We start from the raw sequence: 142,990 nt of genomic DNA on the forward strand, positions 1-142,990 counted from the left end.
TCCATGGTAGATGCTTACAAGGTTTCTAAGGATCTTTCCTTAATTAAGCTAGATGAACTTTTCACAGAATTTGAATTGCATGAACAGATAAACTCACATCCGACCAAGAAGGGTATAGCTTTGATTGCAGGTACAAGCAGAGCGCGTGAACCAAAACCAAGATGCAGAATCGAACCGGAGACAGAAGAAGAACCGGACTCGGACAACGACGACGATGACGAGCTCACGACCAAACTAGTCAATCTGGTGAGGAAGCTCTACAAAAAGAAGAAAGACTTCAACAAGAAAGATGTCAAAAAGGTAATCCAGTCCAAGGAGGCCCACCCAAACTCTAAGATGAAAGTTGAAGTCACCTGCTACGGATGCAACCAGAAGGGGCACGTCAAGGTGAACTGTACGAACCAGAAAGATGCGAAGAAACCAAGAAGAAAGAAGGCACTGAAGGTGACCTGGGACGAGTCTTCTTTCGAAGAGTCAGACAATGAAGAACTCGAGCAGACGAGTTTTCTTGCAATGACGGTCCGGGAACAACTCAACGAATCCGGAAGCGAGGATGAATCGGAAGCTGAGTTTAAGAGAAGCCACGGATGCGTATCCGTTTCCGAAGGGCCTAACCTCCCTCTAAGTACGCGCCGATTATATAATTTAATTAATTACTTAATGCATAAACTAGCAAAATCCAATGTTTGGATAAAGTCGCTTCTAAAGGAGGTAACATCCCTTAAAGAAGTGACTCATTCCGAATCCTTGACTGACCCTGTTCAGACTGGAACCTCAACTCAAGTCCAAAATCTTGAGAAAGAGAATTCCAGTCTGAAAACTCAAGTCAAGGATTTGAGGATTGCATTGGAACGGTTTACACTGGGTTCTAAGAATCTTGACTTAATTCTTGGAAAACAGAAAGTCGTATACAATCAATCCGGACTAGGGTTTAAAGCTAAAAGAAAACACCGATCTTGTCTATCGCTTGTTAATAAACAGAATAGAAAGATAGTCCAAACATGAGTACCTAAGTCCAACTTGGTCAATCAAGTTGGACTTGGTCAATATTGGGCCCCCCAAGGATCAAGTCCATTACCTTGATAGACCATATCGAGGTTATGATCCAGGGGGAGCCAATAGGAAAACTATCTTAATAAATAGATAAAATTACTTGATGCTTGTTTATTTTCTTTTCCTTGTAATAAGCATGCTTAGATTATGATAGATTAAGGATCTAGGCGTAATTTACACTTGTTTAGTTAAACCTAGGGGTTTCAAAGGGAAATTAAATATATATTTTCTTTCAAAGGCTCTGTCTAGAAGGGGTGGATGATCCCATACCCAAGAAGGTCTAGTGCCTCGCCACAGCCTGAGAGCCAATTTTCGAAATGTATATTTAATTAACTAATTGGAAAATCTAAGTTTAACTCAAATATAAATTAATCCTTAGAAATAATTTAAATTAAGATAATCATCTCACAAAACTACTCAAGGTTCTCTGATTGATAACTTAGAATCGAGTGAGATGGATCTAGGTTGAACTTAGTCCAATTTAACCAAATCTAATTCAATTTAATTAATTTAATAATTTAATCTAATTAATTAATTTAATAACTAAAATCTAATTAATCAATTTAATAATTTAATTAACTTAATAATTAACTAAAATCTAATTAATTAATTTAATAATTTAATTAACTTAACTAATTAATCAACCTAACTAATTAATTAACTTAATCTAATAAATTAACTTAATCAACTTAATAATCTAATAAATTAACTTAATCAACTTAATAAACCATCTCACAAACACCCTAGGAATACCATGATTGATCATCTAGACTAGGTGAGATGGAACATTAAGTTAATTTCAGTCAAACTATCTTCTGAATCCATTAAATTGACTCATATCAAATACTTTATGTAAGAACATAAAGATTTGGATCAATGGATGCTAGATAGTGGATGCGTGGATGCTCCAGGCACATGACTAGAAACAGACTGAAATTCACTAAACTGAAACTCAATGACTTAGGGTCTGTTGTGTTCAGCAACGATGGAACCCTTAAGGTAATCGGAATAGGTAATATTCAATTAACTTCTGATTTTTATATTCGAAAAGTCTTATTGGTTGAACAATTCAGTTTCAATTTACTTAGTATTAGCCAATTATGTGACTCAGGATATTTAGTCACATTTTCAAAAACTGAATTTATAATTAGGAATATTAATAATCCTAAAATCACACTTAAGGGAATTAGGAAAAAGAACATTTATACTATAAACTTGCCTACCTCCTCACTAGAGTGTCTATTGACACAACAAGAGGAAATCGAGTTGTGGCACAGGAGACTGGGTCACACTCATACTAGACTCATTTCAAAAATGAGTCAAAATAGTTTAGTTAGAGGTCTGCCCAAATTAATTTTTTTTGAAAACTCAACTTGTGATACTTGTCAACAAGGTAAATAAACCAAGTCAAACCATAAGTTAACCAACCTAAACAGAACAACATCAATACTTGAGCTCCTTCACCTAGATCTGTTTGATTCACACGGGCCAAGTCACTAAGCAAAAACCAATATTGCTTAGTAATAATCGATGACTACTCAAGATTTACTTGGGTAAAATTCCTAAAAACTAAAGATGAAACCTTCGAAGTCTTTAAAATATTTTGCAAATTAATAAAAAATGAAAATGATACTCAGATAAAAAGAATTAGAAGTGACCATGGGAGAGAATTTGAAAATCACAAATTTATTGAATTTTGTGAAATTAATGGTTATAAACACGAATATTCATGCCCTAGGATCCCCCAACAAAATGGTCTAGTAGAACAAAAAAATAGAACCTTACAAGAAGTCGCTAGAACCATGTTGAATGAATATAAACTATCTAATCAATTCTGGGTTGAAGCAATTAATACAGTCTGCTATATACAAAATAGAATTTTAATCAATAAATATCAGAATAAAACACCTTATGGAATATACTATAATAAAATCCCCAATTTAAACTATTTAAAGGTATTTAGATGTAAAGTTTTCATTCTAAATATTAAAGACTACTTAGGAAAGTTCACATCAAAAATAACCCTAGGAATATTTTTAGGATACTCAACAACCAGTAGGGCATATAGAATTTATAACAAAAACACCCTTAAAGTTGAAGAAACTACAAATATAAGTTTTGATGAAGAAAATACCCTACCTAATATGGCAAATGAAAATATCAATTCAAAAAATATTAACTCAAGAAACTTAGAAGATGATGAAGAAATTTTACTTGAACCTAATGAATTACCAGAACCAGTTATTGACCCAATTATAAGACCAACTAGAACAAGTACCAATTACCCATCTGACCAAATTTTGGGTGACCCAACTCTAGGGGTCAGAACTAGGTCATCTTATAGAAACCTAAGTCAAATAGCCCTCATTTCCAAAATTGAACCCAAAACTATAGACGAAGTCCTACCAGATCCAGACTGGACATTAGCAATGCAAGAGGAGTTAGCTCAATTTGAAAGAAACTAAGTCTGGGAATTAGTACCTAAACCCATTAACAAAACCATAATTGATACTAAATGAATTTTTAGAAACAAATTAAATGATCAGAGAGAAATAGTTAGAAATAAAGCAAGACTAGTAGCTAAAGGATTCAACCAAGTAGAAGGCCTAGGCTATGATGAGACCTATGCCCTTGTAGCCAGACTTGAATCTATTAGGATGTTGCTGGCCTATGCAGCACATAAAGGATTCAAGCTATATCAAATGGATGTAAAATCCACTTTCTTAAACGGATTTATCAAAGAAGAAGTATACGTAAGTCAACCCCCAGGATTTGAGGACTTAGAACATTCAAACCATGCCTTTAGGCTGAAAAAGGTCCTATGTGGGCTAAAACAAACATCTAAGGCTTGGTATAAACGTTTGTCTAGTTATCTAATATCAAAAGGGTTCAACCAAGGTCAAATAGATCCAATCCTTTTTGTAAAAACCTTAGAAAAAAATATTTTTATAGCCCAAATTTATGTAGGTGATATAATTTTTGGATCAACCAACTCCAAATTTTTAAAATAATTTACCAAATTAATGGAAAATGAATTTGAAATGAGTCTGGTAGGTGAACTTAACTTTTTCCTAAGTTTACAAATTAAACAAACCAAAGATGGAATTTATATCTTTCAAACTAAATATGCTAAAGAACTAATTAGAAAATTTGGTATGGAAAATTCAAAAAATATTAATACTCCAATGGCTACTAAAATTAAAATGGACTCTGATTTAGAAGGAAAACCAGTAGACTTAAAGTACTATCAAAGTGCGATAGAAAGTCTACTGTACCTAACTGCTAGTCGACCTGACATCCTTTTTGCAGTAGGCCATGTGTGCAAGATACCAATCTTGTGCAAAAGAGTCTCACCTAACATATGTCAAAAGAATACTTAGGTATATTAAGGGAACTTTAAATGTAGGACTCTGGTACCGTAGGTCTTGTACCTTTGACCTAACTAGCTATTCTGACTCAGACTATGCTGGGTGCAAGTTAGATAGAAAGAGCACAAGTGGCAGCTGTCAATTTCTATGTCAGTGCCTAGTAAGTTGGTCAAGCAGGAAGCAACATTGTGTTGCTTTATCTACCACTGAAGCTGAATACATAGCCCTAGGAGAATGTGCATCTCAATTATTATGGATGATGCATACCTTAAAAGACTATGAACTAGAATATCAGAATACTAAAATTTCAATTGATAACATAAGTTCAATTAATCTAACCAAGAACCCAATTCACCACTCAAGGACTAAACATATAGAAGTAAAATAGCATTTTGTAAGGGATCACATAGCTAAGGGTGATATTGTACTTAACTATGTTGAGTCAAAATCAAACCTGACTGACATATTCACAAAGCCCTTACCTGAACTTGAGTTCAGAGCACTTAGAAAATAAATAGGGATGTGCTTAGTAGAATAGGATATACTTCTTATTACTAAGTTCTTTAATCAGCTTGTTTTTTATTTTGGTTTTAAAATCCTAGGAAAAATATTTTTCAAAATTCCAAATTTTGGTAGTTTTTTCAAAAATCCGGTTTAGCCTAGGAATTTACCCCCTAGATATCATGTACCCCTAGTTTCAGCCAAAGCATCTCACAATCACACTAGGTTTAACTTGCTTGTGTTTGAAAACACTTAGAACGGTGTGAGATGCATAAGGTACTACCTAGACTTAAGACTGCTTATGTCTGTGCATTGATATGAGTCTGGGCAATAAATATCAAAAATACATTAATCAAGTTAAGTTATCCTATCTTAGTCAAATCTAACTGGATTACTGACTTAACTTAACTAACCAAGTGAAAGTTGTTGCCCTCTAGGTAAAAAGCTAGTAGCTGATGGTTAGACATTTGGCTAAGGAAGTTAAGTATTTTGATTTAACTATTAGCTACTCATGTTTGGACCGTAGGACTTTTAAATAAATCTTTGAAAAGTGGCCTTAGCTAAAGTTATTTAAATCATGTATTTTTAAAAATTTTAATCAATTTTTTGATATCCTAAAAAGCTTATTTTTGAAAATTTTTAAAAAAAGTTTATCAAATATTCTAAAAAGTCTTCGGTGCAGAATACTTTAAAGTTTTATCCATTATTTTTCTTAAAGTTCTCTTAAAAAACCTTATCAAACTTTTTGTTTAAAAAAAAATCTTAAAGTTTTATCATCTACTTTCTACAAACTTTTAGCTAAGCTACTTTACAAATCAAAACTTTTCTTTAACTAAATTAAACTCTAACTTAGGTTTTGAGTTTATAATTTCACTTGGTTAAAAATCTTACAAGAAAATTTTCTTCACTCACAAGAAAATTTGTTTTCAAAACTAAATATTTATTCAATTTTCTATTATACTCCCTCCTTTTAAAACCAAGGATTTAAAAGCTAGTATTCCTTTTGGAAAGTTTCTTTAACTCAAAGATAGCTAAGTCACTTTTCAAGTCCAAAACTTTTTCTTTATGCTAAAAATATCTTTTGCAAACTTGATCTTTGAAAGCTAAATCAATTTTTTCTTTCTTTACCCTCTTTTTATTGATAAGTTTGATATATGGCAAAGGGGGAGAGTAGAAAATTCAAAGAAATAAGGAAATTTAAATTTTTTTTTTTTAGAAGCTTTTACTAAGGGGGAGTCTTTATACTTAAGTTTTCACTAAGGGGGAGCTCTGTACTTAAGTTTATGTTTGTACTATCATGCTTATACTTGTACTATCATGCTTACGTTGTCTTTGAAAATTCTTTATAACATGGTTTTACTTAACTTTGAATTTTTATCATCATAATCAAAAAGGGGGAGATTGTTGGTGCGAGAAGCATCCGACGATCGAACCCAAGTTTTGATAATGGCAAAGGGATTCAAAGTTAAGATTGTTTGTTATCTGATATATTGAATGAGTTTGCAGGAAAGTCATAACTGCAGTTAGGCAGGTGGAAAACCCTAAGGGGCGGTAACCTTAGGTTTTAAGGGATGGTAACCCTAGGTGGAGGATGTTGGTTGCTACTCGGAAAACCTAGAGGTTCCACTGTACAAAAATTTTGTACAAAGGTCTGAACCTTTTCCTAGCTACCATGTGTTCTTTTAAATTAAATTTTGGATCGCCTGCGGAACTTAACACGTTTGATCCAAAACTTAATCTATTTGTTCTTTTAGGTTTTGACTTGGATCTCCTGCGGAACTTAACACGTTCGACCCAAGTCTCCTTAAGTTATTAATTCCATTAAATATTAATTTCCATAAAAGGTTCCCAGTACTGACGTGGCGAGGCACATGGCCTTCTTGGATATGGGAGCAACCACCACCGACTAGACAAAACCTTTAATAGAAAGCTAATATTTAATTTCCTAAAATAACTTTAGGTTAACCAAAGAGAACAATCAAATCACAAGGAAAATAAAGAAAACAAAAGAACACAACATCGAAAAACATATTCGAAATACTAGAACGTAAGCCTCTTGTATTTGGTATTATTTCCATAAATAACTAGCATGATGCGGAAATAGAAATTACTAGTTATACCTTGTAGAAAAACCTCTTGATCTTCTACCGTATTCCTCTTCTAACCTCGGACGTTGTGTGGGCAACGATCTACCAAGATGAGAAACCACCAACCACCTTCTTCTCCTCCAAGCAAGGTTCGGCCACAAAGGAAGAACTTCACCAAAGAAGAAAATCAAAATACTAACCAAGCTCCAAGAGATGCTAGCTTTCTCTCCTTCTTCTTCTTCTTCTCCAAGTAGTATCCGGCCACCACAAGAACTCCAAGAGAGATGGAGTATTCGGCCACCACAAGAGGAAGAGAGGGAGAGGGTAATGGCCGGCCACAACACCAAGGAAAAAGGGAGAGAAAACAATAGAGGTTGTATCTCATGAAGGCACCCCTACCCCTTCTTTTATATTCCTTGGCCTAGGTAAATTAGGAAATTTAATTACAATAAAATTTCCTTAATTTTTTTGACATGAATTAATTGAGAAAAATAAAACAAAATTTCCCAATTAACTTGAGATGGCCGGCCACATCATTGGAAACAAAAGAGGACAAGTTTTAATCAACAATTAAAACTTCCTAATTTGTTTCCGGAAATTTTAAAAAATAAAATTTCTCTTTAAAATCTCTTCATGGTTAATAAAAGGAAATATCTATAATTTTAATTTTATTAACATGTGAATAATTTTAAAGAGAAAATAAAACATCTCTCCAATCTACAAATAAGGAAAGAGATCTAATCTCTTTCTTTTAATCTTTTGTAAATCTTTTACAAGAGAGATATTTTAATTTTAATTCTCTTTAAAATATATCTTCCACATAATAATAAAAATTAAAATTAAATTTCTTTTTAATTTTATTTGGCCGGCCCTACTAGCTTGGGTTCAAGCTAGGGTCGGCCACCCAATTTTATACCTAGGCCGGCCCTAGCTTGGTTCCCAAGCTAGCTTGGCCGGCCCCTTATTGGTGGGTATAGAAGGTGGGTATAGGTGGGTATAGAACTCTATAAATAAGAGGCTACGATAGGGACCGAGAGGAGGAATTGGTTTTGGTCTCCCGATAAAATTAAGCATCCCATGTTCGCCCCGAACACACAACTTAATTTTATCAATGATAATTCATTCCACTAGAGAACTATCATTGAACTACCGCACCAATCCCAAATTACATTTTTGGGCTCCTTCTTATTATGAGTGTGTTAGTCTCCCTGTGTTTAAGATATCGAATGTCCACTAATTAAGTGAGTTACTGACAACTCATTTAATTAATATCTAAGTCCAAGAGTAGTACCACTCAACCTTATTGTCATGTCGGACTAAGTCCACCTGCAGGGTTTAACATGACAATCTTTATGAGCTCCTCTTGAGGACATTATCAACCTAGTATCTCTAGGACACAGTTTCCTTCTATAATCAACAACACACACTATAAGTAATACCATTTCCCAACTTATCGGGTTTGTTGATTCAACGAACTAAATCTCACCCATTAATAAATTAAAGAAATAAATATCAAATATATGTGCTTGTTATTATATTAGGATTAAGAGCACACACTTCCATAATAACTGAGGTCTTTGTTCCTTTATAAAGTCAGTATAAAAGGAACGACCTCAAATGGTCCTACTCAATACACTCTGAGTGTACTAGTGTAATTATATAGTCAAGATAAACTAATACCTAATTACACTACGACCTTCTAATGGTTTGTTCCTTTTCCATTTTGGTCGTGAGCTACTGTTTATAATTTATAAGGTACTGATAACATCATCTTCTGTATGTGACACCACATACTATGTTATCTACAATATAAATTAAATGAACAACTACAAACAAATGTAGACAATTAGACCAAATGTGATTCTTTATTCATAATAAATGTTTACAAAGCTTACGCTTTCAGTATACATTCCAACAATCTCCCACTTATACTAATGACTAAGCTGCCATATCTTCTACCATACATCTGATTCCCATTCCCTCCACATGCCGATCGAAAGCTTTCGCCGGAAGGGCCTTAGTGAAAGGATCTGCCAGGTTATCCGCTGATGCAATCTTGGTGATGACAACTTCTCCTCGCTTCACAATATCTCGTATCAGGTGGTACTTGCGCTCTATATGTTTACTTGCCTTATGAGCTCGTGGTTCCTTCGAGTTTGCAACTGCACCACTATTATCACAATAAATTGTGATGATTTTGGGCAAACCAGGAATCACATCTAAGTCCATTAGAAAGTTCCTGAGCCATACTGCTTCTTTAGCTGCCTCAGAGGCTGTTACATATTCAGCTTCCATGGTTGGGTCCGAAACGCATTTCTGCTTAACACTCCTCCATGAAATGGCTCCACCTCCTAAAGTAAACACATAGCCTGATGTAGACTTACTGTTATCCCTATCTGAATCCGTGTAACCCACAGGGAGCAGATCGTCTGCTTGGTAAACTAGCATATAATCTCTAGTCCTTCTCAGGTACTTCAATATATGCTTTACCGCAGTCCAATGTCCTTGTCCAGGGTTACTCTGATATCTGCTGACCATGCCCACGGCAAAACAGATATCAGGTCTCGTACATAGCATTGCATACATTAGGCTTCCTACAGCCGAAGCATAAGGAACTGCTTTCATGTCCTCTATCTCTTTTGATGTCTTTGGAGACATCTCTTTAGATAGAGCTACTCCATGTCTAAAAGGTAAGAAACCTTTCTTGGAATCCTGCATGCTAAAACGAGCAAGGATTGTATCTATATATGAAGCTTGGGATAGACACAACATTCTTTTCTTACGATCCCTTATAACTTTGATCCCAAGAATGTGTGCACATTCTCCTAAGTCCTTCATATCAAATTGTTTGGACAACCATACCCTTACGTCTGATAATACCTTGACATTGTTGCCAATTAACAAAATATCATCTACGTATAGTACAAGAAATACCACCACATTTCCGTTACACTTCTTATATACACAAGACTCATCCAGACTTTGAATAAATCCATATGATTGGATTACTTCATTAAACCGGATGTTCCAAGACCTTGAAGCTTGCTTCAGTCCATAAATGGACCGATTGAGCTTGCACATTAGATGCTCTTTGCCTTTTTCAATGAACCCTTCTGGTTGCTTCATATGGATGTTCTCTTCAAGACTTCCATTAAGGAAAGTCTTGACATCCATTTGCCAAATCTCATAATCCATATGAGCAGAATGGATAAGAGTATCCGGATAGACTTAAGCATGGCTACCGGTGAAAAGGTCTCCTCATAATCGATTCCCTCTTTTGAGTGTACCCTTTTGCAACAAGCCTAGCTTTGAAGGTTTCTACCTTCCCGTCATCCCTCTTTTCCTTTTGTAGATCCACTTGCATCCAACGGCTTTTACACCATCGGTGGTTCTACAAGCTCCCAAACCTTATTAGAGTACATGGACTCTATTTGAATTCATTGCCTTTTGCCAAGATCTTGCATCTATATCTTGGAGTGCTTCATCATATGACCGGGATCGGGTTCATGTTTACCCGGATCAAGTCGAAGACTCTCCCAAAACATGAATCTTTCAGTGCCTCACAACCCTCCCACTACGACGAGGCACTATCGTGGTTGTGTATCATGTGTGACACGTGTTGCGTCTCTTGTGGTACTTCATCTTGTCCTGTTACTGAAGTAGACATGTCCTCTAAGTTCTTCTAAAACAACTTTACTCTGGGCTTGTGATCCATTATATAGTCTTCTTCTAAAAGCGGGCATTGGTGCTAACAATGACCTTCTGGTCTTTAGGACTATAAAATAAACCACCTTTCGTTCCTTTGGGATATCCTACAAACACGCGAACTTCTGTGCGAGATTCTAACTTATCAGCATCTGGTTTCAGCACATGTGCTGGACTACCCCAAATCCGAATATGTCTTAGACTGGGTTTTCGCCCATTCCACAATTCTATGGGAGTAGAAGAAACTGATTTAGAAGGTACTAAGTTCAGAACGTATACTGCTGTTTCCAGAGCATATCCCCAAAATGAATTTGGTAATTCTGAATAACTCATCATCGATCTAACCATTTCCATAAGAGTCCAATTCCTTCGTTCTGCCACATCATTCTGTTGAGGTGTACTAGGTGCAGACAATTGAGATTGAATCCTGACTTCTGATAAGTAATTCCTAAACTCTCCAAAGAGGTATTCGCCACCACGGTCAGACCGTAGTGTCTTGATACTTTTACCTAGTCGTTTCTCCACATCAGCTTTGTATTCTTTGAACTTATCAAAGCACTCGGACTTGCTGCGCATTAGGTAAATGTATCCATATCTTGAATAATCGTCTATGAAAGAGACAAAATATTCAAAACCTCCTCTTGCCTGGACAGACATAGGACCACACAAATCAGAGTGAACCAACTCTAACACTTCTTTGGCTCTATACCCCTTGGCCTTGAACGGCCTCTTGGTCATTTTACCTTCCAAGCAGGATTCACAAGTTGGAAAATTTTCCAACTCAAATGAACTCAAAAGTCCATCGGCTATAAGCCTCTGAATCCTACTTAAGTTAATATGACCAAGCCTTAGATGCCAAAGATATGCTTGGTTCATTTCCGAAGGTTCTTTTCTCTTATTAGAATTAGAAGATGAGTTATAAATTTCCATGTTTTGCTTTGTGGAAGAAATTGGATTTAAAGTATATAAATTGCCAACTAATGCACCAGAACAGATAATCACTTTATTTCTTTTAATAACTACATCGTTACTAAAAGAAACTGAATATCCATCTAAAAATAGTTTAGAAACTGAAATTAAATTCTTTCTAAAACTGGGTACATAAAGACAATTTTTTAAAACCAAATTTCTATTTCTACTAAAAGATAAGTAGACGTCTCCCACTGCAACAGCTGCCACCTTAGTAGCATTGCCCATGTAGACGGTAATTTCTCCTTCAGATAGTCGTCGGGTTTCCTGGAACCCCTGCAAGGAATTGCAGACATGATCAGTGGCTCCCGTATCTACACACCAGGTGCTGGTAGATAACACCGCTAAACATGTTTCAACAACTAGAGTATGAGATATACCTTTGTTTTGGTTCCTACGAGGACAGTCTGCCTTCCAATGTCCTGCCTGCTTACAGATGAAGCACTTGCCCTTCGGCTTCTTCATTCCAGCTTTTACACTGAGATTTATTCACTTTCTTTCCTGAACCATTGTTTCTTCTTCTTCTTTCCTTCGGTTTAGAAGTAGAACCATTTTCGACATAGTGAATTTGAGCATTGTGACGAAATAATCCTTCTGCTTCTTGAACAAGTAGTTCCGCTAATGAATAAACCCTCTTATTCATATTATAGTTCGGGAACCGCTCAAAACTTCTAGGTAGCGTTTGGAGGATCATATCGATCTGGGTTTCCCATCAATTTCTCCTCCAAGGATCTCTATCTCGTTCGGATAAGCCATCATCTTTAGGATATGATCCTTCAGGAGTACCCTCTTGCATGGTGGTGTCATTATCTTTCTCATGGCTTCTTGCCTAGAAGCCCTATCTTGATGACCAAAGAGTTCCTTGAGATTGTTCATAATATCATAGGTGTTGGTATTGGTAAATCTTGATGTTGCAATACATTTGACATTGAAGCCAAAATGTAACACCGCCATCTCATCTGCTTTTACCCATTTACTATGATATTCAATCTCCTCTTGGGTAGATTCACCGATGGGTGCATCGAGCACCGCCATCAAGATCATATTTATAGCTTTCAGAAGAACAATGTCCGTGTTTCTTTTCCAATCTATGTAGTTTGGTCCGATAAGTCTATTCTGTAAGTATGATGGACAATGGGTTGAAAGACATCCTAAGAATCACAAATAACTTTTGGTCGAACTCTAAATTTAGAATAATATTGATTCCTCAAACAATACTATTTTAAATTAACCAACACCTCATAACACCGTGAATTTTGTATGCCACGTTAGTGTGGACGATACAAATTCAACATTTGTAAAGGAGGGTTTTAACCCATTAATTTTATTATCTTGTCAACCTAACTTTTTGACAAATAAAATTAATAGTTGGTATCATTTGGTCACACAAATAATAGCAGTGACTCCGTTAGGGAGGATACTATTAGATGTGTCTAAGTGTATACCATTACTTGACACTAAGTCCATTAATAAGATTATGCCCCTTCCGTTGGGGAAGATCACTCGCTCTTAATTAACTTCCTATAGTCATCCAAAAATGGAAGTCTGTTCTAGTGATCCGCAAACAAGCTCATCCGTTATGGAGGAAGGCACTCAGAGCCAACGCGCAAGCTTGTTTGCATCACTTACAAACCAGTAATGGAGACCATGGGATTTATTTAAAAATCCCTCTCCCACTTAGTTATTTATAAATGAGGAATTTTAACTATGCTAGCCTACTTAAACTTGTAAACTAACATGCACACACAGCACAATATAAAAGCAATAAATAGAAATTTTAATTTTCAACTATTATGGCTTTTATCTCTAATTGTCCTCCGTGTGTTGTCATCCCAAGCTGCTGCCATATTTGGCCACCGCCACCGGGTCTAGCTGTCGCATCCATCTTACTCCTAGTTCCGCTGCGCCTCTGGTCCTTAGAAGGTTCCACGCTTTGCAAGATTCGATCTGCGACATAAATAGAATTTTACATTTTTGATCCTATATTCCATAAAAGGAATGTACATGTATCTAGATCAAAAATAAAATCCTAATAAAACTAAATACAGCTCCTGCTGTATTTTAATACAATCATGCACACACATATAAATTGCCCTTGACATGTCCAAGGGTCCAATCACACACATAATTAACTAAAAGCCATAATAGTTTGATCCTGCATCCACAAAGTTAGCACATCCTACTATTATCCTGCCTAAATTATGTAAGACATGTGCATAATTAAACTAAATACCAAATACACAGAGGCAAAACCTTAGCTCTGATACCAATTGTTGGTTGCTACTCGGAAAACCTAGAGGTTCCATTTGCATAAAAATTTTGTACAAAGGTCGAACCTTTCCTAGCTACCATGTGTTCTTTTAAATTAAATTTTGGATCGCTGAACTTAACACGTTTGATCCAAAACTTAATCTATTTGTTCTTTAGGTTTTGACTTGGATCTCTGCGGAACTTAACACGTTCGACCCAAGTCTCCTTAAGTTATTAATTCCATTAAATATTAATTTCCATAAAAGGTTCCCAGTACTGACGTGGCGAGGCACATGGCCTTCTTGGATATGGGAGCAACCACCACCGACTAGACAAAACCTTTAATAGAAAGCTAATATTTAATTTCCTAAAATAACTTTAGGTTAACCAAAGAGAACAATCAAATCACAAGGAAAATAAAGAAAACAAAAGAACACAACATCGAAAAACATATTCGAAATACTAGAACGTAAGCCTCTTGTATTTGGTATTATTTCCATAAATAACTAGCATGATGCGGAAATAGAAATTACTAGTTATACCTTGTAGAAAAACCTCTTGATCTTCTACCGTATTCCTCTTCTAACCTCGGACGTTGTGTGGGCAACGATCTACCAAGATGAGAAACCACCAACCACCTTCTTCTCCTCCAAGCAAGGTTCGGCCACAAAGGAAGAACTTCACCAAAGAAGAAAATCAAAATACTAACCAAGCTCCAAGAGATGCTAGCTTTCTCTCCTTCTTCTTCTTCTCCAAGTAGTATCCGGCCACCACAAGAACTCCAAGAGAGATGGAGTATTCGGCCACCACAAGAGGAAGAGAGGGAGAGGGTAATGGCCGGCCACAACACCAAGGAAAAAGGGAGAGAAAACAATAGAGGTTGTATCTCATGAAGGCACCCCTACCCCTTCTTTTATATTCCTTGGCCTATGCAAATTAGGAAATTTAATTACAATAAAACTTCCTTAATTTTTCTTGACATGAATTAATTGAGAAAAATAAAACAAAATTTCCCAATTAACTTGAGATGGCCGGCCACATCATTGGAAACAAAAGAGGACAAGTTTTAATCAACAGTTAAAACTTCCTAATTTGTTTCCGGAAATTTTAAAAAATAAAATTTCTCTTTAAAATCTCTTCATGGTTAATAAAAGGAAATATCTATAATTTTAATTTTATTAACATGTGAATAATTTTAAAGAGAAAATAAAACATCTCTCCAATCTACAAATAAGGAAAGAGATCTAATCTCTTTCTTTTAATCTTTTGTAAATATTTTACAAGAGAGATATTTTAATTTTAATTCTCTTTAAAATATACCTTCCACATAATAATAAAAATTAAAATTAAATTTCTTTTTAATTTTATTTGGCCGGCCCTACTAGCTTGGGTTCAAGCTGGCCACCCAATTTTATACCTAGGCCGGCCCTAGCTTGGTTCCCAAGCTAGCTTGGCCGGCCCCTTATTGGTGGGTATAGAAGGTGGGTATAGGTGGGTATAGAACTCTATAAATAAGAGGCTACGATAGGGACCGAGAGGAGGAATTGGTTTTGGTCTCCCGATAAAATTAAGCATCCCGTGTTCGCCCCGAACACACAACTTAATTTTATCAATGATAATTCATTCCACTAGAGAACTATCATTGAACTACCACACCAATCCCAAATTACATTTTTGGGCTCCTTCTTATTATGAGTGTGTTAGTCTCCCTGTGTTTAAGATATCGAATGTCCACTAATTAAGTGAGTTACTGACAACTCATTTAATTAATATCTAAGTCCAAGAGTAGTACCACTCAACCTTATTGTCATGTCGGACTAAGTCCACCTGCAGGGTTTAACATGATAATCTTTATGAGCTCCTCTTGAGGACATTATCAACCTAGTATCTCTAGGACACAGTTTCCTTCTATAATCAACAACACACACTATAAGTAATACCATTTCCCAACTTATCGGGTTTGTTGATTCAACGAACTAAATCTCACCCATTGATAAATTAAAGAAATAAATATCAAATATATGTGCTTGTTATTATATTAGGATTAAGAGCACACACTTCCATAATAACTGAGGTCTTTGTTCCTTTATAAAGTCAGTATAAAAGAAACGACCTCAAATGGTCCTACTCAATACACTCTGAGTGTACTAGTGTAATTATATAGTCAAGATAAACTAATACCTAATTACACTACGACCTTCTAATGGTTTGTTCCTTTTCCATTTTGGTCGTGAGCTACTGTTTATAATTTATAAGGTACTGATAACATCATCTTCTGTATGTGACACCACATACTATGTTATCTACAATATAAATTAAATGAACAACTACAAACAAATGTAGACAATTAGACCAAATGTGATTCTTTATTCATAATAAATGTTTACAAAGCTTACGCTTTCAGTATACATTCCAACAGAGGAAAACCCTAAGGCAGGGGCAACCTTAGGTCCTAGGAGGTGGTAACCCTAGGTGGCAGAAAACCCTAGGGGGTGGTAAACCTAGGTCCTAAGAGTAGTAACCCTAGGTAGAAAGTCCAGTAGGTCTGGAGGACCGGACTGAAATAAGGTATGCTCTACTGAGTGGAGTAGGTGAGGACGCGTTCCCCGGAAGGGGGAACAGTAGGGGTCGATTCGACCTAGGGTTTCCGGTTGAAAATCCGAAGTCAGAACCGGACAGTCCGGAGATTGTCAAAACATTTCTGTTATTATATTTATCATGTGCTAACCTTGTTTTGTAGGATATGTTGGTGTTTTGTGAACTAAGATATTTTGTAGGGACTAAAAAAGTAAAGTCAGTCTCAAATGAACAGTACTCGAGGCGCCCTCATGGAGCTTGGAGGTGCCTCGGGTGCAAAGGAGAAGATGTGCGCGCGGTAAGGCTGGAGGCGCCCTCATGGAGGCTTGAGGCGCCTCGGACAGCCTTGAAGGCGCTTTCAAGGGGTATGGAGGCGCCTTCAAGAGGATCAGCGAGGACTTCTTCTGCGCTTATCCGCGCGGCTGACTCGGCTATGATGGAGGCGCCCTCAAGGGGATTTGAGGCGCCTTCAACAGCCATTATATGTAGATCTCGACCAGCAACTCTTTTTAACAAATTCCAAGTGATCATTCTCCCACGTGCTGCTTACGAGATGTTCCGATTGAGCTACGACAAGTACCCGACAACCTGAAGCTGTGAAATTTCCATATTATGTTGTCGGTATAGCTTTTCAGCATTATTTGTAATCATTCTTTGTAATCCTTTTGTGCGATTATAGGTGTTGCCCAAAGTAAACTCTCAACGAGCGTGGGCCTTGGAGTTGGAGTCGCCCAAGGCTCCGAACCAAGTAAAAATACTTGGGTCTTTTTGTGTGTGCTTTATTTATTTCCGCTGCGTTACTCGTACGTTTTCGAATATGATAAGTGAAAGCCATGAGCGCTATTAACCCCCCCCCCCCACCCCCACCCCCTCTAGCACTTCTCGATCCAATAGATACAAGTTTCATTATTTGGTTAATTAGGTTTTGGAAACTCAATTCTCCTCTCCCTCTCCTCTCTCTCTCCCTCTTGTTGCCATGACCACCACAAGGGAGAAAAACTCTCCCTTGTGTGATTCTCTTTTTCTTCCTCTTGATCCCTCTTCTTCGTTCATGGCTAGTAACTTTTGAAGAAGAGTCAGCTCGGCATGGATATGAATAGAGGCGAGGTTCGACAAAGTCGCTACGGTTGATGTCATTCTCGTTACAGGTTATCCGTAAGGTATACCTAGAATAAATTTATTTTTCATAAAATTTTAATTATACAATCGTATTTAGTGTTAGGACCTTCGGACGCGGCTAGAGAGGAGGGGTGTGAATAGCCGACCCCAAATTCACGTTTCTTCCTACAATTTTAGTTAGCGCAGCGGAAATAAAAGATAGAAACGAAACAGGAGAATATCAAACCTCAAACGCGACGATATAACGAGGTTCGGAGATGATACTCCTACTCCTCAGCGTGTCCATAAGGTGGATGAATCCTATCAATCCGTCGGTAGATGAGACCCCGGAAAATTGGCTAATAAAAACACCTTCTGGGTGGAGAAACCTCGCCACAATCTCTCTTGCAACAGCAAGATCGGAGTACAAAGATAAAGCAAGAAGCCAAGAACAATATGAATGTAAAAATACTAGTTTGCTTGCCTTCTCGTCGACTGGTGATGAAGCAACCACTTCACGGATGCCAACAACAGCAGCAACTGATCAGTTGGAGTCCAGCCGAGGGAAGCTCACACGAAGCTTCAGCAGTGGAGAGCTCAACAAATCTCAGATCGCAGGAGCAAGAAGAAGTCAACCTCTTTCTAGAGGCCCTCCACCTCTTGATTTATATGAACCTGCGAAGAAGAAGACACAGACACAGAAATCTAGCCGTTGTGACTCAACGGCTAGACCGATCAGGCTCCACCACGATCGATCCAGGCGGATCTGATCGGTCGGGACCGATCGGGCCCTAAGCTGATCGGTCCCAGACGATCCCAACTCTCACAGAGTTGGTTGCGAGCCCTGATCGATCGTGGACCGATCAAAGGCCATGGATCGGTCCACGCACCGATCCTCCTATTCCTTCTCCCAATCTGTTTGGTTGCGATCGGTCACCAGATCGGTGACCGATGAGATGACCGATGTATCATTGGATCGGTCGACCGATCCGTATCGGATCAAACTTGATGCAGACCGATCCAATTTCCCAGCCTTAAACCCTAAAGCCTTCCTGATCTAGAGAACGAGCTACCGAGCCCTCTCTGACCTAGTCCGGAGAACGAGCTACCGAGCCCTCTCCGACTTCCATGTCTGGTCCAGAGAACGAGCTACCGAGCCCTCTCTGACCTAGTCCAGAGAACGAGCTACCGAGCCCTCTCCAACTTCGTCTGGTCCAGAGAACGAGCTACCGAGCCCTCTCCAACTTCGTCTGGTCCAGAGAACGAGCTACCGAGCCCTCTCTGACCTAGTCCGGAGAACGAGCTACTGAGCCCTCTCCGACTCCATCCAGTCCAGAGAACGAGCTACCGAGCCCTCTCTGACCTAGTCCGGAGAACAAGCTACCGAGCCCTCTTTGACCTAGTCCGGAGAACGAGCTACCGAGCCCTCTCCGACTCCATCCAGTCCAGAGAACGAGCTACCGAGCCCTCTCCGACCTCCCATGCCAAGCTTCCATACTTGGACTTTTCTCCGTGCCCAGCTCCCTGCTTGGACTTTTCCCGTGCCAAGCTCCCTGCTTGGACTTTTCCGTGCCAAGTCTCCATACTTGGACTTTTCCCGTGCCAAGCTCCCTGCTTGGACCTTTCCGTGCCAAGTCTCCATACTTGGACTTTTCCCGAATCAGGTCAACTCAAGTCGGGTCAACTAGGTCAACCTTGACCAAAGGTTGCACCCACAATCCCCTAAGTTCCTATTCTTGTCAAACATCAAAATATAACTTCTCTATTCTTGTCAAACATCAAAATATACCTCGAGTCAGGTCAACTCGAGTCGGGCCACCCAGGTCAACCTTGACCTAAGGTTGCACCAACAATCTCCCCCTTTTTGATGTTTTAAAAAAAACTATAATCAAGTTAGGTTAACCCGATAACCTAACTTAGGTTTTCCAATAGTTCTCCAATGTTCTTCCTTGAACATTCTCTGAACATTCTCCCCAAACTCCAATGTTCTTCCTTGAACATTCTCTGGACATTCTCCCCTTTTTTGACACACATCAAAAGGAGTGAATCAAGGTCAAGAGTTTCTTCCTAATGAAAGTCTCATACCTTTCATTGAAACCCTTAATTTCCCCCTTGATACTAAAATCAACAATCAACTTAGTGATAATCACTTATTAAAAAAAAAAAAACTTGACGAGCAAAAATTCCCCCTAAAAGTCAACTCCCCCTTGACCATTAGGTAAAACTTCCCCTAAAGTTCAACTCCTCCTTGACCATTGCACCAACAATGTCTTGGAGAGTTTCAACCCTTTAGAAATCTAAAGCACCAACTTCCATAGCTGAAATTTCAGACAACAGTCGAAAATCAGCACCAGACCGATCAGGACTCCACTGGATCGGTCACCAGACCGATCCACACTACCCTGGATCGGTCCAGTGACCGATCCAGACTTCCTTGGACCGATCAGAATCTTCTCTGATCGGTCCATAATTCTCTAATAAGAATTTCTGATTTTTCTCCCGAAATTCAGAAACCCCTAAAAAATTACAGAAAATTCCAAAAATTGTAAAATTTTGAGAATACATTCCTCATAACATATATTATCATGGAAAAATAGTTTTCTATGAAAATAACTCCCATTTTTTTAATCTTGATACAAAGTTCGAAAGACTTTGAAATAACTCAAGATTAATCCATCTTTGTATCAACTTGCTCAATGATGAATGCTATCACTAGAAAAGCTTCATCAAGGTTTTTCAAATCAATTTTGAATTGATCTTAAACCATTCAATTTAGGACCACAATCTTAGGGCTAAATGTACATGACTTGTACACAAGTTTTCCCTATGATCCTCAAATTCGAATTAGGCTCATCTAGGTACAAGAACTATGCACCTTGATCCTAACTCATAATCCTAATATCTCACACACATCTAAGGTGTATCAAACACATCCAAGTCAATTTTGATGTGAGATATGGGTTTAGGTCATCTTAAGCCAAGTTCTCATGCATTTTCTAAACAACAATTTGATCTCCATATCAAATTGTGTTTCTATCCTTAAATCAAATTAATTGATCATAAATGTAAGAGATGATGACATGGCATAAAATAATATCATAAGTGAAAACATGTGCCAATGTCATGATGTCATGTCATCAAGTATGAAACTTAAATAAGGCATGACATATAACTAACCTAAGCATTATCATGACATTTCAAATGATAATAAAATAAATATGATGTCATGACATGGCATATGACAAACAATGTATGACAAATAACATATAAAGGTATAGAAAATACCTAATTCTAGCCTTAGTTGCCATTTTTGATAATTTTGATCATTTTACCATAAATTCTATATTCCTAAGTGTAATAAACCTAAAATCATATACTAAAGATTTTTAGATCACTATGTGCCAATTAGATTGACCCTAGAAAACTCCTCAAATGTGGTTGGCACATCCTAATCACCTTAGGAATAATTTTTAATTTCATTTTCAAGGCTTGATTACACCTTGAAAATTCCTAAAATGCCACCTTTTGCCATGAGTAGGTTAACTACCTATCCAATTAAGGTTGGCACACCCTAAACCATCTAGCGTGAAGGAATCACGCTCCTAGGTACCCAATACCTATTTGAGCTCATTGGGTTCACTAAATATTCACTAGGGATGACTTCCCTAGCAACCCTCCTAATGACCCTCCTAGGCTTTAAAGCCTTAGTCATTTGGGACTCATCAAGATCAACTCTAGGGGTGACTCCCCTTGTGACCTTGGTGATGGTCTTCTTAGCCCTAGGTCTTGTTCCATAATCGAATGGAACATTATGATAAGCGAGCTTGACCACTTGAGACTTAGGTTTGTGACCCAAACCTCTCATGTTCTTGGGCTTTGATTTTTGACCCTTAGACCCTAGAGTTGACTTCTCCAAATTCTTAAGAGCCTTTTCTAAAGTGTCAAGTCTTGACCTCAAGACTTGATTTGCCTTCTTTAATACCTCAAGCTTTAATTTTCCATTTTTCTTTGAGGTATTCCTAGGCATATGTCTAGTTGTTTTGGGATTCCTATCTAGGTTTTCCTTAACCTTAGATGAGTTAACTCTAGGATTGGCATTTCTAGCATTGTCTTTATCTAGGCTAACATGTTTGGCACCTAAGCACATGTATCGGTTTCTATGGTTATCATGCTTATCATTATTGACAATTGCAATAAAACTACTAGCATGTGTCTTATTAGAATTGCAAGAATGTGCCTTAAAGGATACCTTAGAGTTTGCCTTAGCTCCCCCCATAGATGTGCTTGGTCTCTTGTCCTTGTGAGGTTGTCTCCCCCTTGGACATTGACTCCTATAATGTCCCCTTTGCTTGCATTGGAAGCACACCACGTGCTCCTTGCCCTTGCGTATCGGGACTCCGGCTTCCTTGACTTTTGGTGCCGGTGGAGTCTTCCTAATCCTCTTTGGACATTTACTTTTGTAATGCCCATATTCCCTACACTCAAAGCACATTATATGTAATTTACTTGAAATTAAGTTGCTTGAGTTACCTAGGGTTGAGGATGGATATAAGCTCTCTCCTTCATCCCTTCCGGAGGTAGAGGCTTCTTCTTCTTGCTCCAGTCTTGAAGAAGAACTCTCCTCCTCTTCTTCCTTAGATGTTGAGTAGCCCTCAACTTCTAATTCCATATCTCCATGATATGAGCTACTTGGCTCACTTAACTCCTTTTCATGACTTGAATTTGAGCTCTCCTCATGGAACTTAGCCAAGTTGTTCCACAACTCCTTGGCATTGTTGTATCCACCTATCTTACACAAGATATCATTAGGTAATGAAAATTCAAAGATTTTCGTTACCTCGTCGTTGATTATGGATCGGTGGATTTGTTCCTTCGTCCACTTCTTCTTCTCGAGAGGTTCTCCTTCTTTATCCACCGGAGGAATAAAACCTACTTGTACACAATTCCAATTTACTAGGTTAGTCATAAGAAAATACTTCATTCTTACCTTCCAATACGCGAAGTCGTCGCGATCATAGAAGGGTGGAATCGTGACGTCTTCTCCAAGTCGATCCATTCTTTAGCTTGTGCTCCCCCGGGTGTTAATCTAACGAAGAGCAACCTCGCTCTGATACCACTTGTTAGGACCTTCGGACGCGGTTAGAGAGGGGGGGTATGAATAGCCGACCCCAAATTCACGTTTTTTCCTACAATTTTAGTTAGCGCAGAGGAAATAAAAGATAGAAATGAAACAGGAGAATATCAAACCTCAAACGCGATGATATAACGAGGTTCGGAGATAATACTCTTACTCCTCGGCGTATCCGTAAGGTGGACGAATCCTATCAATCCGTCGGTGGATGAGACCCCGGAAAATCGGCTAATAAAAACTCCTTCTGGGTGGAGAAACCTCGCCACAATCTCTCTTGCAACAGCAAGATCGGAGTACAAAGATAAAGCAAGAAGCCAAGAACAATATGAATGTAAAAACACTAGTTTGCTTGCCTTCTCGTCGACTGGTGATGAAGCAACCACTTCATGGATGCCAACAACAGCAGCAACTGATCAGTTGGAGTCCAGCCGAGGGAAGCTCACACGAAGCTTCAGCAGTGGAGAGCTCAACAAATCTCAGATCGCAGGAGCAAGAAGAAGTCAACCTCTTTCTAGAGGCCCTCCACCTCTTGATTTATATGAACCTGCGAAGAAGAAGACACAGACACAGAAATCTAGCCGTTGTGACTCAACGGCTAGACCTGGACCGATCAGGCTCCACCCTGATCGATCCAGGATGGATCTGATCGGTCAGGGGACCGATCCCAACTCTCACAGAGAGTTGGTTGCAGAGCCCTGATCGGTCTGTGGACCGATCAGGCCATAGGTGGATCGGTCCACAGACCGATCCCTCCTATTCCTTCTCCCAATCTGTTTGGTTACTGATCGGTCACCAGACCGATCAGATGACCCACAGTGAGAATCAGTGTATCACTGGATCGGTCAGCAGACCGATCCAGATACCCATAGTATCACTGGATCGGTCAGCAGACCGATCCAATTTCCCAGCCTTAAACCCTAAAGCCTTCCTGATCTAGAGAACGAGCTACCGAGCCCTCTCTGACCTAGTCCGGAGAACGAGCTACCGAGCCCTCTCCAACTTCCACGTCTGGTCCAGAGAACGAGCTACCAAGCCCTCTCTGACCTAGTCCAGAGAACGAGCTACCGAGCCCTATCCAACTTCGTCCGGTCCAGAGAACGAGCTACCGAGCCCTCTCTGACGTAGTCCAGAGAACGAGCTACCGAGCCCTCTCCGACTCCATCCAGTCCAGAGAACGAGCTACCGAGCCCTCTCTGACCTAGTCCGGAGAACGAGCTACCGAGCCCTCTCCGACTCCATCCAGTCCAGAGAACGAGTTACCGAGCCCTCTCCGACCTCCCATGCCAAGCTTCCATACTTGGACTTTTCCCCGTGCCCAGCTCCCTGCTTGGACTTTTCCCGTGCCAAGCTCCCTGCTTGGACTTTTCCGTGCCAAGTCTCCATACTTGGACTTTTCCCGTGCCAAGCTCCCTGCTTGGACCTTTCCGTGCCAAGTCTCCATACTTGAACTTTTCCCGAATCAGGTCAACTCAAGTCGGGTCAACCAGGTCAACCTTGACCAAAGGTTGCACCCATAGTCCCCCAAGTTCCTATTCTTGTCAAACATCAAAATATAACTTCTCTATTCTTGTCAAACATCAAAATATACCTCGAGTCAGGTCAACTCGAGTCGGGTCATCCAGGTCAACCTTGACCTAAGGTTGCACCAACATTTAGCATGTTGTATCCTTGTATGCATGTGGTGTGTGTGATGTAATAATTAGGAATTATTATTGTTTTATTTTCTACTGCACATGTTTACGAAACGTGTTCCAGCACACACTCGCATCTGGCATATCCTAATAAATATGCTAGAGGGGGGATGAATAGCGTTTGTCAAAAATCACGAGTTAAAATGAGTTACGCATCTGAAAACGGAAACAAAAAGATAACGCTAACAATGTTAAGTTTTACTTGATTCATAGCTTGTGATGACTTCTACAAGGTCCACGGTCGTCGATCGCTTTCGTTGGACAACCACTATCAATTAATAAATAGATTACAAAGATTGAGTACAAGAACTAAAAATAAAACTTGTTACCGACAAACAGAAAAGAAATGAAGTCTCTCGTTCCTCGAACTTCAAAGCAGCCTTTCGGTGTCGTCGGAGCCTTTTCGGAGCAGCACTTGAATATGAATGTTGTAGCAGATGATGATCTGAAGTTGCTGGTCGAAGGCTCTTATATATGCCCATTCTGAGTGCTTGAAATAGGGGGGTGTTTGGACCATTGTTGACGTGGTGATCTCTAGTTGAAACTTCATTCATGAAGTTTCTCTACTTCCGCGCGCTTGGACCCTTTCCGTGTAACAACCACCCTCCTTACTACTACTCTGAGGGGGACCGCTACTGATTCTATTATCTACACATAACTGGTACTACCTACTTTTAACACTAGAAATGCTTTAATCCATTTGTATAAAACATATCACATATCTAATAGAACTTTAAACTGCTCTGATATTTTAATTTCTTTTTATTTTTTTTTCTTTTCTTTTCTTACTATTTAAACATGCAAATAAGTGAAGCATCAAGCAAGTATAACATATAGACAAATGAAACTTAAGTATCTCTACTTCTTGTACTTCCTTAATTATCTTGCATTCATTTCATTCTATATCTTAACAGGAATGAAAAAGGAATTAATCAACCCTACTGCTCATTCCTTTCAACAAGAACCGAATAGCACACATTGAATCATCTTCACTACAGCAGAAATAAATACTGGATAGCAAAAGTTAATACTACAGCAGAATATTGCTAATGGCAGATTTCCATTTAAGCTAAACTCATATCAGATACCAATATGCAAATAAAAATACAAATCTTATATCCACCGAATCATCCCATGCCAATTTCCTACATAGAGCAAACTCATACCACATACCAGCAATCACATAAGGCTACTGAGCAGTCAAAACCGAATTTTCATATGCATTTTCTTCCATAAAACAAACCTATATAAAATTTCCAGCATGCATAAAAACTTCTGAGCATTTAACCAAGCATTTAACCATCCGAATAATTCCAGCAACTTAACATTCCAGCAGTTTAACATTCCAGCAGAGTAAGAAGAGGTAATGAGCATAAGCATTTACCAATTTATTGATTCTAACACATAAATGAAGCAATTTAAACACAACTTAGCATTTCAAAATAATTCTCTCTTTTTTTTTATTTTGCAGAAACTAAAAGAACATTAGCAGAAATAATAATTCAGCAAAAATCCCAAGCTTCCATAAACAGCCTCACACACACACATCATCAACGTCTCCTTGTCGCCTTCTTCTACACCACTTTAGCTTTTCCTTTAATTTTATCTATATCTGCAGTAGGAGGAAAGTAGTATCTATAAGCTAAAAGCTTAGTAAGTGCTTTCTACTCACAAAATCTGATAAGGAATGCATAAGCATAACAGAAAACAAGGAGTACATGCTCAACATGAAAATAGCAAATAGAACTACATCATGCATCTCTAAAGGAAACAACCATTTAACTTGCTAGAATTTGCAACTGAGATAAAAGAGCTTGTTCTGTTTGTTTCCAAATTAATACTTTTATACTTTAAAATAATATTCAACTTTACTTGGGCCCGGCATTGTACCACTTTGCGCGCCTTTCTTAATGAGAATTGAGGTAGCTAATCCCAAAACCATTAAGCCACTTCTAGACCTTATGTCTAGGGGCAACTTGGAGCCCATCCCTTGGACTTTGTGTCCGGTACATGCCCTTTTAAAAGTAAAATACTTTTCTTTATATCCTTCTTTAAATACTTCTTCTAATAAAATGCCTTGGCATTTATTTGTGTGCTTTGATTCTAAGTTCTGGAATTTAGGATCAGATTGTGACTTAGTCTTTCTTTACTTGTACTTCTCTCATTTATTCATTATACGAGAGATTCTAAAGCATATATCACCAATATAAGCCAGTACTTATTCAAACTAATCTCCACAGAGTTTTAAAAACAACTACACTACTGGTAAGTAACATGGTATATTGCAAACCGAATTTCAACAGTCAATAACAAAACTACATGGTCATAGATAGTAACCTTAGTTAGGCTCACAGCAGTAAAAGTTTCACACATCAAGCTTGTAACAACTAACTTATTCATGAACCTAACAATCTTTCATCATGCTGTAGCTTGAAGAAATTTATATCCACTTAAACATGCTTGAATTGTGAGGTAAACACATCAAAAACCATGCTGTGATAAACCAAGGGAAACATCAAGATTCTGTCCGTGCACTAAAAACATCAAAGGAATTGAAACCCAATCTTAAACCGGATTATTAGAGCAAGGGTTGAAATCAAAACCATATGCTAGAATGAAAAGCTGCTCTTGTTCATTACACAACAACAAAACGCAAACGAAAACCCCGAAAGCTACTCCTACCGCAGGTGAGAAGCACTTACATCGGGTTCTTGGACTTACAACCGAAGAGAGATGCCCTAGGGTTTCGGTAGAGCTTCGTTTTCTCCCGTTTCCTTGTGTTCCCCGAGCTCCCCTTGCCGGAATGGTCACCCACGGGTGGAGACCGGCCGGAAAAGCACGTCGCCGACGCCAGAGGGAGGAACCCTAGCCTTGGCTGGTGTTTTCGCCCGAGAGAAGAAACGGCGCCGCATGCGTGAGGAGAAGGGAAATTTTGAGAGAAAATTTTAGGTTTTCCTCTCTTAACTTAACCTCTTTTACAACCTAGGTTATTTTATTAAATACTATACCTTAAATATATTTCTGTTCTTTCCTTAATTAACATAACCCCGCTGGCACAGTTGGTTGGCTGCATTCTGCTTGAGGCGTGACTCGCGAGTTCGAAACTCGGCTGCAATTATTTTTTTCTTCCTATTTATTCTCTATTCACTAACTACTGCTTAAATATTATTCACTCCATATAAGGTTAACAAAACCGTGCATCTCAGCTGGTTGGGCCGGTTTTGCTTGGGTCAGTCCGACCCGAGGTCGTGGGGTCGAACCTCGCTTTCAACAATTTTTGTCAAAAGTTCTTTCTTTTTGTAAACATACTAAACGACCTCCAAAAATTACGTAAAAATACTCTAAAAATTCCTAAAAATCCCTAGAATATTTTAAAAATATTTCCAAATATTTTTATGGACTTTTAGAACTTAAAATAGGGAAAATTGGGTCGTTACAATTCCCCATACCTTATAAAAAGTTCGTCCTCGAACTTAGAATAGTTCTGGATATTTCTGTCTCATACTGTCCTCCCGCTCCCAAGTGACTTCCTCGTGTTCCTGGTTCTGCCAGACGACCTTCACTAGTGGTACTTCTTTGCTTCTTAGTCTCTTGACTGCTCTGTCCACTATCTGTGTAGGTCTACTCTCAAAACTAAGATCCTCTTGGATCTGCACTGACTGAGGCTCAATCACTTGGCTAGGGTCATGGAGGCACTTCTTTAACATGGAGACATGAAACACATTGTGTATTGCTGACATGTCTTGTGGTAATTCCAGCTTGTAAGCTACCTTCTCTATGATCAGGTAAGGTCCTACATAGCGAGGACTTAATTTGCCCTTCTTGCCAAATCTCATCACTCCCTTCATAGGAGCAACTTTGAGAAAAACTGAATCTCCCACTTGAAATTCCAGTGGCCTACGGCGTGTGTCAGCATAGCTTTTCTGTCTACTCTGGGCAGTCTCAATCCTCTGTCTGATTTTCTGAATAGCCTGAGTGGTTTCTTCTATCAGCTCTGTCTGAATGCCCAGCTCTACTTCCATTTCCTTTCTTTCACCTGCTTCTTGCCAGCATATAGGTGATCTGCACTTTCTGCCATACAACGCCTCATATGGTGCCATCCTGATGGTGGCTTGGTAGCTGTTGTTGTAGGCAAACTCAGCTAAACACAGATACTTGCACCAACTGCCCTTAAAATCTAATGCACAAGCCCTGAGCATATCTTCTAGGATCTGATTTACTCGCTCTGTCTGTCCATCAGTCTGAGGATGGAAGGCTGTGCTGAACTTGAGTTTGGTGCCTAGTGCATTCTGAACGCACTCCCAAAAGTGTGAAGTGAAGCGCCCATCTCTATCAGAAATGATAGATTTGGGAACTCCGTGAAGTCTGATCACCTCTTTAACATACAGCTGTGCCAACTGCTCTATAGAGTGAGACACCTTGATGGCTAGAAAATGGGCAGACTTGGTCAATCTATCTACTATTACCCATATTGCATCATATCCATTCGTGGTTCTTGGGAGACCTGTTATGAAGTCCATAGATATGTCTTCCCACTTCCACTCTGGTATTGAGAGAGGTTGTAGCATCCCTCCTGGTCTCTGGTGTTCTGCTTTGACTCTCTGGCATGTCAGGCAGGTACTGACATATTTAGCTACATCTCTTTTGAGTCCAGACCACCAGAACTTCTGTTTCACGTCTTGGTACATCTTGGTAGAACCAGGATGCATGGAGTATGGTGTACTATGGGCTTCTTCTAAAATTTTCTTTCTCAGCTCTTCATCATTGGGAACACAAAGGCGATTTCCCTGATAAAGAATTCCACTGTCTGATACTCGAAATTCTGAACTTCCTTCTTCTTGTATCCCTTGCTTGATCTTTTGAATATATGGATCTTTGCTTTGCTTTTTCTGTACATCCTCAAGCAGGGTTGACTCTAGGGTCAATGCAGAAAGTTGCCCATAAATAATTTCAAGTCCGAAATCTGACAACTCCTTCTGTAGTGGCAGGGCTAATGATGATAAGGACATCAAGGATGCATTGGATTTTCTGCTTAGTGCATCTGCCACTTTATTAGCTTTACCTGGGTGGTAGAGGATTTCACAGTCATAATCTTTGACCAACTCTAGCCACCTACGCTGCCTCATGTTTAAGTCCTTCTGAGTGAAGAAGTACTTAAGACTCTGATGGTCTGTGAAGATTCTGCACTGGACTCCATACAAATAGTGTCGCCAGAGTTTCAGTGCAAAGACCATAGCTGCCAGCTCAAGATCATGAGTGGGGTAGTTCTTCTCGTAGTCTTTAAGTTGTCTGGAAGCATAAGCTATAACTTTTCCTTCCTGCATGAGTACAGCTCCTAAGCCCATCTTGGAAGCATCACTGTAGATGTCAAAACTCTTGTCATCCTCTGGAGGAGCATTGGTCAGTCTCCTCTTGAGTTCTTGAAAACTCGCTCACATTTATCGACCATTCAAACTTCTTGTCCTTCCCGGTGAGGGCTGTAAGTGGAGGCTATCCTGGAAAAGTCCTCCACAAATTTCTGTAGTACCCAACTAAACCAAGGAAGCTTGATCTCCTCAGCATTCTTGGGTCTCTTCCACTTACTTTCTACTTTTACTGGATCTACCTGAATGCCTTCTTTTGAAACAATGTGACCTAGAAATGCCACCTGCTCCAACCAGAACTCGCACTTTGAGAATTTAGCATAGAGTTGCTTTTGTTGAAGGGTCTGCAGAACTATTCTCAAGTGCGTGTCATGCTCCTCTGAAGTTCTGGAATAGACTAGAATGTCGTCTATGAACACAATGACAAACTTGTCGAGGTATTCTCTGAACACTCTATTCATCAAGTCCATGAAGACTGCAGGTGCATTAGTCACACCAAAAGGCATGACTACGAATTCGTAGTGTCCGTATCTGGTCCTGAAAGTTGTTCTGGGTATGTCACTCTCCTTCACTTTCAACTGATGGTACCCAGAGTGCAGATCTATCTTGGAGAACACTGTTGCACCTTTCAATTGATCAAATAAATCATCGATCCTGGGCAGTGGATACTTGTTCTTGATGGTCACCTGATTCAGAGCCCTATAATCTATGTACATCCGCATAGATCCATCATTCTTCTTGACAAACAACACAGGAGCTCCCCATGGTGAGTGACTAGGGCGAATGAAACCCTTGTCAAGTAGCTCCTGAAGTTGCTCTTGTAACTCTTTTAGCTCTGCTGGAGACATGCGATATGGAGCTTTTGAAATTGGACCGGTACCAGGAACCAGTTCAATCTCAAACTCCACTTCTCTGTTGGGAGGTAGTCCAGGTAGCTCTTCTGGGAATACCTCTGGATACTCACAGACTACCCGAACTTCCTCCTGCTTAGGTCTTTCTTCTTCTTCTGTACTCACAATGAATGCAAGAAAACCAACACACCCTTTAGTTAACATCTGGTGAGCTGTGAGAGAAGAGAGGAACTTCTGGGTCTTCCTCTTTGGTACTCCTGTAAATTCAAAGGAAGGTTCACCTTCAGGGCTAAAGATCACCTTCCTTCTGCGGCAGTCCACTGAAGCACTGTACTGGCTGAGGAAATCCATACCAAAAATGATATCGAAATCCTGCATAGCGAGGACTACCAGGTTAACATATAGTTCTCGGTCTGAAATCCTGACTGGTACAGACCGAAGCCACTGGCTGGATTCCATGATGTCTCCAGAAGGCAGAGTTGTCAGGAACTTGAAATTCATGTTTTCTGTAGGTACCTGTAGTTCTTTGGCAAAAAGTATGGATACAAAAGAATGGGTCGCCCCAGTATCAAATAGTGCAGTAGCTATATGCTGAAAAATAACTACTTGACCTGTTACGACCGTGGAGGCACTAGCAGCTTCCTCTTTGGTAAGGGAGAATACTCTGGCACGGCTGGAACTGGTGGAGCTTCCAACCTTCCTTGACTGATCTGAGGTCCTTCCAGAGTTGCAGGCATATAATGTAGTTGAGGCTTGGCTCCATATTGTATTGGCTGTGGCTGGGGTGCTTTGAACTTGTTAGGACACTGTTTGGCCATGTGTCCTTCTTGACCACAAGAATAACATCCAGTCTTACCCAAGAGGCAGGCTCCTGGATGTGTTCTCCCACATTTGGGGCAGGGAAAAAGCTTAGTCTGTTTGTTTTCTGGTCCTCCCTTCTGGTTACTTCCTGAATCCCACTGCTTCCTTTTAGTACCCTTGCCTTTCCAGTTCTGATTATTTAACTGGGGTTTCTGATTTCCCCCAGTCTTGGTCTCCATCTTGATTGGCTTGTGCTGCTCTCTTTGTGCCTTCATGCTGTTCAGATAGTGCTTAGCTACTAAGGCTCTACTGACCAACTCTTCTCCAGTTAGGGGCTGATGAGTTCCACTGCTCACATTAAGTGATATCACAGGCTTCAGCATCCTGAGCATTAGTCTGACTCGCTCTTTCTCTGTACTTACTAGTTCTGGGCAGAGACGAGCTAGCCTGTTGAATCTCTTAACTGCTTCCTCCACTGTCAGATCCCCTTGTCTGAACTCCATAAACTCCTCGTAGTGCTTGTTGGTGATCTTTTGGCGAAAGAACTCGTCGTAGAATTCTGTCTCAAAATCAATCCATTTCATCTGATTGATTGCCCTCTTGCTCTTTACTCTCTCCCACCACATGCGTGCGTCTCCAGTCAGGCATAAGGAGGCACACTTAACTTTCTCGACTTCTGGCCAGTCAAGAAGCTCCATGGTGCTCTCCAGTGTTTTGAACCAAGCCTGGGCATCCCAGGGCTCAGTTGTGCCTGAGAAACTCTCTGGTTTCAGTTTCAGCCACTGAATGAGGTAGGATTCTTGTCTCTGGTGTGCTGTGATGACTCCTTGGGCAGCTGGTGGAACCTCAGTTATCACTGGAGTCTCCACAGTTACTGTTTGAGGAGTAGGAGGGACTGGTTGTTGATTTGCCATCAGATTGGCAATTACTTGCTGCTGCTCAGCTACTTGTTTCTGAAGTTGGGCAACAACTTCAGAAAGATTGGGCTCAGTTGAGTCTGGCCCCTCTTTCTCCTGAACTTGGTCCTCAGTACGAGCAGTACGGGGACGTCCTCTTCTCGACATCTAGTTAAACAAATAAGAAAATTTAATAATTTCTCTACCCTTTCTAAACATACACATTTATATATTAAGAAAGGAAATAGCTAAAAACTCTCATCTTACTTAATCACTTATAAACAATCAATCCATACTGCAAATAATAATAATAAAGGAAAGAACTAAAGAAATAACTTAAATACTTTCTTACTTGAAGACGGCAAGGATGATGCTGATGTGTGTGTGTTGCTGGAAAATGGACCTGCTCTGATACCAACTGTAACAACCACCCTCCTTACTACTACTCTGAGGGGGACCGCTATTGATTCTATTATCTACACATAACTGGTACTACCTACTTTTAACACTAGAAATGCTTTAATCCATTTGTATAAAACATATCACATATCTAATAGAACTTTAAACTGCTCTGATATTTTAATTTCTTTTTTTTTTCTTTTCTTTTCTTACTATTTAAACATGCAAATAAGTGAAGCATCAAGCAAGTATAACATATAGACAAATGAAACTTAAGTATCTCTACTTCTTGTACTTCCTTAATTATATTGCATTCATTTCATTCTATATCTTAACAGGAATGAAAAAGGAATTAATCAACCCTACTGCTCATTCCTTTCAACAAGAACCGAACAGCACACATTGAATCATCTTCACTACAGCAGAAATAAATACTGGATAGCAAAAGTTAATACTACAGCAGAATATTGCTAATGGCAGATTTCCATTTAAGCTAAACTCATATCAGATACCAATATGCAAATAAAAATACAAATCTTATATCCACCGAATCATCCCATGCCAATTTCCTACATAGAGCAAACTCATACCACATACCAGCAATCACATAAGGCTACTGAGCAGTCAAAACCGAATTTTCATATGCATTTTCTTCCATAAAACAAACCTATATAAAATTTCCAGCATGCATAAAAACTTCTGAGCATTTAACCAAGCATTTAACCATCCGAATAATTCCAGCAACTTAACATTCCAGCAGTTTAACATTCCAGCAGAGTAAGAAGAGGTAATGAGCATAAGCATTTACCAATTTATTGATTCTAACACATAAATGAAGCAATTTAAACACAACTTAGCATTTCAAAATAATTCTCTCTTTTTTTTTTATTTTGCAGAAACTAAAAGAACATTAGCAGAAATAATAATTCAGCAAAAATCCCAAGCTTCCATAAACAGCCTCACACACACACATCATCAACGTCTCCTTGTCGCCTTCTTCTACACCACTTTAGCTTTTCCTTTAATTTTATCTATATCTGCAGTAGGAGGAAAGTAGTATCTATAAGCTAAAAACTTAGTAAGTGCTTTCTACTCACAAAATCCGATAAGGAATGCATAAGCATAACAGAAAACAGGGAGTACATGCTCAACATGAAAATAGCAAATAGAACTACATCATGCATCTCTAAAGGAAACAACCATTTAACTTGCTAGAATTTGCAACTGAGATAAAAGAGCTTGTTCTGTTTGTTTCCAAATTAATACTTTTATACTTTAAAATAATATTCAACTTTACTTGGGTCCGGCATTGTACCACTTTGCGCGCCTTTCTTAATGAGAATTGAGGTAGCTAATCCCAAAACCATTAAGCCACTTCTAGACCTTATGTCTAGGGGCAACTTGGAGCCCATCCCTTGGACTTTGTGTCCGGTACATGCCCTTTTAAAAGTAAAATACTTTTCTTTATATCCTTCTTTAAATACTTCTTCTAATAAAATGCCTTGGCATTTATTTGTGTGCTTTGATTCTAAATTCTGGAATTTAGGATCAGATTGTGACTTAGTCTTTCTTTACTTGCACTTCTCTCATTTATTCATTATACGAGAGATTCTAAAGCATATATCACCAATATAAGCCAGTACTTATTCAAACTAATCTCCACAGAGTTTTAAAAACAACTACACTACTGGTAAGTAACATGGTATATTGCAAACCGAATTTCAACAGTCAATAACAAAACTACATGGTCATAGATAGTAACCTTAGTTAGGCTCACAGCAGTAAAAGTTTCACACATCAAGCTTGTAACAACTAACTTATTCATGAACCTAACAATCTTTCATCATGCTGTAGCTTGAAGAAATTTATATCCACTTAAACATGCTTGAATTGTGAGGTAAACACATCAAAAACCATGCTGTGATAAACCAAGGGAAACATCAAGATTCTGTCCGTGCACTAAAAACATCAAAGGAATTGAAACCCAATCTTAAACCGGATTATTAGAGCAAGGGTTGAAATCAAAACCATATGCTAGAATGAAAAGCTGCTCTTGTTCATTACACAACAACAAAACGCAAACGAAAACCCCGAAAGCTACTCCTACCGCAGGTGAGAAGCACTTACATCGGGTTCTTGGACTTACAACCGAAGAGAGATGCCCTAGGGTTTCGGTAGAGCTTCGTTTTCTCCCGTTTCCTTGTGTTCCCCGAGCTCCCCTTGCCGGAATGGTCACCCACGGGTGGAGACCGGCCGGAAAAGCACGTCGCCGACGCCGGAGGGAGGAACCCTAGCCTTGGCTGGGGTTTTCGCCCGAGAAAAGAAACGGCGACGCGTGCGTGAGGAGAAGGGAAATTTTGAGAGAAAATTTTAGGTTTTCCTCTCTTAACTTAACCTCTTTTACAACCTAGGTTATTTTATTAAATACTATACCTTAAATATATTTCTGTTCTTTCCTTAATTAACATAACCCCGCTGGCACAGTTGGTTGGCTGCATTCTGCTTGAGGCGTGACTCGCGAGTTCGAAACTCGGCTGCAATTATTTTTTTCTTCCTATTTATTCTCTATTCACTAACTACTGCTTAAATATTATTCACTCCATATAAGGTTAACAAAACCATGCATCTCAGCTGGTTGGGTCGGTTTTGCTTGGGTCAGTCCGACTCGAGGTATTTCCAAATATTTTTATGGACTTTAGAACTTGAAATAGGGAAAATTGGGTCGTTACATTCCGGACGTCTGGACCGTTGACGTGGGCTCTGCTAGTCGTCGTGCTCCAATTCTGCTTCAGCATAACTTTTCTAGTCCAGGCACATAGACCAACTCTGAGCGCCCGGACCGCCCAAGTGCCTGCGGCACCCGCTTGGGCGCACGGACTCCCTTTTTCCAGCAGCTTCTTTCCTGTAAAAAGGGTTAGTCCAGACAACAGAAAATATATTTATCCTGCAAAATAGAGTTAACACAACATTAATAAAATAGGAGTAGTAATTATATCCTATCTTCTCGATACCAGGATATAGTCAAGGTCTCAACTTAGGTTTCCTAAATGGACCTAAGTTAGACCGACGCCTACAGTTCTCTCAATCGGGAACGCATCCTCACTGGATCTCTCCTCTAGTTGCTTGTCTTCATTTACCACTTGTAGTCACTGGACTTGCCTTTGATCCACTAGGTCTTCCCACCAGTTGTCAAGTCCGCAGATCCAACTGAACTTCGGACGGTTGTCAGGTCCCGTGGACCCAACTGGACTTCCCGTCAGATATCGAGTCTCATGGACCTATCTAGACTTCCCACTAGCTATCTAGTCCAGCAAACCTAACTGGATTTCAGCTAGATGTCAAATCTTTTAAACTCGTCAACTCCTGCACACATAGTAAAGTAATTAGATTACAAAACACTCTAACTTTAATACACTTGTTATTTATCAAAACTTAAGTTAAATCATTAGTACAAATTATACTAATAGTATGTGCCAATTATCCCTATCTCATCATAGTGAAACATTTGTATTATAATAATTATGAATTGTATTTATTATAATATAGTATTATCAGTATTATCAAAATTAACACCCTGTTTAGAATCCTATGGAATTGAATACCTATGGTAATTGGAATTCAATTCCATAATTTGGAATGAATTTTTGAGATGGATTTGATATGGAATTCAATTCCAATTCCATTCAAAACGTGAATAGTAAATCAGACTTCAAATGGTCAGATTTGGATAGGGATTTACCATGAACAACTAAAATTACTTAATTGCCCTTTTAACTTAAAACCCTTTTTTCCATCTGCCGACTCTCTTGTTTTCTTCTGTCTTTCTTCCGTGCGTCGTTTCTCTTTATGTCGAAAACTTCTCCTTGCACCGTTTCTCCTGTGCGCCACCTTCTTCATACTGCTGTCTTAACTGTGTGATCCTTTCTTCCTATTCTCTAATACTTAACTTGATTATTAAATGATTAGTTATGAGGATAAAATGGTAAATGTATAAGAATGGAATTCAATTCAAATAGATTCCAAATTAAGAAATTCAATTCAATTCTATTATTCACTAATTCATTCCAAACATAAGAATTGAATTGAAATTCAATTTCTAATAGAATTCAATTCAATTCTTTTACTTAAGTCTGAATTACTATAATAAAATTAAACATAATAATGATGTTGAAAAGTAAAATCTACTCACTGATTGGAATGTCCTTTTAAAATAAAAATAAAAATAAGAATATTTTTGACGATTCGAATGAAAAAACAGATTTTGATTTTTGGATGGCCTTGGATTGTGTATTTCTTAAAAATATGAGTGATTGGATTTGGAATCTAGCAGGAGCCGTTAATAGAAAACAAAAATAGTCAGAGCACTAGGAAGTAAAATATAAATTATGGTTTCATGAATTACTAATTCTTAGTTAAATTGAATAATATATAAACATTTAGTTTTGAAGTTGGTTAATAAGTCGAGGGGAAATTTGAAATATTATTTGGGAGGAAGTAAGTTTGGAAAGAAATGATAAAAAAAATAGGGATGATAATGGAGCTCCTTAAAACTTGACTCTATAATAAATATGTTTCGACAGGACGGATTTAGACGCGTCTAAAGAAATTTTAAAGTGGATCTGAGGTGGGTCCTGAATTTAATCGGACCTGCCTCCGATCCACCTCGTATAATATTTTTTAAATTAATTATTAATTAAATAAAAATTAATAATTAATTTTTAATTAAATTAAAATTAATTGAATAAAATTGATAGATTTTAATTTATGATAATATTTTTTTACAAAATATTATTAATATAAATATTAAAAAAAATTAATGTTTAATTAATTTTTAATTTTTTTTATTTTACATTTTAAAATAAAATAAAATATAACAGGTCTAACCCAAATCCACCTTATCGAGTTCACAGGGCAAGTTCAAAAGGAGGTGGAGCGGATCTCGGGTTTAGCTAAATCCGTATCAATCCGGGCTCATTGTTATTCCTAATAAAAAGAAGATTAAATTTTAATCTTCTTTACCCATAAAATAAAAAAAATATATATATCCCGATTTGAATTGTAAGTAAGGGTAAGGAGAAATAAAAAATTTTATTTTCTAATAATTTTAAAAATCATTATTTAAGATATTCTTTACGTTACACGAAAAATATTCATACCGTCTCACTTGCATTGTCCGATACTTGTACTCCATCAATACCGATGCCAACTTTATTATCAACTTTGATGCTGATGACACATGACCTCCTTTCCAAACAAAATGAACCTTTCACATCCTTCTACATAGAAGGTAAAACGATGACGGCGTTCTTGAACATCTACATGTTGATTCTTAATTATGAGTAAGATATTTTTTAATGGGGCGATAAATTTAAAATGTTAAGTATTGGCTGATGAGACGTTTGAACTTTCAAATTTATTTTGACGACCATTGAAAAACTTTCGTGGTCGGATCAATTGGCTCATATAATTAAAATCTGAATTATATAAAAAAATATTTAAAAAGATTAAATTATATTATAAAAAATTGTTAATGAATATTGTTAAACAAATTTAACTGTTTTTAGATTGGACTCAAATATATAAAACTAAGCTACTAGTTCTAAAGAGTAAAGTTAAAAAAAATTCTCAATCTCAATTTAAATTTTACATGTAATCCTCACTCATAAAAAATTTTATTTTCACTCTTTGTATGTAAAATTTTATTTACTTTAATTCCCTCATGCAAATATTATTATCTAATTGTCCCTCAAATTTTTTAGATACAAAAGGTCCAAAAATGATAATAATTCCTTTTAAAGTAAACACTTTACACTATAATCGAGTATATTTTCTATTTTTACCTCCTCCGTGTTGGCCTAGGGACGGATTGGTGGGGGCGCGGGGGCGAGCGAATCACCTTTTGCCACATGAGTATATTTTCTATTAAATTGAGCATAATTTTTTTCCTGTTTTAATATAATTTCTCCTAAATTTAATATGATTTAAATAAAATCTAATATATTTTCTATCCAATTAATTATCATTTAAAGAAAGTCTAATATATTTTCTATCAAATTGAGTATCATTTAAAAAAATCTAGTATATTCGAGTATATTTTCTATTAAAATTGCTCTTCATATTTCCTATTAAATTCAGCACTTTAAACCAGAATCGAGTATATTTTATATTAAATTGAGTACGACTTTTTTCCTACTTAATATAATTCCTTCTAAATTCAGCACCATTTAAAAAAAATCTAGTATAATTTCTATCCAATTGAGTATCATTTAAATAAAATATAGTATATTTTCTATCCAATTGATATGGAAAAAAAAAAATTATGCTCAATTTGATAGAAAATATACTAAATTCTAATTTAATGTACTGAATTTAAAAGGAATTATACTCATTTTTATAATTTTTATACTTAAAATATCATGAATAATTATATAAGTATATTTGACTAGGGAATGGAAATAAAAATTTATCCCAATAAAGATTACATATAAAATTATATTTACCAATGAGAATTACATGCAAATTTTCTCGTCTAAAAAATTATTTATTTTTTCTCCTTTTCATACCATGATCACTTATTCACGTGGACAAGTTTCAGATTGCTTTAATATTACTACATGTGATAAGATGTGCCTACTTGACAATTACACGCTAACTATGACCTTTTTCTTTTAATAATAATAATAATAATAAAAGAATCTCTTAGTTTTAAAGGATAAGAATTAATTTGAAAGTGCTCTTGAATATGATTGAGTTGGCTATTATGTGAGGTAGATATTATTATAATAGTTAAAGAATCAAATTTTAATAAAGTTGAATTATAACTTTTTTATTTATCTTCTTATATATGATCATGAGGTTTGTGGGGCCGTTGGATGACTAATTTCACATTTAATGTAAAGAATTAATGTAAAATTTATTTTAAAATTTAAATATCAATCAAATGCATTCATTCATTTCATACTATTACTAAACCATTTATAAATTTCTACTTTATTTCTTTTCAGGAAAATAGATTATGATTCGAATCTAGTGGCTATTAATAATATATTTGTGATTGTGAATATCAAATCAAACTAAAGAAGGCTCACCAAACACACACAAATGATTTATCATATTAATTTTGAGAAAAAAAATTAAAAGATAAAATCAAAAGAAAACGTATTTCACTAATACATAAACTTAATTTCAGTATAATATTATCATTATTTTAAAAAGTCTCAATTAGTCTATAGTTCCAAAATTAAAAGCCACTATTAAAAATATATAAGTTTGAATATTAAATATTTAAAATTATGATCAAAATAAATTTTAGTTCAGATTTATTTTTATTAGTAATTTTTATTTTTTACTAGTCAAATTATATTTGGTTAATAATTTTAAAATTTTTAAATTTAACCAATAAATTTTATTTTTTATAGATTAAATTAAATTTGATTGTTTTTATTTTTTACTCATGCTAGATTTGATTGATAATTTTATTTTTTTCACTATTGAAGTTAGGTAATTAATAATTTTATTTTATTTTTTCATATTTGATTCATTAATTTTTTAATTTACTACTGTTAAAAGTTTTTGAAATGATCATTCTACCCATCTTCCTTCTTTAATAACAAGTTATTTGTACTCCTTTACTTGTATTTTTTTCATATTTGATTCATTAATTTTTTAATTTACTACTGTTAAAATTTTTTGAAATGACCTTTCTACCCATCTTCCTTCTTTAATAACAAGTTATTTGAACTCCTTTACTTGTATTTTTTGTTTTCAAACTTTATTTAATTTTAATTTACTTTTCTTTTTTAATCAATTTTTTTATTTTTTTATTTTATATAATTTTTAACATAGGTCACTCGTTATATGACACGTATTTATTTGTAATACAAATTAATAGATACACCTTCAAATACGTCGGAGTAAAATTTAAAGGTAATAATGATTAAAATTTTTATTTTTATACATTTCGTGTTTTTTTTTGTATGTATTATTACATGTCCCTAGAAGGAGCAGATCTTCTAGTCCACAAAAAAGTAGACTAGGAGATAGACCATCCTTAATTACAGTCAGATCTTGACCGCGATTTGGTTGTAATTAATTACGATACCTTTTTGGATTCACCGTCCCATCTAGGTAATAGTTTGGGTCGGAGTAGGCGGTCGGAGGCTGCTCGAAAGTCGCCCCCGCTCGGCGCCGGTAGCCTGGACACTTACCCACCTCTAATAGCTTTCAGGTGGCCTTCAGCCGTCTGCTCCGACCCACACTATAACCTGGAGGGGACGGTGAACCTAGGAATGTATTGCAATTAATTACGGTCGGATCGTGGTCACAATCCAGCCACAATTAAGAGTGGTCCATCCCCTGATCTACTTTTTTGTGGACAAGGAGATCTAGTTCTGTCCCCGGGGTTATAATGCTACGGTAGGACATTCAGATTATTACCCAGACACCCGCACTTCAATTTCCAACTATGGCGTATTTGCAAAAAAATTGGGCTTCTGGGCTGGCTGGCGTGTGCGGTTTTTGATTTACCTTGGTAGTCGATGGAAAACTTCCGTGGGGCTAGGCCGATTACCAAGAATAGTTAATGAGATTAATTGAGATTATCATATTTCTCCTTTTAAAAAAATATTTATTTATAAGCTATAAATATATTTACTATTAAGTATTAGTATTTTTATTAGTTTCAAATATATATATATATATATATATATATATATAATTTTAATCTAAATTTTTTATATTTTTACAAATAATAAATCCTAAAATTTACAAAAAGATTACAAACATATAATTAAAAAAATTATTAAAAAGATAAAACTGATAAAAATTTTAAAAAAAAACTAGTTAAAAAAAAACTAAAACTAAACCAATAAAAAGGTATAAACGTAAATAAAATTATAATTTGGAGTGGGACCGAAAAAGAATGTGTCAGAAGGGGTATGAAAAGCACCTCTATTAAATTACTCATTTTCCAATCCTTGACATATGTCAAAACACTATTATCCTTGACATGTCAGAACCTCTCATCCCTTTAAATTACTCCTTTCCAATGATTAACAAAATTGATAAAACAAAACCAATAAAAAAAATAAACAAAACTTAAAGAAAAAACTAAAAAAAAATGAACAAAAGTCATATTGCAAGGAGGAGGTGCGAAAAACACCTCTCATAATTTTGATTGATAATTTATTAAAGTTTAAATTGATAAAAAAGATAACTTGGTTCATGAAGCTTCCGTCAATTTAGGATCTTAGAGAAGGTTAGTTTAAATTGATAAAAAAGATAATTTGGTTCATGAAACTTTTATCAATGTAGGATTTTAGAGAAGGTTTATTATACGCAGTGACTATATCTACTATTCAAACTTATTATCTATAGTTCACATAATAATAATTTTATCGTTGCACACAGACTTTTCTTCACCTAAGTTAAAATTGATTGATAATTTTTTAAAAATAGAAATAAAAATGTATATTAAGAGTATTGTAATAATTTATTACTCATTGTCAAATTACTTAATATAAATAATTTTTTATTTTCTAAATTTTACTAATAAAAAAAATAAGGTTTTGTTGGATCGAGAATTCGATAGGGGGTGAATATCGAGTAAGCACGCAGCGGAAAAAGAAAAAACGAAAAGAGAGAGCAACGCTACCACAAGTAATCTTTTACTTGGTTTGGAGCCTTCAGCGACTCCTACTCCAAGGTCCGCACTCGTTGAGCGCTTTCGTTAGGCAATCCACTAGCAATTCGGAATATTGATTACAAAAGAAGTACAAGAATTACTTAGAAAAGAGAAACCCGACAATAAGAAAAAGGGCAGACAAATTAGCACTTGTCGGGGAGCCTTCGCAGCGTCGTAGGAGCACAGGAGAGCAGATTGTAAGTTCTTTTTTTTCTGCTTCAGCCTTCACCCTCTTTATATAGGAGGTTCGGGGCTCCTGATCCCTTCGGGGTGCCCTGAATGTGACGTAGCCGAGCCAACCAGAGTGCTCCACGTGACGAAGCTCGTTAGAGATAATTTTTGCATTCCGAGCGCCCGGACCTCCACTTTACCAGCTACCTGCATAAAAGTGTTAGTCCGAGGCAAAATGCAAACTGCCCTGCAAAACAAAGTATTAGCACAACATAGTCATAAAATGAATACTGTAGTAATTAGATTCCGTCTCACCGAGGTTGGAATCTAGTCAAGATCTCAACTTAGAGATCCAAAATGGTTCTAAGTTGTATCAGCGTCTAAGTTCCCTTCCCGGGAACGCGTCCTCACAGTCACTCTCATCCAGTGACATACCTTCACTTACCTGCCAGACGTCCGTTTAGCCCGTCGACCCGTCTGGACTTTGTGTCAGCTACCTGGTCAGTCCGTTGACCTAGCTGAACTTCCCTACAACACTAAGTTAGCACAAAAACTAGTGTTAACAGAAATTCAAGTACAACCTAGGATTACCTCCCTAGGGTTGCCTAGCTTCATTCACTACGACTTCCATTGTCTGGTTTCACTCACCGGGACTTCCACCACCTAACTTCACTCACTAGGGCCCGACTTCACTCACCGGGACTTCTACCACCTAACTTCACTCATTAGGGCTCGACTTCATTCACCGGGACTTTCACTTTGTCTAACCTTTGGTTAGGACTTATCTTTCCTAGTCATCTAGTCCTGACTAGACTTCTCTCTCCCAAACATCAAGTTCTGTTTGAGTCAACCCTTGGTCATATTATCAAACATCGAAATCCTTATGTCGATTACACCAACAAATTTGACCTAAAATAAAGTTATTACCACGTCACCTAATTAGTCATTGCTTATAATTGTATAAATAATTGATAATATATAAAACTGTCTTGTAAATTTTATTAATAAAATTGAATGTTTCTAACCATATTTTTAATATTTATTATTTTAAAAAAAATTATTACGACCTTAATATTTTTTTTCTGCCTGCCCTGGCCAATAATAATAAAAAAAATACCATTTCGATCCGATTCTCAGTTGATTCAATTGGAAAACCGGTTCAACAGCCGGTTTATTTCTTTCAATATCCCTATATCCACGTCGGCGATAGATATGCCATATCCACCATTGATCCGACAACGTGTACGGGTAGGATCAACCTGTGACGTGCCCGATTCGTTTTAGAACTCTCTCTCTCTCTCTGTACTTCGGTAATGGCGGAAGACGGAAGAACCGCTGCCTCCGAATCCGATCCCCACCTGGGAACGCGAACCGCGGATAGTATTGACTCTGTGAGGCCCCAGGTGCGTGCAATCTCTAGTTTCCTTGCCATTTTGCGTAGTCGATTTGCTGGATCGGAACGGTGTACTGGAGATAGGGTTTCCATCCTATCGATTTGAGAATCAAGCTCGAGTTTTTGTTATCGTGCTGTTGTATTTCGTGATTGGATGCGTTCATCTCTTCAAAGTTGGATGGGCGGTTTTAGTGGATTGGTAGCGGAATCTGGAAACCTTTGTTTCAAATTACATATGGTGGATTGGCGAAAAGTAAACTCGTCTGTAAATGGACATTGGAAATACCGGATGTTTCAGTGCGGAAAGCACTTCCCGAGTGTTGTCAATGATGTTCTAATTTTGTGTTTTTCTTGTGAATATTTGAGCATAAAGAAGCTTTCATTGCAACGCAAAACTGAAAAAGAAGCCATTTTTTTCTACTGTAGAATTTAGTTGTTTATCTTTTGTTAAACACTAATATCATATACTTTGGCTGCATAGACACCAGATATTTCTGGCTTCAAGATGCCTTCTACCCTCGTGTCGCCTGGAATGGTTCCTATATTGAATCCAGAGTACAATGAACTTGGTGCAGGAATTTATGCTATTCAGTGTCTTCCATCTATGAGTCCAATGCCTGGCTTTTCTCCTGCAACTCTAATCCCATTGAAGTATAACATACCTACGTAAGCCTCCTTTCCATGTTTTGCTAAGCAATTTGTAAGTCGCTTAATGCAACTTATGCTAGTTCCTTAACCGTCTTGCTACTCATTTTGTTGGAAATAAAAACCAAGAAATAGGCCTAACATGATTCCTCTGATTCCTATCAATTTGAATTTAAAGTTGATATGGAGTATTATTGGATATTGTTAGAGTAAGCTGGATCTTTGTTATCTAACTTCGTTTGCAGTATATAACTGTATTTGAATGAATAGTAGCTAACATGGGAGTTCTTTTTTTTTTTCCTTTTAAATTGTTTCCGGTAGCGATTGTGTTTGTCCGTCTTAAAATAAATAAGACCCTAATATTAGAGATGAAATCCAATACGCATGAATTTTTCTATATTTTACACTGACTATTGTTTTCTTTTATGCATATATTTTTTAACTTAATGTTCCTTTAGTATAAAACCAGGCCGACCATCAAACTATGTAGTGTAAAAGCCAGCTAAGGCATAGTTTATACCCGGTTACAACAGTTAATAAAGCACAAGAATCACATATGCATGAACTCTAGTAAAAGCAACAGTGCCAATATTAATTATAAATCATAATTATCAGGAATGTCTCTGAGTGAAAAATATAACAGAAATCAACCATATATAAAGTTTATATAAGATCCAACGTACCTTTTAACATTAATAAAATGAATACATCTGAAGATTATGGAAAAATTTAGTGCAGGGTAGTTTCAGAGTGACACAAAATCTGCATCCACTCATGTCTCACAGTTGAACACCTCTATACTTGTCTCTGTTAGTCTGGAGGCTAAGAAAAAAGGATTATTATGAATGCCAACTAATATGATGTGACTGCAAACGATGCCTATATATCAACTATGACAAAAAGTGCTACCACAACTCAACATTATGCATCTCATCAGCAACACAGGGCTACTACAACACTAATGATACACATCTCATGTACCAATATAGTGCCACAATACTAATTCCATGCATCTTTTCATCAACATAATTCTACCACAACAATAACACTATATATCCTTCTCAACAATAAAGTGCTGCAACAGCACTAACACTATCTATTCAACTCCTTAGCATAATGCATTATAATACTATAGCTAACACTGATTAAAAAGTGAAACAACAACTCAATTGACTTATGCAACACATGATAAATCGGTAGGTCATGGTGCCTAAGGGACTGGATTCCCAGGCACTTTTCAACCATGGACTGGTATCTTGTGCTTGCTGCAGCATGAGTATATATATTGACACATCAGTAGTTCAAGTGTTTTTTTTAACAATTCACACACTATCACTGAATGGATGCGGCTCCAGCTTAGGTGTTCATTACTTGTTAGTGTAAAACACTAGTTCAATATATCATAAGCGCATAAAATAGAGACCTTCATGGTGTAGCCTCTCTAGCAACATTGCCAATATGACATGGTATGATAGTCTAATAACTAACTTGACATGTAATATCTTTTAATGTTAGTTTGAATCATCTAATATTGTACTTCATAACATACATGCATCATTTGCATTATTATCACTATTTGTGATAATAATCATAGCTACCATAGATGAACAACCTGTATAAGCAACATGTAACTCAACATGATATTTTCATAATTCCATGAATATAATATAATGCAAGGTTTTCATAATTTATAATACCAAATATGTAACTGAGCACAACAATGAAAGAACAATCAAACTGCAGAAATAACAAGGTTCTCTATCAGTTTTGATTTCCTTGCTACCAACCCAATGAACTCTTCCGTATTAGACCCTAGCATAAATCATTGAGACTAGTTCAACTTCAACTCAGGTTGAACTCTCAAATCAAGCACTGGATTGGGTTTACAACTTACCCATGATCTCTATCCTCAGACTCAACTCAAATCATCCTTCCTCGCCCTTGAGTTCTTAAGCATGCTCTCAAAGCATCCTTGCACGATTACCCTGCATACTCAATGTAACAATATAAAATATCTACCTAATTTAAATCCTATTGCCAACACATGAAAACACCGTCGTCTAACCAACCTTAAGGGAGAAATTGTTTCCCAACAATATTGTGTTGGATAAAACTCAGTGGAGGTATAAGATTTTATGATTATCCCAAATAGTTAGGTACAAACATGATTTAATGATGATGACGACCATTGACCACTCTAAGGTCACAAGTTTTGAGTTATATGTTGAAGGGATATGTGAACCAAGTTCCAGCTGACAAGTCTAACTAATAGCTACTTGAAATAAAATGAACTTCACATGTAAAACATTTTCTGTTATTTTTTCTACCCTCCGTTTTCTGTCAATGTTAAATGGTACTATTATCCAAGCCAGGCAACTTTTTTTTTTCCCCTCAACTTGCTGTCAACGTTAGATAGGTAAGTTGCATGAGTTAGTCATGCGTTCTATATTATTGTGGAACCCAACCTAATTAATTTCTATAACATAGCTATAAGATTGAGAAATTGACCAGAATTGTGCCTTTCCCCGACAGATGGGCTATGTTATGTTAGGGCTAAGTTGTACATTATCTATGTTTGTAAGTCAATGTGTCCAGCAGAACATTTGAGATCTCCAATTGGATTTTCTACCTTTTGCATTTATTTCTTAAATCTTATTTGCACTTTCAGGAGGCCAAGTTTTGGAGGAATTAGTAATGAGCATGGGCAGGAAGTGAGGCAACAACGTGGACCTCAAAGACAACCTGTAGTAAGGCGATTGCAATTTGCATTTCAACTTGACTTGGGTCTAATCATCAAGTTGGCAGCAATGGTTTTTCTTTTTAGCCAAGATGGGTCACCACAGAAGCTTTTGCTTCTTATTTTCTTTGCGACATTTGTGTACCTGTGAGCACAATTCTTTCACTTCAATACCTGTGATTTCTTGTTTCCTAATTTTATAGTCCTAGTATTCCACTAGCTATCTAGATTCTGAAATTCATACACATGCAGAACTTTATGGTTACCTTCAATTGGTTTTGCCAATTCCTTATTTGTTTATGCCATGCTGATTTTCTAGGTATCAAACTGGAGCACTTGCTCCTTTCATACGATGGCTTCAGCAAGCAGCGGCTCCTCCTCGACCACATGCTCCTCCACCGCAGCAGAATGTTCCTCCTCTTGATCATGATGGTCAGCATAATTCTCAACCACCAGGTATCCTCGCCCTTTAAAGATATGTTGGATGATGTTCTTTTGCTGTATTTTTTCTTCATTTCAGAAGCTATAACATAATCTCAAGGAATCTGAGATTACAAGTTCACTAATCCGAGTTCAGTTCAATTTTGAGCATTACATATCTTACTAGTAGGATGTATTCTTCCTGTTTTCTTGCCTAAGCTGTTGACCGATCCCTGGGTATCAAATCTTATTGCCGTAATAGATCCAAACACTTGCCCTGAATTGTCTTCTGTATCATAGTTGATGGATGAGAGATTGAGTTGGCTGGCCTCTTTGTATGTTTTCTCCCGAAAGAGGTTATGATTAACTTCGATATATGGAATTATGAATCACTAATTTCATGAAGAAACAGAGTCGAACTTAACTGATGTGCTTCCGCTAATAAAATGGCTTCCTATTAGGTGCAGGCGAACACAACAACATCGACCAGCCGAATCAGGACCAACCTCCCCAAAACCTGGAAGAAGTTGATGGGAACCAGAATCATCCACAGCCAGAACGAGCTGGAAACAATTTTTGGCAAGTGGTGAAAGAGATCCAGATGTTTGTCGTCGGGTTCTTGGCTTCTCTCCTTCCAGGTTACCATCCCAACAATGATTAAGTTTCCTCCATTATCATCCCACTCCAAACAAAATGGTTTAAAATGTGGTTAGATTCTTGATCAGCTTATTGTAACGTGAGGTTCTTGTTTCTTATATTAAAATGGATTCCTGTCATGTAATATAGTATGGTAAAAGGAGAATTTGTGGTGCGTTTCGATCGAGTCTATTCTTATGATGCTCCAAGAGGTCTAAGTAAGGAAACCAACAATGACATAAAAGGTCCCAAGGAAGAGTCTACTTAAGTCCAGTCCCAAAGAGGAAAGGAGAAAAAAAAATCTCCAAACCTCGGTTTATTTATTCCCAATTTACTTTCAAAACAACGTTTAACTAAAATAATTCATTGACTGAAGCAATACACTACTCAAGTTACTATACATCCTTTATTCAAGAAAATTAACACTCCCATGCACTCAAACAAACTATTTATGACACAAAAATGGGTAAAACCACGGTGTTTGATTTATTACAACACTTCAAGAAATTAGGGTTTCTTCCCTTATGAATAGCACAAATTTGCACGTATTAACAGAAGAAAACGGCATGTTCAAGGACATGCAAAATTTTCAAAAGGACGAACACGAGCAACAGGGTGTCTTGATACGCTACCTATCTTCTGAAATACTAGTAGCATCAATGGCATGTGAAATTGATCATCGCATTTCGTCTTCGAGGTTGCGGAATCCGATGCTGAGGTCATCGTACAGTTTCTTAAACTTTATAACAAGAGCTTCCTCACCTTCGGCAGGGTCTTCAAACTTTTGGGACCTAAGGAAGGCAAAAAACAGAATCAAGCCTCCAATTAGCAGCAACTTTACGACCAACTTGCACAAACAGGGTCTTAAAGGTCTATTACTTACACTAATCGATAGAAGAGGTCACCCAATCGATGCTTGACGATGCTGTAAGTGATCTTTTGACCATCAGAACCAGCTCCTCTCTCGACGGCCTGGTAAAAAATTAACAAAATATACAACAGCTGTAAATCTTGATCCACGATATTTAAAACAGGAAGTAGTCTGGAAGTCTTGAACTGCAAGTTGAAAAGCGAAACAAGAGAATATATGATTGTAATAAAAATCTTGCGACAATTCAAATTATCTTGCGAGTTGTGGGTTGATAAAAAAAGCTTCATAAATTTAGACGAGCGAGCTACTATTAATTTTAGCTTCGCTCAAGTATTTTGGACTAGTAGGATATGATAGCCGGTCAGTTCTTTCATGTAAATGGTAAAATATATCATAAGCTAAATTATCTATCCCACAAATGCATGTGCGTCTATTAATGATACGGCCAGAGGAGGGTGAGAAGTGATCGTCAAAACAAAGAGCTTGGGCAAGGTGGCTTCTAACATATTTCTATTAGGAACAAAACTAATCTAGAACACACAAAAACTAGAAAGGTGGGACTGGTCCATTGGTGTGACTCAAGTTAAATGGATTATGTATTCTCTAAAATGACACATCTTTTGGTGGAATTGGTTCATTTCTCTTTAAGAACTTTCTAGCTATAAGTGTGCTTGGGATGGTGCAATTTCGGAATGGGTGATCTCATAGGAAGCTCATCACCTTGGAGTCACATTCCAGGTGGTGCAATTTTAGGATGAGTGATCTCTTGGGAAGCTTCTGACCTATATGTCATATTCCATCACAGGATAAAACCGTTAATGATGTAATAAGATGTTGATTAAACTTGACAATACTTCGATGTTGTTAGCACATGAAGTTACATGTCAGTCTGATAGTGAAAGGGCACTATTATACTCGGAGGTTAACTGACTGATGTTGGGTCACAATTGAGCATCAAATCAGAGCAACAAGGATAAGCTAATAATCAAAACAATAGATCATAAATTACTACAAATTAGTAGAATAGAGCAGATGAGTACCTGATTCGCCAAAGTGTTGAAGTGAATAATGTTACGCATCATCCAAACTGATTTGTAGAATGGGCAGAACTTATCATATCTATTGCAGAAGTTGTTGATTGGTAACTTGACGAGACGAAAACAATTATGGTAAAGTTATGCCAATGATTGTTTGTGTCAAATACAACTTACGGAGTAAATGCATTCTGGGCAAGATAATCTTCACGTAGAAGCTTAGCAGTCTCCAAGGTAATCTTATCCGTTTCTGCTAATGCATCTTTACCAACTAGCTGCAGTACAAGAGACAAAAATCAAAACAAATTTTTATGTAGTTTGGCCTTTCATAACCAGATAAAGAAACTCCAAAAACCAAATTTTCCAAAACTATGTTAGAGGTTCCAAAAATACATCATTTTTGGACATTAAAATATGCTAAAAAGAATTACCTGCACAATTTCATTCAGATCATCTTCTCTCTGTAGGACTTCACGAGCCTTCGTCCTAATGTCAATAAAATCTTGATCAAATTTCTCATAGAAAGACTCCAAGGCCTGCAACAAAAGTGAAATTACAATAAAGGACCTTTCAGGATCAAAAATTCCCAAAAGGGGTTTCTTGATATTGGCTCATCAGAATTTCTAAGTCACATTTGTATGAAACAGAGAAAATTCAAGTGAATTAATTTTCAAAACCGTAATAGTAAGAGGCAAACCTTTGAGTACTTGGAATATGAAATCAGCCAATTCACTGATGGAAAATGCTTCCTCTGGGCAAGTTTCTTATCTAGACCCCAAAATACCTGGACAGAGTAAAAAGCAAGAGACAGATGATACTTGGATAATGGTTGTCGATAAAACAGAGAGAATGAAAACGACTTGTCTCATTTACCTGAACAATACCAAGTGTAGCAGATGTAACAGGATCAGAGAAGTCACCGCCTGGAGGGGAAACCGCACCAACGATTGTGACACTTCCAGTCCTGTCGGGTCCACCTAGACATTTCACTTTACCAGCACGTTCATAGAAGGAAGCTAAACGTGCAGCAAGATAGGCAGGATAACCACTGTCTGCTGGCATCTCAGCCTGAGAAAAAAGAGATTATCAATTAAATAGGAAACAGACCATAAGTAGAGATCAATTTTGGAACAGTGGTTTTCTTAAGAGAGCACATCTGCATTTGGACTCGATCTCCTCTGTCTCTTAACAATAAACAACTGTTGCTATGCATCATTTGTTGTAACCACTTTTCTGTGTTTGTTAATCATAACATAATAAATTTGCACTACAGTCACAACGTAATGATAAATAAGTTTTCAGATTCCAGGATAATTTTCAATTTAACAATTTTTTTGATAAGGCTACGATTGGGGAAACCTTACATTAAAATTTCCTTTACAAAGTGTTTAAAAAATTCAGGTACAACGAAATAAGAAAAAGTTACCAGTCGTCCTGAAATTTCACGTAAAGCTTCTGCCCAACGAGAAGTGGAATCAGCCATCATACTAACATTGTAGCCCATATCTCGGAAATATTCTGCTATTGTGATGCCTGAGGAATTCCAGGTTGGCACATAATCAACGTTAGTTTAATAGATGAGAAAGCTTACACACAGTTGAGAAAATGCATGGGGCAAAATATAGATTCCATTTAGATTTTTCTTAAACATAAGAGATACAAAGAGCATTTTTATTTTCATTGTTGAGTTCCTAATTTTAATTAGGTGAGGTGTTGGAGAGGTTACTTGCGTGATGGCGGAATCACCATTGGACCCCACATGTTGCCAATTAGTGATGATCCTAAGTTATGAATTGGACTTTGGGATTTGATGAAAGCATTAAACCTTAAGTGAATGCACAATTATGATACCCTAGATTAATAGTGTATTAAGAGTGTGGGCTAATTAATAGAGGGAATTATAAGCTTAAGTGGATGAGCTACTATTAACTTCGACTTGGACAATCCTTGAGTCTAACAAAATAACAGGTCAATTCTCTCATTAAGTGAATTGTGACAATTTCATATTGCGAGAAGCAAAAGAAGATTGTACTCTATATGTAGGGAAACCTGATAAGTTAAAAAAATCAATAAGAATTCTAGGGGGAAAAAACACTTGTGAATCAAAAGAACCAATCCACATGTAGGTTTACTTGTAGGAAAAATTCTTGGTTTATACTGCCTAAATTGGGTATGCACTCCTATTTAAGATAAACCTTTATAATCAAGGCAGTAAGAATATGGATGACACAATGACCAACTAGAGTCAATATTGATGCCACTTCAAACAGATTTCAGCTCTTTTAGTAAGTTCACTTGAAAACTATGCTAAGCAGAATTATCTTTATTTCAAATTCTCAAGCAAGTCTGCTTCCCTGCTAGAACGTATACAGGGCAATCAGAAGATGGAATGGAACAAGGAATACCATAATTCTCAGAAAGGCTTGATAGCCCCATGTAGACTAATAATCTTCCACAATCGACTTCCAAACAGTTGTTGCACTTGACATCTTCAATGTCATTTTTTTATTACTTTAAGCCAACCAACTACTAGGATTAAATTCTGAATAGTTGTAATACACATATACCTTATCCTATTACAGCTTTTCTTGCGATCCATCTACTGGAAAATTTAGATCATTCAAAGATATTTAGCAATGCTAATTTCCCATTATGTGAGTGAAACAAAATATAAACTAGCTAAAGAGAATAGATTACTTAGACAAGGGAATAACTAACAGTTGTACACACAAGAAGAAAATTGAGACTCTTAATCAAATTCAATTTCAAAGATCTTATTATTACCTGTATATATGGAGGCTTCACGAGCAGCAACAGGCATATTGGAAGTGTTTGCTACAAGTGTAGTCCTCTTCATCACAGACTCTTCACGACCATCTGGTAATGTCATTGTTAGTTGTGGGAAATCCATAAGCACCTGGAGATTTGTTGTGCGTGGAGTCAGGTAAATATAGGAATTATCAAGTACAATACAAGGACAGTGGTGACAAACCTCAGCCATTTCATTCCCTCTCTCTCCACAGCCAACATAAACTACTGTGTCAGAATTAGAGTACTGCAGAAGTTGATAAATGTAAGATAAAAAATTACATATGAGGAATAAAATACACTTCCAAACATAATTACCTTCGAGAGTGCTTGGCTGATGACTGTTTTTCCGCAACCAAAGGCACCAGGTATAGCACATGTGCCTCCAAGAACAGAAGGAAAAAGAGCATCTAGTACACGCTGGAACCAATAACATACACATGTTAGCATGCCAGGTACCAGGAAAACAGAAGAATCCTGTAGTAAAATCTCCAAAAATAATATCTGAAAGCATTACATAATTCATAGTGGAAGCAAAAAGTTCTTCGTGGGTTCTTATTTCTACCTGTCCAGTTAATAGAGGTGTATCAGCAGCAAGCTTTGCTGCAACTGGCCTTGGAGTACGTACAGGCCAAGTCTGCCAAAGAAAAAGATGAGAAAACAATCTAGTGAGTTTGCTATCAGAAAAACTAAAATTGGAACAAAAAATTTAGATATTAACCTGAAGCATAGAGAATTCCTTTTTAACCCCCTGAAACTCCAGCTCCAGAACTATATCCTGCAAATATAACGGTAATTAGAAGAAAGAGAGAAAGCATGAGAAGAAGCAACATATATTTGTTTACATGTTTAGGGTTTAAATTGAACAAGAATATATAAACTAACTCATGTTCACTAACGTTCAGATTGTATTGACCAGCCGGGGCAATATAACTTATTTTTCCCATTGAACCAGGAGGAAGAGCAACATGATGCTTCATTAACGTATTCTCAAAGACAATCTGCATGATATAGAGTAAACAAAGGCTTTTTAAAGAAGCAAGCAAAGAGTGAGAATCTAATATATACATATATATTTTCAATTTGTTCAAATTGTTAGTACTTACGGCATATAAATCTCCTCCAGTCAGATGATCTCCAACACCTGAAAGAAAAGGAATAATGGATCAAGCTTGAAACAATCAAGCTACTCAAAATAGGATGATAAACTGGTAATTTTTTACTCAGGTTATTGGTTTCAATCTAACTACCTAATTTCCCAGGTTCGAATTCCCACAATAAATCTTTGTCCAGGGCAGGGACAGAAACTCCTCGAGGGATATAGACATCACCGGATTTTATAGCAATAGTTTTTAGTGGTCTCTGTAATTAAGAAGGAAGATAAAGTACAACATTAGGGGAAAAGGGTACAGAAATAGGACAAATTCAATAGGATCACTGATAGCATGAATCTTTTCATATGTACATTTAGATTGATTGGTAAAAATAATAATGAAACCATAAAATCAACATATATTTAAACTCAAAGAAAACAGAGGGTACTACTAAAGTGATGCTATAAAACTGAGAAACACAAATGACAATCAGATAACAAATATTATATAGAGTTAAAGCCAGATAAGGGATAAAATACATAAGTTCTTAAAACAATCAATGCACACAACAGTACTGAAAGTTTTGTCCATTAAGAGAACCTGAATTCCATCAAATATGTTTCCCAAGATTCCAGGTCCTAACTCAACTGAGAGAGGCTGCAAGATATTAATAGCCCACGGGTAAACTCTCAAAGATAATTTGTATGCATTCATAATAGTTTTTAAAATATTTAAGAAATATTATCACCTTTCTAGTCCGCAAAACTGGGTCATTAACCATCAAACCAGCAGTTTCTTCATAAACTGAAATTTAATATCAGTCAGAGATATATAAAATCTACCAACCAATGAAACAAAATATCACTTTAAAAGAGGCAATAAAAGCAACATATAGTTGATTAAAAACACAGAAAAATGTGGGGGAAAAACTTTTGAATTCATTACCCTGGATAGTAGCTGAATCACCCTCTAAACGAATAATCTCACCAATAAGATTATCATGACCAACACGAACAAGTTCATACATGGCAGCACCAGCCATGCCATCAGCCACAACCACTGGTCCAGAAACCTGTAATTCTATATAAGTGAGACAAAAATAATCTATCCATAGTTCTCCATGGTTTCACTTGTTTCAGGAGAAACCAAAAACATACATCCATATGGATCCTCTTTTGAAGTATGGCAGGTCATATATCCAACAGCAAACAAGATAATAGGCAAAGATGAGACATCCTGCTGAAGTTATCAACTTTAGTTAAAATTTACAAAATAGATACAATAACAGTAGGTTGATTTGACAGAGGTCAGGATGCCTAGTTCCGATGAAACTTGAACTTAGCTTTGGTATATGACCCAAATGAATATTTGGAAAACAAAGTTGGACTTGAGGATTATGCAATGAAGTAATGGTCTATACAGTCAGCCAAAATTTATTAACAAATTTTAAACAAAAGATTATAAGTAAGGTTGATGATTCAATTAGCAGTGGATAAGTATCAGACTGAGGTCTATCAGCGCCACCTACATATAGAGCAAAAGTTTTTGAGTATTTTCTATGGTAGACAAAATCTATTGGTATTGGGATCAATTGGGCAAAAAATCTATCTAATAGTCAGATTAGATTGGTAGGATCGATGATTAATCAAACAGAGAATTAGAGATTATAAAAGATGTATAAAAATATTATATGGATATCATTAAATAAAACATTACTAGGACAAGGGAAATCACGTAACTGGACAAGTATATATTACCGACACAAGATTTGAACACAGGACCTTCTGGTCTCTTACTGTATTAAACTGATTGGTTGAACATATCAGGAAGGTTATAACTATTAGAAAAAGATCGAATCGGTATTAGATTATTAACAAGAACAACTATCTGACCCCTACTCGATTCACCATATTCTATCTCAAAAGCTCCAGCTAATAGGCAAAATATCAATATGTGCATATAGATTCTTAAATACTATCTAACCCCTACTCCGACCATACCATATTCTATGACCGCCAGATAGATCAATCATCAAAGAAATTCCAATCAATTGACTCCAAAACATAAGATGCGAGAAAAAAGGGAAACAAAAAACAAAACAACCGTAAAGTTGCAGAATCTAATATATAAGGAATCATCACTGCCAGGAAGATCGAGGATGGCGCAAATTGATTACCTTTCGGACGTATCCATACTCGCTCTCCTTCTCGGAGTCCTCGAAAGTGGTCAAGCGATCGCCGTAGGCCATCTCGGCGGATCGAGGATAGTAATTCGAAGAAGAGGAGGCCGAAACTTAACGATCTAGTGATCGATCCCCAGAAGAGTGGATCAGGGAGGAGAGAGAGGAATGAGATCTAATGGAGGCGACTCGAACTGGAACAAATCGAGAACACAGAGAGAAAGACAACAAAACCGACGTGCCACAACAATGGCCGTTCATTGGACCCGACATCCTTCCTAAATATTAAGGAAACGAAACGGTGTTACCCGTCTAGCAACTGGTCGGATCAGGTGGAGCCTACTAATAAAGCGGGGAAGGTAAATTACATGAGTAGAGAGAAGGGAGGATAACGAAAGGCCTTGAGGCCTAGCTGTGAATTGCGATAGTGACCGAGATATCGCACAAGATCCGATCCTACTCAAATTAATTTATTTATCAAAAGTAATTTTTTAGATGATATAATTTAATATCTATAAGGTTCGAGTAATCATCAAAATAGATTGTATATTATTTATTATCTGGATTGGATGGTACATTATTTGCATAATTGATTTTGAGGGAAAAAGGATTATTTGTCTAGAAATTAAAAGCAAAAAGGAAAAAATTATATCCCAAAACACCCAGTATCTTTTTATCTCTTGATTGCACGTAATTTTTGATTTAGCGCCTTATTTAAATAAAAAATTCCTATGAAAAATTTTATGGAACAAGATCCATCACCCAAACTAATTAATGAAACTAATTAGATTTATTATTATTTTTATAATAATATTATTTTCATTTCCCTGGTACGAGTATATTCTCATCTTAATATTGTCCTCGGAAAGTGACACAGATAATCCATGCAATGATATTATCACATATAAATCTTAGATTAATCCCTAGTGAATGCGAAAGATTCATAAGTTATCTCCCTCTTTACATGTAATTTATCTATCTATATCTAACCGAATCGAGAGAGATAGATCATACTGAGCCGCCTGAGATGAAGATTATCATCTTTTGTCACTTATATTCTCACCTTATTATTAATTTTGTAATTTTACTATATATAAGTCAACTAAGGGGACGTTTGATTAAATGATGAGAATGATTATAGATATAAGTTTGATAGTAGGATGGAATAAGAATAAAAATGAAAATGAAACTCATCAAGTTATATGGATTTAGTTGATTCCCATAAATCTAGTAATCATTCCTAAAATATCATTCTCAAACTAACAATCCAAACACTATCTTTTACTATCATTCGTCCATTCCCTCATTCCTAAATCCATCAACCAAACACCCCCTAAATTACTGATCCAAAAATAATAAAAGATCAAGATTCAAATCTTAATTGACATAATATTGGCTTGTGCTTGAATTTAATCCGTAAAGGAACTAGGGAGAAAATCATTTATCTCTAAAATTAATTGGACAAAATCTGAATATCAGAATTATTTTAAAAAATAATTATTTTCATGACACCACGGCAAGGAAAAATCCTCCACAAGATAAGATCAACAAGATAGTAAGTCAACTCTTTGCCTCCCTACAAATGAATTTCTCTTGTTCTTCATGGAAATTGAAGAAGTCAACTCTTTGAACTGGAATACAAGGTCAACCCAGTAACATCTTGCGATATATTTGCATGGAGTTTGCTTGAAATGACAATGTCTGCTTCTCTCAGTCACAATCAGGCAAGAAGATCCGCAGCCTTCTCCTTTATTTATTTATTTCGAAAGAAAAAAACTTTGTTTTTTGGTAATCAAGATTCATCTTTTTAAGGTGTTGCGAGATCCATTGAGATGGCCATGTTTCTTGTTTCAAGCATGAAGAGGAAAGAAGGTTCAGAGATTGACAAACCTGATCTCTCATTAAGTTCTCAGAGTAAAAAGATCAAGACAGTTCTGGTGAATATGATCAGAAATATCATCATTCTGATCAATCTGAACATTGACTAATTATTTCGAGATGCAGGTGCAGGAAGAAGAACAAGAACAGCTTCTGCAAAACCCACCAGGCTTGTGCTCAAATTTGAACTCTGCTTGTAAAAGTTAAAGTTTTTTGTTCCATGTTTTAGAGAGAAAAAAAAATGATGATAAATTATCAAACCAGGTGAAGATTTCAATCAAGAGGATCAGAAACTGATGGTATCTGATGATGAGATGCAAACAGAACATGAATCAGAGAATGGAGTGATAAATTATGATCAAATAATGGAGGAATTAATGGATGTTGAGGATGAATCAGCATCAAAAACAGGAACTGGAGATGATGCTTTGGAGCAAAAGCATCAGCTGCCAGTTTTATGGCCAGGTTTGTATTAAAAAACTAAGTTTTTTTAGTACAGTTTTTAATGCATTAGGATAGGGTTTAATATATCTTAAAATTTATTATTCAACAAGAAGAAAAGATATTGAATCAGATTTTAACATCAAGTTAAATATATTGGATCTTCTCAATATTTCAAAAACTTATTCATATTTCTTTCTTTGGTTGAATGATGGCAGGTTTTTTTTAAGCAGCAATTTATTATTGACCATTTAGCCTGGAAACATATGAAGAACTACTAGTCACAACAGCCTATGAAAAGAATAAGTGCAAACATTTCTTCAAGATGGAGAATTTTTGCAACTTAACGTAGGATACTTCCATCTTGTCATTATGATCTTTAAGTGGTGTCTATCTTAATTATTTAGCTCACCAAGTGTGCAATGGAAAGGAAAAGTGTGATGTATAGATAGTGTATGCAATGAATAAAGATACCTCTTTTTGCACAGAAGAGGGGAGCTAGTGTTTCTTTCATATCATTTTGTCTCGGAATAACCACTGGCACTGCTGCTCGACGATAAAATTAGGGAAGACAGACAGAGGTTGAGGCTGATCAAGAAGATATTTCAATAATTGTTCCCTCATCTTCTTTCCCTTCAATGAAGTAACATCCATCTACTGGATTCATACCCAGCAATCTTAACAAGAGAACACACCGCCTTAATATGCAGATAAAGGATATTGAGGATTTGCACTGTACTCAAATAATTGAGGCGGATGATGAATCATCGTCTACTACCATCGCTGAAGAACCTGATCCCTGCTGTCCAATCGAAGCTGCTCCAGTTGCTGATGTATTGGGTGGTGGCGTCGCCAGTGTGTCAGAAAGGGTGAATACCTCCACTTCAGATGGCTGCAGATCCTTCAAAAGCACGAATCCAGAAGGTGCTAACTTGACAGGAACATATCGGCTTCCCTCGACGAATCTGATGTACCTCTCTTGTGCAGGGACAACCCTCGCTGGATTTGTCAAAGTACCGTAGGACAGTTCAGACTCCACTTTCTTTTCCGAAGCAGTATCCACCTGAAAAGGAAGAACAAATTTTGTTAACTTGTTCTTCCTCTTGGAAGCAACGGTAACTAGCTTATTTGCATATAAAAGGCAGGAAACTCTAAAAAGCCCATAAATTTGAACTTGTGTTAGACAATTGTTCTGAGAAAGAAGTTACGGTTTCAAAAAAAAAAAAACAAAAGAAATTGACTGTTTCAGAAACTGAACTTTGATCTATGTAGGCTACTTTTTGTGATTTGTTCTGCGTAACACAAGCACAAACCTACAGGAATTTATTGAACAAGAACCCAAGGAGCCTTGTATAAAAGTTAAAAGATTAGGGTACCAACAGAAAGAATATTTATTTTGTTGTATTGACAGCATAAAGACATCCTAACATTCTAATAGCATGCTTAGAATAACCGAAAAAGCGATCACAGGAGAAGTTACCTGCATTGCATCAGCATCCTTCTCAATAGATTTACTAGACTTTGCAGAAACTGAGGCAGTTGACACATCGTCACTTAACAACTTCTCCAAAGCGCCTTTATGTTCGGTGTCTTTTTTCACTCTTGATTTTGCTTTGGCTGTTGTTGACAAAACAGCAGTAGGCATCTTGACTGCTGAAATTGAGGTCGGAGGCGTGGTTGGGCGAGGGTACTCAAACAGGGAAGGCTTTGCATTTGATAGGAACTCAAATTTTGGAACTTTTAGATCATAATTAAGACCAATGAAGGCAGTTGGAGAGAAAGTGAGGCTTATGAAGTAGAGAAGGGGATGCCAATACCAAAACTGGCTAAAAACTACAAGCCCAACAGCGGCTGTGATTTTGTCATGCTTTGTTTTAGACAGTAGTCTAATGGTTACATTCCTTCCACCAGCATCAAGAATTCCAGAAGCTAATATTGCACCCATCTTGCTCATCGTATCTTCATGCTTATCAAGAATTATTTTCTCTAATTGCCGCCTGCAAATATTAAGAAGATTTACGACATATAGCAAGACAGTTGTCAGCTGCTTTATCGCAAGCCTAAATAAGGTCAGCAAGCACCTGAACGTTCCAACACGAGAGTCACAGGATTCATTGGTTTGGATCATAACCATAGCCATAGCTATGAGGGCTCCTTGGCGGACAAAATCCACAACATCAGATGTTAGAGGCTCAAGCAATGAAATGGCCTCACTCAAACCAGTACCAGCACAGGAAATGCCCACTGCTAGAGCTGCACCATAACGAACATGAGGATTGAAAGACTCGGACAGCAAGGAAACAATTCTTGGGGTCTGCAATATCAGAAACGTTATGACTACAAAAACTAATACAATTAAGGTAAAAAAACAAATACTTAAGAAATATTGACTCGAACTTATTGACAATACTAAAAGCATAGGGGTTGCTATAAACATCATCATAAGTTGGTAATAAACGAGGGTGAAGGAGAAGACCACAACAGGAGATAATCTTGCAAGCACAACATTGCACATGTAATTAAATTTGAAAAGCAGGGAGTGCTATCTTCATGAATATTTATTAAAACACAAGACATTCATTTAAATAAATTCAAATAACTTACCTGTTCAGGTTCCGAGTACAACACAAATCCAAGGGCTAGAACAGCTGTCCTTCGTACATCATCGCTTACATCCGAGACAGCGAAATGAAGCAACTGACGGATGGCCGTGTTGTTTGCTGTTCCCCTATAAGCTAAAGCCAAGGCGTACATGCCGCCATAACGAAGTATAGGATCTTGATCCCTTGTCATTTGCTCAATCAAAATATCCGCGTTTTCTTCTATTCCATAAACTGTCAAAGCAATTCCAAGAGACAAGCCCCTGCAAAAAAAAAAAAAAAAATACAGATTAATATATGGCTTCTTAATTAGTGGATGTAACAAAAAAAATCTCATTTTCGGCCTGATTTAAGACTCAAGTGCATAAAGTGGCATATCTTAGCAGAAATTGAGATTTTATTTTATTTTTTAAAGAAATGAACAGTGGAGAACCTACCCAAAAAAAAACAAGAACTTTGTCAGACATGCCATTCAGAAAAATACACAAACCATACTTACCGAATGATTTTTTCATGTTGTGTATCATGTGCATATGCAAGCATTTCCCTTGCCTTCTCACTTGCAGTCCCAACCATGAGCAACCCCATGCTGATGCCAGCAGCTTCACCAGCCACAGCACTATCTGTATAGAGCACATTTTTGACATCTTCATATATTTCCTCATCTGCTGTTCCTAAAGCTGCCAATCCAAGACCTAAGCAAGCTCCATGCTGGATAACCTGTAAAATATATATTAACATATCCAATGAGACTAGGTCAAGAGATTTGATGCTTGCACAGGCAAATTTCGAAAACAATGGTTGGGGAGTATTACAACCTCAGCACTAGTATTCTGTAGGCTTTCACGAAGAAATTGCTTGATTCCTTCTCCATGGTTAGCATGAATCAATCCCAAAGCATAAAGTGCACCACCTTCGGAATAAGGACTACCGCCACCAACAGCACCACTTTGAGGCAAATATGGTGCCATCAGGGACTTTCCTTGCTGCAGATGACCTTTGTGGATGACCCCTAGCCCGGCGGTAGCACTGAACTTGGCCCAGTTTGTTGCTCGGCTAAGCCATTCCTGCCAACAGAATAGAGAAACTTGAAACTTAAAGCAAATGCAGAAAAATATAGACAATTTGTGTTATATGATCATAATGGAGTTTTCTTTAATCAAACAACATTACTTAATTGAAAAAGATAGACCAAGGAGAAGAAATCAAAGAATTTAAATGGCATATACTAATGTATGCTCATACCAGATTTTCTCTAAGAAAAGTGTCAACAGTTGTTCCAGCATGCATTATCGCATTGGCACAAATTGTTGCACTGTGGCACACACTATTTCTCATTTCCACTGACTGCTTTATCGTCTTAAGAATCAAAAGGTCAGACCTACCATTAAGACACAATGGTATCAATTTTCATCCAAATAAGCTACACAAGGATAAAGACCATGGCTCACCAATAAAGAAAGATGCTATGTGTTACCTATTCTGACCATATAAGAATTGTAGAGTCAACTGAATTGACATTTCTCCAGATAAAATTCCTTTTATCTTCACAAGCCTCTCATTTCGTGTAGTGTCCATTTCAGTGTTATTTTCAGCAGTCCCATTAGCAACATGAGATTCTTCAATCATTTGAAGATCCTCTGTGTTTGCGCTAACATTCCCATTCTGTGAATTTGGAGTAGATGATACTTGATCGGCATTCACATTGTCGATAACTTGAGATCTAGAATCTGATAAACGATTCACAACATTTAATAGGAAGGCTTGGTGCTCATTTTCCACAAGATCAAAAGCTATCTGAAATGCAAGAAGTGCATCCTCCTAGGAAAATAAATCAAAATGTCAGAATTGCAATGAAGCACAAAAGGCAAAATATAACTAAGTACCTTGTTCCCTGATAGCAACTTCTCCAAAATGGTTGCAACAGTTTCTGGTTCATTCAAAAACATGAGACATTGACAAATGCTTAAATAATCAGGAGAATCCAACCTCTGATATATATTGACCAGCAGACGAAGAACCTGCAGCATTAAACCAAAAACAATTAGACAACTCGTCACATGCCATTTTGAGCAGTCATTCTCACCCAAAATTGGAGAATGGATCTCAACTTTTATTGTGCAATAAATCATAATATTCAGGCCAAATCCTAACATAGAACAAAACAGGATTTTGTTTGTGCACATCCAAGTATTTTTCTTGTTCAAATGAATGCAAAACAGGTGAATGCATCCATGTTGAAGCACAGGCCAGATATTTGTTACAGTAAAGATGCTAGCATAGTTCATGCCACTATGAAAGTTAATATCACACCGAATGATGGAAGATGCTAGCATATTTTATAACTAACCAAACCTATCTATCAAAATTAAACACCAGAAACTGTCACGCATGTTTTTTAAATTAGCAAAATTATGAACTCAATCCAATTGGATTGATCATAAAAACCGAACTTCCACTTAAATTGTCACACTTGAAACAAATGCATACAGTTTTGTGCAAGATTTTCATTTCACAATCCAAGAAAAGAACCAATAAGAAACAGTATGGATCAGAATGTGCTCCTAAGATGCTACAAAATCATTAAAAACAACCATATTGAATGCAATTAAAGTTTATATGTAATGGGACTATATAACCCCATAATGTTAATGTAAGCTCCTACAAATCTCCTTCACCAAAATCATCCTTTAGTCTTGAGCCAAGTGCTTGTAATTGCACAGAAAGAGATAGCACAGATTTTAAATTTTTTGATAAAATAAAAGCATACCTTACAATGTAAAATATACTTTTCTAAATCTACTAGAATCACAAGGATCATGTGAGTCGTTTCTTGGCATTATAAATACTTGAACTGCATGGAATTTAAGTTGTAGCCCTGTGTATGATTTTTTAAATGATCACGATGAGACCTAAAATTCATCATGAGGATATCTTCCATACTAGCCCACATTTTTTTGCTTCTCTTAATTCAAGATGGTTTGGATTTTTCACTATGAAGGCCTGGTGATTAATGAATAACCAATACCGCCAACAAGTTATCTTGAAACAACAAGCTTTTCAAAGAAAAGATAGCATATAGCTTATATCCTTAAGCAAACAGGTTAAAAGATGGGACCACACCAATTGTAGATGAAACAACCATGATTATTAATTTATATCTGCACATATTTATCTGTATACTATCTTTCCAAAAACTTATATCATTAGTATCATTGTCAATTTGTGTAAGCCCCACCTCTATGAGACTGGCTAGATAAATCTTTTCCCTCTGTCGAACTCCATGCAAGATTTATTAACATCACTGATAATATCTTGACATGTTTGTTATTTTATATCTGCATATATTGTTTTGTATACCATAAAAAGGGCAGCCCGGTGCACGAAGCTCCCACCATGCGAGATCCTGAGGAAGGATCCATTGTACGCAACCTTACCCTGTTTTTTGCAAGAAGCTGTTTCCAAGATTCGAACTCATGACCTTTGGTCACATAGCAACAACTTTTACTGTTGCGCCAAGGCTCCCCTTCATTGTTTTGTATACCATCTTTCCGAAAATTCATAACATTAAAACTGTATATTTTTTATCAACATCAATCCATGTTAGTCCCACCTATATGAGGACAACTGTATGGATCTTACCTCCATTAACCACAATGCAAGACTACTTAACATTGCCAATAATATTCAGATGTCTCTGTCTCACTGACAACTTTTTTATTACATTTAGAAATTTCTTTGATCACCCTTGACCCCTTCAACTCTATTAAATTCAACACATCTAATTATAGAATCTATTTACATTTTTTGATAGTCTATACCATCTTAACTCATTGTTTCTCATTTTATCGTTTATTAGTGCTACAAATAATTGCTCCACATAATACCATTTAAAAAAAATACAAAAAGAAAAAATGAGACTCATAAAAATTGCAATTTGATTCAACCTAGATATGTGACTGTAGATATATTAATGAGCTTATTGAAACTTAGCCAACAAGGATAGCATTACCTCACAGCGGTATTCTCTGTGACTAACGAATGAATGGGAAAGTGTTATGCAATATGAAAGTGCACAGTGAACATTGTCACTTTGAGTAACTGCTTTTTCAAGCTTATCTAATCTCCTACATTCGATGGACATCCCCATGGCTTGCTGGTATTTGCCATCTGAAATGCACCTGAATCAACAAAATATGCTGATACTTTCCTAGATAGTAATAAATAAACATCATTTGTGCAAAATTTCTTAACATACTTGTCAAGTAGTCTTTCCACTATTGCCTCCAACTTTGGATTCATTTTTGACTGATCTTCACTTGTTGCTGCCTTAGACTTAAGGGCAGCATATTCATCTAGTGCTTTGGCTAAAGGAACAACAAAATGAATCAGAACTGACAACAATTGGAAGAGAAAAATGAAATCTCAATCATTTGGCCAGAATCCTATACCTAATAGAGTATGAGCATAATCAGAATCTTCTGATACATCAAATAGGGGACCAGCACCAAGAGAATAAGACAATGAGTCGTCAAGCTCTCCAAGATAGTAGAAGACCTGGCTAGTAAAAACGAAATGACAAAAGTTAAAAGTCAAGTATCAACAAATACTTTGGCACCACAATTTAATTTGTTAAAATGAAAAAGAAAATGAAGGAAAAGGATCGCAGCATCACCTTGGATACCACCAATGCAGCAAGTTCCCTTTGATCAAACTCCTCGTCTTCATATAAGCTTTCACTGAAAAATATGAAGCTGAATGATACTACTGTAAAAATAAGCACGAAAGAAATCAAACCACATTAAGGAATTATTTCTCGACGGCGCATAACAATACCACACTTCCAAGCTCAAATGACATTCATAAGCATTTTCTCATCTTAAAAAACACATTGAAACCAACGTCCAAAGTTCAACCCATTGTCATGCGAACTGAAAACCCTCATAGCACCTTCCCTGATCACATCCTCCGGTAACTTTTTAAAGATTAACAAACTTCAAGGACGGAAACACCAAATCTACAACCTACACCGAAGCCCTATCCCAAACACAGGCAGCACGAAAAGAGAAAATCAAGAATAAAAGGCCAAATGATAGGGAAATTCGGGCGAAGGGCTCACATGATGGGGATGCTGGTGGAGATCTCGGGCCAGAAGAGGTGGACGAGGGAGTTGAGCTTCTCGAGGGCGTGGAGCTTCAGCGCGGGATGCGGCTCATGGAGCATCGCGATAAGGCCGCTTGCGGAGCTCACAACCGCCATCTCTGGGTTCCGTCGTTGATCGCCGTCCAGGGAAGAGAGAGAGAGAGAGGCGTGCGGAATCGCTGGAGACTCGGCAACCTAAAAAGATCTATGTTATTATACACTCTTATACTTATAAGTTACAGCAATTAGTGAGATAATATTCAATTAAATTATTTTAAAAATCTCAAAATAAGTGTAATAATAATTTATCCGTCCAATGAAACTTGTTACATTCTTATCTCGACCGTCCACGATTTACAAGCCCGCCTTCCAGTAGCTTTTAGAGTGCTTAATGAGTGGATCAAAATTTTATTTTCACAATTAATTTCTAAAATAAAAATTTTCTTTCTAATTTATTTATAGAATAAATTTGAAGTATAATTTATACCGATCAATATTCATCTATATTAAAATTCGGGATAGAATTATTATAATAGGACAAAAATTTGAATCTCAATAAAATTAAAGAAAAAATCATGAGAACAGATCCTTTAATCCGGGGACCATCCAAATCAAGGATTCTTGGAATAACATATTTTATCTTTGCTACAATATATTGAAATTCGAACTTTAATTTTTTTATTTATTTCCTATATGCATATTAGTACCTAAAATATTGTAGTAATTGATCAATTATTTAGAATTACTCAAAGTATATAAATTTAGTCAATTAGTCACAATTACATATATTTATCTAAAAGTGTTGGGTAAATATAAAGGTCAAAATATAATAGTTTGTATTTGACCACTTCTATCCCTAGCCAACCGTTAGGTTGGCTATAAGTTGAGATCTCTAGTATCCTTTACTCAACAAAATGCATATCCAATGATATATATAAATATATATATTAGATATTTAAAATTTATTTTTTAAAAAAAAAGCTTGTTAATTGAAAAAACTATTTATAAATAATTGCTTCAGTAGCTTCAAATATGAATTTAACATATCCAAAATTCTTCAAAATATAATGTTTAGGATATCGAGCAAATGATCATTGTCCAAATGCTTATGCAAGATTCAGAAGGATATCAAACAAAATGATAGACATAGATGTTTAATCCAGAATGTTACCCATGAGTTCTATAGACTCTACAGAAGATCCAGCAGCAGTACCTAAAGACTCCTTAATGACTGGCTTATCGAGTGATTGAATCATAAAGGCAGTTCACCACTGTCAGCGATCACCACTTGGCTTTTAGGCGACCCATTCTGCCTCCCTTCAGCTTCAATCTTGTATACCACATCCATGCCGGAGATCACTTTTCCGAAAACAACATGCTTACCATCCAACCTATGAAAAGGAATCAAATCAGCGACTAATAATTCATCATTACATTTGACAAAAACAGTGCAGTGCATTTCAAATACCAGCTAGTTGTTACAGTGGTGATGAAGAACTGAGATCCGTTGGTGTCACGGCCAGCATTCGCCATCGATAAGTGTCCTGTCAAAAAAAACCAAGCAAAGTAGAATCACCTATTTGACCATAGCAGTTTTTTCTTGAGGGAAATGATAGTACCAGGTCCTGTGTGCTTGAGCTTGAAATTCTCATCAGCAAATTTTGTTCCGTAGATAGACTCTCCGCCCATTCCATTACCATGCGTGAAATCACCACCTTGGATCATAAAACTGGGGATTATTCGGTGGAAGCTACTGCCTTTGAAGTGAAGAGGTTTTCCACTTTTGCCAACACCTTTCTCTCCTATACACGAGAAAATGATTATAATTATCGATATATATATTAACACTATAATTGCCATAGTATACTAATTAATCTAGAGATACTGATTTAAAATATAATAGATATAGCTTCTAGATTCTAAAAATTTCTTATGATTAAATGCAATTTGTATTTGATATCATTAACTATTATTTGATGCACACTAATTCAGTTGGGGAAATCATATATGCATCAGTGCTCGAAACCAAGAGATACACCTCTCTTTACGCTGTTTCTATCTTCTTTTATTTTGCATTTACATCACAGTCCATATTGTCTAGGAGTGAGGGTAACATTTTTTAACTTCTCAAGGATTTCCATCTTGACATTCTTTAATTCTTCCAGTAGGGTCCCAACTATGTACCTTCCGCTAAACATTTATAGGATAAAATCTAGCAATTTTCAGCAAGCCCAGACCAGCAAAAACAAATGGCACCCATATAAAATCATGCATTGCACCAACATCAAAGCATACCTGTGCATAAAGCCCGGAAGTTTTCTGTGTAAGCAGCATAGCACAATATTAGAAAACTAAAGTAAGGAAAAATAGCTTTGTACAGTACAGCAATTGGTGAGAAATGAAATGAAGCAGCATTTGACAAATACATACCTGCAGTCTTAGGCACAGTCTTGCCAAATAAGCCCATGACAATCCGACCTGGAATACAACAATTCAAAATCATCGTTAACAACAAGTATTCCTTGATATTGGACACAGAATAAGTCAATAATTAAAGTCATAGGAATACAATGCACATTAGTGATTATGATCTTCTAAAATAAATATAAAGGAATCAATGTTCGAAAAAAGAGGATGGTATGTTCAAAATATATATGAGGAACAAATAAAACAGTGATGATGTAATATGAGTATTTTGCGTAAAAATTCATCAAATCAAGCCATCCTAGATATAGTCTATGGCTCTACCATTGCACCATAAAAGCAAACCAAAGTCAATTACCTCACAAACTTTATATCAAACTGGAAGGCAGAACTAGAGTTGCACACTTCATCTTTCATTGCAATCAAGTCAGTTAATTATCAAAACGTCATATATAAATTAGAAAAATACTCATCTCTAGGTAAATATGAAAATTCCTGCTATTTTTAAGCAGTCATTATACAGTGATACCAATCCATTCTGTAGACCTCACAATCATATAAGCCAAGTCTTCCATTTCTGGTTCAATTTGTTAAAAAGTCAATAATTGACTCAAATCCTATCTCCTCGAGTAGGTTACTTTGCCATTAAGAAAAAGAATACCACATCTAAATATTTAAAAGCTAAGAGGTATAACATCATCTTGCTACCCACTAAACTAACACACGCATAGTCCACATAATTATTACCAATGTTATTCAACAAATTGTAAAGATAAAGAGTATGGAAGCACGAAAATGCATAACATGCTCAGTTTTTTTTTTTTTTTGGTTCAAGATGGCCACTGCTAAGATCCACAAGGGTTGAGATTGCTCAGCGTACCAGCAGGTTTTCCACCAATCTCAACATCAAAGTAGACCTTGTGCGTGACTTCCTTTAAACTTTCTTGAGATGCTTTAGCCTGAAATGTAAAGCCGAATTGTGAGCAATCAATAGTCTATTGGTATACAAGTATAGTTCAGCACTGAAATGTCCAGAAACGACATTGAGATGTAAATCTATTTGGAAATTGAAGGAGGGCATGATAAGTATAATTAAAATGGCTGCAGAACTGAACAACAGCAACTGGAATCAATATGCACGCAAATATTGAACTTGAAGGAGATGATAAAAATTACAAATCTAAGCAAACTTTAGTGGTGCTTCAGAGGGAAAATATAGTTTGTCGAATAGGAGAAAACCTAGAGGGGCGTTATTACTTCAAGCAAATCCTGCTTGCTACTGAAAGTGATCAACTGCAAATCATCTAAAACTATCATAAGAGGAGATTGAATGCACAACAAATAGATAGGAGACAATCGATCTCGCTACACTCAAACGGGCTAAAAAAGAGCTATAAGACAAAAAAGCCTCCTCCCTCCTGTAATCGTCACAAACCACGTCTCTTATTCCATCCGATGATCCGGGAACACGAATAGAATGAACTGATGTTGGGCGAATTGAACGGACCGTATGTGCATATATGCGAACCTGGACGAAGACAACGGCGGCGGTGAAGAGGAGAACCCACCGGAGCCAAAAGGATGCCATTCGCTGCGTCATAGTCGTCGCCACCTCGCTCTTACGCTCTCGTCAGTGCGAGATCTACAATCTGAAGGCTCGCCGTCCTCCTCCTCTCCTAAACCCTACGATGACGCGTAGCGCTGGCCCTGTTAAAAATCATGGGCCGGGCAAGCCCAAGTAACATATTTGGTCAATGGCTTCGTGCGAAGAATTGTTTTTTTCGAGGAATATTCTTTGTTGATTTAAATCTTAATTGAGTGGTGATAGCTAAGTTTAGTGTCCAATGAAGAGAGATATTAATTAATAAAATTTATAAACTAAAGTGAATTTTTTGGTCGACAAAAAATCGAAAAAAAAATCGTTATTTTCAAAGGAATTTCTATTATTTCTAGTATTTAATATCTCTGTTATATTATTTGTGACAAGCTGAAAATATACAAAATACTAAGGAACATTTCGAAAAAAAAGATAGCTCGACCCGTTATGTTCGTGGACGGCGTAGCTCGGCTAGTACCATGATTGTAACGGTTTTCCATCTCGTGTACGTATATAACGGGGCGGCCGGTTTAAATGGTTGATTTGGACTCGCAGCGAGGTGTTCGGTTCCCGTGCGCCAGGTTTTGCTGGCGAGAGCAGAAACCGAACATGTGGCGGGCGTCCGTCGCCGCGGCAGCGACTGCGTCGTCGTCGTCTCCGTCGTCTCCCATCCAAAATGTAACTCCGGAGCTATTAAGCCACCGCTCTCCCTACGAGTGCGCAGATCGAGTTTCGCTTCTGGCCTTGCGACCGCCCTCCTCCATCGATGGAGTCCCTCCCCTTCGTTCTTCCCCGGTTGGGACAGTCCGGAACCCTCACCCTCACCGGGCCAAGTTTCGGGCGCGGGGTCGTGCGATTCGTCTCCTTCGCTCCCGTGAAGGCGAGCTCCGGTGCCGAGGTCACTTCGGTCTCATGTTCCGCCATTGCTCCCGCTCCCGATGCCCGACCTGGCCTTTGCAGGACGCCACCGCTGGCTTTGTTGGGAGGAATAGATGACGTGGAAGAGAAGATCGAAAAGGCGAAGGACCTTTCTCACTTACGTTAACATTGAAAAAAAAATTGAAATTTGCTCGTCATTTGACACATCGTTGTTTCTTTTTTCAGGTAATCTACAAGTGCCGATTTTTTGCGTTCCTCGCAGTGGCTGGTTCTCTGATGGGTTCCATAATTTGTTTTCTCAAGGTATGATCGGACTGTTAGATTGCTTCTTTGAATAGTGATGGTGTTTTGGTTTGCTTGAAGATGTGCTATTTTTTCTTGATCCCATGAAGCGGACCGGTGAGGTGTTACTGGTGTTGACCAAGTCACCGTGACCCGGAGAGAGAAGAAGGTGAGCCGTCTTTTAGGTAGGTTGAATCACTAGACCTCTAAGAAAAAGCCGGGGAGCCGAGAATCTCCGCAAGTCCCGGGTCAACCATGCATGCAAGGTGCTAGAAGACAAGTAGAGCGAAACAAAGCGTTAGGAACAATCAGGGTGCCCGACCATCCACTCCGACGCTCAAGTCAGTCCCTGGCGATGTCAAAAATGGAGAAGATAAACAGTACAGAAGAATAATGAAATATGAGTGTATGTAGTAATGAGTATCCAGCATATCTTGACCCGTGGAGGCGGGATTTTTTATAGTACGAAGGGGTGATGTGTCACATCCATGGATGTCATAGGAGATGATGCACTTTTGACAAGATGTCATGCCTTGGTAACGAGGGTGTCCCATCGCTGTATCAAGGGTTATATCACCCATATCTTGCACTATGGAGATCCTACGAGGATCATGTTATGTCTCACATACTACTCCATGTGTTTGTACAACCATGTGGTCTGAGAACTCATGTATTCTGCCAAGCTACAGGGGGCCCATGTGCTCTTCTGGATATTTGGGCTAGGAGAGGCGTTGGGTCGGAGTGGAGCTGAGCCGAAGTGTTTGAGCGACAGAGTCGGTCGGGCATGAGCTTGATATTCGATCGGGGACCTGAGCCCCTGGGTCAGTATAGGATCAACCGCAAACTGGTGGGTTGGCTTGGCTCGGTCAGGAAGACTGGCAGGTTGGCTCGGCGAGAAAGACGGGAGGGTCGACTTTGGTGGGTCGACTTTCACTGAAAACTAGCGAGTCGAATCAATGGGATAGAGATGGTCCCATTGACCCCTCTTGAATTTAACCTAGCTCAGCATCTGATTGACCTTCATTGCATCCGTGGCAGTTTTTCATACACATCGTATCACAAGCCTCCCCTTCAAGTCTAGTCGAAGGAGGTGCGAGTCGATTGACTGGACTAAACCTATCGCCTAAGCGGGTGTTGAGCGAGCGATTGTTTGTGTGCGGAGTGAGTGCCAAGCGAGCAACGGAGTGTTGGGCGCGTGGGGACCACGCTAATAACTCGGTTGAGAGATGCAAGAGTCTGGATGTTTTGCTGACTAGAAGGTCGTTGGGCACGTGGAGACCACGCTTATAATTCAATCGAGGAACGCGAGAGTCTGGATGTTTTACCGACCGGAAGGTTGTTGGGCGTGTGGGGACGATGCTTATAACTCGGTGGAGAGACGCGAGAGTCTGGATGTTTTGCTGACCGAAAGGTCGTTGAGCGCGTAAGGACCACGCTTATAACTCAGTGGAGAGACACAAGAGTCTGGATGTTTTGTTGATCGAAAGGTCGTTGAGCGCGTAAGGACCACGCCTATAACTCAGTGGAGAGATGCAAGAGTCTGGATGTTTTGCCAACTAGAAGGTCTTTGGGGCACGTGGGAACTACGCTTATAATTCGGTCGAGAGACGCGAGAACCTTTTTTCCTGTTGTAAGGATAGGGACATAGTCTGAATTTAATTTCTAAAATTCAAATTCAGACTTATTTGTCGAGATGGCTTAAGCGGATAATCTCAAACTGACAAGCAGGATGGATGAGCTGCTTGGCACAGTTGAGCTGTCGGCTAGAGCTTCCGATTGGATGGCCGATCAGATGATTGATCGGAGCTGCCGATTGGAAGTCGAACTATTGATTAGATTGTAGTAGCCGATCGGGCTTTATTTGGCCAATGAGAATTTCTTAAGTGAAATGGTCAAGGATTGTTCCTGTTTGCCGAGTGAAGCCCAATGAAGCCAAAAGGGGGCTGCTGATCAGATTGTTCCTGTTGCATTTTGCTGATCAGATGCTAATTTTGCCATTGCCAATCAGATTGAAGCTGCTTGGATTCTTCAATTGAAGCTTGGAGTTTGTTGACCAGATTTTGCTCATTTGATTTTGATTTTAATTGCCGGTTTGCCTTTTGGAAACTTTCCACTTGGAATTTGATGGGCTAACTTGAATTTGATTGGAATTTGTCCCTCTTAGATTTAGCTAAATGTGATTGGCTACTTTCACTTTGATTGGAATTACCCATTGAAGCTGATTGGATTGGAATCTCCCTATTGCCGAGTGAAGTCGAGTTTGATCAGCATGTCACCTTGGATTTTGCCGATCGACATTTGTCACTTTAGAATTGCCGAGTTGATTGATATTGTGCCGATTAATCTGCCGATCGGCTTTGTTGACCCCAATTAAGTTGCCAACTGAAGCCACTGACTGACCGGCTATTAAGGCGGTGCCCTTACCTTGGCCTTTGTGTAAATGAAATTCTCTTGGATTTGGCCAATTGGGAGAGTGAGATGAGACCGCGCCGGTTGGACATTTCCATTGGAAGCCGATTGGAATGGGAAGCTGCTCGGATTTGGCTAATTAGAATTTGATTGGCTCGTTTGACTATCCCTTTGCAACCGAACGGATTTTGTCATTTGATGCTGCCAATTTTGACTCCATTGGAGCTATCGATCGACAAACTTGATGTTACCATTTGCCTATCCGATGCTTGTGATGGAGCTCCCAATTATGATGGAGCTCCCGATTAAGTCTTGCCAATGGGATGCTTGTGCAATCAGAGTTGTCGAGGATATGAAGAGGAAGGATCTTGTTGGGACAATGACCCGTTGGCTTCTAACACAACGGTCGAACGAGAATGATGCCTAAAAATTCTGATTTCTTACTCTTACACTATGGCGGTGTTGTGTTTGTCGAAATCTTCCATGGTGACGGCAGTGGATTTTTGGTGTCATCCATCTTTATATTTCAGATCATGTGTATGTGTTCCACAGATGACGCCAAATTTGATCCCGTCTGGAAGCGATGAATGACGGACTACTAGTGAGTTGTTGTTGGAATGTGGACTAGGTTGCCATGACTCAGAGAGCGAAGAAGGTGAGCTGTCTTCTAGGTAGGCTGAATTGCCAGACCTCCAAAAAGTCAGGAATAGGGAGCCGAGAATCTCCGAAAGTCCCTGGTCAACCATGCCTATAAGGTTGCTAGAAGATAAGAAGAGGGAAACAGAACGTTAGAGAAATGACTGGGGGTGCCACGACCTTTCACTTCGACGCTCAAGTCAATCTCCGACGATGTTAAAAATGGAGAAGATAAATAGTACATTAGAATAATGAAATTGAGTGTATATAGTAATGAGTATCCAACATACCTTGGCTTACGGAGGCGAGACTTTTTATAGCACGAAGGGTTGATGTGTTACATCTATGGCTGTTAGAGGAGATGATGCACTTTTGACAAGATGTCATGTCTTGGTAAGGAGGGTGTCCCATCGTTGTATCAAGGGTCATATCACCCATATCTTGCATTGTGGAGATCATGTGGGGATCACGTTATATCACACATATGACTCCATGTGTTTGGAAATCCATGTGTTCTGACAACTCATCTATTTTGACAATTTACGGGGGGCCCACGTGCTGTTATGGATATTTGGGCCTGGGAGAGGTGTCGGGTCAGAGTGGAGGTGAGTTGGAGCATCCGAGCGACAGAGCTGGTCGGACATGAGCTGGATATTCGATCGGGGAGTTGAACCCCTGTCAGTATAGGACCAACTACATACTGGTGGGTCGGCTCGGCTCAGCTTGAAATACCGGTGGGTCGGCTCGGATTGGCTTAGAAGACTGGTGGGTTGGCTTGGTTAGGAAGACTGGTGGGTTGGCTCTCGGCCGAGAAGACTGACGGGTTGGCTCGTCTCAGCTGGGAAGATTGGTGGATCGGCTTGGCTCAGCGAGGAAGATTGGTGGGTCGGCTTGGCGAGGCAAGGAAGATTGGCAGGTCGGTTTTCACTAGGAAACTGGCGGGTCGGCTCAATCGGATAGAGATGGTCCCATTGACCCCCGTGACTTTAACCCAGCTCAGCATCTGATTGACCTTCATTGCATCCGTGATAGTTTTTCATACTCCGAATCATTTCTCATCATCAATTCTTTTAATTATAGAGAAGATGCAGGCTATTATGGTGCAGAACGGGTCTGAGGCCCATGGTCCATGGCTGTATATTCTATCATGTAGCATGATAGCTTATGCAGTACAAGGACATGCCATGCAACTCAGATATGGAATGCACTTATTTATCACACACATATAAACTTTCACACAAATGACTCCACGTGTTTGGAAATCCATGTGTTCTGACAACTCATCTATTTTGACAATTTACGGGGGGCCCACGTGCTGTTTTGGATATTTGGGCCTGGGAGAGGTGTCGGGTCAGAGTGGAGGTGAGCTGGAGCATCCGAGCGACAGAGCTGGTCGGAGATGAGCTGGATATTCGATCGGGGAGCTGAACCCCTGTCAGTATAGGACCAACTGCAGACTGGTGGGTCGGTTCGGCTCAGCTTGAAATACCGGTGGGTCGGCTCGGCTCAGCTTAGAAGACTGGTGGGTTGGCTTGGTTAGGAAGACTGGTGGGTTGGCTCGAAGGCTGGCGGGTTGGCTCGGCCGAGAAGACTGACGGGTTGGCTCGTCTCAGTTGGGAAGATTGGTGGATCGGCTTGGCTCAGCGAGGAAGATTGGTGGGTCGGTTTGGCGAGGCAAGGAAGATTGGCAGGTCGGTTTTCACTGGGAAAACTGGCGGGTCGGCTCAATCGGATAGAGATGGTCCCATTGACCCCCGTGACTTTAACCCAGCTCAGCATCTGATTGACCTTCATTGCATCCGTGATAGTTTTTCATACTCCGAATCATTTCTCATCATCAATTCTTTTAATTATAGAGAAGATGCAGGCTATTATGGTGCAGAACGGGTCTGAGGCCCATGGTCCATGGCTGTATATTCTATTATGTAGCATGATAGCTTATGCAGTACAAGGACATGCCATGCAACTCAGATATGGAATGCACTTATTTATCATACACATATAAACTTTCACTTAAAATGAATAAATAGAATCTAAGTTATTGATTGTTTGATTGACCAAGCTAAAAAAGTAACCCTGCTTGTTGATTATAGCATATTCCCTCCTATGCTGAAATTTTCAATTGGAGCAAAATACATCTTCCATGGATGAAGCTATGAGGAGAAAAAGTGGATTGTAAGAGCATAAAACTACTATGATTCCAAAGTCAAAATAGCAAACCATAGTCTTTAATCTTGCAATGTGAAGATATTTTATGCTTGAACCTAACCCAGATCATAGACTGAGAGTTCCACTAGACCTTGACAATTAGTGTAAAATAGTTTATAGTCCTTAGTGGGATGAAATTCATTTAACCAACCCCAGATTGTCAACACTATACATCTTGTTTCTTGTAACGTGTGATTGGAGGGTGCCTTTCTTTTCCCTCTAAGAAAATTCTTTGATACTGCATTCAATTCCATTAATATGATTTCATGATTTTCCCCAATCTCCCTTCTATATGTATTTTCGAAATAGGATTGGAAGATTTAAAGCACTTAGCACCGCAACCTCCAAAACTCCTACTGCTTCTATTTCCCACTTTTATTTGAAATAGAAAAAAAAAACACGTCCTAAGAATTGCTCTAATATATTCAAAAATTGATGAGTTGAGCTGCTTTCATTGTGACTAAGAATATAATTTTAGCTGAAGTAGCTTACCTGTTATTTTGGTGTTAAGAGTACTGAAATTATGAAAAGAAAAACTCTTGCATATTATTTAGTTTTCAAAATGATCTGAGTAGTATGTAGTAACAGTAAAAATGTAGTGGTCTACTGCTTTATGGTATGGGTAAAAACTTAAATTGAAACTGAGCTCCCTTTCTGTCAGATTCGTCATAGTTTTTAGCTCTTTTCTTTGATACTCAGGTACCAAAAAGTAAAAACTATGAACTTTTGGCATTATATGACTATTGCATTTTGTCAAAGTCCACCTATCTATAAGCATCAAAATTGATGTAACTGAAATTGTTTTCCCCAGTCTTCAACTGTATCTATAAGCATCAAAGTTTACAGTATGACTACTTAGTTATTTTCCATGCCAAGGATTAATTTCATCCGTGCTTAAACAGTCACCATTCTTAACACTACCAAGTGCTTCTGCAGGGTTGCACATGTGTGATAGATTCTTACAGAGAATATTTTGACAGTGGAGCGAAAGTGGTTCTGATGTTGGTTGAAGCCATTGGTAAACCAATATGTATTGACAATTGCATTGTATATATTTTGAAATAGGAGCTTATTTTTCCACACTGTCTACTAGTAAATTATAACAGTGTAAATCATCCATAGAAGTGTGTCCTTATTTTCTACAATTGAATAGCCTCTTTATCTCTTTCACAATGCTAGGAGGATATGCAATTCCACATTACAATACCAATCATGTTGTGTGCCTGTGTTCTTTAGACCATCTTATATTATGATTCAAAAGTTGGGTCTTAAATTGGTATATTTTTTGGTGGTTGAAGCAGATAGAGATGTTCACGCTGACATGATCCTTTAAAAAAAGTCCTTGATGATAACTAAATGTCTAAATCTATCACTAACGTCAGTTATTTTGATTTTTCAGATGTCTATCTTGTTGGGACTGTGATGCTTGTCTTCGGGATGGGTTTGTACGAGATCTTCATCAGTAATCTTGACATAGCAAAGATGTCATCCCATGGATCAAACCTTCTTGGGTTATTTAAACTAATGGTTTGTCTCATTACTTTAGTAATGATGGATTGTTATTTTAGTATCACTAGTTTCTCAACCACTCCACCCTTTAACTTGTTTAGGAGCGTCCAAGATGGTTGGAAATTCAGTCTATCAACGAATTAAAGACCAAGTTAGGTCATGTGATAGTGATGGTTCTATTGGTTGGAATGTTTGAAAAGAGCAAGAAGGTGACCATATCTTCTCCAACAGATTTGTTATGCTTTGCAGCATCTATTCTTCTATCTTCTGGCTGCCTTTATCTTCTGTCCAAGCTTCATTCTACCAAATGAAGTAAACATGACTGAGACAGCAATTTGAAATGTATCCCACTATCTTTTGGTGTAAGGACAACTTTTCTCTAGTGATTCGTGAGTACTTTATCACTCACAGACATGACTCTCAACTATGTATTTGTCGTTAAGCGCATTTAGTAGAAATGTTAATAAGTGCTATTCTTCTGAACCTTCACTAGAAAATTTTAATTATCATATTTATATGGTTATTAGAAGAGGAGCCTTGGTGCAATGGTAAAATTACTGTCCGTGACCCGACGGATCTAGAGAGGTCATGGGCTCGAGTCTTGGAAATAGTTTCTTGCAAAGTAAGATAAGGCCAGCGTACAATAGACCCTTCTCTGAGACCCGTATTGGCCGGAGTTTCGCGCACGAGGCTGCTCATTTTATATTTATATGGTTAATATTGCTTCATACTTCTTTTGTTCATCACACTGATACCTTCTTGTGTATGTTGAACTTAATTTTCCAAGAGCATGTCTGAATGAACTGGTTTTTTCAGCAATACAGAGTTACTATTTTGGATTTAGTTACCAAGAATATGGCATTCCAGCAGTTTGTTCCTTCAAAAATTCCATCTACCTGGAAGGGGGGTCTAAAGAATCTACGCACTTCTATCGGTCCCTGAACATGTATATTTATAAATTTTCGTGCTGGAATGCTTTAGTACTGCTGCATCTTTTGTGTGGTAAATTGTGGGTAGAACAGAAACACACAGGGTGACATATCACAGGTGTGGGACCCTCTGATACACTATCACAGGAATGTGAGATTTATTTTCTCAAAGATGGAGGAAGAATAAAGGAAATAATTTTCTAGTTAGTGGATTTTAAAGACCACACATAAATTATCTTAGAGATTAAATAAGGGAATATTGTCTTGGAACATATTTGTATCTGAAGATATAGCTTATGATTTTCTTAAACTAGTGAAAATTTAAACAAATTCTACTGAGTTTTATAGTTATACTATGAAATGATTTCTTTATGTTCATTGTAACACTCAGGACATCAGTAGCAAATATTCTCCCATTTAGTTACTTGAAAATTCACAAGCAGTTGCTTCTTTTTGAATTTATTAAGTAAAAAAAAAAATGTACTGAATTCTCTGTAAAAGAACTAAATTCTAGGTGATAATAAAGAAATTATAAAATAAGAAGTGTTACTGGAAAATTTGTTGATGAAGCTGGAGTGAATTATATAAAAGTTCCTTGTAGTCATTTTACTGTAAGTATCTCAAAATTCTTATCTTCATATAGTCTTCAAAAACTTCTGAGCTTTTAACAGCCTGCAACTAAAACAACAAAGGGACTTTGTGTCATCGTTCACCTGTTAAGTTGACATGGTTTAGGATATAAAAGAAGCTATTAGTTGTCTCACATACTGGTCTGATTAATGGTTATATGCCAAATTAACATATAAGCTTTTCTTCCCTCCTCTTCAACTGGAGAATACATGAAAAACCATCCTCTCTTTCTTTCCTGCTAACCTTTTTCTGGCTAGAGTCATGGACTGCAGGATAATGGTGGAGGGAAACAGATAAACCATGGCATCAGTGTACAGAGCAATAATGGCAGCTTTGTGGTTGATATTTGCAACTCGATGTTCACGTGTTCAAACTCATCCACCAAATCAATGAAGGTTGAGGGCATACCTGGTGTGTTCCTGCAAATTGAAATAAGTGTAAAACAAATCACTAGTATAGCCTTTACTGATCCCACATAAAACTGATGGTTAGGATTTTAATGAATGTAAATGATTATCTTTGTTTACTGACCAGAATAGGACCATTTACATTTCTGATTTAAGAATACAGTCGATGGTAATGGTTGGCTAACCAAAAGCTGTTTGGTTCTGGATCTCGAGGAGGAAAGCGGACACAAAGAATTTCAGCCAACCCCATTCCACCCAATTGTGGAAAAGAGCTTACTTGTTAAGGTAACTATTGCATTTGTTCTTCTATATGTAATGGAATTGAATTGTGTGATAAAGTAGAAATCTTATCTTCATAGTTTTTGTCAAGTTGCTCAAAGTTGGTCTTCGTTCATGCCTTTATAGTACTTAACAATGAACTTCCAGATTGTTTTTTCAATTGTTGGTCCTTCATGTTTAGATTGTAGTCCTATTGTTTATCAAGTTTGGAATCTTAGAGTTACTGGTCAATCGTAGGTTAATGTTTTTTTTTTTTTTGTTTTCCAATGATTTAAAACAACTTCCTCATTTGCACATCAAGGAATGACTTGGTATAACTACTTGTTCAGTCACTCAATTCTTAAAATTTGCATCTTTGAAGAACATATATGGTGATTGAAGTGCGAACCACGCTGAGATTGAATCACAGACTCCCCCATGGGAGCACACTGGAGTTCTGTAATGACAGCCCACTGTTAATGTAGGTGACCAACCTACAGTGGGAGTTAGATGAGGACTATTAGGTTGGAAGGTTGAATTTACATTGTAATATGTTGTTCTTTGGGTTGGAAGCCTAACATTACCTCCACTTTTTCTCATATCTTTCTGATTCTAAATGTTCAGGACTGAGCATTTTGAATGCCCATTTACGCTGTCATGAAGTCCTATCAGTAACAGCATTTTGAAACCCAACACTTCAACCTTGGACCCTATTGCATGATTCTTTGCTTTCATTAATGTAAGATTGTGCATGCGACCCTGACATCGACAGTCTAAGGTGATCAGTTATCATTTTTTTTTGGTACTGTTCAGAGTACGGATGTGGTCGAATGTAGGTTCCACTAGTGTTCCAGGAACTCTTTTGCCAGACTAAAAAAAAATACTTTTGAATCCCATGAACTTGCAGATTCGGAGAAGAATTACCTTCTGGCTACTTAGTATAGTTGTCTTGATTTGTTGATCCACTTGCTGCAGGTAAAGTAAACTTACCTTTGTCTAAAAAATGGAGGAACATGGCTTCAATTTGTCGGACTCTAATTCATAAGATGATGAAGCTGCAATTCCTTTCTTTCTGGTCTCCGTCACTGAAGATCTTTTTCCTGTTTACTCTGCTAACTTTTTTCCACCCACTGAAAGGGTTCCTTAGTAAATGGAGCATCAGTTTCACTACTGAAGCACCTACTTCATCTGGAAATCTCAATTTCCAGATTTTCTTCTTTGAGCTCGGCACTCTTTATGAGATAATAAAGCAGATGCTTCGCCAATACTCATCTCAGGGGATCCATTCTCAAACTTAGGAAAATTGGTCGTTCTCCAATCAAATTGGCTTCCGTGAATAAAACTACACAGCTTTTGGTTTTGTTATCTTAGTGCTGTCTAATCAATGACAATATTCTCTAATTAGTTTACTTTCTTGTACTGACTTCACTTCACATGATCTAACTATGTTACTTAGGACTACTAAAGATAGCAGTGTCCTATGTCCAAATTTGTGTTGCTTTTTCTCTGGTATGAATGGCTAGGAGAAGGCCTCTTTTGGGACGGTGGGTTCTGAAACTCTTGCAACCGGGCCATGCATGCCTTACTAAAGTGTTCCAGTTCACTATATAAAGAAGAGAACTCTCAGCCATAGCTTCATAGCAATCCACGATCCAAGTGTTGCTTCTTAGTTTTGTTGCAAATCTAACCCTGTTCCATGGCTCTTTCTCCCAGTCAAGCTTCTGCAGTAGCAAAAATTGTCATTGCCATTCTCCTCATTCAAGCCTGCCATTTGGCTCAAGCAAGAACCTTAGAAGCTCATGCACCCATGTCCACCGCTTACAGTTCGACCATTTTAAAGGATCCATGCTGTATGGAGTTCCTCAAGGGGAGCCATGGTCGATATTTGTTGCAAAATCCATCCACTAGTCCCGGTCACAGCCCTGGTGTTGGCCATAGCACCCCTCCTCTCGTTGATACTGACGGTGATAAAGCCGGCTCACATCTTTGAGGACCGCTACTCCAGCTGAAATGTTGCATGAAACTCGCCTTTTTATGTCCATGTGTTATGTTTCATTTATTTCTCCAGGTGCTTTAATTAGTAGTTTTCGATAGGTTCCTGTTTAGGGTGAATAATATAAAGTTTGATAATATTCAACTAGGCGATGTTGTATTTTGTCCAACGACTTGTTTCCTTGTACTGTAAATTTTACTGCAAATTTCAATTTTTTTTCTTCTACTACATATTTTGTTCACTCTGTATGATCTTTTCTTCATGCATCATCAGACTATTCTTTCATCAGGAGCTCAACCTGAACTCACACAGTCAGCAAGTTGAGGTTAGTACGCTGAAACTAAGTTATGAAGATGATATATAATGCATCTACTGTTTATGCATTCAGTTCGTAGGAATACTTACATAGTAAAAATAAAATAAAATATTTTTGTCTGATTGTAAAATGAATTTAGATTACAAATTCTTATCCTTCAAAGATTTTTTTTTTTTTTTGAAATTAGATAGGGATAAAATATTTTATATAGGATTACTTATCATTATAAAACTATTACTTATTCTTTATGACACAGAAAATATAATAGCAGTTGTTTCAAATACATTCCATTGCATGAATTAAACTAATTAAGCTTATCCGATTCCTTAACTATAAGTGCTTCATTAATTTTCTACTCCATTCTATCATTAAGAATGGACAAGGTAATATAATCTCCTGCTGTGGTCCTTTCTCTTAATTAAGAACTCACGATAATTAACTCCCAAACCAGGTTTTCTTGGGATGCTATCACTCTATTGTTGTTGGTGACTTAAACTAAAAAAATATAACTTACTGTTTCTATTATAAGATTTCTCACAAAGAAGAGCTTTGGTAAAATTTGCCGTCATGAAATCTAGTTGTGGAAATAACTTCATGTAATACAGGGTAAGACTGCACATAGAGAGATTCGTGCTTTTCTATGTGCTGTCTCTTTTATTTATCTATTTATTTAAATGTGCCTATGTAGATGGAGATGAGTGCAGCACATGACGGCCACTAAGCCACCACAATTTGTCTTCATTAAAGATGTTTGTGTCTAATTATTATAATAGGTAAGGATATGTTGATGAAACTTCACTGGATTCAACCTGATCTTGTATAGCTAAAAAAATATGTTAAAAAAGACATTCATGTTTTATTCTTTCACGTGTAAGACAGTCCTCCTCGGTTAGATATATTTCTAATGATTGATAAGACTAATGATTGAATAGCATGCTTTATGCTTCATGTTTTAAGCTTTTAGGCTAATGATTGAATAATTGGATCAATCTTTCTCTAGATTAGTTTTAACAAGGCAAAATATATATATATATATATATATATATATATATATATATATAAATCGGTTTCCATTCAATTAAAATTTTAATTTGATAAATCAAATCATTCTCACCCCTGCTAGGCCAATTTATCGACTAAGAAATAATATGATAATTTTAAATAATAATTTTACATATCAATTTTTGAGATTTGCAAAACATCAAAAGTTCTGATAAAATTACATAGTATAACTTTAAAAATCTTTATATATGCACACCCAATTTTATTATACACTTTTCAATTTTCACTGGGTTTTTACTGCATGATGTTTGTGGTGAATCAAATGCAATGTTCACTCAAGTTTTAACCGGTTAGAGGAAAATCATGCAACTTTGTTGCCCAAATCTTCTAATAGCATCAACTTTTAGAAGTTCTAGATAAGAAAGTTCTTCATATATTAGCTGTTATTATGAGCTTTTTAAATTCATGAGCAGAACAATATTCACTAATCGTTTTCTTTTATGGCCTCATTCAAAGTGGCAATGCAAGGCAATCGAGCTTAAGAATTTGATCAAGTATCTTGGAGCTTTGAAAGTGATAATTGGAGGAAATTGAACAGATCATACTTCACAGTTTTACATGGTTCAGTTTCCTCCAATATCTTGACTTCCTCTCTGCCAATCTATGTATCAAGATATGGACAAATTTAAAAGCTTATAAAGGTACTCTTTTCCGAAGAACAATCAAGCACAAGGGCATCTACTAGGTTTACTTGGAGAGAAATGTTTAGTCATGGAGAATGAGGCGAGACATGCAAGTCATCGAGGATAGAAACCTAGCTATTTCTTTTGTTTCTTTGTCTCAATTCCGAGTGCATCCGCTTAGATACAAAATGCATCAACATATTCAAGGGAGTGAAGGAAACCTATTGATTCAAGTGTTCTCAACTCAACTCAACCAGAAAAAATATATATTTTTCACAATAAAAAAAATGTGAATCATAATTAATATCCAACTCAAACAAACGAAATTCTTCAACCATTGAGTATTTCTCGATCCACTTTATTAAATCTTTTCATTCAAGGATGTACCTTTTATGAGTAATCTCTGCTGAAGAATAAAATTCCTCCCTTTCTTTCACACACAACGAAAGCTAGTGTGAAGTGTTGAAACGATTCCGTGGCCTCATTGTTTGATGAACAATGACCCCAATCTTCTACTCCTTGCTGCATGCTTCAGTTTCTCCATGGCTTCAAGCCCTAACTTCCTTACTCGTTCTCTCGACAAACCTAACCTGATTAACAGATATACTCACCAGTAATCAACCTTGTAACAATAAAATTTAACTCCAATCCATTTTCATAGTTGGGAGTTTCAATGTACAAATCAATGTTATGGAACTGGAAGGTTCTTCAAACACAAACTAATTTTACTGGTTTTGGTTGCTAAATATTTCGTTTGAACTTAAAATAATGTTTCAGAATAACTTTTTTTAGTTTAGATCAAGGTAATTTGTCCAAGTATACTTACTGTTTGCCAATATCCTCCCATGTATGGCAGTTGTTATCGATACCATGATATAGTTTGATGATATTTCTGTCCCTCTTGCTGAGTATGGTGTACAAAAGCTGGGTGACTTCATCCTGAAAAGATTTGCAAGTGGATATCATAATGGAAACAAGTAAAAACCAAACATGAATCAAAAGGATTCAGTGAGTTATCAAAAGACTCGTCAAGCCAATTCCCTATCCAAGTAAAAACCTAGAAAGAGAAAGGAAAATCCTTGTGTTACCAATTTAGTGTTTTTTGAACTCTGGTGTTTAAATATGCAGATTGGTCATTCGACTAACCGAGGCATTGAGACAATGGCTAATGTAGTAGTTCAATCGAAAGAGAGTAAAGGTAGAAAGCATAAAATTCCTAGTCAGGATAAGTCGGTCCAGTTATACAGTTTTCAGGCAACAGAAAATGGCCGAAAGTTGCAAATTTGGTGTTTCTAAAGCCAAACTGTCAAACTGGTTCGGTAACTGTTCCACTGCTACAAGTTCATTGTGTTCCACTTCCATTAAGATAAATAAATAAATAAAAATTGGGTCAATCGGCTTAAATTGTACTAGATTTTGAACGGGGCAGATCCACGACTAATTCACATTGAACTGAATGCCAGTCCAATCTTGAGAACAATGCTAGGTTTCTCATAATGAATGTAAATAATGTGTCCGTGTCAATGCACATTGGTTTATGTAACAGTACCTTGAGTGACCATTCCTCAAAAACATGCCAGGGAGTATTTTCGACTTTACTATCTGCAATATACTGATGCAAATAGAAGTGTTACAAGATGGAAGAGAATGGCTGAAAGCCAATAGACATCTTAACAAACAGAACATGAGACGTAAAACTTACATCGTGGAGGGTCTCACCAGGAAGGCCATTCGAGTATGGGAAGGCTTCCCTATCTAGAGAAAGTACTTTAATCTCAGCCTGCACCAATGAACACTTTCTGTGAAGAACAAACTACTACTTGATGATCTAGCAAGTGAAATGCACAAAAAGGAAGCTGAACTCATGAAGTACCTGTGTGGCATTTCTCACTTTTTTCTGTGACATATTCAGGGACTCTGCAAGTTTCTGAGATTAAAATATTAATTCTAATGTAAGTCATTGTGTTCCATTTAGCATAATGAATGTGGTAATGCTAAATTGCTCATCTTAAATTCCTGAACAGCGATAATTAAAATATTTAATCTGAATACTGATATAGCTTTGCATATCGACGCAGCCAGCCACAAATGGTGGTAGATGATATGATAAATGAGGAACATTTAAAAGTGGCAGGTCTTAACACAAGGAAAATATGATTAAATGAGTAGAAAGTGCTTATAGCTACAAATAGCAATTCATAATAACAGGTCATAAATGTATCTTATTATTTCATATCACCAATCACCATCAAGTGTTGTAAAATGGCATAAAACTAGTTCAAGTTTTCAAAATATAATTTTTGTGATGTAAAATCTGTTCAACTTTCACCAAATAAGAGTTTGGTTTCTAAAAATGGGGTTATGTGAAGTAAAAAGTAATCACATCTTAAGATATCAATGAGGATATCATGTGCCTAGCATTCTCGTCTCTGCTTATTGTAGATACCAAGAGTGTGTCGGGGATGATCCAAAGATAAATCCTACCAGCTTGGGTTCCAAAGTTTTGAAATCAGATTTAAGATCACAATGAAAAGAAACACCAACAATGATCATGCAACAACTGAAACAATAAAAAAGGTTATCATTTGTAATTAGCTGCAAATATGCCCCAAAACAAAGTGTTGCAGCTAAAGTAAGCATTCCAGGATAACCAAAAAACCATCCAAATAATGATAAAAGTCAACTTACCATAATTGATGGTGTAATTCCTTGGTCCTCCAGTTTAACCTTGGCCTGCCTAATGGAAATTAGTCTTTCATGCAAATGAGCAGGTAGTCTTAATGTCCTAGAGTTCTTAATCAATGCTCGTGAGACACCCTGGAAATGAGGAATACCCATGTTAAAGCTGATGTTTCAAAATCAAGTTCAAGAATAAACAAAAAATTGAACATAAGTGTATACAACTATGCTAATATAGAGGCCACAACACTCGTACATTGAAGATTGTCATGAGGTGACTACTAATAAAACAATGTAATGGTCTTGCACAGTTGCCTCCCAATATCATAACGAAGCCATGAACAATTCAAGGACTAGTTCAGCCGCAAGTATCATATATTTATACAATAAATTGTATTCCTTTGTTAGATTAAATTTTAATGGAGAAAGGGAAAAAAATCAATAGCTTGACTAGTAGCTTTTCAGTGTTGGTTCTATGATTGCTCATACATGTGTTGTGCAAGCTATGTTAAAGTAACACAGACAAACCAGATAATCTACCTGCCGTATCCACCAATATACATAAGTAGAAATTCTGAAGCCCTTGGAAGAATCGAACTTTTGTATTCCACGAAGTAGTCCAATCAAGCCACCCTGCAGAACAAATAAGTGTTTTGATATGCTAGTGATGATGTGAAATCCATGCCAAAAATTATGATATATAATGTAACAAGTCAGTGCAAATATGTGAAGCTGAGAGGAAAAACAAAAGAAACAAAATTTACCTGAATAAGGTCGGCCATATCAACACCCAGGTTATCATACTTTTGTGCAACAGACATTACTAGTCGAAGATTGCTCATTGCAAGCTTTTCAGTTGCCAAAGAACACTCAATCATTTTTCTGTGCAATTCAGCACATGACATCCTCAATGAAGAAGCCAGCTGTTTGTCGGATGGTTCAGATCTCAATTTTTCCTTCAATCTGAAACCACAAATAATACAGTCATAATGTAATTGCAACAAGGGATACAAAAGCTACGCAACCACTTTGATGCATGCTTGCTTTATATTTCTGTCCTTGCAACTTTATAAAAAGAGGTCTCTAACAGTAAGATAGCAGAATATATGAGAAATACCTACCTATTTGTGGGAAATTCTCAAGTATAAATGGAAGAAAAAAAAATTCAAAGAATCAACTCTTTTGGTGCCTACAATGACAAATACGCTCTTCATTTGCTGAACCTCTTAAACAGAATCACTTCTATAATGATGGAGGAACAATCTTTTTAATTCTCAAGCTTAGAAGCCTCCAAACAATGGCAATTTGTTCATGCCTTGCAGAATGCTTTTTTAAGAAAAGAATGAAAAACAGAAGTAACTATCTTAAGCAATAAGGTTCCCCTATAAAATAAAATGTTATGGAGAAGTATGATTAATCTGATGTGTAATTGACAAGAGCACATTCACAGTTGAGCTAGATAAACAAAATTATTCTTGTATTAAATTGAGAAAAACAATGCTTCTAGCTACAAATTGCTATACCAGTTTTCAGTATCCAAACAATAAAAGATATGAGACAGATTGTTCATACTTGTCCTACAGGTGAACGACTCCAAGTTGCACAAGAGAAGTTACTTACTTTAACCTGTGCTCTTCCATCTGAATACCAGCTTCTATTTTTGTCGACAAACTAACCACCTCTGCATGTGTCAGGAAGGTCTCGCTAATTGTACCCCTCACATAACCACTCCTGTTAGATTTAAGTAACTCAGAACTAACACTCAGATGAGGTTGTTTAACTCTTCTTGCAGGAACCTCGGAAGCATTATACCCAATATATTTTCTCCTGGAAAATGTTCTCCTCTCACGAGCGGATATCCCTGAACGAACAATCAAAGGCATCTGCTGGCTTTTCTCAGGAGCAGAAACAGTAGCCAGTTCCAGTTCCCACTGCTTCTCCAACTTAGACTTCTGTAGCAATATGACGACCTCCAGAGATGATTCAAAATCAGGCCTTTCATACCATGAATTACTAGTTGAAGGTGCCAAAGTACTGGCACGTTTTTTAAGTGCCTTGATAACATGTTGGTTTCTGTTTGGTGGTACATTACGCTCAAAGTGCGATGAATCCTGTGCTACTATGGTGCACCTTGTGCAGGAAGCGGTAAATGGCAGGGAACTGTAGTCTGCAATTGGATAAAACTTTCCAGCAAACTCAGTCGGGCAGAATGAAGATATCAGAAACCTCTTCCCTGTGCTTAGTCCAGTAACAGCTATTGCAGACATCGACCAACCTAAAATGTACGCTGTAAATGTTGCGCTGGCTCACAATTTCATGCATCCAAAATCATGTAAGTAAGCTGTTGTATCATAGCAATCCACCTAAAGAAATCAAATGACATTTCTCAATCTTTGTTTAGAAAAAATGACAACGGCATTATAAAAATGAAGTAAACAATTTTTTTTTAAAAAAAAAAGGTACGACAGAGCTTGATAAAGTTAAACCCTAGCCTCGATACTCGTAATTAGGTTGGATTACCAGAAAAGAAATGGTGAAATCTATCAACCAGCTGACCTGACCAACATCAAATCTAAAAAAAGGGGTAACCTTGGACATGCGAAGGGCATGCCGCACCAAAGCGAAACAGCCGTGCGGACGAAGCTTGTTGCTGGAAAAGCGATGCAATCCGAATCAGAAACAGCAACGCTATCAATATGGACGAATCAACCACACAAACACATCCTTTCGTCGGATCCACGCATTTACCAGCAAAGAAAATGGCGAATCGACAAACTCTCGATTGCTGAATCGGACGCCTTTAAAGCAGATTCCGGATGGGCGTGACGCACCAAGGCGGGCGGGGCAGTTGTGCCGCCGCAGATGGTAGTTGAAAAGGCGGTGAAACCAGAGCGGAGAAGCAGAGAAGCGGCAACAACTATTGATTGCATGAGAGAGAAGAAAGCGACACGGGAGGAGCAGAATCCATTGGCCATGGCGGATAATCTCACGAGCAGCCAGTGGCGTGCGTTGCTCCATTTGGCCGCGAACAGATAGACCCGATGAAGCCGGTATCGTAGTTATCGACGTCATCTCGTACCCAGACAGGGAACATTACAATTCACCCCACACATTGAACATTTTCAAAAATTTCCTTACAACTATAAGATTATCTGCATGCTTCAACAGGGATGCACCGTGTGACTCTTAAATGTATTTTATGTAAATTGAAAGAGTAAAATAGAAAATTCATTTGGATTCTTAAATCTCCTTAATTATTAGAACGTTAAGTATTTGGATCGAATTTAAAAGAGATAAAATGCTCGTAAATGTTCGATTATTTAGCGCACATTATCATTCTCGTTCCAAATGAATAATTTATGGTCGTTCACAATGAGGACAAAGCGGTCAATCCCTACTCGCCACTCCACTCACTGTGTCGCTCGACAAAGCAAGCAGCGCTAGCTTCAGCATCGCTACCGCGAGAGGAAGACATGGAGAAGAAAGTGGTGCTGATCTGCGCCTTCGTGGGCTTCCTGGGGATTCTCTCTTCCGCGCTCGGCTTCGCCGCCGAAGCCACCCGGATCAAGGTTCGCCGCCTCAATCGCCCCTCTCCTTAATGTTTTGTTCGTGGGATGCTGTTCTTCGATCGACATTTCATGGTTCGATGGATTTTCTTCGACTTTCCTAGTTTGCTGAGGTCGATCCGGTGCCAGTCATTTGAAAAAGACTGTAGCTTGGAGCCGGATCCCGTGACGGTCTTTCGCCCCCGTTTATTGCGTTGGTGTTGATAGGGTTCAGTTTGGGTGTGGTGACTAGATGGTTCTTCTTTCAGCTTACTTCTCATTGTTCAACCTCGATCGCACCATTAATGTGTACTTTAAAACTGGATCTTGTGATTAGGGTTTGGAGACATATGCTTAGCATTTTTACTTCTGTCATGGTGAAATTTCTTGGTCTACGTTGTGGATCCTGCTGATTAGAAGGCATCCTCCAGTACTTGTTCCGTCTGATGATGAAACCCTAGTATCTTCTTCTCCCCACCCCTCGATCATATTAGTTTCGAATCTGTTCTCAGGTTTTGTTTTTTCTTTAAAGAAGGATAGTTGCAAGCGGATTCGAATTTTGTAAAAACTCTCAGGTTGGTGTTGCAACATGATCAGATGTTTCATGCTTGCAAGCTAATTCGATTTGATTAAGAAAACCTCATTGATAATGTGGATTATTTGTTCTTTTTATCGAGCTTTCCATTCATGGTACATTCTTTTAGTTACACGATAAATCGTGGTTTGCCTACAGTCATCCTATAGGCATGATCAAGCATTGCCCATTTCAATTTACCTTTTATGCATCGAGGCAAGCTTTTACTTCGTCACGAAAACCTTGACCAGGCCATGAGATCCTTGTTCGAGCATAATGTTTTTCCTCTACCCTGCAGGTTTCTGATGTGCAGATGACTTCTCTAGGCCAATGCTCCTACCCAAAGAGCCCAGCTCTAGCTCTGGGTTTGTTAGCAGCGGTTGCGCTTATGATTGCTCAAGCCATTATAAACACCGTAGCCGGGTGCATATGTTGCAAGAACTATCCAAATCCATCCGATACCAACTGGACAATTGGATTGATCTCATTCATCGCTTCTTGGTAAATTTTTATCAGCATTAGGTGCATTTTATGGCTTAAACAAGTTGTGCCACTTTTCGTTAGTTCTTTATCTCTTTAGATATTGGAACTTCTTACTATTTTAGAGTTAGACATCGGCATCTGACAAGCTACATGTTTGGTGTGTCTTGCATTTGATAACTCTGTTAGCTCTTTACAACAGTCGACTTTGTTGAGCTTTTTTTTTTTTCCCCTTAATTCTGATAAAACACTTTCAAGCCAAATGCATTGTATTACGGTATATTCATATAACTCAAAACTCAATTCAGAACTCATAGTTAGACGAGTACAATTAGTGCTGAATTGATGGAGCTTCTTTCGGTTTGCTTGAGGTAAGTTTGGGTCACACTGAAGGTATTTTGGGGTTCAGTTCACCTCGTCTACGGTAGTCAAACATAGGCTATAAATAGTCTGCTCTCCACTGGGATAGTCTCAGTTGTCAAGCGATTTAGTTCAGCTCAAAATAGTTTGGTTCTTATTGAGTTTGCATGAGCTGGGGAGCAACTCGGTTAAGGTGGAATGCAGACTCTAGAAGGATATTGCTTGCCTGAGCAAGACAATCTGGTCTCGACGAAGTTGGCTTGGGCGAGTGTGGGTGGTGCACTGCAATGAGCTTGAGCTTGGCTCTAAATGAGGCTGTAGAAAGTTCTCAAGAAATACTATTGAGACTCTAAAAACTTACCATTTTAGTGACAAGAGAACACCCCTTATATATATATTTTGTAATTCAGGTGTCCAAGCTTCAGCCCACTAATCCTAGAGGTAGACGACCTTCCCGCTGGTTCATTTATTGAGTAAAACCAGAGCACGACTTATGCACCATCCTACAACCACCCCTTTTATATGCCTTTGAGGACGATTGCTGGAAACGCCCTTTTGCCACATGGTATAGCTTGGTTGGCTCCTAAATTGTGACTGATCGGATTTTACATGTGGAATCATCTAGAAGATTCCTGCCTTGACACATAGCATACTGACTATAACTTTTATCATATTAGATTTCGATGACACACTAATAACACAATAAATTTATAAAAAAAACAGTGTAATGGCATGCCATTCTCTGTTTTGATACAATTTTCCCCACCTCTTAGAGTTCGACAAACTTAAAATTTTTCAGTTTGCACCCTTTTGGTTCATTTAATGCTGGGAACTTATCGACAGTTTCTTTCTTAATCCCTGCAGGATTACTTTCATAATTGCCTTCGTCTTGTTGTTGAGCGGTGCAGCCTTAAACAACCAGTGGGGACAAGAAAGAATGTACTTCGGTGAGTACTGCTATGTCGTCAAGGCAGGGGTATTCATCGGAGGGGCCGTCCTATCCCTTGCAAGTGTTTCACTCGGCATCGTCTATTATGTTTCTGCTTCATTGCCAAAGAGCATACAGCCATGGAATCCACAACAAAGTCAAGGCGTCGCAATGGGTCACCCCCAACCTCAAATGAACCCAGTATTCGTGCACGAGGATACGTATAACCGGCAGCAATTCCCCTGAACCCGACAGCTTGTTTCGCTCAACTAGCTTGAGTTTCACGACCCTCAAGCTCCTCCAGTGATTGTTAAGGCTTGAAGATATGGGTGTGTTTAGTCGAGTAGTAATGATTTTGTATGATAATCACTTGATTGTAAAAGGGTTGTCGTGTGGGGAAGATTGCAGTTTGCGAGTGATATAAGACGAACATTAATTATAATGCTCTGGAAATTTAGGGAATTTGAGTGGATTATGGCAGCTGTGACTTATGCCAAAGTAATGGCGCATAGCAGTCAATTCAAAATACCAAATTGAACAAGTCAAAATTGAACTCATCCAGTTTTTTTTGGTTAAATCAAATTGACCAAACTTTATTATTAAAATTAAACAAATCGACTGAGTACAATACAATTGACTCATATTTTAATTAGTTTAATCAATTTTTAGATCTTAAAATTGAATTTTTTTTAAATAAAATTTTGAATTAACAAAATCAAAATTTCAAATTCTACTGGTTCAATCAATTAGTTTAATTTAATCTATATAGAATTAATGGTTAAAATTGTGAAATTGATAAAACAACTTAATAAACTTAATTTTATTTTCGAATTAGTTTAAAATTAATTTAGACAATTATCATATGCTCAAAAATTTCAATGATAAATGCCATTTTTTTAATAGGAACATATTTTTCTAAAAATTCGATGCCAAATTGGAAAAAAAAAACAAATTGACCGACTAATTTTTGTCTGCAGCGAAATAGGTAGAAATTCGGTGGAATTATCCATTCTCGAAGTCATCCAAATCGACACTTTTGACAAATAGGGGAAAAAAATCCAAAAATAATTATTAATAACAATCACAATAGTCTTTTTCAATGGGACCAAGGCTTCAATAATTGAAAGATAATAATAAAACACTGATTTAGACATTTTAACTAGTAGTATAAATGGTTATATTGTTAGGATCGGATCCATCCTACCAGAACTAGTTAATAACGCTAACTAGATTTATTATAAATGGTTCTAGCATTATTCCTCTGGAAAAAAAATCCTATTATTTTCTAGTCATTTATTTTACGATACATGTGTTGGTATAGAGAACATTAGATGATTGAATCTAAATTTTGATTATAGTAAAGAGGTTCAAAGTTAAGTAATTTTATGATCTAACAAGTGTGACTAAGTTTACAAAAAAGGTCTTAAGTGATCTTAGGCAAATAAAAAGTCTTAGTTGAGGTTAGACAGGTAGAAAATCCTAGGTTGCGGTTAGACAACAAAGTCTTGGTTTGATGAACTGGACAAACTCTTGGCGGGTCGAGAAGTTGAGCGAAATCATAGAGTCGAGGCCTATAAGTGAAAATCCTAGGAGTCGCTGACACTAAGTGGAAGACCGGACGGGTCATGAATCGGACGTTCAACATGAAGTTTTGAAGTCTCAAACGTTAAGCAAAAGTCCAAACGGTCTGGAGGGTCATTCTAGCAAAAGATAATTTCTCCTGAGATGAGTAGATGAGGGCGCGTTCCTCGAAGAGGAAACAGTAGACTTCGGTCTGACCTAGACTTTCAACAAAGCTTAAATTCAGGATCGAACAGTCCGAAGGCTGTCAAAACTTGTTATTCTTTAAATATTATTTGTCTGGACTAACCTTGTTTTGTAGAAAAAGAAGTTGGGAGAAAATGGTGGTCTGAGCGCCCGAACTCTAGGTGCTCGGGAGTCGGGATGCCTTCGGCGAGTAGCAGGGTGCCTGGCCAGATGCCCTCGCGGTCCAGGTGGCCGGAGTTGCTCCAGGCGCTCGGACGGCCAAAAATTGATCTTCACAGCGAGCTGGAGCACGATAATTGGCGGACCTATATATGTCACGATCCGGGCACCTGGGGGTAGTCCGGGTGACTGAAGATGGATAACTCTTACTGAATCGAGTTTTGACGAGAGCATGCAACGTTAGTCCTGTGGGGGTGTCCAGGGGAGGTTCCAGGAGCCCGAAGTGGGCTAGAAAAGGAGGATTCGACCAACATCTCAACAACAACATTCCGAACAAGTTTCTTTCCTGCGCGCTGCTCTAGAAATGACTCGATGATGTTCAAACGCTGCTCCGACAATCGAAATCAAGAACCTTCAGTTCTGTAGTTATTGGTAACTTTTAAATATTTGCATCTATACTGTAATTCAAATATTCTTATAATATTTCAAATTAATAGTGGATTGTCCTTGGAGTAGGAGTTGTCACATACTTCAAATCAAGTAAAACTAACTGTGCCAATTATTTTTCTTTTACTCTTTCTTTCTACTGCGTTACACTTCAATTGATTTTAAACAAACATGAAAATCACGAGTATTATTCACCCCTTCTAATGCAACGATCCTACACCGCGTAATCTTTCCAAACCTACAAATTTCTTATAATTTTAAAATATGTTAAATTTTAAGAATTATTTTCCACACAAAAAATCATACAAATTGATTTATGCATAATTAAATCAACTTTCTCATTAAACCAATTGGAGATCGACTCAAAAGTCTCGACCGGACCGGCCGACCAATTTTAGTAGCTACAGATGAAACGCGAAGACCCGGTCCAATTCAACTATCAAATCTCCAAGTCAACAGGTCCACTATTAAGAATTGCAGGAAAATACTTAATTAAATAATTCAGCCATTCTCCCCCAGTAGTTTCAAAATATCATTTAAGTTTCCGATTCTATTTCATTTTGCTCCTCATTTATTTTGAGAAAACTCGGCTTTGTTTATTTTATCATTTTAAAAAATATATTCTCATATTTTTAAATCATCAAATTAAAATATAAAGAGTAAAATAAAATATTTCAAATCTAGAGAGGTTAAGTGAAAAGAATGTTAAACTTTTATTGGGGGCAGAATGAAATTTCGCCTCTTCGCTAATAATTAGAAGCCGTCGATGAATCCGCTGCTTGGCGAAGCAGCGGCCGCGTCGGTGCTCTTCCTCCCTTCTCCCTCTTCCGCCGCCGCTTCCCCTCCTCAACTCTCCACCATTTCCTTCGTGATCCGTCGCATCTTGCTAATTCCGGCTTCTCGGAATCTCCTCCGGCCCAGAGGTTCGATCTTTGCCTCCCTCTACTCCACTTTCTCGGCATCCCCTCTTACTTTGTTGGTTCTCCGGTTATGTTATCCAATTATTCGTTCTGTTATCCAATTATTCTAGAAAATTCATCCTCTATCTTTGTTTTTGAAAGCTAATTAGATTGTGTTTCCTCCTCCCCCCGATTTTAAGATGTCGGAAAGTTTGAATTTTTGTTCTTTTTTTTGCGCCTAGATCTGTGATCCATCACACTTGATTCTTACCCTTTTTGCATCATTAGTTGGGAGAAACTGGAGATTGACAAGCATGCTTCGGATTTTTTTGGGGGTTTACAATCTTCTGTTTTTGGAGCACGATTTGGATTCTCGGAGTACTTGTTATTGAAAAGATCATAGGAGAAAATATACGCCATTGGCTTTCTGTTGTGCTTGTTGGGGATAAGGAAGAGTAAAAAAAATTGAAGATTTATTCTCTTGTCTAACAAATCAAGCATTAGGATAAGTTGTTTAATCTGATTTAAGATCTAAAGTGATTCTTTATGTGTGATTTAATGAGCTAAAGTCCATAATGACCTTTTTGCATGAAATTAATCCAGAAAAAAAAATTAAAAAAATTCAGGCTTTGTGAACGACCTGTTCATGGATATCCCTGAATCCCATTCAATGGAATGCGAGTTCTCCACCGGGGATTTTGATAATGATCGCGTTCCATCTTATAAATCTTCTGCTGGTTCTGGTGTTAAAGCGAGCTTATCTTCAACCGGTAATGTGCATGAACTTCTTGAATGCCCAGTGTGCACAAATTCTATGTACCCTCCCATACATCAGGTACTAATCTGTGGATTCCATTTTGTATGTGTGTGTTTGGTGTCGTCTTATAAAGGATTGTTCATACGCTGAAAATTCATATCCATCTGTTTATATTTTAACAATATGAAATAGAACTGCACATTTCTTTTTAATATCAACTCATCATTTTGCAGCTTGAATTATCTTGTTTCTTGGTTGTTTCTGTTTGGAATTGACATTCTAACCAATATATAGATATGCAACACAAGAACCAAGTATACATCACGTTTTTTGTTGTCAAAAGATGGCTCTGATATCATGAGCTGATAGGTTTGGTGTTAAACCCTAGTAAAGATTAAGTTGAAGATTATCAAGATGACACAGTTTTACCCTTGTGTCACAACTTCAGAGATTCTTTCAACTTGTGTTTTTTGCAAATAGCCTAGACTGTATGATAATACAGTTACACATAATGGATTGAAGATATTAGCAAATGAGAACAAAATTCTTAGATTTCAAATTCAATTTTCATTTCTTTTGCCAATCTGAATATGAAGTAGTTGAAGATGGAGGGAAGCTATGTACTATGTTTTCGAATGCTATCGCAGGTGTTACTCTCATGCTTATGGAATTTAACTGGTATGTCATTCATACTTGCAGTGTCCCAACGGCCACACTCTCTGTTTGAACTGCAAAGCGAGAGTACAAAACCATTGCCCCACTTGTCGTCAAGAGTTAGGGAACATCAGATGCCTGGCTCTTGAGAAAGTTGCTGAGTCGTTGGAGTTACCATGCCGACATCAGAACCTTGGCTGCTCCGAGATTCATCCATATTATAGCAAATTGAAACACGAACAGCTTTGCAGGTTCAGACCCTACAATTGCCCTTATGCAGGCTCCGAATGCCTGGTCAGTGGTGACATTCCAATGCTCGTTGCCCACTTGAAAAATGATCATAAGGTGGATATGCATGATGGGTGCACATTCAATCATCGATATGTCAAATCAAATCCTAACGAAGTCGAAAATGCAACTTGGATGCTCACTGTAAGTTTTCTGTTTTTGATGATAACTCGATGCGTTTATCATGTTTTATGAGGGTTTGACGTCCAATTAGGTTTAAACCAAACTAAGGATAGTCAGGCTTAGTTGTGCATGTTATAGGCTCTAATATAAAATTGAATTCAAGTTGTTTTTCTTTATCTTTTGCTTCTCATACTGCAGGTTTTCAGTTGCTATGGCCATTATTTCTGCCTTCATTTCGAGCCATTCCTCCTCGGAATGACTCCTGTGTACATGGCATTCCTAAGGTTTCTTGGCGAAGACAGTGAAACGAGGCAGTTCGGCTACAGCTTAGAAGTTGGCGGCAATGACCGAAAACTCACATGGCAAGGTGTTCCCAGGAGCATAAGGGATAATCACAGGAAAGTTCGTGACAGCTACGACGGGCTGATCATCCATCGGAACATGGCTCTCTTCTTCTCTGGCGGTAGCCAGCAAGAGCTGAAGCTACGAGTGACGGGCCGCATATGGAAAGAACAATAAAACCCCATAGATATCTGTGGATTCAAAGTCGTAGAATTTATGGCCAAGTGTTTCAACTTTGATGATTTAGCATCTTCCTTTTTCTTCGAATGTACTTTAGGTTTACAATCGATTCATGCAATCTAGAACCGTTAGTTCATAGCAATTTTTAGTTAAATTTTCATAATACTATCAAAAATGTCATTGCAATGGAAAGGGAAAGAGTCTGCAATTACATGATTCTCATCAAGCGATAACCCAAAGCAAGGGAAAAACGAAGTCCAAAACTGAGTTTGATGTAAATTTTGTGAAGCCAAACTTACAAAAGTTAAGATTATTGAAAAGATCGCGAAGATTGACACCATGAAGAACACCCTAACCAAGAAAGTTGATTACCACGAGGTGGAGCACCAAGTTGCAAAGAACGAAATCAGCGAAAGCCCGTTCGGGTGGTAGATCCTGCAAACCAAATTCTTGTAGTGATTCAGACGCGACGCAGAGATCAAGTGCTTAGTTTACTCAATGATTCGAAAGAATTAGGGGATGGATACCTTGAACTCCTTGTTCTCTTTGTTGACTTGGATTCGGAGACAAACTGCACAGTGAAACATGATAAGGTTGATGATCAAAACGGGAAAAAGTTCGTTGGTTGTGTACCTGCAAGTACTGCAGTCCCTACGCAGGACAGAACGCCGGCCAGGAAAGAGTTGAAGGGGAATGATCCAACTATTCCCATGTACACCACCTGGTGCATTAGTTGAACGCTAAGATACACACTAGAAATCGATCTTATTGAATTTCCCCAACACAAGCTCTTATAACCGAAAACTGGAAGAAAAAAACAGGTAGGAACAATCCTTGGTGATTAAGTTCGGGAAGCAAGTGAAGACGAGATTCAATGTTCACAACACTCTGTTATTGCTGATGTTTTAGGCTAACATTCTAGCATACTACGCAATTTTGATTGAGAAATTGGTTGCTTTTGATCGATTAATATTTTAATGTCAATCGCATATGCTACCACATACCGCATATGCGATATGCAAAGCGATGACCGCTTGAAACCGACTTTTAAAACTTTGCTGGCAGTCAAAACTCAAACATGCTGTTTTTATCACTGAGCATTTGTGTCGAAAAGAATTGCCCAAAAGAAGAAAAAAAAGGTTTTCTCATACCTGAATTACTGCTGTAGTGATTGCATAAACCACATAAAGATCAATAATCTACGGAACAAAAATTTAGATAGAGATCAATTTGTAGACTCCAAAAAAAGAAAATCAAGTTGGTTTTATTATAAGCATGTAATTGTACATGTCCACAAGAGAATAAAAAAAGTACCTTAAGATTGGTCGGTGTGGCAGCATAAGCTGAACGCAGAGAACGAAAGAGAGCTTGGGCATCGCTTGTACTTGACTTAGCCATTTTGAATTCAAGCTCCCTGAACGTTAACATGGAAGAAGCACAATGCACTGTCAGTCTTTGGCTAAAAATACAATAAAGAAAATAACACTGAAACATAAAGAGCAATTTTTCATACTACCATAAAAGAAAAAAAAAAAACTGGGACCGGCTCTAGGGGGGCACTGCTTCACATTTTCTTTTTATAAAAGAAAAAAAAAAGATCTAAGCAAAATAGATCTGAATTGCTTTTGAGATCAAAAGAATTTTTCATACTATCATAAAAGAAAAATGGCGGTCCATTGAACATCACAGTGTTTCTAGTCTTGCAACTCATCATAGAATAAGGTCTATAAATACAATACCACATCAAATGCTTCATAAAGTACATTAGCAATAAAAATAAAAAAGCACAAATACATTTACCAAAACTTGTAAAAATCAAGCTATTATCAAGCTCAACGAGTTCTGATCTCATGCTTATAGTTGAGATAGAAATCAAGCTCAAATGAAACTTCAGCTCTTGAACAAACTTATCAAACATGTACAGAACAGACCTCTTTTAGGCAAATTTACAAGGTTGGAGACTGTTTATCAGCTTGCTTATGAATCTAAATAATATACACTAATGCAATAATGCTCATATCAGACTTGAATATTTTATTGAACTGAAACAAAAAATTTAGGGAGTCCTAATCGCACATGTTTGAATCAGTCAATTCACCCAAAAAGCGCTAACTGGATATATTTTGGTTTATAATGCATACTTATAACAGTATATTTTAAAAACCAACATGTGAGTGAATAACATCGCTAATGTTACCAAAAAACACTCAAGTATATATGCTATATAAAATCATAAAACCTCTCTACATATAGTTGTGGGGTTAGCCATGTAGGGCGCTTAGGTCAGCATATGACCTTTTTGCATAAATATATAAAATCATATAGTTAAATGATCCTAGAAACCATAAATTTATTTGTTTGTAAAAAGTATTCATCAACTATTCACGAGCTTGAGCTTCATCAGGCAAGCTTGCCTATTTCCACTTTTAGTACAATAATAAATTGAGCCTAGAAAATGTTCAAACTTGTTTGGTAATCCCAAATAAATGTCACCAAGTTCTGGTTCAACCAAATACTCACCGCAAACTGTCTATATAGAGTTTGGTTCCTTTATAACCTAAAATTTTCATGTTGGTATCATCTACAACAAGTTTCATGAATTTAGCTCAAATCTAAGTCTTAAATTCCAATGGTAACATGGAAAAATGAAAATCCATCCATACCATAAGCTAATACTACGTAACATCCCACTAAGCCAACAAATTAAACAGTAAAATTTCCATCTTTTCCGCCAAACTCGTCGATCCAGCAGAAGAAAGACGGCTTATTCCACTCTCAACATGGTGCCACAAAAAAAAAACTGTGTTCATCCTCTTCAAACTTCTGCAAAAAAAAATGTCATTCATTGCCAATTCGTGATGCACGATTGGCTGTGATTGCTTCACCTTACCTAATAACCTTCAGCCAAAGGATGGAACTTATATCAAAAGTAAAACTTTCCCACTACTCGTGCAACGACAGCCAGCTAGGGAAGCAGATCGTAATTGAACCCAAAAGAAGAGGCGAATGAGATACAATGATCAAAATTGAATCTCTTCGTTTCTTCCACCCGTAGAAATCGTGTGAAAAAGGGGGAGAAATCGGGAAATGAAACCTACCGGATACGACGCACGAGGGAGATCCGCCGCCGCCTTCTCTCTCGCGTTCGTCGCCGCGGTCGACGACGCGGAAGCCAAAGAAGAGAGGGTTTAGTAACGAGGAGAGGTACTTCTCGAACAAGTCAACATATTCACCCGCTGACGAACTTGTTCACTCGTTGGACGAAGAAATGGCCACCAAAGACCCGGGCCGGTCCGAACTGGATCCGGCTCGGGCCGTAATTGGATCAATTGGATCAGGTACCTGTTCACCTGGTTGTTGGGCTGAGTACCCTTCGGGATGGTCTAATAATTAGTATATAAGATGTTATCATCATGAGATCTGGGATTCAAATCTCAGTAAAATCGAGATAAATACCTCCCTTATGGGCTAGTCAATATTCCAAAGACTAATAGTCGTCTGTGATTTACCTCCTCCGTGTTGGTCATGGGACAGATTGACGGGGACGCTGGGGGCGAGTGTATTCGCCTTTCACCATGAGTACTCGTTGACATTGTCCGGCTGGAATCATAATTGGCCCGGCAGAGTGTCGGGCCCAACGGTTTAGGTTTTTTCGATAAATTATCAAACCATATAGATGAAGTTCTGAAATATCTAAATTATATACCTAAGTTTTAAATTTACCAAATCGCGTATCCCTCAAATCGATGAGTACCATGACAATCGATTAAAAAAATTCAATTTGTGTATTAAAAAAATTATTACTCTCAATATAGTTTGTTAAATTGATATTTGAGAGCATGAATATATTCAGGAGAACTAAATAAACATATTCGATTTTTATGTCATTTCGAGCTCTTTAGGTCCATCAGTTTAACATGTAACCAAATCCTATGTATTTGTCTAGTTCTCTTGATTATATATATGTACTCAAATATTAATTTGACACAATATATTGAAAATAATATATTTTTTAAACATGGATCAAATTTTTTAAACATATTCATATTTAAAAAAAATTATTGCTCTCAACATGACGTAAAAAATTGACAATTGAAGGTATGAATATATAATTAAGAGAACTAAACAAACACATAGGATAGAGTTTCATGTCATTCCGAGCTCTCTAAGTCTATTAGTCGATTTTAACCAGTTTCGTTAAAAATTGATTGATGCACCTAGAGAGTTTGGAATGACATGAAATCAGGTTCTATGTATTATTCTAGTTTTCTTGATTTTTATTCATGTCATCAAACAATAATTTAACAATAATTTAACTAATTAAAAGTAGTGATTTTTTAAACATAAATCAGATTTTTCGAACACATTCATATTTAAAAAATCACTACTCTTATTATAGTATGTCAAATTGATATTTAAGGGTATGAATATAATTAAAAGAAATAAATGAACATATAAAACATGATTTCATGTCATTCTAGGCTCTCTACGTTGATAAGTCACTTTTAACAAATTTCGATGAAAATCGGCTGATGGACCTAGAGAGCTCGAAATAATATGGAATCAGGTTCTATGTACTCGTCTAGTTCTCCTAATTATATTCATGCTCTCAAACATCAATTTCATATAATATATTGAGACCAGTGATTTTTTTAACATGAATGTGTTTGAAAAATCTAATTCGTATTCAAAAAATCACTACTCTCAATATAGTGGGTCAAATTGATGTTTGAGGGCATAAATATAATCTGAAGAACTAGATGAACATACAGGACCTAGTTTCATGTCATTCAAAACTTTCTATGTCCCTCAATCGATTTTGGAAAGTTTTGAAATACCCAAATCAAGTACCCAAATTTTAAAATTATCAAATCATGTACCTCATATCCATTTTGCCATTCTTACTGTTGGGATTCAATCAAAGCCCTACATTGGAAAGATTTGATAAAGATCATAGGGTTAAAAGGATGTAAGATATCTCTATTGGCATAAGACCTTTTGAGGAGAGCCTAAGAACAAAGTCATGAGGGTCTAGACCCAAAGTAAATAATATCATGCAATTGTGGAGATATGTGGACATCCTCTGGGCACAACAAATGGTATCAGAGTTATGGTCCAGACCAGATGCAATGCGGGGTGACCTTGAACGAAATTAAGGGTAGGCCCGGGGTAAGTTAGGTTGACCGAATGCTTGCAGGGAGACCTGGAGCAGGTCAGGATGACCAGATGCTTATGGAAAAGGCCCCGAAATAAGTCAGGGTGACCGGATATTCACGGGGAGACCCGGAGCAAGTCAGGATGACTGGATGCTTACGGGGAGCCCGGAGCAGGTTAAGGTGACCGAATATTTACGGGGAGGCGAGTATGTCAGGGTGACCAGATGCTCGCAGGGAGGCCCGAGGCAGGTCAAGATGACTGAATGCTCGTGGGGAGGCCTGGAGTAGGTCAGAATGATCGGATGCTTGCGAAGAGGCCCAGAGTAGGTCAAAGTGACTGAATGCTCACGGGAAGGCTCCGAAGCAGGTTAGGGTGACCGAATACTTGCGGGGAGGCCTGAAGTAGGTCAGGATGACTATATACTTGCGGAGAGGTCTGGAGCATGTCAGGGTGATCAGATGCTCGCGGGGAGACAAGTAGGTCAGGGTGACCGGATGCTCGCGGGGAGACCTGAAGCAAGTCAAGGTGACTGAATGCTCTTGGGGAGGCCCAGAGTAGGTCAAGGTGACCTGGTGCGGATGCTTGCGGGGAGGTCGAGAGCAGGTCAGGGTGACCATATCTCGCGGGGAGGCCCAGACCATGAGAGTAATTATGGTCATTTGTTTAAGGGGAGGATTATTGGGGTTCAATCAAAGTCTCACATTGAAAAATTTTGGTAAAGATCATGGGATTAAAAGGATGTAGGATATTTATATTGGCATGAGACCTTTTGGGGAGAGCCCAAGAGCAAAGTCATGAGGGCCTAAGCCCAAAGTGGACAATATCATGTCATTGTGGAGATATGTGGACATCCTTTGGACACAACACTTACTATTTCCAAACGATTGGTAGATTTGTTAATCAATTGCTACAATGTATCAATCGATTGAAAATGATTCTATAAAAATTCATTAGAGAGCTCGGAATGACATGGAATCAGGTTTTATATGCTCGTTTAGTTTTTCTAATAATATTCATGCTCTCAAACATCAATTTGATTTAATATCTTCAGAATAGTACTTTTTTTAGCATGAATCAAAATTTTAGGATTTAGATTTAAGCTCATAAAATAATTCTCAATCGATTGATATACTAAAGTAATCAATTCATAAATCTATCCCTCGATTGGGATGTACATGATTTGATTATTTTAAAGTTTCATTGTTTGGTTCGGTAGAATACAAAAATATATTTTTTTTCAAATATGTAATAGTTTGTTTATATTACTGTGATTTAAAATTTAGAGAGAACGAGTAAAAATAATTCCGACCGTTAAACTAAGGGGAGAGGAGGAGAGTTTTTATTTTTTTAAAACCATTTTTACTAATGGTAATTCAAGATATTCTTATAAAATTATAGGGGATATGTAAACAACTTAAGTAAGTGTAAATCCTTCTTTATATATATATATATATATATATATATATAATTAGTTAACTAGTGAATAAGTGTCATAAATGTAAATATATTTTAATTTTCCTTTTTAATTATAATGCATTCATTTTGATCAGTCGCTTTCTTAGTTATATTTTATAAACTGAATCATCCATAATCAATAAGATATATGTTAAAGTAGCAGACTCTGATTAAAACTTCAAGTAGACAGCTAAATAATCACTCGGTGTAGAATCAAAATTATCTTATAATATTAAGAATCTCACATAGTAGAGAAGCAAATATTCATTCTCCTATTATCCTTATTGTCACTATAACATATGAGGTATGAATTACATGCTACGATATTTTTCTCTTTACTAATAAAGAGTGTATATTTATCTTAATTTTAACATCATATTGATTTTGATCTAAACATTCCCAATATCTAATCTTCAATTTAACTCATGAATTCAAATCTAGTGTCTAGCAGATTCAATAAATAATAACTGCATTTACTTCAATCATTATCAAGTCATAAATGATCTCATCTTGATACAACTATTAATACGACATCAACATATAGGTATGTTTCCATTCACAGCTTTATTAGATGCCCCATAAGTATTGCTCTTACCTCTATTTATACTTAACAAATAGAGATAATTGTCCATATGAGTGAACCAATCTCAATCCGCCAACATACTCACCGAGATTTTATCCAAATATAACAATGCATATACACTCAATATATCATGATATTTCACATATCTGATTATCTTTACAATATGTTACATTCTACAGAGTCTCAAAGACTTCATGTATTCTTAAAATGACTCTTTAATCAATGACTTAGGAAAATGATCTACAAGCATAACACATGTAGAGATATACTAAAAAATTATATTTTTCTTATCAATAATATCTCTTATAAAATAATACTTAATAGTTATGTGCTTGCTCTTGTTGTGATATTTGAGATCCTTAGAAAATGCTATAACAGCTTAATTGTCATAGTACAATATAATATGACTCTCACTATCCTCAGCAATCTTCAGATATTTCAGGAACCTTCTTAACCTGACAGCTTATTGCACAACAGTTGAGCAAGCCACATACTCAGCTTCTATTATCGATAATGTTATACAAGCTTGTTTCTTATTGTTCCATGAGATGAGACCACCATTTAGCAAGAAAGTATAACCAAATATGAATTTTCTATCATCAAGGTCATTTGCCCAATTTATATCTGTGTAACCCTTCAGGCTTATATTAGATTCTTGTAACCCTTCAGGCTAATTCGTTCATTTAGGAAAACTCAGAATAACGCAACGGAATAAAGAAAAGAAACAAATACAATTGCTAATAGGTTTCTTTTAGTTTGTTCGGAGCCTGTGACGACTCCTACTCCAAGGCCAGCGATCTTTGATCGCTTACATTGGGCAATCACTATAGATCTGAAATTCTTTACAAATATATAAGTACAAGTGCTGAACTTAAAAACGTATTATACCAACAATAAATGATTAGGAATTGGTTCGTTGATTGTCGGGATAGATGTTGAGCGTTGTTGAGTCGTTTCATCGTAGCACGCAACTTAGAAGATTGTTGTGAATGATGATGTTCGAAGTAGCTGGCTGAGACCCCTTATTATAGCTTCTTCAAACCTGATCCAGATCCTGGAATCAAGTTTGACTCAATCCGGATCGATCGACCGATCCCCAAGTTCGGTCGACCGAACTTGCCAAATCCACCCAACCTTCCGTCTAGATGCAGTCTCTTTGGATGAGCCTTCGTTAGATCAACCGATCCCGCCGTTTGATCAACTGATCAGCTGATGATCTTCACCTTATTTGATCCGATCAACCCGGCTCGACTGAGTCTCTATCTATCCTCGGTTCAGTCAACCGATCTTGAGGTTTGGTTGACCGATCCCTCGATCGAAGTCGGTTTGATCTCTGGAAATTTGATCCTTCTGTACTAGGATTCGGTCGACTGATCCAGCCGTTTAGTCAACCGATCAGGGCTAAGTCCAACTCTACAAAACTTGTTAGTGGTTAGGGTCAATTTGTAGCTAGAGGGGGGTGAATAGCTCGTTGTACTTCATTTGCTTGCTTCATGATGATGATTTACAACAGATAGAACTTGAAGCAATACTTACAACACTAACACAAGGATTTACTTGGCATTCACCTCAAGAAGAGGTTATTAATCCAAGGATCTACACACGACACACTCTTCATTATGAAAAATACTCCTTCTCGATTATTATTGAAGGCTCATACAACACTCACACAACAAGATACAACACACGCAAGAAGAAAATACAAGAATGCAAAGTAAAACCCTCTTCTTGCTTGACCTTGTTGATGTAGATCACCTTTGAACATTGGAAGTACAACAACACTTGTCCCCAAGAACTTCCAAGAATTGGCGGAGAGTGTCGGAGAAGATCACGTGCTTGAAGAAGGCTCGAGCGGAAAAACTCTATGGAGAAGAAAGCTCGCCACGGCTTTATACTTAATGCTTTTAGGGCTCCCAAACGATTGGGCTTACTCTCAATCGATTGCCACGTCACATCCATGCAATCACAATCATCCATCACTCTCTACTTATGTAACGGTCATATCCCAATCGATTTATCAATCAATTGGAGAGATTTGAATCGATCGATCGATCGATTCAGAGTGCCTCTATGCTCTCACTGGAAAAGCCTCAATCGATCGATAGATCGATTCAGCTTTCTTGGGTCCACACGAGAAATCTAGCTCCAATCGATCGCCCGATCGCGATCGATTGGCGGTGCCCAACCAATCAGCTGATCAATTGGGGAGGCTTCTGTGCTCGCGATCCAGGCTCCCAATTTATTGGTTGATCGATTGGGCTGCTGTTTTATCGCTGCACTCTCCCAATCGATCGGTTGATCGATTAGACTTTAGTCCAATTGATCGGTTGATCGATTGACCACCCTGACTTGCTTAACTCAAGCTCAAGGGTTCCCAAATTCAACATCCGGTCAACCATGACCTGTTGGAACACCTCATGTCTAGCATCCAGTCAACCTTGACCTGCTGGGACTTCTTCACCAAGTGTCCAGTCAATCCTTTGACCCACTTGGACTTTTCTCCTCGTGCCAAGTGTCCGGTCAACCTTAACCCACTTGTAATTACCTTCTACCATATGTCTGATCACTCTTGATCCATTTGGATTTCCTTGTGCTAAGTATCCAGTCACTCCTTTGACCTACTTGGACTTCCCAACACTAGGTGTCCGGTCAACCTTGACCCACCTGGATTTCCACATGTCTGGCTTCACTTATCAGGTCTTTCCATCTATCTAGCTTCACTCACTAGAACTTTCCATCTGCTTGACTTCACTCATCAGGATTTTTACGTAGCTTCACTTACTAGAATTTTCAACTACTTGGCTTCACTACCAAGACTTTCACCTAGCTTCACTCACTAGAATTTTCACCTGGCTTCACTCACCAGGATTTTCCTACTGCCCAGCATCACTCACCGGGACTTTCCAACTGTCTGGCTTCACTCACCAGGACTTGCCTTTGCCTAACCTCCAATTAGGATTTTCCTAATCAAGTATCCGGTCAACCTTGACCTACTTGACTCTTCTTCACATCAACTAGTCAAGCCTTGACCAGAGTGGAATTGCACCAACAATCGGCTCAACCGGATGATTGCACCTGCAATCTCCACATATTGTTAAACATCAAAACCCAAACATCAAGACTCAAGCTTGAGCCAACTCAAACTTAGTCAACCTAGTCAACCTGATCTAGGGGATATTGCACCAACAATCTTCCCCTTTTTGATATTTGATGATACCTTTAAGTTAGGCTAATCTCATAGCCTCAACTTCTTCTTCATGCCAAAGTATGAATGAGGGTTTTCTTCATTTTCTCCCTTTCCTAGAGGGCAAACTCCCCTTTTGGGTAATGAAGGCCTAACTTAAACTCTACATTCTCCCCCTTTGGTACACATCAAAAACTCTTCCTCTGAAGAGTTACTCATACGTGGTTCACAACTTCACTCGTTGTTCACAACACCACAATGAAGGTCTCATACCCTTCATTGTCTTCAATGCTCATCCTTGAGCATTAACCACTTCACAATGCTTATCTTAGAGCATCCATCATTCCAACAATGAGGGTCTCATACCCTTAATTGTATCTGATGCTCATTTGGTGATCATTGAAGCTCTGATTTCCTGAAGGGGAATTTCAGTCGAAATTCAAAAATACCCTAAAAATTATATAAAATTTTAAAACTCATGAAAATTCTTGCAGACATTATTTAGGTCATATACTATCATAAAAAATAATTTTCTAAAAAATACACCTTATTTTCAAAGATTGACACCAAAATTGAAACCTTTTAAAAACTTCAATGTTTCTTCCAAGTTTTGTGTTTAACTTTTCAATAATGATTACTATCAAAAGATATCTTTCACCAAGGTTTTCCAAAGTATATTTAAAATGATTTTCAAAACCAATTTCCAATCATATTCTTTGGGCTCAATGCACATGACTTGTACATTAGCTTTCCCAACGATTGAAGTACACATAACTATGTGTTTTGATGAAATCAAAACTCAATAAGATGCACTTAAATTAATATCTTGATTTTTGTTTATCATCTTAACATCTCACTTGTATCTAATGTGCACTAAAAATACATACACGTTACTTTATAGTCTTTGTGAGATGTGGATTTTGGTTTTGCCCTAAACTAGGGATCATGCATATCTATTTAGGCATTTTAATTTATGACCATTGACCTAGGATGTCACTTATTAGTAAATGTCATTGTCCTTAATTATAAGGAATTTAAAACTAATGCCTGATGATTTTATAGCATACATCAAAATGAGTAATTTTCAAAAGAAAACATACTTTAGTTGGTATATCCATTCGCAACTAGGCAAACTTTATATTGATTAATCGATCCATCTATTTTTCTTTGAATTTTGAGAATTTATTTATTCTCAATAACATTTTGGACTAGAGTAAGATCGACTAATTCTCAGACTTGATTCTTTTTCATAGACTTTATTTCTTCATCTATTACAACTTTCCACTTTTCTCTAACTGACATTGTTAGGACACAGATGAGGGGGTGATTGGGTCAATCTATTAGAGCTGCTAAATTGATTGGCTTCATCGAGTCAACACCTTTTTGTTCTCTTCACGAAAACACTGCAATTGATTGCCTCCAATTCTCACTATGCTCTTGCGAAAAATGCTCTCAATCGATTAGCATATTTGATTAGCCTTGAGCTAATCGATTACCCAACTCTAAACTCTGAACTCGAGTTTAAGGTTCCTTTGCCCAACCCTAAGTCATCTGTGACTCGTTGGGACTTCCACTTGTCTAGTATTCGATCAATCTTGGCCTACTAGAGTTTCTTCACCAAGTGTCCAGTCTTCTTTGACCCACTTGGACCTTTTATTGCTAACTTTTCATTGGACTTTCGATTACCAAGTATTCGATCAACCTTTGACCCACTTAGACTTTCTCACCAAGTATCTAGTCCTCCTTGACCTACTTAGATCTTCCTCTTGCTAACCTTCCCGTTAGACTTCTCTTGCCTAACCTCTAGTTAAGACCAGTCACTCAGTAGACTTTTCATCATTTCCTAACATCTAGTTATTGTTGTTCCAATCAACCTCTAGGGTTTCGATGTTTGACAATATACCAATGTTGGGTTAGGTTGACTAAGGATTAATCTAAAACAGGACTTAATATTTAGAAGAGTGAAGTCTAGTCAGGACTAGAGGACTAGCAAGGTAAGTTCTAACCGAAGGTTAGGCAGGTGAAAAGTCTACTAAGTAACTAATTATCGTAGTTGGAAGTTAGGCATGGGGAAGTCCTTATGAGTAAAGTTAGGTACTAGTGAGTGAATCTAGGTGGTGAAAGTCCTAGTGAGTGAAGATAAGCAATGGAAGTCTTAGTGACTGAAACTAGGCCCTAATGAGTGAAGGTAGGTGGTGAAAGTTCTAATGAGTGAAGTGAGACAATGAAAGTCCTAGTAAGTGAAGCTAGGCTCTAGTAAGTGAAGCTAGGCCCTAGTAAGTGAAGCTAGACCCTAGTGAGTAAAGCTAGGTAGTGGAAGTCCTAGTAAGTGAAGTCAGCCAATGGAAGTCCTAATAAGTGAAGTTAGGACCTAGTGAGTGAAGGTAGGTGACAGAAATCTTGGTGAGTAAAATCAGACAATGAAAACTAGTGAGTGAAGCTAAGCAGCCCTAAGGGGAGGTAACCCTAGGTAATGAGAAGTCTTAGGGACGTATCTCTAAGCATGTGTGATTGATTGGTTTACTATCAACCGTGCGTGATCGACCGGACCAACAAATTCTTAATATTGCTAACATTATTTTATTTTACTATTTTATATATATTGTGCTAACTTAGTATTACAGGTAAATCTTAGTAGATAAGACATAAGCAAGACCAGAAAAATTTCAATAGGTCTGGAAGACCAGATGTTTGGTAAGTAAGTGGAAGTAAGCACAGGAGGAGAGAGATCAATGAGAACAAGCCCAGTGGCCAGTAGGGCTATAAGCATTGATCCAACTTAGATCCATTTTAGAAGTATAGGCTAAGATCATGACTAGATACTAGTCTTGATAAGATAGGGTCTAATTAATAATTTTATCTTGTTGTGCTAACTTTATTTTGCAGGTTATTTGTTGTTATTTAGACTAATATGTCTTACAGGAGTTAGTTTACAAAAATCATCTCGGGTGAATAGTATTCGAGGTGACTCGGAATTGACTGGAGGTACCTTGGAGTTGCATGGAAGGCTCCCTAGATAGGTTGGAGGCACCCTCGGAGAGATAGAGTTTAAGGATAAAGTTTCACTGCGGGGAGGTGCCTTGGAAGTACGTAGAGGTGCCTTGGAGCAGCGTTTGGAGGTGCCTCAAAGCGCTTGGAGGAGCCCTCACGTGGACAGAAACTATAGACATTACAGCTGATAGAGGTTGATGAGTGCATCATCATATTTGATGTAACGACCCGCCTTCTACTAACTGAGCTGTAAGGCCGATCGCTACAGTTATGCTGTGCTAAACTATTCCCTGACCATTACTAAAGACATATGTGGAAGCTGGATTAATTAAAATTTTACTAAACTACTGACATTTCTTGGTTCTATACATGCTAAGGGAAGTAAACTAACTACTCATAACATGTTTTACCTTCCCATGGCCAAGGAACTGAACTTAGACACTCCCCCACTGACACCAGACCTCCCAATCGATCCACGGATCGATTGGAATAGTCGGATCGATCCAGTGATCGATCCAGCCGGCTACTGTATGCGGGACATAGGTTGGATCGATCCAGTGATCGATCCAGCACGCTACTGTGCTCAGGACGATATTCTGGATCGATCGGCTGATCTATCCAAATTGGCCAATCGATCCAGTGATCGATTCCAGAGCCTTCTGTTCGCGACAGAAATTGCTGGATTGATCGGCTGATCGATCCAGAAGCCTACTGTTCGCGGAACAACTGGTCCGATCGATCAACTGATCGATTGGAAACCCTCAAATCGATCAGCTGATCGATTCAAGTTTCTGATTTCGACCAATTGTATGATTTCAGCACTTGCTCGTGCCAAACTACTTATAACATTTCTAAACTAAATGCCAAACATCCTAACATCACAAAAATAGTATTCTAAACATGATAGGATGCTTGATTAACTAGTTCATAACATTTATCATGCTAAGGTGCAAAATAACAAAATGCTAAAAGGTTCTAGTGCTTAAACAAGCTTGCTGAAATTCCCTAAGATCTCTATTCCAAGTTCCATCCACACACATCTTCATCGCATTGTCCTCCAGCCTCCGCTAGTCCATCTTTCCTTTACCTTTATCTGCAGTATAAGGAAAAAGTATCTGTAAGCTTTCGCTTAGTAAGAAACCAACTACCTCACTAAAACATGCAACGATGCAAACATGCTTTTAAAGAATTCTATTTGAAAACATGTACTGGCATGACATACTATGGTTGCAAGCATAAACTGAAATAACTGAACATGCATACTGAACATGGCATTGCAACTAATCATATGAATCAATAAAGATCACTGAACTGAACATATAATAGGCTAAACTGTAGCTAAACTGATACTTAATTCCAACTCAACTACTATAACTAATTTGAGTTTTGAAAACTAATTCATAATAAGTGAAAATACATAATCATGCTGTTTGGGCCCGGCAACTGTACTTGCTGTGCGCGCATCCCTAGCTAGACCTGGATTTGCAAGTCCCGAATTTAGTAGGGTTAACTAGGTTATCTAAACCTAGGGACGACTGTGGGAGTCCAACCCAATGGATATCTGATCCAGTACAGTGCCACTGAAAATAAAATACTGAATATAGCTAACTGTTTTAACTTGCTGTTTCTAGGTTATCTGAACCTAGAGCTAGGTTGTCTGAACCTAGAGGCGACTGTGGGAGCCCACCCATTGGACCGTAGTCCCATATAAGCTAGAATAAACTGATTTACTGATTTAGATGCTTCTAATGCATTCAACTGAACTGTTAAAATGCCTAATTTACATTTTTACTTAACTAGCTAATTTATCGAACACCTAGTGTGCTTTAACTCCCCTCTCTATTAGGGAGACTACCATTAGGCACCCAACGGCATCTAAACCTCCAACTGAAGGGGAAAAGACGTGTCCGGCCCATCTAAAGGTACTCACTAAATCCCTAAACCTGCGAGGAGGGTTAAATACACCCTATATGTCGAAAAATCTGCATATAACTAAACTAGAGCATAGAAACCAAACGGAAGCTACTTATACTGCAGGTGAGGGGTTTCTTACCTTGTGTGCTAGATTTCTTACAAATCTAATCGCTAGAAATTCCGGTGGAGACGACTTCTCGACGATTCGCTCGCGTCCACGTGCTCTACTCGCGGAGGGGAACGTCCTTGTGCTGAAATCGTCGCCGGAAAGTGACCTTGGGACCCTAGGGAGAGAACCCTAGGTCTCCTTGTGGTTGGCGCCGAGAGAGGGAGGAGAAGAGGGGATCGGCGTGAGTTAGGGTGAGGAGAAGAAAGTTGCTGAACCAACCACTAAAATAAACCAAACCAACTTATGTCTTCCTATTTATATTAAGTAATTAATTCCGCCAAACTCAATTATAAATATATATGATTCTCCTTTCTCTCAGCACGGCCCTGCTGGGTTCACCGGTTACTAAGGCTAACTAAAGGTTTAGCGGACCCGAGAGGTTCCGGGTTCGATTCCCGCTTAAGCCCTTTTTATTCTTTTAATTATTTTTGCTACTTCCGCTACTCGGAAAATTCCGGAAAAATATCTAAAAATTCCAGAATTATCTTAGAATAATTCTAATGCAAGTTTGAGAATTTTCAGGTGTTACATTTGAGGTTGGATGTGTTGGTCTTGGTGGGCTGGCAAGAGGAGGGTAAATTGTCTGTTAAAAAAAAATGAACATTTCCCGACTTTCAACTCAGATTAGTAGCAACAGTATGATTATAACAAGTAAATTAAACAACTACAAAATGAAAGAAGAGACAAATAAATTTACTTGATTACAACCTAGGTGGTTGTTAATCCAAGACAAATGAAAATCACTAAAAGTCTCCTTCGATGAAGGCAGAGAAGCCTCTTACACTTATTGAATGCACAGACAACTGCTAGGAAATGAATACAAGAGTTGATGTCTATTTCCTATCTCCAAGGGTCTTTTTATAACTCCTGAAAAATTCTATCCGTGGTTGGAAAATGCCTCCAACAAGCTGGAAGACGCCTCCAGCGAGGCAAGGAGGATAAAATTTTATCCTCACCAACAGCCAATTTTTGCTCAGTCTAAGACGCCTTCCATGAACGCTCGAAGGCGCCTTCAATCTATTGAAGGTGCCTTCTGCCAGAAAGGCGCAAGGGCGCCTTCAGCAGCTGCTTCCGAGCTCCATGCTTCTACTTTGGCTCTTCCGCTGCTCTGCTCGCTTGGGTGATTTTGACCAACGACCTCACTTGAACCCATTTTCTAGCCTTCTCCTTGAGCAGCCTTTCTCCCCAGCTTCTCGCCCCTTGGACCGCTGCGTAGGTCCTTCTCGTCTGTCGGTGTACTCTTTCGCAACATCTCGTCCTTTGGATGCATTGAGCCTGTCAACTCCCTTCCTGTGCCATCCTTCTCGCTAGCTACGTCTTCCGCTCTACTTCTTGTGTTTCTAAGCTCTTACACACTTATACACAAGGATCAAAATACAACAGGACCTAACTAAACTTGGTTGATTACATCAACACTATCCCGGGTACTAACAATCTCCCTCTTTTTGATGTATATCAATCCAAGTTCAAGCTAGGGTTAAATAATAAAAACATAATAACATGATGAAGGTATAACAACTAGAATTATGCAAGGATAGTAAAGCAATGAATTTAAACAAGTTAGTTGCAAAATCAAAATAAATATAAGGATAAAAATCCTAACTCTTCCTTAATCCCCTTGAACTTTTACTTATCTCCCCCTTTGATCACATCAAAAAAATTTAGGAAAATATAATAAAGTGTTAAAATTTGAACAAATTTCTAAAGGTATATTATAAACATTACCAGTAGGCTAATTTTGACACAAACACTTAACCAAAAAAATTTATTTGTGGAAAATTTTATAACAGTTAACCGTCTTAACAATTAGTCAATTAAACATTAATTTTAATAATTGGCTTACAGACTGTGGTGAAACACTAGGCCTTTTTGGATATTAGAATAATAACCACTTCTAGATAAAACCTTTTAAAGAAAATAAATATTTAATTTTATTTATGAGAATTCTAGGTTTTTAAAAAAAATTAAATAATAACACTTTAATCTAAGTATGATCTTGGAACCTAGTATAGGTTCCTACCTACTGGATTTACTAAAGATTTGGGAGGTACGTAACTTCTAGGGATTTTTCTAATTTATCCCTAGTATTTTCTAATGTACCAATTTAGCTTACCATACTTTCTAAATTTTGATTTTTGAAAGTTATTTAGTTTCAAACATGCATGTTTATTTTTCAAACTTTCGATTTGTATTTTCAATTTATCGTTTTCTAATTTTGAATTATCAAGCAAATATAAGGGGCATGCATTGACTAATTATCTTTTCAAGTTTATATTTTTTTTTTCTAATTTTACTAAATCCTTGGAAATAATCTTAATAAATTAAAATGACTTTTCAGGAGATAAGGCACGTAGCTAACTTATCTCGTATTCTGATGCTCCCCTTTCATTGCAGCTTTCCTCTGATGATCATCCCTCTTCATCAATGCTCATCTTTGAGCTGCTTTCATCTTCCTTTTGATGGTTTGTTATTAGGGATAGTTCGACATAGGCTTCAACTTCATATTTTGATGACGTCGTTTTGTTCCACATTGCCTTCGGGGTTTTGAGCTTAGATTTCGTTGATCTTTTTCCCTTGCCCTTCTCCTTTTTCTTTAGCTATGGGCAGTCATCTTTGATGTGTCCTTCTCCTTGGCAGTTGTAACACCGGACCTGTTGTGACTGAAGGATGCCCACATATCTCCACAATGACATGATATTATTCACTTTGGGCCTAGGCCCTCATGGCTTTATTCTTGGACTCTCCCCAAAAGCCCTCATGTCAATGGAGATATCCTACATCCTTTTAAACCCATGATATTTACCAAATCTTTTCAATATGTGACTTTGATTAAACCCCAACAATCCTCCCCTCAAACGAAGGACCACAATTACTCTCATGGTCTGAACCTCCCCGCGAGCATCCAATCACCCTGACCTGCTCTAAGCCTCCCTGAGAGCATCCGCATCTGGTCACTCTTGACCTACTCTAGGCCTCCCTACGAGCATCCCGTCACCCTGACCTACTTACCTCCCCGCAAGTATCCGATCACTCTAACTTGCTCCAGGCCTCCCCATGAGTATCCGGACACCCTGACATGTTTCGGGACTCCCCATGAGCATCCAGTCACCCTGACCTACTCGCCCCCTACAAGTATCTGGTCATTCTGACCTGCTCCGAGCCCCCGACAAACATCCGGTCACCTTGACCTACTCCGGACCTCCCCACTAGCATCCGGTCACTCATGACTAGCTCTGGGCCTACCCTCAACTTCGTTCAAGGTAGGGGTGTAAATAAATCGAATCGAGTCGAATATACAAAAAACTTAAGGCTTGAATTCAGCTCGAAATAGATATATTCGAGTTTGAGCTCGATTCGAAGCTTGAAAATTTTAAAATGTTTGGTTCGAATCTTGTTCGAATTAGGGCTCGGGTTCGAGTTCAGCTCGAAATATTCGAACATGTTCATGAACTATTCGAATTATTGCTCGAAAATAAGTTCGAAAGGCTTGAAATTTATTTATTTAATATATATTTAACTTATATTAATAAATATTAAGGCTCGTGAGCAGCTCGAACAATATAATTTGGGCTCGAGTTCGACTCGAAAAAAAGTTCAAACATGTTCGAGTTCGGTTCAAATTCGATAAATTCGAATGCACATCGAATATTTTTTGAGCCGGCTCGAAAAGCTCGCGAGCCGGCTCGATTTGTTTGTAGCCCTAGTTCAAGGCCACCCCACAAGGCATCTGGTTTGGACCATGACTCTGATATCATTTGTTGTGACCGAAGGATGTCCACATATCTCCACTTTGGGCCTAGGCCCTCATGGCTTTGTTCTTGGGCTCTCCACAAAAGGTCTCATGTCAATGGAGATATCCTTTATCCTTTTAAACTTATGATCTTTACTAAATCTTTCTAATATAAGACTTTGATTGAACCCCAACAGGACCTTCCTTTTGCTCCTAGTTTGTTTCTTTGCCTGCACCTTATTAAATTTATTAGATTTAATAAATTTATTGAATTTTCTTACCATTAGGGCTACTTCATCTTCATTGATTGATACTTCAGAGTCTGGATCTTCCTTCTTGGCTTTCAAGGCAAGATTGTTATTCAACTTTTCGATTTCTTTAGATTTGCACATCGAGTTTCATAAAGTTCAAAAGTAGAAAACAAATTCTCTAGTGTACTTACCTCGAAGTCCTTAAAGATGTAGTATGCATCTACTAAGGATGACCATTCTCGAGTTCTTGGGAAGACGTTGAGCGTGTACCGGATTGAATCTCGGTTCATTACCAATTCTCCGAGATTGTTGAGCTGAGTGATAAGTTCTTTGATCTGTGCTTAGAGTTGCGCTACCTTTTCTCCATGGTTCATCCGTAGGTTTGTTAGCTAGGTTCGGAGGATGTCTCACCTTACTAACTTTGCTTCCAAAATACCTTCATAGAGTTCTAGGAATTTCTCCTAGAGATCTTTGGTGGATTCGTAGTTGCTAATTTGATTGACCTCCTGGGGCAGAAGGACGCTCAGTAGATGGAACTCTGCTTTACCATTCGCCACGAAGTTAGCTTATTCTTTCTTATTCCATAAACATTTCCTTTCCAGCTCCATGTTGGTTGTTGGGGACTACAAAACTATATTTCATAATTAATAGGATCTCAAAGTCCATTTTAAAAAATACTTCCATTCGGCGTTTCCATTGTGCGAAGTCTCCCTCGAACTTTGGTGGATGAATGCTTACACCAGCCATTGTCTCGTTGCTTCAGTGGCGACTAGTCCCTTCTAAAATGACCTTGCTCTTATACCACTTGTTGGTCCAGGTGGACCGGCAAGAGGGGGGTGAATTACCTGTTAAAAAAAATGAATCTTTCTCGACTTTCAACTCAAATTAGTGGCAATAGTATAATTATAACAAGTAAATTAAACAACTACAAAATGAAAGAAGAGGCAAAGAAATTTACTTGGTTACAACCTAGGTGGTTGTTGATCCAATACAAATGAAAAGTACTAAAAGTCTCCTTCGATGAAGGAGGAGAAGCCTCTTACACTCATTGAATGCTCAAGAAGTTGCTAGGAAATGAATACAAGAGTTGATGTATATTTCCTAGCTCCAGGGGTCTTTTTATTGTTAGAGTGTATACTAAAAGCCTAGCTTTTGTAAACATTTATTTTGAAATAAAGAATCACATTGGTAAAAAAATGTCTACATTTGTAGTTGTTCAATTAATTTATATTGTAGATAACATGGTGTGTGGTGCCACATACAGAAGATTATGTTATCAGATCATTATAAATTATAAACAGTTGCTCATGACTAAGATGGAAAGGAACAAACCATTGGAATAGTCGTAGAGTAATTAGGTATTAGTTTATCTTGATTAATAAATTACACTAGTACACTCTAAGTGTATTGAGTAGGACTATTTAAGGTAAGTTCTTTTTATACTGAGTTAATAAAAGAACTAGACCTTAGTTATTATGGAAATGTGTGCTCTTAATCCTAATATAATAACAAGCACATATATTTAGTATTTATTTCTTTGACTTATCAAAAGTGAGATTTAGTTCGATAAATCAATAAGCTCGATAAGTTGGGAAATGATATTACTTATAGTGTGTGTTGTTGATTATAGAAGAAAACTATGTCATAGTAATCTAGGTTGAGAATGTCCCCAAGAGGAGCTCATAATGATTGTCATGTTAAACCCTGCAGGTGGACTTAGTCCGACATGACGATGAGGTTGAGTGGTACTACTCTTGGACTAGATGTTAATTAAATGAGTTGTCAGTAACTCATTAAATTAATGGACATTCGATATCTTAAACACAGGGAGACTAACATACTCATGATAAGAAGGAGCCCATAATGTAATTTGGGATTGGTGCGGTAGTGCAATAATAACTCTCTAGTGGAATGAGTTGTTATTGATGAACTTGAGTTGTGTGTTTGGGGCGAACATGGGATACTCGAGCTCGTCGGGACGCAAAAACCAATTTCTCCTCTAGGTCCCTGTCGTAGCCTCAATGAAGCCTCAAATCCACACATGAAAAGCCCATCTTGGTGTCCAAGAGGGGGCCTGTTGGAGTGTATACTAAAAGCCTAAGCTTTGTAAACATTCATTATGAATAAAGAATCACATTTGGTCAAATTGTCTACATTTAGTTGTAGTTGTTCAATTAATTTATACTGTCGATAACATAGTATGTGGTGCCACATGCAGAAGATGATGTTATCAGTACCTTATAAATTATAAACAGTAGCTCACGACTAAAATGGAAAGGAACAAACCATTAGAAGGTCGTAGTGTAATTAGGTATCAGTTTATCTTGACTGTATAATTACACTAGTACACTCAGAGTGTATTGAGTAGGACCATTTGAGGTCGTTTCTTTTATATTGACTTTATAAAGGAACAAAGACCTCAGTTGTTATGGAAGTGTGTGCTCTTAATCCTAATATAATAACAAGCACATATATTTGATATTTTTTTTTTTAATTTATCAATGGGTGAGATTTAGTTTGATGAATCAATAAGCCCGATAAGTTGGGAAATGGTATCACTTATAGTGTGTGTTGTTGATTATAGAAGGAAACTGTGTCCTAGAGATACTAGGTTGATAATGTCCTCAAGAGGAGCTCATAAGGATTATCATGTTAAACCCTGCAGGTGGACTTAGTCCGACATGATGATAAGGTTGAGTGGTACTACTCTTGGACTAAGATATTAATTAAATGAGTTGTCAGTAATTCACTTAATTAGTGGACATTCGATATCTTAAACACAGGGAGACTAACACACTCATAATAAGAAGGAGCCCAAAAATGTAATTTGGGATTGGTGCGGTAGTTCAATAATAGTTCTCTAGTGGAATGAATTATTATTGATAAAATTAAGTTGTGTGTTCGGGGAGAACACGGGATGCTTAATTTTATCGGGAGACCAAAATCAATTCCTCCTCTCGGTCCCTATTGTAGCCTCTTATTTATAGAGTACTATACCCACCTATACCCACCTTCTATACCCACATAAAGGGGGCCGACCAAGCTAGCTTGGGAACCAAGCTAGGGCCGGCCTAAGTATAAATTGGGGTGGCCGGCCCTAGCTTGAACCCAAGCTAGTGGGGGCCGGCCAAATTAAATTAAAAAAGAATTTTAATTTTAATTTTTATGTGGAAGAAATAATTTATTAAAGAGAACTAAAATTAAAATATCTCTCTTGCAAAAGATTTACAAAAGATTAAAGAAAGAGATTAGATCTCTTTCCTTATTTGTAGATTGGTGAGATATTTTATTTTCTCTTTAAAATTATCCACATGTTGATAAAATTAAAATTATAGAAATTTCTTTTTATCAACCATGAAGAGATTTTTAAAGAGAAATTTTAATTTTTAAAATTTTCGGAAACAAATTAGGAAGTTTTAATTGTTGATTAAAACTTGTCTAATTTATCTCTTTTGATGTGGCCGGCCATTAGAGATTAATTGGGGAAATTTTATTTTATTTTTCTTAATTAAATCATGTCAAGGGAATTAAGGAAATTTTATTGTAATTAAATTTCCTAATTTGCCTAGGCCAAGGAATATAAAAGAAGGGGTGAGGGTGCCTTCATGAGACATAACCTCTATTATTTTCTCTCCCTCTTTTATTCCTTGGAGTGGCCGGCCATCCTCTTCCTCTCTTCCTCTTTGTGGTGGCCGAAACTCTCAAAGGCTTGGAGCTCTTGTGGCGGCCGGATACTACTTGGAGAAGAAGAAGAAGAAGAAGAAGGAGAGAAAGCTAGCATCTCTTGGAGCTTGGTTGGTGTTTTGTTCTTCATCCTTGGTAAAGCTTTTTGTGGCTGAACCTAGCTAGGAGGAGAAGAAGGTGGTTGGTGGTTTCTCATCTAGGAAGACCGTTGCCCACACAACGTCCGAGGTTAGAAGAGGAATACGGTAGAAGATCAAGAGGTCTTTCTAAAAGGTATAACTAGTAGTTTTTCCTTTTCCGCATCATACTAGTTATTTATGGAAATAATACCAAATATAAGAGGCTTACGTTCTAGTATTTCGAATATGTTTTTCGAACTTGTGTTCTTTTGTTTTATTTTTCCTTGTGATTTGATTGTTCTTTTCGGTTAACCTAAAGTTATTTTAGGAAATTAAATATTAGATTTCTATAAAAGGTTTTGTCTAGTCGGTGGTGGTTGCTCCCATATCCAAGAAGGCCATGTGCCTCGCCACGTCAGTACTGGGAACCAATTATGGAAATTAATATTTAATGGAATTAATAACTTAAGGTGATTTGGATCGAACGTGTTAAGTTCCGCAGGAGATCCAAGTCAAAACCTAAAAGAACAAATAGATTAAGTTTTGGATCAAACGTGTTAAGTTTCGCAGGCGATCCAAAATTTAATTTAAAAGAACATATGGTAGCTAGGAAAAGGTTCAGACCTTTGTACAAAATTTTTGTACAGTGGAACCTCTAGGCTTTCCGAGTAGCAACCAACAATTAGTATCAGAGCTAGGGTTTTGCCTCTGTGTATTTGGTATTAGTTTAATTATGCACATGTCATACATAATTTAGGCAGGTTAATAGTAGGATGTGCTAACTTTGTGGATGCAGGATCCAACTATTATGGCTTATAGTTATTATGTGTGTGATTGGACCCTTGGACATGTTAATGGCATTTTATTGTGTGTGCATGATTGTATTATAAAATACAGTTGTATTTAGTTTTATTAGGATTTTATTTTGATCTAGTTACATGTACATTCCTTTTATGGAATATAGGATCGATGGTTGTAAATTTTATTTTATGTTCGATCTAGTTTACATGTACATTCCTTCGAGGAATATAGGATCAAATGTAAAATTCTATTTATGTCATGGATCGAATCTTGCAAAGCGTGGAACCTTCTAAGGACCAGAGGCGCAGTGGAACTAGGAGCAAGATGGCCAAATATGGCAGCAACTTGGGATGACAACACACGGAGGATAACAAGAGATAAAAGCCATAATAGTTGAAAATTAGATTTTCTATTTATTGCTTTTATATTGTGTGTGCATGTTAGTTTACATATTTAGTAGGCTAGCATAATTAAAATTCCTCATTTATAAATAACTAAGTGGGAGAGGGATTTTAAGTAAATCCCATGGTCTCCATTACTGGTTTGTAAGTGATGCAAACAAGCTTGCGCGTTGGCTCTGAGTGCCTTCCTCCATAACGGATGAGCTTGTTTGTGGATCACTAGAACAGACTTCCATTTTTGGATGACTATAGGAAGTTAATTAAGAGCGTGTGATCTTCCCCAACGGAAGGGGCATAATCTTATTAATGGACTTAGTGTCAAGTAATGGTATACACTTAGACACATCTAATAGTATCCTCCCCATCGGAGTCACTGCTATTATTTGTGTGACCAAATGATACCAACTATTAATTTTATTTGTCAAAAATTTAGGTTGACAAGATAATAAAATTAATGGGTTAAAACCCTCCTTTTACAAATGTTGAATTTGTATACGTCCACACTAACGTGGCATGCAAAATTCACGGTGTTTGAGGTGTTGGTGAATTTAAATAATATTGTTTGAGGAATCAATATTTTTTTTAAATTCAAAAGTTTTTGACTAAATATTTGATCAAAGACAGATCAACTATTAATTTTATTCGTCATAAAGTAAAGTTGACGAGATAATAAAATTAATGAATAAAATCTCCTCTTCGATTTTGTATACGTCCACACTATCGTGACATACAAAATTCATGGGGATTTTTAAAGGAGTTGATCTTGACCAAGTATTTTTTGTGATTCTTAGGATTTAAAATGTTTGTCAATCCCCTAGTAGTCATACTATAAGAAAGACTTAGTAATCCCAATTGTAATGATTGGAAATAGGACTTGGACATTAAGGTAGACTGTTTTCTTAGAACTAAGAACAATATAGGTGTATTTAATTCATTAGTTGAAACATGTTTAGTGGTGTTATCTACCAGAACTTGGAGTGTAGATACAGATGTCATTAATCATGTCCGTAATTCATTGCAGGGTTCTAGGAAACCCGGTAACTAAATGAAAATTAAAACACTGTCTACATGGGCATTACTGTAAAAATGGTAGCTATTGCAGTGGGAGATGTTTATCTTTTGATAAGAATAAAATATGGATTTTTGAGTAATTGTCTTTACGCACCAAGTTTAGAAAGAACTAGTTTTCAGTTTCTAAACTATTCAAAGAACTTGATATTCTGCCTCTTTTAAATAACAAAGTTGTTATTAAGAAAAAGAGGGAAGTTATCTGTTCTGGTACGTTGGTTGGAAATTTATAAATCCAATAACTCTCACGATGCAACAAATGGAAATTAGTAACACATCTTCTAACTTTAAGAGAAAGTAACATTCGAAAATGAACCAATTATATCTTGGGCATCTAAGGCTAGGTTATATTAACTTGAGTAGGATTCATTGGTAGCTGATGAACTTTTGGGTTTATTAGTAGTGGAAATCTTTCCAACCTACGAGTCTTACTTGGAAGGAAAAATAACCAAGAAGCTTTTAAGTCTAAGGGGTATGGAGTCAAAGATATATTGGAATTGGTTCATTCTGATTTGTGTGATCCTATGAGCATCCAGGCAAGAGGTTGTTTCAAATATTTCATCTATTTTATAGACAACTATTTGAGATACAGATATATTTACTTGATGTGCCGCAAGTCTAAGTGCTTTGATTAAGTTCAAAGAGTACGAGGCTGATGTGGAGAAACGACAAAGTAAAAGTATCAAGACACTACGGTAAGATCGTAGTGGCAAGTACCTCTTGGGAGAATTTAGGAGTCATTTATCAGAAGTAGGGATTCAATCCCAACTAACTGCACCTGGTACACCCCAACAGAATGGTGTAGGAAAAGGAAGGTATAGGACTCTTATGGAAATAAGTAGATTGATGTGTTATTAAGAATATTATCAAAATCATTTTAAGGATATACTCTGGAAACAGAAGTGAATATAGTACCTTCTAAAGTCAGAACTCTCTACTCATATAGAATTGCTGAATAGGCGTAAGCCTATTTCGAAGCATATTCGGATTCGGGTAGTCCAGCACATATGCAGAAGAGAGACAATGATAAGTTGGACAGGAATTCACTTGTTTATGGGTTATCCTAGTGAAATGAAAGTAGGTTTATAGTCTTAAAAATCAGAAGGTCATTGTTAGCATCAATGACCGATTTTTAGAAAATGACTATGTAATAAACCATGTGCCCATAAGTAAATTTGTTCTTAAGGAAGTAATAAAAGGCATGTCTAATCTAGTACCAACTGTACAAGATGAGATACCACAAGGAAACTGCAACACGTATCACAAATGATACACAATTACAAAAAATGCCTTGTTATAGTGGGAGGGTTGTTAGGCAACCTAAAAAGATTCATGTTTTGGGAGAGTTTTTGGACTCAATCCCTGGAGGACATGAACCTGATCTCCGGACATATGACGAAACACTCCAAGATAAAGATGCAACATCTTGGCAAAGAGTAATGAATAACAGAATTAGAATATATGTATTCTAATAAAATCTGGAAGCTTGTATAACCACCAAATGGTGTAAAAGCCTTTGGGTGTAAAAAGGTCAATAATAGGAAAAGAGGGATAGAAAGGAAGGTAGTAACTTTCAAAGCAAGGCTTGATGAAAAAGGAAACTTTTTCACTGGTAGTCATGCTTAAGTCTATCCGGATTCTTTTATCTATTTGGCAAGTGGATGTCAAGACAGCATTCTTTAATGGAAGTCTTGATGAAAGCATCCATATAAAGCAACTAGAAGAGTTCATTGCAAAGGGCTAAGAGCATCTTGTGTGCAAGCTCAATCAGTCTATGGACTGAGGTAAAGTTTCAAGGTCTTGGAACATCCGGTTTATCAAAGTAATCCAGACCTATGGATTTATTGAGTAAACGGATAAGTCTTGTATATACAAAAGGTGTGATGGAAACGTGGTGGTATTTCTTGTACTATACGTAGATAACATTTTTGGTAGTTGGAAACAATATCAAAATGTTGTCAGAAGTAAGGGTATGGTTGTCCAAATAATTCGATATAAAGGACTTGGGAGAATGTATATATTTTTGAGATCAAAGTAATAAGGGATTGAAAGAAAAAATATATTTTACTTATCCCAAGCTTGATACATCAGAAAATCCTTGCTCGTTTTAAGCATGCAAAACTCCTCGACAGGTTTCTTACCTTTTAAGCATGGAGTGTCTTTATCTAAAGAGATGTCTCCGATGACATCAAAGGAGATTGAGGACATGTAGGCAGTTCTTTATGCTTCGGCAGTTAGACAACCTAATGTATGCTATACACGAGATCAGAAATCTGTTTTGCCAAGGGCATAGTTAGCAGATATCAAAGTAACCCTAGACAAGGACATTGGACTGCAGTAAAGCATATATTAAAGTACCTTAGAGGCGCTAGAGATTATATGCTAGCTTACAAGGCAGTTAATTTGGTCCCTGTGGGTTACACGAATTTTGACTTCCAATCGGATAAGGACAATAATAAGTCAACCTCGGGGTTTTGTGTTTACTTTAGGAGGAAAAATCATAACTATGGAAAAGTGATAAGCATAGGTGTTTTTCTGGACTCCACCATAGAAGCTTAGTATATGGCAAGCCTCTGAGGTAGCCATAAAAGCTGAATGACTCAATAACATCAAGATAGACTTAGATATGATTTCTGGTTTGTCCAAAGATTATTACAATTTATTGTAATAATGTTGGTGCAGTAGCAAAACTCAAAGAAACCATAAGTTTATAAGGCAAGTAAACACAATAGAGCGCAAGTACCACCCAATACGAGAAATCGTATAAACGAGGAGAAGTTGTTGCCGCCTAGATTGCATCAGGTGATGGCCTATAGATCCTTTCACTAAGGTCCTTAAGGCAAGAGCTTTTGATGGGCATGTTGAAGGGTTGGGAATCAGATGTATGGCAGCAGATATGGCAGCTTAGTCTTTTAGTATAAGTGGGAGATTGTTGGAGTGTATACTGAAAGCCTGAGCTTTGTAAACATTCATTATGAATAAAGAATCACATTTGGTCAAATTGTCTACATTTAGTTGTAGTTGTTCAATTAATTTATACTGTAGATAACATAGTATGTGGTGCCACATGCAGAAGATGATGTTATCAGTACCTTATAAATTATAAACAGTAGCTCACGACTAAAATGGAAAGGAACAAACCATTAGAAGGTCGTAGTGTAATTAGGTATCAGTTTATCTTGACTGTATAATTACACTAGTACACTCAGAGTGTATTGAGTAGGACCATTTGAGGTCGTTTCTTTTATACTGACTTTATAAAGGAACAAAGACCTCAGTTGTTATGGAAGTGTGTGCTCTTAATCCTAATATAATAACAAGCACATATATTTGATATTTTTTTAATTTATCAATGGGTGAGATTTAGTTCGATGAATCAATAAGCCCGATAAGTTGGGAAATGGTATCACTTATAGTGTGTGTTGTTGATTATAGAAGGAAACTGTGTCCTAGAGATACTAGGTTGATAATGTCCTCAAGAGGAGCTCATAAGGATTGTCATGTTAAACCCTGCAGGTGGACTTAGTCCGACATGATGATAAGGTTGAGTGGTACTACTCTTGGACTAAGATATTAATTAAATGAGTTGTCAGTAACTCACTTAATTCGTGGACATTCGATATCTTAAACACAGGGAGACTAACACACTCATAATAAGAAGGAGCCCAAAAATGTAATTTGGGATTGGTGCGGTAGTTCAATAATAGTTCTCTAGTGGAATGAATTATTATTGATAAAATTAAGTTGTGTGTTCGGGGCGAACACGGGATGCTTAATTTTATCGGGAGACCAAAACCAATTCCTCCTCTCGGTCCCTATCGTAGCCTCTTATTTATAGAGTACTATACCCACCTTCTATACTCACATAAAGGGGGTCGGCCAAGCTAGCTTGGGAACCAAGCTAGGGCCGGCCTAAGTATAAATTGGGGTGGCCGGCCCTAGCTTGAACCCAAGCTAGTGGGGGCCGGCCAAATTAAATTAAAAAATAATTTTAATTTTAATTTTTATGTGGAAGAAATAATTTATTAAAGAGAATTAAAATTAAAATATCTCTCTTGTAAAAGATTTACAAAAGATAAAAGAAATAGATTAGATCTCTTTCCTTATTTGTAGATTGGTGAGATATTTTATTTTCTCTTTAAAATTATCCACATGTTGATAAAATTAAAATTATAGAAATTTCTTTTTATCAACCATGAAGAGATTTTTAAAGAAAAATTTTAATTTTTAAAATTTTCGGAAACAAATTAGGAAGTTTTAATTGTTGATTAAAACTTGTCTAATTTATCTCTTTTGATGTGGCCGGCCATTAGAGATTAATTGGGGAAATTTTATTTTATTTTTCTTAATTAAATCATGTCAAGGGAATTAAGGAAATTTTATTGTAATTAAATTTCCTAATTTGCCTAGGCCAAGGAATATAAAAGAAGGGGTGAGGGTGCCTTCATGAGACATAACCTCTATTATTTTCTCTCCCTCTTTTATTCCTTGGAGTGGCCGGCCATCCTCTTCCTCTCTTCCTCTTTGTGGTGGCCGAAACTCTCAAAGGCTTGGAGCTCTTGTGGCGACCGGATACTACTTGGAGAAGAAGAAGAAGAAGAAGAAGAAGAAGGAGAGAAAACTAGCATCTCTTGGAGCTTGGTTGGTGTTTTGTTCTTCATCCTTGGTAAAGCTTTTTGTGGCTGAACCTAGCTAGGAGGAGAAGAAGGTGGTTGGTGGTTTCTCATCTCGGAAGATCGTTGCCCACACAACGTCCGAGGTTAGAAGAGGAATACGGTAGAAGATCAAGAGGTCTTTCTAAAAGGTATAACTAGTAGTTTTTCCTTTTCCGCATCATACTAGTTATTTATGGAAATAATATCAAATACAAGAGGCTTACGTTCTAGTATTTCGAATATGTTTTTAGAACTTGTGTTCTTTTGTTTTATTTTTCCTTGTGATTTGATTTTTCTTTTCGGTTAACCTAAAGTTATTTTAGGAAATTAAATATTAGATTTCTTTAAAAGGTTTTGTCTAGTCGGTGGTGGTTGCTCCCATATTCAAGAAGGTCATGTGCCTCGCCACGTCAGTACTGAGAACCAATTATGGAAATTAATATTTAATGGAATTAATAACTTAAGGTGATTTGGATCGAACGTGTTAAGTTCCGCAGGAGATCCAAGTCAAAACCTAAAAGAACAAATATATTAAGTTTTGGATCAAACGTGTTAAGTTCCGCAGGCGATCCAAAATTTAATTTAAAAGAACACATGTAGCTAGGAAAAGGTTCAGACCTTTGTAAAAAAATTTTGTACAGTGGAACCTCTAGGCTTTCCGAGTAGCAACCAACAGGGTCGGCCCATGATTTGGTGACCAAGCCATAGGGGCCGGCCACTTCCTTCTCAAAGCGGCCGACCCTTTGCTTGGTGCCCAAGCAAGAAGGGGTCAACCACCATAATTCAAATTAGGAGGGGTGTTTTGAATTTTTAAAATCTTCTCTTTGTAAATATCTACAAGTTTTAAAAGAGAGATTTTAAACTTATAAAATTTTCCTTATTTGAATTAGGCCACATGGTTTAAAAGAAAGTTTTAAAAGTTTTAAAACTTTCCTTTTTTAACCATCCACATGGTTTTTAAAAAGAGAGTTTTAAATTTAAAACTTTTCTTTTTGTAACCATGTTAAAAAAAGAAAATTTTAGAAGAGAAGTTTTAAAATTTAAAACTTGGTTTTGATTTTTAAAACTTTCTTTTTTTTAACATCCGAAAAAGGAAAGAGAGCTTGTAAATTTTATAAGAGGATTTCTTCTTTTATAAAATTTTATAAAAAAAATTTCTCTTCATGATGATGTGGTCGGCCACCCTTGCTTGGTGTCCAAGCAAGGAGTCGGCCATTAAAAGCATTCAATCAATTGATTCAATCAAGAGGAGAAAAAAAAAAGGAATTAAAAAAGAGGAAAGGAAAAATAAGAGGAAGATTTTAATTTTTGTAAAAATCATTCCTTATTTGCCTTGGGCAAGTATTATAAAAGAAGGGGAGGAGAAGCCTCATGAGACATCAATTCTTATTCTCTTGTTGGTGCTCTCTCTTGTAGTCGGCCCTCTCTCCCTTCCCTTTCCCCTTGCTCTCTTTTGTTCCTTGGTGGTGGTGGTGGCCGAATATTAGAGAAGGAGGAGGAGTTTTGCGTGGTGTTCATCTTGGAGGATCGTCACTCATACGACGTTCAAGAGGAAGTGAGGAATACGGCAGAAGATCTCGAGGTTATTAGCATACAAAGAAGAGGTATAACTAGTAATTATTTTCCACATCATGCTAGTTCTTCTTTGTATGAATTTTAAACACAAGAGGTATATGATTCTAGAGTTTCAAATTTGTGATTCAAGTTTGTGTTTTTTTTTTTCAAATTTGTGATTCGATTGTTCTTTCGGATTAAACCTAGAGTTATATAAGGAAATTAAATATTAAATTTCCTTAAAAGGCTTTGTCTAGGCGGTGGTGGATGATCCCATATCCAAGAAGGACTAGTGCCTCACCATGCAGTTCTAGAAGTCAATTTTAGAAATTAATATTTAATTGAATTTATAACATAGGTGAATTTGGATCAATAGTGTTAAGTTCCGCTTGCGATCCAAGTCTAAACCATTAAGTATAGATAAGTTAAATTTGGAATCAATAATGTTAAGTTCCGTTTGCGATTCCTAATTTAATTTTTAAAGAACACAATAGGTTGTTTAGGAAAGGTTCGACGCTTGTACAAAAATTTTGTACAGTAGAACCGGCACGACCTTCCTAGGACCAACCAACATTTATAGCCCCTGGAAAATTCTATCCGGGGCTAGAAGGTACCTCCAACAAGCTAGAAGGTGCCTCGAGCAAGACAAGTGAGGATAAAATTTTATCCTCGCCAATGGCTAATTTTTACCCAGCCTAAGGCGCCTTCAAGTGATTGAAGGTGTCTTCCATGAAGGCTCGAAGGTGCCTTCAATAGATTGAACACGCCTTCCACCAGAAAGGCGTGAGAGTGTCCTCAATAGATTGAACGCGCCTTCTACCAGAAAGGCATGAGGGCGCCTTCAATACCATTGAAGGCGCCTTCGACATTTGCTTCCAAGCTCCATGCTTCTACTTTGGCTCTTCTGCTGCTCTTCTTGCTTGGGTGATTTCGATCAACCGGAATAGGGATCACCCGAATCCATTTTTTGACCTTCTCCTCGAGCAGCCTTCCTCCTCGGCTTCTAGTCCCTTGGACCGCCATGCGCGTCCTAGTCATCCGTAGGTGTACTCTTCCGCAGCATCTCGTCCTTTGGATGTACTGAGCCCATCGACTCCCTTCCCATGTCATCCTTCTTACTAGCTGCGTCTTCTGCTCGACTTTTTGTGTTCCTTGCCTCCTACACACTTAGACACAAGGATCAAAACATAATAAGACCTAGCTAAACTTGGTTGACTACATCAAAACTAGCAATTACGATCCCAAGAGGCATCTCGGATAGGTTTGGAGGTGCCCTCAACACTTTTTAAAAGGCTTGTTCGACTAGCAATTACGATCCTTTTGCTGCTCCGATCACATGCAAATTGCTCTTCTGCTATGCTATTCCTCCGCTACATCTGACCATTACTGGCAGATCGACACCAACACATGAGCGCAATCGACTCTCCATCTTTCGTGTTGGAAACACATTTAATATTATTTCTTTTATAAACTTGCTAAATAAAAGTGTAAGGTTGTTATCCTTTTCTTCTTTTTTGTATTCGATTACTCTACCGAGAGTTTACCGGTAGAGAATTTAGTGGATTACCATCAATAGGTCCAAGGGACATGAGTGTTGGAGTAGTAGTCGTCGAAGGCTTAGTACTAAATAAATCTGTTGGGGGTCATGGTAGCCGGCTATCAAAGGGTTGAATAGCCCTGCACAATTTAAAAACAAATACCCTTCTCAGACTTTTAAAAGAACACTTAAGTAAATTAAATAAAGAAAGAAACTAAAAAGATGAGGCTCACGGATTTGACTTGGTTATAACCAAGGAGATTGTTAATCCAAGGAATGGATCACACTAAGTATCTCCTTCAGGCAAAGAAGCCTCTTACAGTAGTGAAAGCACAGAAATGAGAAGCTTAAACTAAAAGAAGAGCTCACAAGTGTTGTAATGTTAATTGCTTGTTTATTGAAAAGCTTCTGGACCAAGACTGTATTTATAGCCTTGGTCGGGGTGCCTAGAAGGGTTCTAGGCACCTGGAGGGGGATAAAGTTTTATCCCCTTCATAACGGATCACGGTCAAACGTGATCCAGTTAAAGCCACATTCCGGGCGTCTAGAAGGGTTCCGGGCGCTCGGAATGGATCCGGGCTCCCAGACCTCAAAGTCAACCCTATTGACTTTTTTGGACTGGGCCTTCTGCTCCGGTTCAGCTCGCCTCGGTCCGAATCTTCCGCTCCGGCTCCGCTCACTTGGGTGATTTCGGCCAACCAAAATAAGGCTTACCCGAACCCAATATCGGCATTCTCGAGCAACCTTCCGCTCCGGCTTCTCGTCCCTCGAAAACTCTGCGCGCTTCTTTCACGTCCGCCCGTATACTCTTCCGCAACACCTCATCTCTCGGACGCACTGAGCCCATCGACTCTCTCCCATACCGTTCTTCTCTCTAGCTGCATCTTTTGCTCGACTCTTATGTTCCTAAGCTCCTGCACACTTAGACACAAGGTTAAAACATCACAGGACCTAATCTAACTTGGTTGATCACATCAAAACAACCTTGGGGTTCCAATAAAATCGGCATGTCATGTTTTTTTCCTCCTTATTTGCCTTTTCCAATGCGTACTTGATTTCAAAATTGTAAAGAAAAGTTATTAAATCACGTGGTTCACCTCCTGTCACATGCATTGGTTCTACAATTAGTGTAGGACCGATGTACGTGAGAAGGGGGTGAATTATGTGATTTAAAAACTTTTTTTTTTTTGGCTTGTAAAACAAAGTGTGTAGCGGAAAAGATAAATGACATGCAAAAGGGAACACAAACATAAGTGGTTACTTGGTTCGGAGCCTTCGTCGACTCCTGCTCTAAGATCCATAATCCCTCAAACTGTATCGACTAGTAATCCACTACAAACTTCTTCTGGAACTATCAGAAGAGAGAATCGAGTACAAAAATGGAAAATAAAGATAGTGTAACAAACCTACACTTCCTTCTACATATGTAATAAGTATGCACAAAAACAAATTATCATTACCAATAAGAATGGAGGTTCAAATGTGCTCGTATATCAGTGTCAGTCTTCTGACAGTGGTTGGGCATAGTAGAGTAGAATTGTAGTCGCAGCGTGAAGATGAAGTAGCAGAAAAATCATTTGAGCTTGTATAGAAGTTGTGTATTCTTTCGAGCACCTCCCTTTTAGAGCCAACTTAAACCTAATCCAATCCACTGATCTCGGGATCGCTTTTTGAGACTTGACTTTTATCAATCGACTAATCCTCTTTGTTCGATTGACCGAACCTCCGATCCATCCTCAATTTATTTGGTCTAAAATGCTCGTTGGTTATCCACCATTCAATCGACCAAACATCACCATTCGAACGACTGATCCATTCAGTCAAAATCCAATCCTGAGCTAAATTCTGGTATAATCTTCTAGGATTCGGTCGAGTGATCCCTGATGTTCGGTCAACCAATCAAATCAATTTTCCAACCTGTAAAATATTAGTCTTCCTGCAACACAGAGTTAGAAAAACAACTATAAAAATATGAATGTAGTATGACTTTTACCTAGTCTAGGTCTAGTCAGATCTCACTCTTGTCTAATCTTTAGTTAAGACTTTTCGTTGTCTAACCTCCAGTTAGGACTTTTTTAGTCAAGTATCTGGTCCTCCCTTGACCTACTTGACTTCTCTCTCACATATTGTCAAACATCAAAACTCAAGCTTGAGTTAATCCCAGCTTAGTCAACTTGGTCAACCTTGATCCAAGGATGATTGCACCAATAATATCCCTCTTTTTGATGTTTGATAATATATTTAAGTTAGGCTAATCCATTAGTCCAACTTCCATCTTCATCCCATGCCAAAGCATGACTTAAACACTACATTCTCATTCTTTAACACATATAAAAAAAATCTTCTCTCAAGATTCATATTCTTACCATGATAATGTAGGTTCCCTATCTTCCATTATTTCTCCATCTATTAATCTATAAATCTCCTTTCTTATCCAAATAATGTATTTTAACCCTCTATCTCAATGAGTGAAGAGAGTGAACCTTTGGATTAATCACCTCAAAAAGGTAGATACCAAGTAAAGTTAAGGGTATCAGAGCGAGGTCATTCTTCATTGGATTAATCACCGAGAGAGCAACGAGTTAGAGGAAGAAGAAGAAGACATTGAAGATTGAAGCCCTAATTTCAAAGTCAAGAAATTATCATCAAAAGAGCTCAAGTTCAAAAATGAAATTTAGAGATGGATTCAGATATGATATCCGAGCACCTCCACCCTACATAATTGGAACCATCGATCTTTGAAAATCAAAGATTGAAAATTTCTTCATGATAGAAATAGAGCAATGGTTTGCTCTAATGGAGGAGTTTCAAGCTCCAACGGATAACAAAGAAAAGCTCATCAAAAAAAGAAAGTGGATCGAGGAGCAATTAAGAAAATCTGAGACCAATGATAAGGTGACTAAAATTTTAGTTAATTTATTGCCTAACAATGTCTTGTTCAATATAGGGGATTATAAGAGTGAAAATGAGTTATGGAGCAAGTTGGTCAATCTTCATAAAGATCCCTACACTTTGCCAAATCAAGAAAAATCCAAAAAGGGAGATTCATTGGATCAAGAGGAAGAGGATTCAGAACTTGAAAGGTGTTCAACATCCAAAGAAGAAATTGAAGAAGCATCCACCTCAATGATTGAGGGGGAGAGATCATTGATACCGAAACAAGAAAAATCTTCATCATCTAGAATCAATGAGAAAGAAGAAAGTGTCACCTCTATAAGCAAAATTCATTGAGGTATAATAATTTCAATTTATAAGGATAAAAATCATATAATTTGTTTTGAGTGTAGAAAGAGGATACTACAAGAGCAAGTGTCTAAAGTTGACCAAGAAGAAGGGTCAAGTGGTACCCAAAGGCAAAGAGAAGCTAAAGGATGTCAGCCCCATAGTATGCAAAGGCAAGAAACACATTATATGTTTTTCTTGCAATCAAAAGAGTCATTATTGGAACCAATATCCAAGGGGAAGAGATCCAAATAAGAAAAAAGGAGGAAGCTCAAGTCGAGGGAGAGCTTCCAAGAATAGCACTAAGATACCATTAGTTAATGGTAGTTCTTTGTATTATGATAAAGAGCATGCTAGATCTAACCATAGGTTTAGGAAAACATGGGTCATCAAATGGCAAGAGAGGTTTGAGGTACAAACCAAAAGTCATGGAGAATGTGCCCTCATACCATAGAGTTCCATATAACTATGGAACTAACCATAGGTCTAGAAATCAAGTCAAAATAACAAGGGAAGGTATCCCTAAAAGTAATCTTGAAAAGACTAGTGTGACTAAGGCTTCTAAGAAGCATAAGAAAGTTACTAAGAAGGTCACAAGGGAAGTTATCCCTAGAGTTGATCGTGAGGAGTTTAGTGTGACTAAGGCTTCTAAGAAGCCTAAGAAGATTATTAGGAAGGTATTAAGGGAAGTTATCCCTGATAAGTACCTAGAGTACCTAAGGAACACCAATATATTTTGGGCTCCTATGAGTGTGTTCTCTACACTCTAGATACGTTTAGACAGTGTCAATTATAATTGAAAGGATAGTTAACTCAACCTTGATGAAGTTGACACTTTAGGACATTTTCAAGATATTACTACACCTTGAACATGAAGGTTTAAAGTTTACTCTTTAAAAAAGTAAAATATGTCAAAATTTAAAGATTTGAACCTAATTAAATTAACACAATTAGGATAGAAGTCAAAGAAATGTCAAGTTGGGACTTTTGGTAATTTCTTTGGAAGATAAGGGCAACTTTAACTTTATTTTTAAATTTAGCGATTAGTTAGTGACACTTAGATAAAGAATCTAGGTATTTTATCTATGATAAATTTCTATTATTGTGCACCCTATCATATGTCATGACATCATTGTGTTTGCATTCATATGTTTATGAAAAATATCATATGTCATGTCATACATGCATCATTTAGCCATGGTATTTTTTTTTTGAAAAATACTCATTTGATGTATGCTATAATCATTTTCATGCATTATTTTAAATTTCATTATAATTAACGACAATGACATCAATTGGCATCCTAGGTTGGATGATCAAAGTTTAAATGCTAGTTAAATATGCATGATCCCTTACTTTTAGTGAAAACCTATTGCACATCTTACAAGAACTATATGTTGGTCCCTTTGGAGGTCGACAAGAGGGGAGGGGTGAATTGCCACGAAAAATAAATTACACCTTTCTCGGATTTTTAACTAGATAATAAAACTTGTAATTAAAATAGAAGAGACTAACTAAACATAATCTAAAACAGACGCAGAGGGTTTACTTGGTTTGCAATCAGGGGATTGCTAATCCAAGGAAAGTATAGCTCAATATCTGACGATCTCCTCTGGGTGGAGTAGCCTCTTTACAGTGTTGACAGCACAAAAGAATAGAAGAGCACAGAGAAAATGGATTACAAGTTCATTGAAAAGACTATGCAGATCAGTACTATATTTATAGCACTGTTCAGGGCGCCCTAAAGGGTCCGGGCGCCCTGGGGGGATAAAATTTTATCCCCTAACGTTCAGATCAAGTCAAAACTTGATCTAGTTAAAATCTTCGATCCAAGCGCCCCGAACCCAAAAGTCAACTTTGGTTGACTTTTTCCGTTCGATAGCTTTGCTTCGATTCAGCTCGTTTCAGTCCGGGTCTTCAACTCCGGCTCCTCTAGCTTGGGTGATCTCGACCATCCGGAATAGGGCTCACCCAAATCCAAGTTCCAGCCTTCTCCTCGAGCAGCCTTCCTTCCCGGTTTCTCGTCCATCGAACGTCGCGGACGTTCTTCTCGTCCACCTGTGTACTCTTCCGCGGTCACCTCGTCCCTCGGACGCACCGAGCTCGTCGGCTCTCTCCCCGTACAGTCCTTCTCCTTAGTCGTGTCTTCCGCTTGACTTCCTATGTTCCTAAGCTCCTGCACACTTCGACACAAGGGTTAGACAAAACAGGGCATAACTTAACTTGTTTGATCACATCAAAACACCTTGGGGTTCCAACACATTCTTCTTCTATTTCTTGGATTCTTTTTATTTTGCATTTATTTAAATTTATTAGATCTAAAACTTTTTAAAATTTCTTACCATATATGCTTCCTGATCCTCTTCTGAATCTGACTCGGGTTCATCCTTCTTGGTTGCGTTTAGTGCAATCATCTGGCTTGATTCCTTTGTTGTCCCTGCACACCTGGTTTCATGTAATTCAAGAGTAGAGAACAATTCTTCTAAAGTACTTACCTCCAGGTCTTTTGAAATATAGTAGGCGTCGACGATTGATGTCCATTCTGGAGTTCTGGGAAACTCATTGAGTGCGTAGCATATGATGTCCCGATTTGATACTGTTTCACCAAGATTCTTGAGACGAGTAATCAATTCCTTTACCTTCGCGTGTAGATCGGCTACCTTCTCACCTTTTTCCAGACGGATGTTCGTCAGTTTGTTCCGAAGGATATCTCTTCTTGCTAGCTTGGCTTTGGATGTTCCTTCATGGAGTTCCAGGAACTTCTCCCAGAGTTCTTTGGCCGATGAGTAGCTTCCGATGCGGTTGACTTCTTGAGGAGGCAGCACGCTTAGCAGGTGATATTTCGCACGGTTGTTCGCTACGGAATCACTCTGCTCCTTCTTTGTCCACTGGCTCTCTTCTTTTTCTTCTCCATTCTGATTCGTCGGAGCTACAAAGCCATACTTTATAATTAACCAAATTTCAAAATAAATTTTCAGGAATACCTCCATACGACGCTTCCAGTGTGCGAAGTCCCCCTCGAATTTTGGTGGAACAATGTTTGGTCCGGCCATCTCGTTGCTTCGATCGGCGGTTAGTCCTCCTGAAGCGCCTTGCTCTGATACCACTTGTTGGTCCCTTTGGAGGTCAGCAAGAGGGGAGGGGTGAATTGCCCTGAAAAATAAATTTCACCTTTCTCAAATTTTTAACTAGATAATAAAACTTGTAATTAAAATAGAAAAGACTAACTAAACAGAATCTAAAACAGACGCAGAGGGTTTACTTGGTTTGCAATCAGGAGATTGCTAATCCAAGGAAAGTATAACTCAATATCTGAGGATCTCCTCTGGGCGGAGTAGCCTCTTTACAGCGTTGACAGCACAAAAGAATAGAAGAGCACAGAGAAAATGAATTACAAGTTCATTGAAAAGACTGTGCAGATCAGTGCTATATTTATAGCACTGTTCGGGGCGCCCTGAAGGGTTCGGGTGCCCTGGGGGGATAAAATTTTATCCCCCAACGTTCAGATCGAGTCAAAACTCGATCTGGTCAAAATCTTCGGTCTGGGCGCCCCGGTACGTTCCGGGCGCCCAGGACCCAAAAGTCAACTTTGGTTGACTTTTTTCATCAGGTAGCTCTGCTTTGGTTCAGCTCTTCTTGGTCCGGGTCTTCAACTCCGACTCTGCTAGCTTGGGTGATCTCGGCCATCTGGAATAGGGCTCACCCAAAGCTAAGTTCTGGCCTTCTCCTCGAGCAGCCTTCCTTCCCTGTTTCTCGTCCCTCGAACATCGCGGACGTTCTTTTCGTCCACTTGTGTACTCTTCCGCGGTCACCTCGTCCCTCGGATGCATCGAGCCCGTTGGCTCTCTCCCCATACAATCCTTCTCGTTAGTCGTGTCTTCCGCTCGACTTCCTATGTTTCTAAGCTCCTGCACACTTAGACACAAAGGTTAGACAAAACAAGACCTAACTTAACTTGTTTGATCACATCAAAACATCTTGGGGTTCCAACACTATAGATTTGACTTGTATGTGTTTTTGAGACACATTGGATACAAGTGAGATGTCAGGAGGATGAACAAAATTCAAGGAGTTGATTTAATGTATCTTTTTGAGTTTAAGTTTCATCTTAACAATAGATTATGAGAAGTCCAATCATTGGGAAAGCTAGTGTACAAGTCATATGAATTTATCCCAAGAAATATGGTTGAAAATTTATTTTGAAAAACATTTCAAAAATACTTTGAAAAACTTTGATGAAGTCTATCTTTTGATAGGAATCACTATTGATTAATTAAATATAAAATAGAGTAAAACATTAAAGTTTTTTTTTAATAGTTTCTAATTTTATGTCAATCTTTAAAAATGAGAGTTATTTTCATAGAAAATTATTTTTTCCTGATAGTATATGACATAAATAATGTCTACATAAAATTTCAAGATTTTTAGAAAAATATAGAATTATTTAGGAATTTCTGAAATTCAGTCTAAAGTTGGCTTCTGGAACCATTTCGGGCGCTCGGAGTTGGCTTTTTTATCAGATCGTGTCAAGCGCGATCCGTTACGTTGGGGATAAAGTTTTATCCTCCTCTGGGGGCCTGGAATCCTTCGGGGCGCCCCGACTAAGGCTATAAATACAGCCTTGGTCCAAAAGCTTCACAACAACTCAAGAATTGTAATTACAACACTTGTGTGCTTCTTTTAGAGTTTAGCTTCTTTCTTTTTGCGCTTTCATCATTGTAAGAGGCTTCTCCGCCTGAAGGAGATATTCTAGTGCGTTCTATTCCTTGGTTTAACAACTTCTCCGGTTGTAACCAAGTAAACATCTTGTGCCTCTACTTTCTGTTTTAATTTACTGCTTTTATATTTTGCAAGTGTTAGTTTAAAAAAAATCGAGAAAAGTTTCTTATTATTATTTTTGCAAGCTATTCAACCCCCGTTTTAATCGGTCGTAGCGGTCCAACAGATAAGAACATGTTAAAAGACGAGATAGACGGTCTTCTATTTTCTAATTTTGAAAAGTAGCTAGAGAGAATTAGTTACAAAATAAAGTTTGTATCATTAGAACGTGTATAAATAAGTTGATTTTGTATCAAACTGAATGTCATATTATCATTATCATTAATCTCTGTTGGTCTCAGTTATTTAGGGTCAGTTGATGAATCTATCTCCCTTTTAACCCTACAAAAGTATGTATCACTAGAAATTTTTAATTAGAAAGTAAAATTTGTTCATTGAGTTTAATTTTTAATTAGAAAGTATATAATAATTATGTAAGTTTGCTTATTGTCTTGAGTTTAATATATAGATGTTGTATCTATTGTTAATTTATTGTCTTTGTTAACTATGCTCATTGAGTTTAATGTATTGATTAAGTGAGTTATGTCATCTTAATTATAATATAATAACTTTTTTCTTCGCAGATCAATGTGGAAAGAAATTGAAGTGGAGTTTTTTTTAAGAAGGGACTCATATTTTCTAAGAAGTAATATTACCAGAAAGATTTAATCCAAAAAAAAGTTTTTACTTTGGTATAAACTTAAAATGGATTCAAAATTTATGGATTATGTGTACATATTTTATATTTGAATTGTATGATACATTTCTAGTTTGGTCAGTTATACTATACTTTCATGATATTTTAATTGATGAGTTATACTTTCATAGTATTTTAATTGGTGTCATTTATAAGGATTTAATTAGTTAATTAGTAGTGTAAATATAATAGACAACAATTTTGTAAATAGATTTATCTTTTACTAAAAAATTTTAAAAAAACAACACTTTTTAAATATTGTAAAAGCGTTGTCTTTACAAAAAATGATAACATTTTTAAAGCGTTGCAAAAGCGTTATCTTTATAAAAAAAATGACAACACTTTTTAATTATTGTTTTTGAATGGACTTTTAACAATAGTACTTTTAACAACGCTTTTTCAATTATATATAGACAACGTGTAAAAAGCGTTGTCTTTCATCATTTTTTTTTAGTGGATGTTAGTTGTTTTGGATATGATATGTTGGACGATGTTGCTTAATTGTGTATGAATATGATGTGTTTCATTTTGGATAACTTCTTTGAATGTTAGTAGAATGTGTTAGATATGTTAATTGTAGGATATGTTAGATATGTTTAATTATAGGATGTGTTGAATGATTATGATGTGTTGTATGTTTGATATGTGATATGTAAATATGATAAATGCACAAACAGTATGAAAAAATTTTGATTTTTGTGATAAAATTTGTGACCAAAATATTTTTGTTGCAAACTTAAGTTTATCGTAAATCTAGATTCATTACAAATTTGCGACACATCCATATTAGTCCCAAATCTATGATGAATCTGGGTTCGTCCCAAATCTATAATAAATTCATATTCATCACAGATTTAGGACGAAAAAATATTTTTGTCGCAAATTTACAACGAAGAAGGGATTTTTTTGGTGCAGTTTCTTCGTAAATAGTCAACATTTTTTGTGGCGAAAAATAATTCGTTGTCAATTTGTGACGAAAATAAATGTTCATTACAGATTTGAAATCATGAAATTTGCGACAAATTAATTTTTATCGCATATTTGTAACGAAATATGCGATGAAAATTAAATTTGTCGCAAAAATTGTAATGAATTTTCATAATTTTGTTGCAAAATTTGGTGGCGGCAGATTGGTGACAAATTTATTTTCGTCGAAAGATTTTTTTAAAAATCTCATTCCAAAAATTGTTCCAAAATATCTTTTTTTGTAGTGATCGATCAAATGACACATTTGTTTATCATTTTACTCCTCTTATCAACCACTATAGTTCTACCTACATTCAAAGAATAAAATTACTATGGTATTAAATTTCAAAATATAAAACTATTGTGGTGTTGATTTTCAAAATACAGTATTATTTTGGTGTTGATATTTAAAACAATACCACTTTGGTGCTAATTTTTTAAAAATAGCACCACCACTAAATTAGTACTAAAGTAATGTTGATTTTTAAAAAATAACACCACAATGATAATAACTTTTTTAAATCAACACATGCTGATTTTTGAAATAAAGTATCACAATAACAGTAATATTGTTCTTTGAATTCAATATCATAATCTGGAGGGGTAAAATGAAAAATAAATATGTCTTTTAAAAAATCTAAAAATTAGGTGAATTTTTGAAAAAAAAAAAATCCCAACTTTAAAGAGAAAAGCACCACATTTGATTTTGAGCCTTCAACCGTACAAATATCAATTGCACAGTGTTTTCCGTGACTAACGTTCACGAACAAAGGAGTGAGTATTGTTTGAACTTTTGTAAAAATTTACTCTGCGACTTCCTTTTTCTTTTCTAAAATTTACTCTTTTGGTTCTGCTTCAGCTGCTGCTGAAGAAAGAGAAGACAGATGAAGCCACCATACCCATGACCACTCATTATGTTATTTTTCCCTCACTTAAATTTTTTTTACAAGAACACAGATCATGAAGCAAAAGGTGAAGCACGGGCGGCTCCTCTCCTCTCCTCCACGGTCGTTGATGGCGACCACTCGCCCGTCCCCCGGTATTCAAGGCAGCGTCGCTCCACGTTAGGTTATCTTTCACCTCTCTTCTTTTCTTGTTACATATCTATTCACTGTCACTGTGGCACTGCTGCATTCATGCATGCATGCATGGGTTTACGTGGGACGGCGTGCCCGGGCAGCTCTTGCTCTGCTATCCTTCCAATCATAAAGAATGGAGT

The 142,990-nt window shown here is 37.4% G+C and overlaps 9 protein-coding genes and 1 pseudogene across 15 annotated transcripts; 5 read left to right on the plus strand and 5 right to left on the minus strand.

The window, feature by feature from the left end:
* Positions 1-43,861: 43,861 nt before the first annotated feature.
* On the plus strand, positions 43,862-48,611 carry LOC122042721. Of its 2 annotated transcripts, none has more exons than XM_042603013.1 (5): positions 43,862-43,996; positions 44,468-44,652; positions 47,300-47,515; positions 47,688-47,824; positions 48,256-48,611. In XM_042603013.1, exons 1-5 carry the CDS (start codon positions 43,907-43,909, stop codon positions 48,447-48,449), a joined length of 822 nt encoding a protein of 273 aa, XP_042458947.1. In that variant the 5' UTR covers positions 43,862-43,906; the 3' UTR covers positions 48,450-48,611. The 2 variants fall into 2 exon arrangements, with proteins under 2 accessions (XP_042458947.1, XP_042458946.1); XM_042603012.1 differs by having other exon boundaries at positions 43,863-43,996; positions 48,250-48,611.
* A 184-nt stretch (positions 48,612-48,795) lies between these two features.
* LOC122042720 (V-type proton ATPase catalytic subunit A-like) lies at positions 48,796-56,654 on the minus strand. The gene is made up of 20 exons (XM_042603011.1): positions 56,408-56,654; positions 55,177-55,303; positions 54,980-55,035; positions 54,832-54,888; positions 54,388-54,499; positions 54,244-54,281; positions 54,037-54,138; positions 53,859-53,915; positions 53,703-53,774; positions 53,456-53,557; positions 53,322-53,384; positions 53,114-53,246; positions 51,756-51,862; positions 51,203-51,397; positions 51,027-51,113; positions 50,761-50,865; positions 50,507-50,604; positions 50,336-50,414; positions 49,308-49,396; positions 48,796-49,215 (listed from the first exon to the last, which is right to left on the minus strand). Exons 1-20 carry the CDS (start codon positions 56,477-56,479, stop codon positions 49,101-49,103), a joined length of 1,866 nt encoding a protein of 621 aa, XP_042458945.1. The 5' UTR covers positions 56,480-56,654; the 3' UTR covers positions 48,796-49,100.
* Positions 56,655-58,027: 1,373 nt separating this feature from the next.
* LOC122042724 lies at positions 58,028-59,065 on the plus strand. The gene is made up of 4 exons (XM_042603014.1): positions 58,028-58,347; positions 58,415-58,457; positions 58,553-58,753; positions 58,948-59,065. The coding sequence occupies exons 1-4, from the start codon at positions 58,243-58,245 to the stop codon at positions 58,956-58,958; spliced, it is 360 nt and encodes a 119-aa protein (XP_042458948.1). The 5' UTR covers positions 58,028-58,242; the 3' UTR covers positions 58,959-59,065.
* Positions 59,066-59,311: 246 nt separating this feature from the next.
* Positions 59,312-66,679, minus strand: LOC122042723 (annotated as a pseudogene).
* Positions 66,680-67,524: 845 nt separating this feature from the next.
* Positions 67,525-70,586, minus strand: LOC122042725 (peptidyl-prolyl cis-trans isomerase CYP19-4-like). Its single transcript, XM_042603015.1, has 7 exons — positions 70,424-70,586; positions 69,776-69,854; positions 68,902-68,949; positions 68,767-68,790; positions 68,091-68,273; positions 67,940-68,015; positions 67,525-67,862 (listed from the first exon to the last, which is right to left on the minus strand). The coding sequence occupies exons 1-7, from the start codon at positions 70,493-70,495 to the stop codon at positions 67,724-67,726; spliced, it is 621 nt and encodes a 206-aa protein (XP_042458949.1). The 5' UTR covers positions 70,496-70,586; the 3' UTR covers positions 67,525-67,723.
* A 454-nt stretch (positions 70,587-71,040) lies between these two features.
* LOC122042727 (UPF0114 protein in repA1-repA2 intergenic region-like) lies at positions 71,041-78,926 on the plus strand. 2 transcript variants are annotated; one of them, XM_042603019.1, is made up of 5 exons: positions 71,041-71,510; positions 71,597-71,674; positions 77,843-77,936; positions 78,306-78,433; positions 78,517-78,926. In XM_042603019.1, exons 1-5 carry the CDS (start codon positions 71,259-71,261, stop codon positions 78,724-78,726), a joined length of 762 nt encoding a protein of 253 aa, XP_042458953.1. In that variant the 5' UTR covers positions 71,041-71,258; the 3' UTR covers positions 78,727-78,926. The 2 variants fall into 2 exon arrangements, with proteins under 2 accessions (XP_042458953.1, XP_042458954.1); XM_042603020.1 differs by having other exon boundaries at positions 71,045-71,510; positions 77,843-77,924.
* A 1,263-nt stretch (positions 78,927-80,189) lies between these two features.
* LOC122042726 (RNA polymerase sigma factor sigA-like) lies at positions 80,190-90,335 on the minus strand. 3 transcript variants are annotated; one of them, XR_006129340.1, is made up of 11 exons: positions 89,902-90,335; positions 88,933-89,675; positions 88,077-88,275; positions 87,853-87,945; positions 87,322-87,450; positions 86,507-86,560; positions 86,336-86,413; positions 86,183-86,245; positions 85,460-85,572; positions 85,021-85,223; positions 80,190-80,393 (listed from the first exon to the last, which is right to left on the minus strand). XR_006129340.1 is itself a non-coding variant. In XM_042603018.1 (11 exons), exons 3-11 carry the CDS (start codon positions 89,577-89,579, stop codon positions 85,115-85,117), a joined length of 1,485 nt encoding a protein of 494 aa, XP_042458952.1. In that variant the 5' UTR covers positions 89,580-89,675; positions 89,902-89,962; positions 90,061-90,335; the 3' UTR covers positions 84,841-85,114. The 3 variants fall into 3 exon arrangements, 2 of the variants coding, with proteins under 2 accessions (XP_042458952.1, XP_042458951.1); XM_042603018.1 differs by lacking the exon at positions 80,190-80,393 and having other exon boundaries at positions 84,841-85,223; positions 89,902-89,962; positions 90,061-90,335; XM_042603017.1 differs by lacking the exon at positions 80,190-80,393 and having other exon boundaries at positions 84,841-85,223.
* A 326-nt stretch (positions 90,336-90,661) lies between these two features.
* Positions 90,662-93,661, plus strand: LOC122042728 (protein MODIFYING WALL LIGNIN-2-like). The gene is made up of 3 exons (XM_042603021.1): positions 90,662-90,881; positions 91,730-91,932; positions 93,136-93,661. The coding sequence occupies exons 1-3, from the start codon at positions 90,672-90,674 to the stop codon at positions 93,443-93,445; spliced, it is 723 nt and encodes a 240-aa protein (XP_042458955.1). The 5' UTR covers positions 90,662-90,671; the 3' UTR covers positions 93,446-93,661.
* A 2,662-nt stretch (positions 93,662-96,323) lies between these two features.
* LOC122042729 (E3 ubiquitin-protein ligase SINAT2-like) lies at positions 96,324-98,990 on the plus strand. Of its 2 annotated transcripts, none has more exons than XM_042603022.1 (4): positions 96,324-96,495; positions 97,098-97,306; positions 97,928-98,314; positions 98,492-98,990. In XM_042603022.1, exons 1-4 carry the CDS (start codon positions 96,339-96,341, stop codon positions 98,810-98,812), a joined length of 1,074 nt encoding a protein of 357 aa, XP_042458956.1. In that variant the 5' UTR covers positions 96,324-96,338; the 3' UTR covers positions 98,813-98,990. The 2 variants fall into 2 exon arrangements, with proteins under 2 accessions (XP_042458956.1, XP_042458957.1); XM_042603023.1 differs by having other exon boundaries at positions 96,365-96,495; positions 97,075-97,306.
* On the minus strand, positions 98,958-102,050 carry LOC122042731 (dolichyl-diphosphooligosaccharide--protein glycosyltransferase subunit DAD1-like). 2 transcript variants are annotated; one of them, XM_042603024.1, is made up of 6 exons: positions 101,914-102,050; positions 100,130-100,229; positions 99,967-100,014; positions 99,449-99,536; positions 99,343-99,386; positions 98,958-99,250 (listed from the first exon to the last, which is right to left on the minus strand). In XM_042603024.1, exons 2-6 carry the CDS (start codon positions 100,211-100,213, stop codon positions 99,167-99,169), a joined length of 348 nt encoding a protein of 115 aa, XP_042458958.1. In that variant the 5' UTR covers positions 100,214-100,229; positions 101,914-102,050; the 3' UTR covers positions 98,958-99,166. The 2 variants fall into 2 exon arrangements, with proteins under 2 accessions (XP_042458958.1, XP_042458959.1); XM_042603025.1 differs by having other exon boundaries at positions 98,958-99,264.
* Positions 102,051-142,990: the final 40,940 nt, after the last annotated feature.

The sequence above is a fragment of the Zingiber officinale genome, chromosome 2A (genome assembly GCF_018446385.1).
Source record: "Zingiber officinale cultivar Zhangliang chromosome 2A, Zo_v1.1, whole genome shotgun sequence".
NCBI classification, from domain to species: Eukaryota; Viridiplantae; Streptophyta; class Magnoliopsida; order Zingiberales; family Zingiberaceae; genus Zingiber; species Zingiber officinale.

What these genes read in the sequence shown, in the direction of transcription:
- LOC122042720 (XM_042603011.1), bottom strand. Translation starts at nt 56,479, where the DNA reads ATGGCCTACGGCGATCGCTTGACCACTTTCGAGGACTCCGAGAAGGAG. An exon ending in CTGGTCAATACAATCTGAAC is followed by an intron (nt 53,916 to 54,036) that starts GTTAGTGAACAT and finishes TTATATTTGCAG; the next exon opens with GATATAGTTCTGGAGCTGGA. An exon ending in GTGAAATTTCAGGACGACTG is followed by an intron (nt 51,398 to 51,755) that starts GTAACTTTTTCT and finishes CTTTTTTCTCAG; the next exon opens with GCTGAGATGCCAGCAGACAG.
- LOC122042728 (XM_042603021.1), top strand. Translation starts at nt 90,672, where the DNA reads ATGGTCGTTCACAATGAGGACAAAGCGGTCAATCCCTACTCGCCACTC. An exon ending in CCGAAGCCACCCGGATCAAG is followed by an intron (nt 90,882 to 91,729) that starts GTTCGCCGCCTC and finishes TCTACCCTGCAG; the next exon opens with GTTTCTGATGTGCAGATGAC. An exon ending in ATCTCATTCATCGCTTCTTG is followed by an intron (nt 91,933 to 93,135) that starts GTAAATTTTTAT and finishes TAATCCCTGCAG; the next exon opens with GATTACTTTCATAATTGCCT.
- LOC122042727 (XM_042603019.1), top strand. Translation starts at nt 71,259, where the DNA reads ATGGAGTCCCTCCCCTTCGTTCTTCCCCGGTTGGGACAGTCCGGAACC. An exon ending in CCATAATTTGTTTTCTCAAG is followed by an intron (nt 71,675 to 77,842) that starts GTATGATCGGAC and finishes GTGCTTCTGCAG; the next exon opens with GGTTGCACATGTGTGATAGA. An exon ending in AGCCATTGGTAAACCAATAT is followed by an intron (nt 77,937 to 78,305) that starts GTATTGACAATT and finishes TTGATTTTTCAG; the next exon opens with ATGTCTATCTTGTTGGGACT.
- LOC122042731 (XM_042603024.1), bottom strand. Translation starts at nt 100,213, where the DNA reads ATGGCTAAGTCAAGTACAAGCGATGCCCAAGCTCTCTTTCGTTCTCTG. An exon ending in AGGGACTGCAGTACTTGCAG is followed by an intron (nt 99,387 to 99,448) that starts GTACACAACCAA and finishes TTCACTGTGCAG; the next exon opens with TTTGTCTCCGAATCCAAGTC. An exon ending in AAGAGAACAAGGAGTTCAAG is followed by an intron (nt 99,251 to 99,342) that starts GTATCCATCCCC and finishes TTTGGTTTGCAG; the next exon opens with GATCTACCACCCGAACGGGC.
- LOC122042726 (XM_042603018.1), bottom strand. Translation starts at nt 89,579, where the DNA reads ATGTCTGCAATAGCTGTTACTGGACTAAGCACAGGGAAGAGGTTTCTG. An exon ending in AAGTGAGAAATGCCACACAG is followed by an intron (nt 86,414 to 86,506) that starts GTACTTCATGAG and finishes TCATTGGTGCAG; the next exon opens with GCTGAGATTAAAGTACTTTC. An exon ending in TTGAGGAATGGTCACTCAAG is followed by an intron (nt 85,573 to 86,182) that starts GTACTGTTACAT and finishes AAATCTTTTCAG; the next exon opens with GATGAAGTCACCCAGCTTTT.
- LOC122042729 (XM_042603022.1), top strand. Translation starts at nt 96,339, where the DNA reads ATGAATCCGCTGCTTGGCGAAGCAGCGGCCGCGTCGGTGCTCTTCCTC. An exon ending in TGTACCCTCCCATACATCAG is followed by an intron (nt 97,307 to 97,927) that starts GTACTAATCTGT and finishes TCATACTTGCAG; the next exon opens with TGTCCCAACGGCCACACTCT. An exon ending in ATGCAACTTGGATGCTCACT is followed by an intron (nt 98,315 to 98,491) that starts GTAAGTTTTCTG and finishes CTCATACTGCAG; the next exon opens with GTTTTCAGTTGCTATGGCCA.
- LOC122042725 (XM_042603015.1), bottom strand. Translation starts at nt 70,495, where the DNA reads ATGACGCAGCGAATGGCATCCTTTTGGCTCCGGTGGGTTCTCCTCTTC. An exon ending in CCGCCGTTGTCTTCGTCCAG is followed by an intron (nt 69,855 to 70,423) that starts GTTCGCATATAT and finishes TTTACATTTCAG; the next exon opens with GCTAAAGCATCTCAAGAAAG. An exon ending in ACCACTGTAACAACTAGCTG is followed by an intron (nt 67,863 to 67,939) that starts GTATTTGAAATG and finishes TCCTTTTCATAG; the next exon opens with GTTGGATGGTAAGCATGTTG.
- LOC122042721 (XM_042603012.1), top strand. Translation starts at nt 43,907, where the DNA reads ATGGCGGAAGACGGAAGAACCGCTGCCTCCGAATCCGATCCCCACCTG. An exon ending in TTTGCGACATTTGTGTACCT is followed by an intron (nt 47,516 to 47,687) that starts GTGAGCACAATT and finishes CTGATTTTCTAG; the next exon opens with GTATCAAACTGGAGCACTTG. An exon ending in GCATAATTCTCAACCACCAG is followed by an intron (nt 47,825 to 48,249) that starts GTATCCTCGCCC and finishes GCTTCCTATTAG; the next exon opens with GTGCAGGCGAACACAACAAC.
- LOC122042724 (XM_042603014.1), top strand. Translation starts at nt 58,243, where the DNA reads ATGGCCATGTTTCTTGTTTCAAGCATGAAGAGGAAAGAAGGTTCAGAG. An exon ending in AAAAGATCAAGACAGTTCTG is followed by an intron (nt 58,348 to 58,414) that starts GTGAATATGATC and finishes TTCGAGATGCAG; the next exon opens with GTGCAGGAAGAAGAACAAGA. An exon ending in GCTTCTGCAAAACCCACCAG is followed by an intron (nt 58,458 to 58,552) that starts GCTTGTGCTCAA and finishes TTATCAAACCAG; the next exon opens with GTGAAGATTTCAATCAAGAG.